Raw genomic sequence first — 130,703 nt, 5'->3', positions numbered from 1 at the left:
GACTCCTTACTGGGCCCATAAAAGAGGTAATGTATGGGCTGATAATGGCATGAGATCCAGAGATCCATATGGATGCGTTTATATAGAGCCAAACCCATAGAAGCTCTCTGAACTGTCACCACTTGACATGCAAAATGATTTAGGGAGGTTTCAGCCACTGTGTTGGGAATATTGGTGTGTGATAGGACTGATATATGGCTACTATACTGTGTGCATCAGTGACATAAAAAAATGGCTGTGGAACACGGCGTCAGTTTTAAGGTATTTTCACACCCTCATGCTGAGCTCTTCGGGTTTATTTAGTTTGATGGATTGCGATGAGTTTTAAGTTTGAACTGACTTTTCTAGAGTTGTGACAACCGTCTTAACCACATAGAGAACTTCTTAGCATCATGGTGGTGAGTTTGCTACACATTTTCTTCAGAAAATGTACAAAAGTTGACTGACATGACTGCGTTAATAGCTATTTTTGATTGGCCATTGGGCTATTTTTTTTTTTTTTTTTTGTGCAGACCTGGCAACCCTGCTTGAGACATCCATCATTTTTAGATTAATAGTGCTGTATTGAGGGCAAATCTCATGAAACCTGTCAACATTAATTGGTCATATAAAAACAAACGAGAAATTAAGCATTACCTTAATTTTAATAATTAAGAATTTTACCTTAATTCTAAATTTACTTATATTTAGATTTTTTATTGTTTTGGATGTATGATTTAAATGTCAAAATGGTAAATTTAAATGTTAAAAATTATTATTTTAAACATATTTATCTAATGAGAATTGAAGAAAGTAAACTGAACTTAGGGATTTAATATGTTAATGTTAGTGTAAATGAAAAATAAATATCTCATTAGCCCTAAAATTCATTTCATTTATTGTATATATATTTGTCACATTTAACCATATATATTTATGTTATACATGTTTTTGTGAGATTCACTTTTGATTTATATTGTTGCTGTTTTTTTTTTTTTTTTGCATAAGTTATTCTCTAAAAAAAGTATGCGTAGGTTAAATAAATATGATTATATATTTTGTAGACTATGTTCTAGGCAGTGGGTCTTTTAGGCTGATGTGTCAGTGATCATATAGTCATGACTGAAAATATGCAACATTTTTCTTTTCAAATATTAAACATGCACACACAACCATACATGTTTACTTGGATATCTAAATGGAGACATTGCATAGACTTATTATTTTACAGCTAGGTATAATTACTGTAATCTAACACTAACTCACACCCTAACCCTGACAGAAATGTTTCTGCATTTTTACAATTTAACTATATTTACCGTATTTTTATACTATTTTTTACAAATGAGGATGTCCCCAAAAGGTGGTTTTGGGGGATTTTGTCAGGTTTAGCTCACTTCTGGGTACAAATTTGTCCCCAAAATATGGTTAGGTAGATACACAGACACACATAAATGCCATGTTTTCATTGTTTTAACTGCATTCCAGTGGTCTTCCATTAGGTTAAATCAGAATCCCAATGCCAATCCTTTCCCTTAACTCCATGAAACAGTGCCAGAGTGTTGTGTCCTCTGCCGGCCTGTGTAAGCCCTCAGATGATCCATTGCTGAAGGGACTAAGTGATACCCTTTCAAGAGAGGCCAGACATGCCTCGACCACACCACACCCTTTGTGTTCTGGACTAATCCAGCATGCACTTCAAGGCTGGGCTGGACTTCAGAGGAATCTGCTATCAATCTAAAGAAGAGAAGAAAGAGCCTTAAATGAGTGAGTGAACTCCTCCCCCCCACCACTATCTCAATGAATTACTGTGATAAGGTGCTCATCCTCATAACAGTCATTATTATATATTGGTGAAGACCCTTCTGTGGTAAGACATCAAAAGGTTCCCTGAATTTGAGGATGAACAAAAACCTGCTGATACTGATTTTGGAACTGAAAATGGACTACAAAGTGAAAAAGAGTGCAGTGCTGTTTGCATTTACAATGTGTTTGGCTGAAAAAGTGACTTCAAAAATATATACTTGAAGTCACACTATACCTTTCAAAAGTTTGGGATGAGTAAGATTTTCAGCATCATTACTCCAGTCTTCAGTGTCACATGATCCTTCAGAAATCATTCTAATATGCTGATTTACTGCTCAAGAATTTTTTTTTATTGAACATTTTTTTTATTGGATTTTATGATGAGAAAGTTCAAAAGAACAGCGTTTATTTGAGATAGAAATCTTTTGTAACATTATAAATGTTTTTACTTTCACTTTTGATCAAATTAATGCATCCTTACTGGATAAAAGTATTAATAAAAAAAAAAAAAAATCTTAATAACCTTGAAATTTATATATATATATATATATATATATATATATATATATATATATATATATTTTTTGTGTGTATAATAATATAATATTACAATATAAATACAAGAATGTTTCTATTATTATTATTACATTATTATTATTATTATTATCATTATATTGAAAATCTTATTATTGCACATTTTTATAAAAAATTTTTTTTTACTTTTTGAAATACTTATGATATATTGTAATTCCCATTAAAAAAGGAATATGCATTTCATCTCTTCTGCATCAATGTGTGTCATGGCAACCCGCAATGGCCAAAAATATGACTTTAAGTACCCTGAGCATCTTACTGTAAAGTGTACGGCATAGTTTTTGGTCCTTGTGAGCAAAAAAAACGTATAAACCATACTAAACAATGTTTTTTGAAAATGTAAAAATGCAGAAAGTTTTATGTGAGGGTTGTGTTTAGGGGTAGGGTTAGGGTTAGGGGACAGAATATACAGTTTGTACAGTATAAAAAAATCATTATGTCTATAGACAGGCCCCATAAAACGTGTGTGTGTGTGTGTGTGTGTAGATTTCTGTGACACTGTTGCGTGTTGTAAAAGTTGTCAGGTACACAAAACAACATCATTTCCTGTCATTCTGGCCAAGATGTTGTCATGTGACCACATTCCATTCCCATGACATCATATGGGCTGAGTGAGTGAGCCATGAGCGAGAGACGGTTGATGTTTCGCATGCCCTCACCTCAAATGAGCCACGGTCAGCTTTGATGAGCCTGTTTTTAGCAGCCCAGAAAGAATCGTTACGCACTGGGTGACACTCAGATCACAGGCTGGAGTAAAAGCAATGTGTGTGGAGGTTTACCGTCCACGAGGAAGAGACAAACATAGAGAGGGACGTATAATGAGCAAGAGAGATAGAGAGCAGCATTCTCAGCTGTCGTCTTAGAAAACTAACTGGTGTTAGATTACCATAATACGACTCCTCATAAACCGTCGTCAGACGTCTCAATCAAAACTAAAGAGACATCTGGATCTGCAGCTACTCATAAATGGACCTATACTCATTTACTGGTGTTTTTCAAAGAAGCACTTGTTTCTAATAAACTAAGATAAGGTTACCCTTTCCTTCCAAGCCTGTGCATCCCTGCTAATAACAGTATGAATATCTAAATAATCATTATTTGCTGTCAGATTGTGTCAGAATGTTCTACGCAGTGTTATTTTAGTATTGTTTATATTATAGTATCATTCATATTTTTCAGTTTTCAAAGTTTTAGTCAATTTGTAATTTGCTTTTGTCATTTTATTACTTTTTATTTCTATTTAGCTTTAATTTCTAATTATTTCAGTAGTGCAGTAATTGTAGTACTTTAGCTTAACATTACTTGAAGTTGCCATTCTTGCCAAGGCAACATTTCTAATTTTGTTTCATGTAATATTATTTTATTTCATTTTATTACTATTATAATAAATAATAGTAATTTCAGCTTTAAATTACTTGAAGTAAATGGCCAACATTTAATATTCTATGTAATATTTTTATTTTATTTTATTACTATTTTATGTTTTATTGTATTTAACGAAAACGATCTATAATAGTTTTAGTTTTAGTTTACAGTAACATCATATTTACTTTGAAAAATATTATTAAATGGAGTACTATCTCTGGTAAAGTAGTATTTTAGGTAATTATTAAAATATCTATAAATATTATCTGCTATTTATCTATAAGAAACATTTATCTTGCGCTGTCCACCATCTTGAATGGATTTTTTCACACCACTCTCTGAAGTGCATTTTAAAATGCTGCAATAGAATTGGGCCAAAACAGGGTCTCTTACAAGGCATCAGAATTATGCAGTTTTTTTGACAGCATGTGCACCTTACATAGACAGCTTCACTGGGTTTTGGAGCAGAACACATCATTAGCAAGTAACATTTCTCTGTACACTAGTGAGTGTGTTTGTGTCATTCAGGCCCCACACTGCTGTCGTCCTCTTTAAGGCTGACATGGGAGAGATCTTTTAAGGCCTTGTAGTTGTTTTAACCCCTGCTGCCTCTCAGCAGGTTAAGCCTACCCAAACATCCATCCTGTGGGTCAGCGACAGCAATGACAACACGCTTTAGCCTTTCACACAGCTCATCCCCACTGTGATACCTGACAGGAACGGCCACCATCAGCCCTGCTGTCAGCTGGAAGCTTTAGGACCAAGCACAGACCAATTAGACAACAGAGCACACATGTATGGATTGACACTGACCAAAATCACAAGTCTACAAAAAAAAAAAAAAAAAATGTATATATATATATATATATATGTGTATATATAATGATTTTATTTTTACTGAAACTTTGTATTGCTGCACTTCTGAATTAACTGTCTCCGATTTTTGAATTGCCTTTGTTATATTTCTCATTCTTTAGTTACTTTGGAAATCTGATGAATAATTGAAATAATTGTAAAATATAAATACAAGTGAAAAATATAAATCAGAATTAATATATTGACTGATTGACAGAATGGTCATTGGATTTGGATAGAAATGAATCTAAAATAATTTTAGTGAATGCATAACTGTAATGTTTGGTGAAACTTATGGGTGCATGTAAATGTAAAATCATAATACAATAAAAAAATCATAAATAAATAAATGCCACCTCAATGGTAATGTTAGTTTAGTATCATTGTCATACTATTGTCATACGTAACTTTTTTTTTAATTTTTGTTACATTTTGTCATATGGTGTGAATAGTTTTTTTTATGTCTATATAATTTAAAATATATATATTTCAGATTTAATTAGAATTATTTTAGAGTTAAACTAAATTAAAATGAGAACTGTTTTAGTGTTCAAAAATATTTTATTTTATTTCAAGTCACAATTTTTAATGGCTTTAGTTTTAGTTAACTATAATATTCCCTGGATGGTAATATGTCTCTGTAATGGTACGGTATGGCGTTAGTAACACTTAGGTCATGGGTTCAATTCCCAGGAAACGTATCTTCGGATAAAACATACATCGAATGCATTTCTGCCATGTAAAATCGACCTAAACAGTGCAATAACCAACATTTAAAACTGTTTTTGTATTTTGCAGCGTATATGGAGCCTGATTTAATGTTGCATGCTGACGGAATCTAACAGCGCTGTATTCTTAAGCGGTGTCTCTGCCCCTCCTTCACTAAATGGAGTAATTATTAGCTGTCATTACCCTGCCCTCTGCCCTGATACAACTCAAAGAGAGGCGTCACTATCTGATCACTATGTAAATGCGGTTAGCTGCCTGCAGTAATGGATCAATGGAGCGCTGTGGGGGAGGACAGAGACTGTCGGCACTGCCTGTCTGTCTGTTCCCAGCAGGTCCACTGTCCCGTGCGTCTCCGAGGGAGGTGGGACAGGGCACGTCTACCAGCCCGGAGACTCGGGAAGAAAAAGCTTGGGGGGTTCAGGCCCGGGCTTGTCTTGGAGGTCTTGGATTGCCGGGGCCTCTAGCCCCAAATTTGAATATAAAATGAATGCAAATACAATGATTCAGGTCGATTCGGTTGAATCCACATACTTTGAAATGAGGGTTTGCAACCCTTATGATTGCATTTCATTTTGTGACATTTATTTCATTATCTCAAAGGCTGCAGTCATTTCACTGAAGCTAAAAAAATAAAAAACAGGCTAACTGCGTTTCAAACAAAGTTAGAGTTCGCCCGGTGTGGAACATTGCACGAATTTGACTCATTTCGGGGCAGACTCGGTGTCTCTGGTGGTTGTTGGACCGCAGAAGGTTGGTTGTGTACATGTCAACAGTAGCAGAAGTGTGTCTGTGATTAACATGCTCTTTCTGGAGTGTGCAATACACAGTTGTTTAGCCACATTAGCTTTATCTAACACCATCAAAAGGCACATTATCTTCATGTTGTCATTGTAGTTGAGTGAAGTACATGTAGATTAGAATGCTTCATTGACTCATTAAAGTGGATCTGCTTCAGTTACTCTAGATGGGAAAGAGAGAACGATGCATCGATGTTGTTCAGTACCGATGAAACATTCGAGCCCCATCTAATACAGTCGTTCAGTCATGACGTCAATTTGTCAGTTAAACTGGTGTGTCAAATTGTGGTCTTTATAACTTGCTATTGAAAAGCACACAATGGTTTCAAAATTCACATTTGAGGCATATGTAATTCATTTTGTAGAATAAAACATATTTTCAAATAATGTTAAGCACAGCAAAATTTCAATAAATAAAAAACTGCATTTTTTTTCTAGGTTCAAAAATGCTTAGCCTTAAGTCTCTTCTAGGTTTTGGACAACAAACTAACTCTATTAAAGTTAAATTAATTTCTTTAATGGTGCATTCACATGTTGAAATCATATATGTAGGCCTATTGTATAAATATTTATATGAAAACTATGTGTGTGTGTACCTTACATTTTTGTTGCCATTGAAATAAATAAATTCTGAGTCTAAGGCTGTATAAATCTCAGAGAAGAACTTCTACTTCACTTCTGACTTTCTGATCTCTTTTCATAGTCAATTGAAATCAAAAATACTTTGCAGTTATTTCAAACTTTGGGACATATTGTTTAGTTTATGTTTATTTGATGCCTGCTATAAAAGAACCAATTAATCTTTGGCATTGGCTAGCTGTGCAGTAACAGATTCACAAAGACTCGCTCAGCGCTGAGTGGGTTTTACACCGGGATGCTTTGCGCTGAAATCGCTGGATGACACAGCTGGGGCAAGTGTGCATGGTATGAGGTGTTTCGGCCAGCGCAACATCAATCAGTTTCTAGATTCAATAAATATAATGGGTCTGAATCAGTGGTTGAGCACTTTTAATGGCTCATAATAGTAGGAGGTCTGACATCGTAATGGCTCAATCTCTTCAGCTCTTTTATTAGGCCAATGCTAGAGGGCTGCATGTTCCCTAACACACACACACACACACACACACAGCAATCATCTACATCACATATTGCTGACCCCAGCAGTGAATGGCAGTCACCTTTAATAAACAGAGCAATCGTTGAGCAATTACACCTAATGAAACGGCAGCCGAGAGGATGGTCTCATGTATAACACTATTATCTTTCATGCTGGTCCAGTTCTGCTCACTTAAAATGGAAAAATTTAAGGGCTGGAAAGGTGAAATGTGTGTCCCTTGGTTCTATCAAATTGTTGAGGTTTTAAAAGAAAATGTGTGTGTGTTGCCTCAGATGTTTCTTAGAAAAATGAGAGCTGTGGCATTTTTTGACATTCAGTATAGGGATATAAAAGGAAGTGGGAGATCGTTACTAAGATCATTTGGAAGAACGTGTCGAGAAATATCTGAGTTCATAGTGAGATCTCTGACTTTTTATTGCAGACTTAGAAAATTTGAGACATTGTTGAGATGTCTTCTGAAACTCGTGAGGAGACGTCTGTGAGATTACTTGGATCTTTTTCTCAAGATGAACATCTGAGAAGTAGGAGACTTCAAGTCTCAATTTGCTCTAAATTTAAAGGGGACCTATTATGCCCCTTTACAAAGTCTTGATGTTGTTTTCGGGCTCTATACTAAAATAGGTTTTCATGCTTGTATGTTCAAAAAACATAATTTTTCCCATATTGTCCATTGTTGCAGCTCCTCTCTTCCCAGTCTGTCAGTAACGCTCTTGTCTCTATGAAGCCCCTCCTTCTGAAAAGCTTAATGGGATCTGATTGGTCAGCTTGATCAGTGTGTTGTGATTGGTCAAGCGCTTTGAGCGTGTTTGGGAAATTTCCCGCCCCTCATCATAACTGCGAGTTTCAACACACTACTAACTAACTCAACCAGTCCTTTCCCCTTTAAATAGGGAATATTATAACGTGTTTTCCCAGAAGAAAACGCAAGACTAAAATGGAGGCGTTTCAGGGAGTTCATTCACTGATATAGAGCATAACTCCTGCTGGAGTGACTTTCTCATGGAGATTTTTCTTATATATTGGAAAATATGTGCATCTTTCTTAAGATATGGAAACAAATCAGAATGTGGGTTTCACTTTTAGCTCAGAAATGATCATCCATGCACACAGACTATGAAAGATGTTTGTTTTTTTCCCCTCAAAAGTAGGAGGAAATCCCTCAAATAAAGCGGTGATTGTGCTAAGGTTACGTCTCTTCTAGCGTGGATCTTCTTTGTTGTTTCTGATGCTATGCCAAGTTTACGCCTGCCCGTGGCACTGAAAGCTTTGTGAGAGGTAAGGTAACCTGCTCGGTAAGACAATACCTCGTTTACCCCGACGCCTTTGCACAGGCCAGATCGAATAACTAGAAATTTGAGGGACAAAGCCATCGATAAGCTGAACCAAAGAGAACGGCCACTTAGCTGCTTGAGCGAGACCAAGAGATGCCAGCGAAATCTGAAGCTGGAGCTGGTGGGACAGGCCTGCAGATCAACAGGGACCCGTGAAGCCTGACTGACAGCACACTGATGTTTCATATGTGAAGAAACGGTCACTGCTAAGACAAAGGCTCTTTATGAACTACTGTACCTCAGACTGAGGGAAAAATGATCAGAGCCGGTTTACAGACGCAGAAGAACAACTCAGAATTAGTATTAATGTCAGTTTATTCCTGGTTTCACTTGTTTACAGTCAGTGGGTCCAAACGTCAAAGTGGAACAATGCAACAGTGGAAATGCCCCTGTTGGTGAACGTTCTGATTATAAATTATAACAATAATAATAATAAAAAGTAAAAATAGTACAAATAATTTTGTCCCCAAATTTCCCTTATATTTGATTATTGACTGTGCAGGATCTTATATAAGCCTGCTATATGCTCATCTTACTATTTTAATAATGCTAAAAATAATATATATTTTTCATTTACATATAAATAAAGTGAACAGATTTTCAAAGTGATTTCACTCTGGATTTTTAAACACTATTGAATATTATATTGCTATGATTTGGCAAGATTTATTACTGTTGTTTTTTTGTTTTTTTTTGTTCATGAAGCTGAGATATGTAAGACATACTGGTATACTTAAAACAGCTCTCTAACAACCTATTTTACTTTCATAATGTGGCATATCTTTCATATTAACCCAATAAATATCAAACCAATTTGACCGTGAAAAGTGTTTATATATCAAATTTTTGCTGTGTACTCTTATATAGAATAACTTACAGTCTAATGTCACATAGACCAGTAAGAGGATTGTTTCTAGAAACGGTGACTCCTGGAGCCGAGGAAAAAGCTTTTAGTTCTTCTGAGTTAGATGTGAATTGACAGCTAGACTGTGTTCCCCGCGGTCGGCCCTCAGCCACGCCGAAGAGCCATTCCAACCTCAAGTGCTCCTGTCAATCTAACAGGATTAACCATTACAAGAAATAATGTTTGGAATCACCCACTGGACTCATTTAATCTCGAGGCTAAGAGGCCCTCTAAGACTCTCGTGAAGCACAACAAATAAACATGCAATACTTTTTTTTTCTTTTTCACATTTCCTGTGCATAGAGAATATTGTTACTATTATTGTTTTTATTGCAGTGCTCTTACCAAAACGTCCCATCCAATGTTTCAGGTGATTCATAACTCATGATATTTGCTCCTCTCATATCCTGAATATGTAGTTATATTGTTATTTGTTTTTAAATAATGTTGTCAGTACTCTTTTCGTCTGTCTGGTTACTTGGTTACATTTTAGATCATGCAGGTACAGGATTAAAATCCAATTTAAACTTTGCAAGAGCGAGGGGAAAAGTCGTGTTTTGGTTAGTTTGACGTCTTGCTGTGTTCGTCTGTTGAGATAAATCACCTTTAGGCCCTGAGAGATGATAGTTCCCATAGCTCTCCAGTTTTATAGTGTTTTGAATTTTGCTGCCCTACTGTTACAGTCATGCTTTATCACACACAGCGACGCGGAGCTCAACAGGGACCTCTGCTGGCATTTTACAGCACTGCTCCGCCTTCATCATAGCATGTTGTTATTGGCGTTTCTTTTTTTTTTTTTCAAAAGTGTCTTATTATAATTTTAGAGCTCTCAAAAGACAGTTTACAAAAAGACAGAATGGTGTTCTTTTGGCGAAATCTCTTTGTAAGTCTGTAAGATGGATAGAAAAGAAGTGCATGTTTTGTTCATCACAAAGAGGTACAGTCAGTGCAAATGCTGAGCAATTAAAATGATGACATAATTCAGAGGCTCATGTACTTCAGACACTGTCCTGTGGCACAGCTGCCCGTCACTCAGGAGAGCATGAATGAACACACCAGGAGGGAATGTTTGCATCCTCAGGCACAACATTCTTTCATGTCTCCTTATTCACTATCTCCTCTTTTTATTCATTAGCATTTATTTATTTAGAAAAAATACAGAGACAAAGCTATGCACTGTAGTATTTGTGGAGTTAGGCAGACTTTAGAATAATAATAATAATAATGATGATGATGATAAAAAAAAAACAAAAAAAACATGCTTTGTCCTATTAAATTAGGACTTTATAGGGTAAAATCTGGCAAATTGGGCAACTTTTTGACAGTCATCAAGTGGCCAATGAGCCTGAATTCGTCCTATTCTGTTGATGGATGCAAATTTTACACAAGAGGGAAGAATTTGCATAACTATTATCTTGAATTACTCAGACAAAAGAGTTGTTATATTTTCAAATATTTGAATAATTTGAATATTTGACATATCTTTTGATTTATTTTCCCCCCCATGGTTCAGGAATAAAATAAAATAAAATAAAATAAAATAAAATGAAAAATAATAATAAATGAAATGAAATGAAATAAAGTGAAATGAAATGAAATAAAAAATTATCAAATAAAATTGTAAAATAAAATAATAAATAAGTGAAATAACATTTTAAAGACATATTACTTTGAAATAATATATATACAATAAAATAATCATTTCATTTGCACAAAGAGATATCACATACAAATTCTCATGTTGTTCAAAATGAAGATTTTTATTTAAAATTCATGGGAAAAAACCCATCTTCATACTAAAAAACCCAAAGCTTTGAAATGCACTTCATGGTCTTTGGTGTGATTAATCTCAGTTGGTGTGATTGGCATGTTTGCAGTGTACGCCAGTGGCCCCTATAGAGCTCTGAGGGCCCGTGAGGAGCAGGAATGTCTCTGTATCTCTCCATCCCTCCTGCAGCTCAGGTTACAGTGTTCATAGATCACGCTGACACTGCAGGATGGCTGTCGTGGCCCAGTCCTGCCCGGAGAGGAGTCCGCGGGGCCTGGCAGGGCTGTCCGCAGTTTACACCCACATCCATGGGACAGACACATGTTAAAGATGCAGCATCTGAGTGCGCAAAACACGCATATTGTTTTGTCTCAGCACCTGCCATTTATTTGATGAGGAGCTTTTTGTGTATTGAATAATAAATGAGGGGGAGTTATGTTTTCTACAATGTTTGCCACATACTTTTGAGAACCTTTTTCTTTAGCACTTTTTAGACAATCGTCTATTTACTTACTGGTGCTTCAAAGAACCCTGAAGTGGTTTAGTTTGATATGAATATGCTAGTACGCATCACTTTTTCAGATCTCGATTATGAGTTTTCTCTATTATTTATAATAATTCTTCAGGTAAGAGAATTAGAATTAGAAAATATGGGCTGTTTTAACCCAATGTTGGGTCAAATATGGACTAACCCAACATTGGGTTAAAAATGCAATTTAAAAATGGGCAAACCCAGCCGTTGGGTTACATTTTTAATGTAACCAATGCAGTTTGTCCATTTTTTTATAGCATTTTTGATTTTGTCCAAAATGCAATTTGTCCATTTTTAAACTGCATTTTTTAACCCAAAATATGGGTTAGTCCATATTTGACCCAACATTGGGTTAAAACAACCCAGCAAAGAAACAAGAAGACTTAAATTCTTTTAAATTCGTGTAAATGAACTGCTCATTTTAAGAAGAATTTAGAATGTTGTACAATACAAATGTAAACTATACATTACGTTACTCATAACTATAAAATACCATATATGGTATTGAAGTCTACTGTAAAATACATGACTATTTTTAATGTTTTTTTGAAAGAAGTGTCTTATATTCATCAAGCCTGCATTTATTTGATACTTATTATTTATTTAAAAAAACAGTAATATAAAAATAATCAGCTTTGCATCACAGAAATAAATTATATTTGAAAGTATATTAAAATAGAAGACCATCATTTTAAATTGTAATTATGTTTCACAATATTATGTTTTTATTTAATAAATAAAAGTATTATTTTTGTATATTCTGTATGTATTATCATTATGTATTATTTACATTGATTATAGTGTACATTACATAGCCTATTTTTTCATTTTTAATGTCGTCTCCCTCAAAAATGGTTCTTGATAAGAAGTTTATTTGCTCTATCTGTACCTTTTTACCCAATTTTTTTTTAAATCAAAATGTTAATGAGGTCAGAAAAATACATTATTAAACATGGCAATTGTTGACAGATTTGTCCGTTTCAGTTTCCTGAAGATGAATTGGAGGCCTTCCAGATGGGAAGACATGGATACTCAGGTGAGCTGTGGGACCGATCTCCTCACCCTGCTCTTACTCATGAGGGTCTTTTACCGGGCGCAGTCAAGCAGAGAGAGGAATGCTGAGGAAGTGACTGCGCTCCAGGCCAATCTCTGAGCGTGGGGCTGAGAGACAGACAGATAGAGGGATAGAGGGATGACAAAAGACGAGAGCTGAGAGTGGCCCCGGGGCCGAGCCGACACGCCCACCTGTTGACTGCAGTCCGGGCGCTAAGTGCACTGTGAATGGACGCTTACAATGGCCGGGGCAAGATGATCCGCTCTGTCTTTCTTTAGCAGCTTCTCTCTGATCGCCTCTTCCTCTCGGTGTTGACACCGATCAGCAGGTGATAGATCGACACAAACCATGAGAAACAGTCTTGGGAGATCTTGTGCTCATTCTTTACCATCTGCCTTAAATTCTTCTTAAAACCTCCAAGCAGTGTTTTAAACTTCAGCGGGTGTGTGTATACACGGGTTTCTGCTCCTGGCATTGTGTGGGTAAAGTCTGGAGGTTAACTGTTTCACACTCAAACAAACTGTTCAATCATCAGTCAGACTTTTGGCAGACGTTATGGTCAATATATGCAAACAATGAGAGATTTGTTCGGGAGACATAATGGAGATCTTAGTTGTTTCAGTGAAATATCAACTTCTCAGATGTTTCGGAAGATGACTGAGAAAATAAGAGACAAATTTAGCAAAATACTAGAATTCGATGAGAATTGCTTCAAATTGACATCTCTGACTTTTGACATTTGTATCTTGGCTAATCTGAGCACATTATTGGTATTCAGTAGTCAACATTTGATCAAAGTTATACATGGATTTTGAACAATACCCGTTCTTGTCTTAGGACAACTTTGATGAACTTTTTTGATCCACTTCAAATTTGGACTATTCTAAATAAATTCAGCAATGGCGCATTCAACTGATCAAAAGTGAAAGCGAAGGCGTTTTATGATTTTTAAAAACAGATTTGTATTTCATATAGATTTTTGAACTTTCTATTCGTCAAAAAAAAAAAAAAAAAAAAATTAACTCGGTTTCCATAAAAATATGAAGCAGCACACCTGTTTTCACACATTGCTAATAATAATAATAAATGTTTCTTGAGCAGCAAATCAACATATTAGAATGATTTCTGAAGGATCATGTGACTCTGAAGACTGGAAATTCAGCTTTGATCACAGGAATAAATTACATTTTAACATCCAAATAGTAGACAGTTGTGTGTGTGTGTGTGTGTGTGTGTGTGTGTGTATGTATATATATTGCAGACTTTTTCTGATGGTCAGAAGTGTCTCATACCGTCATTGTATCACTCATCACATCATCCTTGCATACATGTCGGTGCAATTTAGCCACAAAAGCCACCGGTGTTCAGAGCTTCCTCTGGTGACTTCATCGCACCTTTCTCAGCACGTACATAATACAAACCTGCAATTATCCGCAGACAACACGACAAATTACAGCGCCATCCAAAAACCACCTCACGCTAACCCGGAGGGACACACAAGGAACCCGATACGGCTTTTCCTAAACCTCTCAGCCTATGTGGATCTCAGACGTCAATGCGCGAGGTCAGGGCAGATTTCAGCTCTTTCTTGAGTTGGGACAAACCTCTTTTTACATTTATTAGCAATTGAACTTTTTCATGAACTGTTTTTATTGTAAAAACACCTAGGAAGGAACCACCTTGAAAACATCTAAAAATATCATTATCATCATGAAAGTAAATATTAAATGTAGTGTAATATAAACGTCGTATTTAGCTTGTGCTCACACTGAACAGATCTTTGCACCCAAGCTCCTCCAGGATGAAGAACACATTGTTCTTTTATTCGTCTGCTGTGAGAGAATCCTGAGAGCTGTCACAGTCCATCAAACCCGACACATCACATAGAGACGTCAAACAGTGCTGATGTGTTTTATGGATTTTATAGACCGGAGATGTAGCATGACGAAGCAGAGCGTTCGGTACACCAACAGTATTTCACCGAACTGACACCTGTGCTGAGTGTGAAGAGATGCCTGCTGGTGGAACTGTTGAAATGAATTTGAAATGGACCCCATGATATCGCTGTGAGATGGTGTAATATGTGTGTGGATCGTCTGAGATTTGGGAGAGGGAGATCTTGCGTGTTACGGCCGTGTGGAGGAGAGAACAGCTCGCTCTCAGTTTCACCGTCAGGACTGTGATCTCTGAAAGAGCGTTTCGCTCCACTGACGGCCTCGGCTTTCATCTTAAACGCCAACCCATCACCTACGGCTTCGGTTACCCCTGTAGTGACAGCTTCAGATGAGTCAAGATGTGCTTCTCCACATACAAAGATGGTTTTTGAGTGGGAAATGAGGGCAGTTTTCAGAGTAAGCTGGAGGATCAATGTCAGCTTAAGTGTGAGCATAATGCCTGAAAACCACACCGATTTCACTCAGTCATTACAGCCTGGGAAAATATTACGTTTATTTAGAGCTAATTGGAAATGCACATATATGCCAACAATTAAATATAAGATTATTTCATTGTCTAAAAGTACACTGGGGTTTCGGGTCATACACAATTGAATTTAGTATGCTTTTTAAATGTACATTTTTAAAACAGGACGCTGAATTGCATCCGAAATTTTAATGCAAGGTAGTAGAATTAAAATGAATTGAAATTACTGTAAATTTAAAGAAAATACTGTAATTTATATCTAGCAAAGTAAATCCTTGTTAGAAAGTTTTGAAAAATGTTTAGATAGATAGATAGATAGATAGATAGATAGATAGATAGATAGATAGATAGATAGATAGATAGATAGATAGATAGATAGATGGATGGATGGATGGACGGACGGACGGATGGATGGATGGATGGGCTGATTGACAGATAGACAGACAGACAGACAGACAGATAGATAGATAGATAGATAGATAGATAGATAGATAGATAGATAGATAGATAGATAGATGGATGGATGGATGGATAGATGGATGGATGGATGGATGGATGGATGGATGGATGGATGGATGGATGGATGGGCTGATTGACAGATAGACAGACAGACAGATAGATAGATAGATAGATAGATAGATAGATAGATAGATAGATAGATAGATAGATAGATAGATAGATAGATAGATAGATAGATAGATAGATAGATAGATAGATAGATAGATGGATGGATGGATGGATGGATGGATGGATGGGCTGATGGACAGATAGACAGACAGACAGATAGATAGATAGATAGATAGATAGATAGATAGATAGATAGATAGATAGATAGATAGTGATAGATAGATGGATGGATGGATGGATGGATGGCTGATTGACAGATAGACAGACAGACAGACAGACAGACAGATAGATAGATAGATAGATAGATAGATAGATAGATAGATAGATAGATAGATAGATAGATAGATAGATAGATAGATGGATGGATGGATGGATGGATGGATGGATGGATGGATGGATGGATGGATGGATGGGCTGATGGACAGATAGACAGACAGACAGACAGATAGATAGATAGATAGATAGATAGATAGATAGATAGATAGATAGATAGATAGATAGATAGATAGATAGATAGTGATAGATAGATAGATGGATGGATGGATGGATGGATGGATGGGCTGATTGACAGACAGACAGACAGACAGACAGACAGATAGATAGATAGATAGATAGATAGATAGATAGATAGATAGATAGATAGATAGATAGATAGATAGATAGATGGATGGATGGATGGATGGATGGATGGATGGATGGATGGATGGATGGATGGATGGGCTGATGGACAGATAGACAGACAGACAGATAGATAGATAGATAGATAGATAGATAGATAGATAGATAGATAGATAGATAGATAGATAGATAGATAAATAAATAAATAGATAGATAGATAGATAGATAGATAGATAGATAGATAGATAGATAGATAGATAGATAGATAGATAGATAGATAGATAGATAGATAGATAGATAGATAGATAGATAGATAGATAGATAGATAGATAGATGGATGGATGGATGGATGGCTGATTGACAGATAGACAGACAGACAGACAGACAGATAGATAGATAGATAGATAGATAGATAGATAGATAGATAGATAGATAGATAGATAGATAGATAGATAGATAGATAGATAGATAGATAGATAGATAGATAGATAGATAGATAGATAGATAGATGGATGGATGGATAGATGGATGGATGGATGGATGGATGGATGGATGGATGGATGGATGGATGGGCTGATGGACAGATAGACAGACAGATAGATAGATAGATAGATAGATAGATAGATAGATAGATAGATAGATAGATAGATAGATAGATAGATAGATAGATAGATAGATACTCATGCACGCCAGTCACAATGATTGTTTTGTGGTTGCTAAGGTGTTAGTGTGTTGCTAGGCAGTTGAAGGGTTTGGATGAGAAATATTAAGCTCATGCCTTTTTTACCCAACCAGCAAGTTGAATGGTAAAAGTAAATCAATGTGATTTTACAAAAGTGGGTCTTGTAGCAAGTAAAGTCATCTTACATAATTGCCTGTGTTTATCTTCTTGACAGTTTTATGACTGTCTTGTTAGTGTTCATTTGTAGACCTGCTGGCTCTCATTAGCAGTCCCTCAGGCTGTGTGTAAATGCAATTATAAACGGAACAGCCTCTATGCACCACTGGAGGGCAGTGTAATGTCCTGTTTCTGAGGAACATCCTGTCATGGGACTTTTTTGTCTTGTGCAATAAGAGTCTTATCCATCAAATGGTCAGACAGAGAGCTCAGCTCAGAGAAAGTGTCTCAGACTCACTTAATCAATCACAGAGGCTGTCAATGTGGCGTCCTCTCCACTCGCTGGCCTGCCGAAGGGGACAACAGTGTCTTAACTGCGACAGGTTAACCTGTGGGTCTGACATACCGTGCCTCAAGACGCTGATCTGGGGTCAGATGTGCACTTAATCATACTGAATTGTAAGATAATCACTGGGGAAGATAAGCTCAGATGTGGAGATTGGTGAATAGCTGGAGTCTGACAGGTTAACTTCCAGCTCCTCGAGTCGTGAGCTCTTTTTCAGATTGTCAGTGTGAGAAACGGGCTTTGTTCCAAACCCTAGTGAGCTGCCTATCTAGGCAGCATTTAAAGACATCATAAGTGCGCTCATGTGAATGCCGCATTTTGCTTCGCATCTATTTTTCACTGCAAAGATAATGCTGGTTAGCATATTTCTGCCTTCTATTTCTTTTTAAATAGTCCTGCATTGCCAGACATATGTTTTCATGCAATCTCTCAATTAATAGTTGTCATAAAAATGCAAGCACAGTCATGAAGTAGAAAATCTTTATATAGATACAGTAAGCACATGAAATTCAACGCAAATAATTGAATACAAAAAGGTATCTATTAAAATAGTTCAATCTAATTAAAAATGTATGTACTGTTTATTTTTGTACTCATTCCTATAGCAGTACTGTACTTAAGTTTTTTCATATACTTTTGGCCATTTTTATATATTTGTGTACATGTAAATATTTGTGTCTATAGTATCATTTTTAAATATATATTTTTTAATTTACCCCAAATATATTTAAGATTATAAATGTAATTTCTTTCTCCTTACATACGAAACATATTTTGCCATTTGAAATATATTTCCATAAAAAAAAATCATATTATAATATATATTCCCTCACTGTTTATAACATATTCAAATATTTAGAATATATTTTAAATATAATAAATAAATATAATTTCCCCCCCCCCCATTTTGGTGCAGTTGTTAGCTTAGCAACATGGCAACTCTATTGAAATCAATTGTGATCTAGTCCCTTAAGTTGGGATGCTGCCTTCATAGGCAGCTCACTAGTTTTTGGAACACTTGTCGGCCTGTTTAGATGTGTGTGTGTGAGAGAAAGAGGAGGCTAAAGTGGAGAAATAGCTGGAGGTGTGATCTTATCTGATGTTAACTGAAGAATGACACCATAATGGAACAGCAAGGGTGTAATTATTCTCTTCTCTTCTTCTCTCCTCGCTCCCTCCTTCTCTCCACCCCTTCATGCTCTGCCCTCTCTGACAAATTAAGATTAATGGCCGAGATAAGCGCTGGTTCCTGCCTGTCTCCGCTGCATCCAGTCACAGCTCCAGTGTGTGAATGCTCAGATCAGTTCTCACTCTCATGGTGTAAATCTTGCAAAGTTTAGGATGTTGGATTATGAGTGTGTGTATAGCATTAAAAACACATCAGCATCGGTTCTCGTCACATTTTATGTTCGGAGGTATACAGACTGGTTTGAAATTAAGTCAAGCAACCCTATTGGGGTCTAAAAAGTTCATTAATTGATCATTATTAATTTTTCTTTTAAATGTCTGTATGATGAGGTAACCATAACAGTAGTACATGATGTAGATGATTGATATAATCACCAAGCAAATCATATACACCTTTATTATTTATGACTTATTTGTTTATGACATTATAGATTTACATGTCACATGTATACATATCATATACAACTTAAAAAAAAAAAAAAAGTCTTTAGGATAATTAACATTGGCTAATGGATGGCAGGGATGTCACATGACATCTTAGGCTGCTTAAGCCAAACCTCAACCTTTTTATTTTTATTTAATCTTTTGATTTATAAAACAATAGATCTAGATTAGATATGGAAAAAAATATATATATATAAAAATGATTTTGTGACTGTGTGGTTGTGAAGTGTTAGTGGAAAATATAGGCTAGTTAATGTGATGAACTACACGCGTGTGCTGTGTCAGAAATCACATACTGTATTGTATGTACTATACATTTGGTTTGAAAGTTAATTTTCGACCTTTGAAAAGTATGTTCTATAGTATGAGTAGTATGAATGAAATTCTGAAGCACTACATCTGCCATGTTGTCACTGTCATGTGACCGTCGCTTTACTGCCATTCATAAATTCTCTCTCCGTGGCACTGAGAAAAAATGAAGTTAGTGAAGAGAAAGATTTCTGCAGCATTTGAGTGCAGATTCAGTCAAAATCTTTTTTAATCTAATGCAATAATATTCAAACACCAAATATTTTTTTACTCTAATGAAATACAGTTTTTCTCGAATGTTTACACACATTTTCTGAAAGCATGCCTCATATTCTCAGACCTCTACACACAAATCCCAAAAAACACACATGGGCAAAACCCCTCAATTCTCCTGCAAAATGAAACTTTACATTCAAAACAATGTTATTTCTTCTCAAAATGGTATTTTGTTTTCAAATGACACACACAAACCATCATATGAATAGACATTTATAAGAACCAGTTGAACACTGATGTGCTCGATGTAAAACACTATGATGAATGGAAAACACTTCTTCTCCATTCATCATAATGACTTGGGCCTTTTTTTGTTCAGTGTTACACTTACTACAGACAGTACATACATAAGTGTGTTGTAAAATATTTGAGAATATTGTTTTTATACTCAGAACACACGGTAACATGGTAACAAATATATTTTATTTTTCCCACAAAAACAATGTACAGTGTACATCCCAACCAACACAAAGTTGAACATACAGTGGTCTACATACAAAACAACAGAAGAATTGGCTGTATACAGTTACAGTAAAAATAAAAAATAAAAATCTAATGTTGGCATCCATTGCTCCACTGAAGAGCTCACCTGTTGCCCTTTTATGCTAAAGCTCTGATTGCTAATTGTAAAACTGTGTGACGGGTGTTTGCCCATGTGATGAGTCAGTGTGCATATTTGAATGGCAGTGTGTTCCTTGTGAAAACAAGAGATTTTCTGCATGAAAATTGTGCCAAAAGTAGAGAATTGTGTGTAGTGTTTTGAAAAAAGTGTGTTTTAGAACTGCAATTCGAGTGTAAAGCAGGAATTGTGCTTGTAGTTTAGCAGAATTGGTTCAGGGGGTTGGTGAATGAGTTACATGTTGTGGTCATTGTGTCTCAAGTACCAGTATTTGTGTGTAAACAATTGAGAAAAACTGTAATATTCTAGGCGTTCAATCACTTTATGTGTGAGGTTTAGTTTATATATTTAAAAGCACTGCTTTGTGTGTGTGTGTGTGTGAGTGAGTGAGTGAGTGAGTGAGTGAGTGTGTGTGTGTGTGTGTGTGTGTGTGTGTGTGTGTGTGTGTGTGTGTGTGTGTGTGTGTGTGTGTGTGTGTGTGTGTGTGTGTGTGTGTGTGTGTGTGTGTGTGTGTGTGTGTGTGTGTGAGAGTACATTGTGGGGAGCAGCCAGCGGTCTCCACGAGGGAAACGGGTTAGTAAACATTCTAAATGATGTTTATTTGAAAATGCAAATATGTTTCTGTGATGGGTAGGTTTATGGTTAGGGGATAGAAAATAGATTTTGTACAGTATAAAGATCATTATGGAGAGTCCCCACAAAGATTCTGAAACCTATGTGAATGTGTGTAATTGTGTATGTTTGTATCTCCTAAAGGCACAGGTGTGTGTGTGTGTGTGTGCTGGTTTGTGTGTCTGTGTTTCCCCTGCAGGCACAGGTGTGTGTGTGTGTGTGTGTGTGTGTGTGTGTGTGTGTGTGTGTGTGTGTGTGTGTGTGTGTGTGTGTGTGTGTCACCTCTGTGATACAGGTTTTTGGAGAATTGTGTTTCAGCACAGAGGGTCTTTCCTTAATCCCTTCACACCCTCTGAGTGACCCGGGCTCAGGAGTCTGTCCGCTGACAGAGACACACAACACAGAGAGAGAGAGACAGAGAAAGGTATAGAATAAAGGAGAAGAGATTATCCTCCATTCCTGGTGTAATTCACTGTGTGTTTGCATACCAAACGCCTCTGAGAGATTCCCATTGAAGTCAAGCATTTGAGAAACGTCACGCGTGAACGTCCACATAATCCCCACAAAGAGGGTGAAATGACACCCGGTTTGTGATCAAATCATTTTAATTCTATTTAATTCCATTTACTTTGATATATATCGAAAAGCAGCATTTCAAGACTAAATGCCAGAAACAATAAACAAGAGGACATGTTGAAACGTTACCGAGCTTCTAATTTACTGAGATACAATATCAATACAATAATAATAAGCATAAAATAATAATAGTAATTTTGATAGTTTCGTCATTTTGAAACCTATTATTTTCCCGTCAGTTCTTTAATATGTGCCTCTGACTTAATGAAAACCCTGTAGACAGACATTATTGAAGCTTTAACCTTTTTCTTTTAATACAAAGTAGGCATGGACATATCAGAACTGCGTATATAATATAATAATGCAATATATATAATATAATGTATAGGCACATATAATGTTTCTATTTAAGGTTTGACCACAGGGAAAGCATTTTGTATAAAAATACAATAAAACAAATTGGCAATAAAATATCTCTACAGTCTTTACACCAAGTGGAGAATTTTAGCATATGAATTTATTGCAATCCATCACATTTATATCTAAGCAAGTCCAGTTAGTAAAAATTAGTAAAAATTAGTAAAGTCATTTAGGATAATCTTATAAAAAAAAATGTAAATGAAAAAAATATAAATAGCATTGTTAATGACAGCTGATATCTTCAAGCTTTAGTTCAGAGCGTTTATTCGTGGACCAGTTGAATACGTGTTGAATCAGGTCGAGTTCAGAGCGAGGTTGAGTTTGACTGTCACGTCAGCTCAGATTTCTAATGATTTGGAGGAAGAGATTTAGTCAAAAGTCCCTGAAATGCACTTTACATATCTGACTGTCAATATAGCCGCACATCACATGGAAGAATGATTTTACTGTCTACGCTCATACTGTATTTACATCATTCATTCAGCAGAAGCGATTCATTCACAGGATATAATACAAGTATCATACCAAATTTCAACACTGAAGTGTAAGTGCAGAATATTGGACTCTTTGATGATTTTATTCAAAAATAATAAGTGCAATATGGTTGGCTATATGGTTAAAATCCCCAGAACTGAAGTTTTCAACTGCTCTTTGAAAAGTGCATTGGATTCCCCTGTTGGACGAAAGGCTGGACGTTCATTCTTACACTGAGGAACAGTGAACACTGTACATTTGTAGTATAGCCTTGAATCTCATTGTCCTAACAGTGAATGTTCTCAGAACTTTAGCTATAATGTTCTGGCAAGGTTTTCTCAAAGTTATGAACCAACGTTCTTTCAGTAACATTAATAGAATGTTAGTTTAAAGTTTTTAACAATGTTCTCAAAACTTGAGCACAAAAACATAATTTATAGTGTTTTTTTTCCCCCTGAAATAATTTAGTTGGAACTTCGTCTAACATTTTTTTTTTTTTTTTTTTTTAATGGTACACATGTTTCAGAATGTTCTGAAAACATTAAAAAGTAACATTTCCATAATGTGGGAATCAAATGGGGAATGTTAAATGAACGTCCCATAAACATTTGAACAACTGGACGTTTTTAACATTCAGAGAACATTCAGAAATAAAGTTTTCATAACTTAATGGGAATGTTAGCAGAATATTTGTGTAATATAATAGCCAACCTACTCGAGTACAATACTTGTTTGTCTGAGATCTGGAATCATGAGTTTGCACCTTGCAGGATGGCAGCAGAGAGCAGCAGGATCAACACAGTGAATGTGAAGTACAACATGTTCCTGGATCAACATCTCTGAGGGACAAGTTTACAGTTTATGTCATGTTTAGGCTTACAACAGGGCTTTTACATTAGTGTTATTCACCTGTCATTTCCCTGTGATTTTAGAGATAAGTTATGGGTAGGGTTAGGACTACATTTTCGGACAGGAATGTAGATCCAGGAACATGTCTTTCTTGGTGACCGGATAAACAACACACACTCCTGCTGCCCCCTGCTGGCTGGAACCCAGCTCACACCCCCTGCATCGTATCGCATAAAGCACAGTCCAAGGGCCAAAGGTTCATGCAGTGATTATGGAAAATTACATCATACAGGGACTCACAATGACCTTACATTCCTGTAAATGGATATAATCTCATATCATAATCTAAACCATTAGATTTTATGAGTCCGGTTTTCAATGCTATTGACATAAGACATAATGAATCTGAGTGCAATGATTTTTTTTTTTTTTTTTTTTTGCGTTATTGTGTCTCTGATCAGTAAAGTACACACTATCCCCGGTTTCACAGACAAGCCTTAAGTCAAGTCAAGTCAAGTATATTTGTATAGCACTTTTCACAATACAGATTGTATCAAAGCAGCTTCACAGTATTAAATTAAAATAATACAACAAGGTTTGTTTCTAGTGGAATTTATTGATAAAATCAAATTAGATATCCCCAGAATATCCCCATACTTATACTTAAGCCTAGTCCCAGACTAAAGCGCATGTTTGAGTTGTGTTAACTATAAAGTAACTTGCACTGACACATGTTCAAATATGTCAGTGCCATTGTTTTGTCTCAAGATGCACATCAGTAATGTTTTTCTCTAAGGCATGTTTATAAAAGCTACTTAAATGCCCTTATTGAAAATGTTAATCCTGGCTTAAACTAAGCCCAGTCTGTGGAACCAGGCCTATGTGTTTAAAACTGAACACAATATCCTCATCACTCTAAAAAGATTTATTATTGTAATATGGCATTATTCAAATATGGTAATATTTACAGAATATTTGATGAAAGTATGATACAACAGAATTGTAATATTGGCAGTTTAAAGCCAATAAGTCCAACAGTATATCTGATGCATAAGCAGATAAATAAGCGCTAAATATATTCACATCTATAAAATATGAAAGACAATTTTTTAAATTGCTTAAAGTCTAAAGGAACTGATAGAAGTAAATTTGAACAATTTTCTTAGCCAACATCATGCAAAGTATTTTAGGTTCTTAGTAGAAAAGCTAGACAAGTAAATGACATTTATAAACATTTTTTTATGGTAATGTTCTTACACATAAGTGCAATAAAATATATGCAGTGGCCTATAAAAATATCTGAACACTTAAGTCAAACATGCATCAGATAAAACATGAAATCAAATGTATTAAACACAAAAAGCATATTCCTATGAGATGCTGTTATCTAATGCAATGACATGTTTAGTGTGATTTAAGAGTACAAACACTTTTAGGGCTTACTGTGTATGCATAGCCTATAACTAAAACAGTTTTAGTCATGGCAAACCATATGCTTAAAGATAAGTTCAGTTCTGCAATTCACATCACAGTTAATGTGGCAGTTCCAAAATAATGGGCTCAGTTCAGCTCAGGTCTGAAAATCATCTCCCGTTAAGACCTGTTCACACCAAGAACGATAACTATAACGACAACTATGTTACGGTAACATACTGTTTATTACAGCGGGTTTGTCGTCTGCCGCTTTAAATGCTCAAGCTTGTTTTTATCGAATAAAAATCGTTGCGATTCCACCCAAATTCCGTTATCGTTATAGTAGTGGTGTGGTGGACTCTGCTATTTAGGATGATTTTTAAAACCTCATCTGTATTGTTAACGTCATAGTAAATCGTCTTTGGTGCGAACGGGCCTTTAAACAGATTTTTGCTGTGTTTCGGCTTTAGTACATCATGATCTCTTTGGGCGCATCCTCCGTGGGTTTCTCCTGCTCTTTGCGGCGTGTGTACGCGGTGTGGACGTACAGATACACCACGAGGATGGAGACCATATTGAAGCAGATGTACGGTATCAGAAGGAAAAACCCCACCTTTAGGTTAATTTTTACATCTTTCAACTCCGCAGTGGCCGTGTCGGCTTTCACCAGCGTCTCGAACATCTGGCCAAGGTAGGCGTTCGCCACATACAGAATCAGCGCCAAGCTGGCCACACACACTAGACAAAGAGATAAGACACATAAAGGTCTTGAAACCACTTTTAGTATCGTTTTAGACATCTAAACATTTTAAAAGTGCTGTAACGTCAGTTGAAGAGTTGATTCTGCACTATTTCTGATCAGATGCAAGCACATTTCTTGGTTTGTGACATTGTTTTCTCACCGCTAAGTCCACTGCACGTGTATACCCCTATTGGTCCCATGTAGGTCTGATATGGGTTGCTGAAGCTGTTGTAGAGTGAGACCAGAATACTGCCCGCAGACCCCACAAGAGCCAGAGCCAACAGGATGACAACCAGAGCGTGCAGGATAAGCGGAGCTCCTGCTGATTTCCCCAGACGATTAAACACTAAGAGAAAGACACAAAGACTATTCTATTGGAAAATAAGGCATAAAACATTGATTTTAAATCAAATGACATAACCTTTGGAATTATATGGAATTGCAGTTCTAATTCCTGAAAATTCCAAAGGTCATCTTAGTCCATAATTTTGAATCTGCAAACTTTTTCATTGTATTTATTGGTATCATATACATATATCAATCTATCATAATTTACATGAGCTTAATTTGTCTTTTGCTTTGATCTTATATGATATAAGTTTACACTTGAAAATGTCAAAATAGCATAATCTAGCATGCAGACATTCAACTGAAGCCTTATTTGAAGCTCACCAGGCACTGTTACTCCAAGTTTGGAAATCCTGGGGCAGTTGATTTTGTTTTCTGTGCCGTTGAAAAGGCCGATTATGAGACTGGAGGATCCATTGAAGTCACTCTTGTTCGGTCCGCAGTCCATGTCGGCCGAGGCCCAATCCGCCGACATCCCATAACCCAGTAAACCCACTCCAGCTGCACATATTAAAGAACTTGACAAGAAATGCAGTAGTTTCTCCGTGGACGGCATTGTAACTGTGGTCCTTTTTTTCTAGGTCCTTAGCTGAGAATTTGCTTGTCAAGCAGACCCTTTGATTCCTGACGCTTCCTGACGCTTTGTGGCTGGAAAATGGGAGAACTTGGGATGAGGTGAGGTGTTGGTGGGTAATAAATGGTGCTGTATAGGTTGCACTTTGCTTCACAGATCTGAAACCAGTAGCCAGGTGTTTCCTTGTAATGGGAAAGGTTTGGACTGAGGTGGGGAGAGCTGATCACAGATCAGCTCATAATGAAGCTCATCACATGGAGGGCAATAAAGTCATAAAGTAATCGTCTGTACAGTCACGGACTGCTGCTCGTGTTGTCATGGCATTTATATTGCAGTTCGCAAAATCATAAAGAGAGTGACGTGGGTTTGATCAGAAAGAAACGATCTAGAAATCATTCTCTGACAGTTTACTGCTGTGGTGTAACCGGCATCGTTTAGGACCCTTATAATTGATCACAGGGCACAGGGATGGTCTGGCGTGTAACATTTATGATCCTTACAGTAATAGTAAATATAACAGTAGCAGCGATATTCATACACAGAGAGAACAACATTCTCATTGTTTTTAAATAAATATACCTTTTACATGTTTCATTCTTTATTTAAAGATGATTTTGTTGGCTGTTAGTTCTGTAGTGGTGAAAATAAAAACAGTGAAAGAAAAGGAAGAGATATGATATTAAACGCTACACACCCTCATCAGGTAAGAAAACATGTTTATATTATATAAATGTGTGTATTTCCTGAATTCTATATTTAGATTTACTGTGATGCCTCGTCCAAAGTCCGTTCTCCTGTGATAGCATATCACCATGGGATATTAAAACACACCCACATATAAAACACGCACACACATGCAAGCAGAGATAGTAGGATCAGAAAATGTGTGGAATACAGATATATTATACACCAGAACAAAACACAATCTGTAAAATAAAATAAAAGTATAGAAAATAATGACACTTTTAACCAGCAGATGGCGCATGTTTTTCAGTTAATCTGAGAAAACAGCATTGCTTAAAATCATGCATAATATTAGATTAACCATTAGGCTTATTAATAGTTTTAATAATTTTAATTATTTGTAATTAATTATTCTACTTAATTAACTGCTTTTTTTATTTGTATTTTACTGTCCTTTGTTCAGTTTTTTTTTTTTTTTGTGATAATGATGATTTAATTACGTTTATTGCACTTAAAACATGCTCTTTATAACTGCTTTGCTAAACAGATGCTGTAAAACTAATATAACAAAATAATACTGTAGAATGGTAGGCGGCATGAAATAAAGGGGGGGGGCACACATTGGGCGGGGCTTATCGGACGTAGATAGATTAAAATAATAATTCTACTATTTCTGCTAGTTCTGCTAGTCACTGTGTAGTTTCAGTTAAATAATACTTTAATACTTTATTTCATTTTTTTTTCAGTGTAATAATTAAAGTATAAATTACTGTCCAAACTGCTGAAGGGACGCCTGAACTCTGTTGGTCACGTCACGTGGAACCGGTTCTTTTTCTTTGTGCGGAACAGGATGGACCAATCACAGACGATTTTTGCCATTTGTCTATCATACTCAACACAACGACCGAACAAGAAAACAAACGAGCTCAACTTCACATTAACGCCAGATGTTAGAGATGCTAGAGCTAGATAGCCACAGTATTAGAATCTGAACCAAAGCTAGAGGCTGAAGATCGAATCAAACCTTGATCTTGAACTAGAGACATAACTAAAGAGGAAACAGAGTTAAATGGGGAACTAAAATAAAGAATATATGAATAATAATTAGTTTGCTTGCACATAAAGAGTTTTATTGAACTAGAACCCGAACTAAAGTTAGAGACAGAGTTAGAGACGACCTTATTCACATCAGCGCCATCTTTGATTTTTGGCGGGAATGAAAGCGATGCTGTGATACATCTCTTCAGTGGGTTGCACTGCTATTTAATGTGTTTTTTTTTATTCTAATGACGAAACACAACAAATATCTTCCCAAGAAATTTCAGTAGACAAAAAACCCAGACAGTATGAGCTGTGGAAAATGATAAGTGATCTAGGAGCTTTAGTAAGACTGCATCTGAAATTGTATACTGTCTTGAGTAGGTACTTATTTTAAATAAATATTAGGCTACTTACTAATATTAGGCCTTCTGTTTTCCGCCTACTATATAGTAGGGAAGTATGCGATTTTGGATGCAGCCTAAGTCTATCCTTCACAGCTTCGCTTTCATATCTGTCATGGCGCTGCTCTGAATAAGGTCTATTAGATTCCAGAAGATAGATTACACTTTTTAATGTGTATATATCCCCCCTTAAAAAAAAAACAATCAAACAAACAAAAACAGAACGTTACTGAGTTCAATGGAGGAATTCAGCATTTTGAGCCACTGCGCGCCCCCTAGAGGAAGAACTCATATATGCCATAGGCAACACCAGCATTTGATTGTCAGGCTGAGGCTGTGCTATTTAGACTCACGCATTTCAGAAATGGTCGCTAGGCGGCTCTGAGCACACGGAGAACTCATGAGAAGCGGGTGAACCCCTGACAGAGGAGTAAATCTGCAGATCAACACAAATCCTCCTGTTTCTTTCCTCCAGCAGCAGCGGTCAGCTTTCACCCAGCCGCCCGGCGCGTCCTGCGCTCCCCATTCCCGGATCATAATCATCCGTGCGCTTGAAGAAACTGCCTTCGTGTGTTGGACTTTACGGTAAGAAGCGTATTTAATCTAAATCTAACGGCAGTGTTAAATTTGGTACATGTGTAGGAATGTTGTTTTTCAGTAGGCTACGCTGGAGCGCGTAAAGGAACTGTGCGCTCCGGTGCGCTTGATACACCCATAAATACTCGCATGAAGCCAGCACTTGAGATTGGTTTGTTTTCTCTAACGTGCTTTGCTGTTCATCTTTATTCATGCATGGTCCATGCTGCTCATGATCAACAGAGGATCTCAGGTTATGATGGAGCGCATTGGGAACCCGAGTGATCTGTAGGTTTCTTCATAATGTGGGTTAGTGGAACAAGCTGTAGGCAGGGAATGAGACGGGAGTTTTGGGAAAGGCTCTTTGGGACTCACTATTCACTTCCACCCCTGCAGATCTGCTAAGTGAGCAGCACGCGGAGGAGAGGAATGTCATGCAGGAGCGTAGGTGTCTTTTACAGTAAAGGCACAACCAGAGACAGAAGTAGAACTAGGTTATCATCATCATCAGACTTTATTGCAGAATCAAGGTCCAAATTTAAAAAAGAAACCAAAAAAAATCAATGCGTTGCAAAATATATAATAATAACAGTTTAGTCCACAATAGTCTCCACAATTTAGTACTGACCCTTATATTTCATAAGCCTACAATAATCTAATTTCTGGAAACATTTAGCCAGCAGATACATTTATGTGTAAGATTTCGTAACACAGCTTGAAAAGTGTTAACTCCTGCACTCACAAACATTTAACTTGCACTATGCCAAATAGGTCTCCTTAACAGAATTCTCATTGTATATTTATAAGCTATTTGAAGCCTCTGTAAACTCTCTGTTCTATAATTTGACCACAGATGAGCAGTATAAAGTGGTGTACAATATGCTTTAAACAATGACATCTTCACTTCATCTGAACAAGAACTAAACTTGTGTAAAAGTATGTTAGCCAACGCTGCCTTTGAATATCCTCATCGTCTGTCATGTTCACAGTAATAAAATGTCCAAGATATCATCACACACTCAGTAAGATTCAGAGTTAGATACAGTTAGCACAGATTCTGAAGAAGTGCATCTCAGTCTGTTTTGTGTCACTCTTGTTGTTGTTGAGATGTGCACATAGTTCACAGACATATTGCCTGCTCTTTTAATGAATCACTTAAATGAATAGTCAGTCTGGTAACTGCAACCATGTCAGTCATAAATGAATGCATGCTTTAAATCTGGTTTTAACCAAATTTATATTGTGTTCCTGGCATATTGCGGCGCAAAGTATGGCTAATATAATATAAAACAGAATATCAGATCAGTATAATTTAGTACAAATCAAACCTACTCGCATGCATGAGCAAAATAGCATGTAATGGATGCAGTTTAGAATATTTTTTTTCTCATGGAAGCAACAATCGCTGATGATAAACTCAAATCAAGGGACTTTCTGTCAACATGGGCCATTTTTGTGGATAGATTTATTTCTCAAGTACAAAATAGAAAGTCTTAACAGATGCTTGATTCCTCCTGAAGTAGTTCGGATCTGTTTATGTCTTCCAGTTGTTTAAAGTATTATTCTGGGTTAAGTACAATTCAAACTCTATAGTATCTGGAAGTCACTTACAGGTGAAGTCTAAGGGGCAAAAGTACAATAGATTGAAGGCATTTTTGTTTGCTTTACAAACTGAATCAGAATTATTTTCAATGGTCATCTACTGCATGCTTCAGATGATGTTCGCACACTCTCAGATAAAAAGGTACAAAAGCTGTCACTGTGGCAAAGTGTAGTTCCAAAAGTGTACATATTAGTACCTAAATGGTACATATTAGAACCCTTTTGAAGGGTACTGTCCCAGTGACAGCTTTTGTACCTTTTATTTTTTTTACTTCTTTTTTTAACCTAGAATATAAAAAGATGCACTGTACCAGAAATCAAATTTTTGCTTGCAAGTGTTTCATAGTTTAAAACGTTTCCTCTGTGAATGGGGTTACGGAGCATCCGTGTTTACTAGTGCCCTGCTGTGTTGTGCGTCCTCATTGGTGTTATTGCGTTTAATATTCTCTTTTAAGCAGTTTTTTTTTTTTTTTTTTTGCTTGTGGGTAACAGTGGGAGCTAATTGGTCCAAAGCCGTTGCCTTTTAGTGGGTGAAATGGATTATTTGTTGGGCGCTCATTAGATCTATCAGGGTCAGAAGAAAGGCCTGCTGCTTTGTGTAAAGTGTGCAGAGCAAAACGATAAGGAAGAACAGAAATAAAGGCTCATTAGCAGGATTGAAGTTTGTTTGCTTTTGTAATTGAGAGAATTAAGCTGTCTAAATGAAGTAAATGGGAATCACGTTCTCCAGCAGGATTTATGGCGACGCACTGATCAGCTGTGTCTGTTTTTCTCTTTAAAATCCTAAGTGTACAAAGTATTTAATTACATTAATGAGAGCATCTCCGATATAAAGTGTGTCTTGACTTTGTTGGCCCTGCTTGCTCTGTGTTTGTGTCCTGACGCACAGGACGAGCTGACGGAAGATCCAGCACATTGTTTGGGCATGTATGCATTTACTGGAACGCTTGGCTATTCTCGTATGTTCAAACGCAGGAAAGTGAAGAAAGGCAGACTAGGCAACATCCTGTGGCAAACCCAGAACCTCTTCGTACTCTCTCTTTCTTCCTCGTTCTCTTTCTCTTGTCTGGTCCTGTCATTTGGCTTTATTTCTGTAAAATTATACAAATGTCCATTTTGATCTCTGTGGTTCCTTGAAGCACTGACATGATTTTACAAGCATTTAGTTACTGTAAAACACTGTACTCTTAAGTTTTACTGTTAAGTCCTGAAGACTTATTAAAATACTTTATTTTATATAAGTTTGGAACAAATTACACAGTTGACCAAGATTTTGAATGAGCTTTTATTTGTATATTTTTAGTAGTTAGTAGTGCTGTCAAACTAACACAAAAGTTTGTGTTTATATGTGTGCGCAGCGCATATATATATGTATGTATATGTATATATATATATATGTATATGTATATATATATATGTATATGTATATATATATATACATATTTATATATATACATATATACATGTACATGTACATGTATATGTATATGTACATATACATGTATATGTATATGTATATGTATATGTATATGTATATGTATATGTACGTATACGTATATGTATATGTATATGTATATGTACGTATACGTATATGTACATATACATATACATGTATATGTATATATACATGTATATGTATATGTATATGTATATGTACATATACATGTATATGTATATGTACATATACATGTATATGTGTATGTGTGTATATATATTATATATAATGATAATATATAATTCTATATATTATATATATACGTGCACACATATTATATGAACAGAAACCTTTATGTTAGATGCGATTAATCGATTTGACAGCACTAATGTTAAGTTTTCTTAGTTACTAACGGTGTTCAAGATGGTTTTTAGGTCATTGTTTGGGTACTCTGAGTGGTTGCTAGAGTGTTTGGCTGGTTGCTAAGGCGTTGCTAGGTGGTTACTATTGGGCGTTTTGAGTGTTTAATTAAGTCTATGACATTCTGGTCTCTAGATATAGCCCTCCTTCGATAAGTCTATGTAAAAGTAAATCATTTGAGGTATTATTCATGTCTGAAGCTCAAATGGTGCATGAATCGTGTCAAAGTTTAATCCTTAGCGTCAATGGTTTGTTTAAATCCCTAACTAAGAAAACAATGAACAATAGTGATACGACAGCTAGCTAGTAATATACTGTGAATTCACAGTGAAAGTTGAAGTACGAAGACACTCAATCAACCTCTTCTGATAGACACATGTGGTGCCTATCCACTTCTGCACACTAGAAAGAGCTTCAGGAAGTGGTTGTAATGGGTTTATGGAGGAGTGTGTGTTTGACAGGGTGTGGTAGCATCTGCTGAACGGCCCCTGGGTTGTGTTCAACACGTGCTTGAGTACGAGATTCCTGTTACTCAGCTGTGCAAACACGACCTCACGGGTCTACCTGCTGCTCGCTTGTGTTGCACACGTCCCTCACTCCGAGGCCTGCGCTACGAGCCTGTCCCGACTCGCAAGCGGATAAACGCACGCCTCCTAAGATCCTTGGAATCCAGAATCAAATTCTTGGAATATTTGAGGTGTGGAATCAACAGTGATTTAAGCGGTTAGTGGGTTACTATGTAAATCTATGTGGACTGGTTTGTCTTTGTACTGTTATGATGGGAGGCTGCAACCTGTCTGTCTGAAGTCTTTGAGAACCGGTGTTTGGCTGTGAACGCACGTGGGACGTCCCAGAGGACAAGTTTATTACTCAGAGGTTACTTTTTCATTGCTTTCTCAGCTAACTTAAAGGTTTGTTTATGGTTCATTCGTGGACTTTCAGTTTTGTTACTCAGTTATTCATTCAGGTTTCAGCTTTGTCTTAAATGTTTCTCCTTAAATTACTCTCGAGAAGTTATTTGAATTAAAATCATATGCAAATAAGACAACTGTTGACATCAATTAAGTAGATATAAAGAGATATTGGGTAGCTCAGATCATTTGGTCTTGGAAGAATTTGATGACAAATGTTTGAGTTCATATTGATATCCTGACTTTTGATTGCAGACTGATATTTGGCCAATTGGAGTTCTGATTCTCTGTAGGAAATGGATGTGAATGAGTGCGTTTACATGCACACTCATAATGCAATTATAATGGGATTTTAGCAATTTTGTGATTTAAACTTTACCTCATGTATACACAATACTTCGATCAAACTAATGCGCTTAAGCTCATAATCGTAGTAACCATAATTGCATTAAACTGTGAGATTTACTCGCAATAAACAGGCATGTAAACACCTTAATCGCATCATTACCGCTCTGACCAAAGTGCGCATGTGCTCGGATATACACGCCACGGATGCTGTGAGTTGTTCACACAAATTCATGAGTGAACTCAGTGACATTATTCTGAAGTTTTCCCTCCAGTCCGAATCGCTGAACTCTGTCAACACAACTCACTGCACAGTCTCTGCTCTTTATCTTCATCCAGAGACGGTGCGACGCACACAGTGACATTGCTATGCTCATCATGGCGCAGAGTAACAATATGTCCATAAAAATGTGTTTTGCTTGTAACGGATATGGATTAAAACAGTGGGCAGTAACACCTACTGTGTGTGAGTTCATAATTTGTGCCATGCATTGGGTAAAAATAACCACAATTCTTAGCAAATAATCAGAATAATGAAAATTGCATGTAAACGGAAGTCCTTGTGCCGTAGAAACATCTTATTGCAATTAAGTCCTTACTCTGATTATTGCAAAAAATCATATTATTGGTGCACATGTAAACATAGTCATTTTAGGTGTCTTTTTGTCTCAAGCAGAAGTCTCCACTTACTCTCCATGCACACTCACTGATGTCTAGGAGAAACAAGTGAGATGTTAAAAAGATCTCAGTTCTCTCTTATGGCATTGTTTCGGAGTTGAACAGGAAGAGACGTGTGATTCTCTTGGGTTGTGTCTGGTGGAGAGCTGAATGGACGGGAAGCAGATCTGGATTGAATTTGTGCTGTCAGGGGAAGAGCCAATGATGTCATATCATTACCAGCTGCCCAGAAATATGAGGGGCAATATGCATTTCCCGGCACATATCTTCACTCTTTTACTACTCAATTACTTCGCGCACCCCAACAAAAAGGCTTGAGTTGATTGTAGGGCTTTTAACAGTTAAAGGGACAGTTCACCCAAAAATGACTCGCCCTCATGTCGTTCCAAACCCGTTTATCTTCAGAACAAAAATTAAGATATTTTTAATGAATTCTGAGAGCTTTCTGTCCCTCCATTGACAGTCTACGCAACTACCACTTTGACGCTTCACTAAGTTCATAAAGAGATTGTCAAACAAATTTTGACACGATTGCTTTATATGATGAACAGATTGAATTGAGGTTTTAATTCACATATAAACATTGATCAGCGAACATAAACAGAAGCTCAAGCGTACATGCTTGAAACACGAGAGCAAACCTCATTGGTTCTCGCACATCAAGCGAACATGCTTGACCTTCCCTTTAGCGTAACTGATGTATGCATAGATGCATTATTCTGTATGTGAATAAAAGTCTAAATTCAATCTGTTCATCATATAAAGCGATCGTGTCACTTCATAAAATTTGGACTAAACTGCTCAATTCATAGGGATTAGTTTCTTTATGAACTTTTTTAAACATTAAATTGGTAGTTGCATTGCTGTCAATGGAGGGACATTTTAATTTGTCTTCCGAAGATGAACGAAAGTCTTAAGGTTTTGGAACCACATAAGGGTGGGTAAATGATGACAGAGTTTCCATTTTTGGGTGATCTAACCTATTAAGCACAACCTGAAAATTGACCCAAAGCTCTAATTTTGTTGTAGATCATTAAACCGTTTCACTGCCTCAGAAGTCTGTCTGAAATTAGGGCAGCGAGGCAACAAGTCAGCTGCCTAAGCTTTCAGATAAAGCCAATGTCTCTTGATCAATGCATCCTTGCTGAATAACAGCATAACAAAAATATCTTATCGACCCAAACAAACTTCAGTTTAAATGATATAGCAAAATCTGGCGGACACATCTCTAGCATCACGTGGGGATGTACAGTAGCGTCCCCAGGTTTGATATCTTGATGAATCCCAGCAGGAAACAGTATCTCAGGCCTGAGACATGTAACGTCTGTTTGTGAGGAGACAGAGTCTCGCTGTGAGGATGATGACCTCTCTCTGAAGCCAAAGAGACACAGAGCTGCAGGCTAGTTCACCTTTGAAATGTGATCGCAGGATGATCTCATGGCTTTGAAGAAGTTTCTGCTTCATTTGTGTGTGTGTGTGTGTGTGTGTGTGTGTGTGTGTGTCTGGCTGTACATATTTGCCCCAGTTCCTCTGAGAGTAGTATTTGGATGAGGGACCGTGTGTGTGTTCATGCAGGGTGGAGTGCACTATGACATCTTCTCTCTGGTTATGTTTTTATATCCTGAGAACTGAAAGCAAATGTTACACTCCCCTCCCTGTTGAGAGACTGTTGTTTTGGTGCTCACCCCCACAGTTCACACCAGCCCATATGCTCACACACAGCCCGTCTGTGTTCTAGTGTGTATGAAGATTCATGCATTCCAGAGCAACTCAACACAATCTGGTGACACTGCAATCAAGATGTGTAAACAACATTTTAGAGGAGTAAACCTCATTCAGAGCAGCGCCTCGACAGGTATGAAAGCGAGTCTGTGAGGGATAGACTTGCTGTGTTTTCAATGGCGTCTGCTGTAAAAAGATATAAAAAGCTCCTAATACCTTTATATTTTTCCACAGCTCATGTTGTCTGGAGTTTTTTTGTCTACGGAAATATCTTGGTAAGATTTTTTTGCAGTGTTTCGTCAGCAGAGCAATCCAATACATTAAATAACAGTACAATTTACTGAAGAGATGCGTGTCTGTCCCTCACAGCTTTCATTTCTGTTAAAAGTTAAAGATGGTGCTGTTGTGAATAAGGTCTATAGTTCACCAATGAACTATATGTCGTTCTAAACCTGTATGACTTTGGTACAAAAATAGAGATGTTTTGAAATGCATCCAAATTGCTCTTTTCCCATTCAGCGGACATAAAAAAAAAAGCACCAAAAAAAGAATAAAGGTAGTCTTACACTAGCACTGATCAAAAGTTTGGAATAATTAAGATTTATTACTGTTTTTGAAAGAAGGCTGCATTTATTTGATCAAAAATACAGTAAAAACAATAAAATTGTTTAATATTATTACAATTTTAAAGAACATTTTTCTATTGAAACATATTCTAAAATGTAATTTATTCCTGTGATTTTTTTTTTTCAGGATCATTACTCCAGTCTTCAGTGTCACATGATCCTTCAGAAAATCATTCTAATATGCTCATTTGTTGCTATTTACTGGTATATATATATATGTATATGTATGTATGTATGTATATGTGTGTGTGTGTGTGTGTGTGTGTATATATACCTTTACATCTCTTTTAAATCCACCAGAGCTTCTTTGACTTGCTGCTGTCAGTAAATTCTGGATTAATCCGCTCAGTGGTGCTAAACATAAAGATCTGACGTCTTAATATAAATCATTCACATGTGGAATGTTTCTATGCCATACTTTGATGTGATTTCATTGCACTTTAACATTTAGCCTACACTAATGCATGCTGGATTCTAATGTTAGAGCCGGTCACGGCCCTGCTTTTCACAGCAAGAAAAGCAGCAGCTTAAATTAGAGCATTCTTTGTCTTTTTGTAGATTAGTCATGTACGTCAAGGTAGAGAGTCACAGACAACAAGCTGTTCGGAGTAAAGGCGCCTCTCCTGAACGGTTTAATTCCAGCCTCCTGGGTCTGAAATAATGGAGCAAGTTTTTTTTGGCTCTCGGAGGCAAAAGACTCTCTCAGAGGTTAGACGCGCCAGCGCTGCTTTTAGCGTATTATCACACAAGCACTGAGCTTCTAAAGCGCTGTAGCTTTCAGAGCGATACAAAGAAGTTTTGTTCTAGAGCACTGAGTGATACACTTAACAAGGTCTTCTTGAAGACTTTTGCATCTGACTGCATGTGTGTTCGGTCAGATGTAGAGAGAAGGAGAGAGAGACATGTATCCTTAATACTTGCCCTGAGGGTTTTTTAAATGTGATGTATTACAATGACTGTGTTCATATCTACTCTAATAACTCACAGTTCAAAGGACAACTCTTTCAGTGTTTCGCCCTGTCAAAACCACTGAGAGCCGAAATGCTTCTGCACTGACCTCAGGGCAAGTATACAAGCATCTTACATTTAACTTCTTTTTGAAGTCGACATATATAAAAAATCGCCCCTGTTTGCTTTCTAAATCAGTGTGTCAGGTCTTTGTGTGCGTGGTATGGTCTGTGCATGTTATTCCAAAAGAGCAATGTTTGTCTTGGAAAGCGTTCATCAAACGGTTTACTTGTGCCACTTTTGACAACTTCCCTAGTAGCAGCGTGGCCTTGCTAATTCGGCAGAAAAGGGCCGTTTAATATATATATTAAATTTGGCTAATTTTGATTATGTACTCGTACATTATAATTGATCTTTACTTCAAATATTTGAGTAAGCTAATTCACACATTTAACTTAAAATTACCATGTAATCTCAAATTAAAGGATTAGTTCACTTCAAAATGAATTTTTCTGTCAACATTTTACTCACCCTCAAGTTGTTTCAAACCTGTATGAATTTCTTTCTTCTGCTGAACACAAAAGACGACATTCTGAAGAATGTCGGTAACCAAACAGTTGCTGGTCCCCATTGACTCCCATAGTATTTTTTTCCTACTATTGAAGTCAATGAGGACCAGCAACTGTTTGGTTGCCGACATTCTTCAAAATATTTTCCTTAGAAAATAGAAAAAAGTAAAATGAGTTGTGCATGCAGTTTGATGTTGACTTAATATGCAGCATGTATCATAAATCGTAATATTATCAGCAGATTGTATTGCAATTCATTGTGTTGTTGACTGTTCATGAAAATAGACGAGTAATGCTCTGATTAATAATGGACTGGCATTGATCAGCTTACTTTCTCTGTCTGTCTATGAAGTCAAGCTGTGTGTGTGTTCTGGCTTACTGTTACAGCCTTTAAACACTCAGCCATTTACATAGTTGTCTGATATTAGCAACTCTGTGTCCTCCCTGAAGTGCTCTTTGTCTCCTCTATTATGCTAATCATTATCATAATGGTTTCACTTTCAGAAAAAACAACTCGCCGTTAACTTGTAAAACTGCAGTTTGCTGAATTGTGCCGTTAAATGGTGATCAGACCATTATGTTAATCAGTTTGGGTTCTGCTGAATAGTTAAGCAATTATTTTGGATGTAGTTAATGACTTGTATGTGTCATGAGGCTTGTGATACCTGATTGGTTGCGCAGCTTCTTGAGTGTATTCAGACCGGCGATAAAATGGTCAAAATATTTTTCTAGACATATTGACAGGGGGATCCAGCAATATCTAGTGAGCAAGAACATCCTAGAAATTACCCAGAACTCCTTGGCCATTTCCAAAAGTCGCATCTAGTTAAATGCATACTCGCAGTGGTCTGAGAAGAACCTCAAAATGAGATCAGAAAATGGGTTGGGTATGTGTGAAAAATATAGCATGCTGCTAACCACATGTTGGCTACAAAGACAATGGGCAATGCAGTAAAGCACAAATCCTAAAGGCTTCAGGCTCCGTTCTGCCGTTTCTCTCAGTGATATTCAAACTAAGTGCTAAAACAAGCCAATCCCTCACCGGCCCGTCCTGCAGTGTGTGCCTTGGGGAAAATATAATCATAATAATGATAATGTGTTCAGTCGTCTGTAGACTTGGATGGGTCGTTTGGGGTCTGTAAGATTTTTTTTATGTTTCTTATGCTCACCAAGGCTGCATTTAAAAATAAAATATTGTATAAAGTATTATTATAGTTTGAAAATAACTGTTTTCTATTTTTATTCTGTTTTTAAAAATGTAATTTATTTCTGTGATGCAAAGCTGAATTTTCAGCATCATTACTCCAGTCTTCAGTGTCACATGATCCTTCAGAAATCATTCTAATATGCTAATTTGCTGCTCAAGTAACATTTCTGATTATCATCAATGTTGAAAACAGTTGTGCTGCTTCATATTCTTGTGGAAACCTTGGTACACTTTTTTTTTTTTAGGATTATTCAAAGAATAAACTTTTCAAAAGAACAGCATTTATTTAAAGCAGAAATCCATTGTAACTTTATAAATATCATTACTGTCACTTTCGATCAATTTAATGCATCCTTGCTGGATAAAAGTATTAATTTCTTTTGAAATCTAAACTTTTGAACACTGAAACTGTAGCTAGTCAGATTTCTAAGCGTTCTTCTGTTGCTCAGCCGATATCTCTAAACATCTAAATATAAACATTTGCACAGTAAACATGATCCCTCCCTTGGTATGATAATGACATGTGATTTTTCTGTGGGGATGTTTTTCCTCTTTCGGTTCTGGTTTATCCTGTGAGATTGTGTTTCAAGTTTCTGAACTATGGAAGCTGCGGTCTGCAGCATTTTTTTATAAAAATGTTCATAGCAATGTGACCTTGTTCTGATTAATCTTCTACCGGCAATGGTCTATCAGCAGTGCTGATCTTCACTAGCCAGATTTGCATCCACATATTTTTATTTAATTGCATTAAAATGGATGGAAATGGCAAGATGCGGATGAAAAATGCGGAAACAACTTTAATTTACATAGTAAAAGTTTCCATGGAAGTTGCTATTTTCTTCTCTTGAACACAGGAATTCTATTTTTCGATTTATATTTATTCTTAAATTGTGACTTACATTGCATTCAAGCTTTCTTTTCACGTAATTCCTGGGAATCGAACCCTTGGCGTTTCTAGCAACATTAGCCCTATTCGCACTGGATTAGTATTATCTGGGGACCTCGTGTGATTTAGAAATTACCCACCCATCTGAATTTCGCGTGGCGCATTCGCACGGGATGAGCGAAGCCTGAGATTTTACTCGAATTTACTGTCTTATCTCCCGGATATGACGTCAATAGGCTATTGCTTGGAAATGTCTTGTCGTTATTATAGGTCTAGCTGTATGATATATCATAAATATAAGAATGTTCTTTACCGCATGCTGCTATACATGTCATCCATCTCCATCTAATCATTCTTTTTGTTTTTGCTCTTCTGATGGTTTTCAGCTTTCTCTTTCTGCAAATTGTGTAGTTGTATCGTATGGTGTATGACCCAGCACCCAAAATACTATCAAAACACTCAAACGCAGCCTCCATTCTTCTCGAAAGATGGATAAAAAAGCACACAGGAAACAAAAACCTTAAAAAAAAATGTATAAACGACCCCGCCAAATCACAGAGATGCCGATTCGCTCGGGACTAATATTATCACAGGACCTCGGTGTTCGGCGAAATATGGTAGGTCATTTGCGGGGGAATTTTTACTTTACAAATTACAGACATGGCCGATTCGCACGGGATTAAGATCACAGACAACCTCCGCAATTATTACAAATGACTAGAGGTCACCAGGTAATACTTATCCCGTGCGAATAGGGCTATTGTCTACAGTTTGAGTTGCAGGAATGTTTGCTGGATTTTTCTAAATAAATTACATCTAAATTACGAGTTGACACCTAAAAATCAGCCGTGTTAAAGTGATTCCAGACCATCTGTAAGAGTTGAGTTGTTCCCGGAGAGCATCTGACTCAACCGTGTTACTCATGATCATGTTGAGTTCGAGTCTAGATTTAGTGAGGGTCTAGACACAACAGTGAGCTAGTCAGCAGAATGAAATACCACCGCTGTCTGCCCTGTCCAAGGCTCTCAGGAGGGGGTTACATGCTTTCAGTTGTCACATTTCCTTGAATCCAACTCATTACCGTCACATTTAGCAGGGGATCTGCTTACCATTTAGTCACACAGCCTTATGGAACAGTTCCTGCTGTTTTTCTTGAGTCATTGTGTGGTCATTCGGCTATCAGTACAAGGGCTTTTTTGTTGCTTTTGGCAGGATTTGTTGTTAAACTTGACCCTGTTATGCCCGTCATTTCCTGAAGCAAGACTGGTAGGAAAACCGGAGGGTGTGTCTCCTCGGGACCCCTGAAGAGCCCACTGTTACTTTTAAAAACAGTATGGGGCGTAATTTTCAGCTCGCTATATGAGCCAAACTAAATGAGCCCACACAAGCAGAGCGAGTCTTGCTTATTGTTCCTCGACTCACTTGAACTGATTAAAGTCGTGGCTGCTGTTAATTTCAGCACAATCTCGTTCCCCAGCGGTTCACTGCAAGATGAAACGCGGGGACCCTAGGGGTCTTATTCCCATTGCGATGAAGGGGAATTTTTAGAATGACTTTCATTTGCATGGGCTTGAAACAGCATGATTCTGAAGTCGAGTGTGGAAGACTCAGTAGGGTGGCTTCGGGATTCAAGGTTGAGATGAATGATTTGGAAATACCAAAACACAAGTGTAAACTTATTTCTGTCTTTCTTATTGTTTTGATTGCCATGGAAAAATTCCCAAAGCACTGACACTACGTGTTTTGAATCTCTCCGCAGAGGAATTTAAGCTCGAACTCACCACAGAAGGAATTGAACCGTCCTATCAGACGAAAGTATGATAGATAACATCAGAAAATGTCCAGAAATGTATTAGAGGGATTTGTGAAATCATCAAAGACTCTTATATGGGCAGATTTCTCATTATGTGAGATTATCACTTGTAATGTTTTGCACCTTTTAAAGGCTTTGGGAAAACAAAAGTCAAATAAGTGACCTAACAACTACAAAAGGACTCTTCACGGTCATGCTCTCACTATTAGACTAACTCAAGCGAGTGAAACTTGCTTTTGTTCAAGCTTTAAGTGATCCTGTACCAGAGTTGTTTTATTTGCAGCCGTGCAAACAAGTTTAGTTAAGTTTAGTTACTGATCTGGTCTAAGATACACACTCAGCATCTGAACCGACACGCAAAGTTGGTGCGGAGGGAAAGAATAATATTTTATCTGTGGTTTTAGGAAAACACCTCAGTTGTAGTGATGTTTTAAAGCCTTTCTTTAGTGTGCTCCAGTGAGCCAGACAAGTTCAAGATCAGTGATCCATTTAGCCTGCCTTTGCACACACACCCCAACCTCAAAGCATGGGTAAACATTTTCACAAATGTAGTTTCTTGCAGGAAGTTCAGAAGTGTAATCGCTTCAATAATCGCGACTCCGGCAACAGTCACACATCGTCTTGCATGGAAAGTTGATTTTAAAGTTTTTTTGTAAATAATGGTGGGACTACATGCTTTTTCCCGTCTGTATTATTCCAACGTTTGGGGCAGAATGAACTAGGGATGTGAATTTTTAATTTTTATTTGACATGAGCAGGAGTCTAAAATATATATATTTTTAGCATCAGTGCTATAAAAAAATGATTGACATGGACTATATGTCTGTCCTTCGCAGCCTCATTTTCATTTACTATAAATTAAATATTGCATCCCTAACTGCAGGCCATTTCTGTCACTTTTGAGTGTCCATCCTTATAATAAATTTACATAGAACATGCTGAACGATCAGAGAGTACACCTCTGCAAACGTGACGGTGACCAAATGATGCGTTTCGTCACCTCGTCTTTTGGTTCTAATGGATGTCGAGTTAAATTAGACACGAAATCAAATCAGGTTCACAGGTGACTCTTGACCTTAATTTGCATTAAATTTCATTACATATCCAATATCTCTAATATTGGTTGGGATGGATTCTGCTTTAAAATTGTTATATAGAAGCTACAAAAAGCTTAATAGTATGAAAACTGTCCCTTTTATGTAATGCAAAAAATAATAGTGCAGAAAGTACATGCACTACCTTTTAAAAATGTTAAACTTTCCTTTTAATGTTTAATGATAGTTTTTAATCTATACTCATGAAATCTGAACGTACCATTAACCAATCAATGCTGTATGTGACTGGATGAATATCCACGTTTATTGATCAATACGGACTCAAAAGTGACCCTTCAGCAACAGAACTGGTATAGTATCTGTGTTTTATTCCACTGACCTGGCCTGTAGATCTCAAATTGTGTGTAAATCGTCATGAACTCCTCACAGACTCTGGATAGGGAGAAGTTTTTCCAGTTGGTGCTCTCAGTAGAATTCACTTACAGCAACATTCAACTATTGACCTTTTGAATAGCGATGGTTTTGAAATGATTTTCTGTCATCTCGGCACTGGCCGATAGATCAGTCTGCCCTGGGGAGCGGAAGCGGTGGACATAATTTTGTCCCCATCTTAAACATATACACACACATAATAACAGCTCTGCAGTGTGTGTCACTATTTGTTTACATCCGGAATATGAAGCAGGAAAAGAGTGTGGTCCAGAAAGGGTGGTTCCATGCTCACTATCCCATTACATCAGAGTCTGTTTCTTATAACGAACGACCCAAAGGGCAAGAACTCAGATAAGAGCGCCATCCGCCTGGACCGCCTCCTGCCCGGGTCATCGGAAGATAGCGCTTTTCAAAAGTGATTGAGTGCTTTGTTGTTTTGTGCAATATGATATTGTATGTCTTGTTGTTTTATCCCGTCATGCCCTGCCTTGGTAAATGACTTACAGATATTGCAATTAACCAAAATGACATTTCACTGTTGTGTGCTAAATGGATTTCCTTTAACAGGCCTTGAATTGAATTAAAGACGCTGATGTGAAACCACTTGAACTTCATTTTTAATGAATCATGATATGGCGTTATTTGACTGTGGCACAACAATGAAATGTTTGTAGAGTACTGTGGCATTGATTGCGCAAAGCTTTGGTGGATGACTGTAAAAATATGACACAATTACTCTGTTGCGAAACGAGCTGTCTACTGTCTGCTTATAAGGCACCGTCCGTGACTGATTTGTAATGTAGGAGAATGTATTGTTTAGACCTCAAATATGCGATTTATATAATAAATATAGCGTCTATTTGAAAATTTGTGAGAACAGCTTTATCTCTGCCAGGCCTTTTCCGCTGGCCTTATACATTATAATTTGTTTTGGGTATATCAAACGGGCAATCTTTGGTCTTATTAATCTATTACATGTTCCAGAGGAAATTCATTACTTTATAATTTTATTTTATTTACTTAAATCCTGTACTAACTAGAGTGCTGCTTTTGTACTTCTGACTTAACTGTTTGCTAGTACCTTGGTTTTAAAGTCACAGTTCGGTATGTTTTCGTTACAGCTTTGTTTACTGAACAAACTATGACTCTGTCTTTAAAAAAAAATGCCTGTAAAAAAAATTCTAACCTCCCCAACTCAAATTTTTTTAGTGACCGCCGTCACACCTAAATTTTTCAATTGGCCCAAGTGAAATTCTCTAAATTTAATTTTATCAATTGTTGCAATAGTCTGTTAACATTGGCTCAATGAGAAATAATACGTTGAACCAATCGAAAAATAAAAGTTTACCAAACCATGTTATTGGCCCAATTATATATTTTAAATTGTAGTAGCATTCTTTTTTTTTTTTTTTCTAAAATAAGATTTTTTTTAGAATTTTAAAATTAGTAAAGCAACTTTACTGTATTGTTTATTCCCCGTTGCCCCAAAAGAAAATGAATAATTTTTTTTTAACATCATATATTAAACATACATTTTATTAAATCTACAACAGTATTGTGAAAATACCTTAAAATGGTAAATACATTGAAAGGACATTCTGCACAGTAGACCTAAAAAATCATGCATTTAAATTCAAGATTCTGATACGCAAAGCTGATGAATTGCACATTACATTAACAAAATCACAATTATTTGAAAAAAAAATAATTATCTGTAAAAACATAAAAAAAACCCATAAAATGTAAATAACTGGGGAGTGTACTCACCCAGTGTTTAGAGAAATTTCACTTAAATTTGAGTATTTAGGTACTTTGAGTTCATGAAACTGCAGCTTAACAGTTTAAACATTAAACACCTAAAACATTTACATTTAATCATTTAGCAGACGCTTTTGTCCAAAAGCGGCTTACAATTTAGGACTAAATTAAGCGAGTCATCGTGAAGAGGGAAAAATAACAAGAAGTGCTCAGAATACAAAGTGCAGGCATTGCTCAGAGTAGCATAAGCCAGATAAGGGATGATTAAAGGAAAAGGAAAGAAATGTAAAAAAAAATAAAAAAATGATGAGGATAAGTGCTCATGGAATAGATGAGTTTTCTCAGCTCTCTTTTGAATGTTGTCAGGGATTCTGCAGTCCGGATGAGGGTGGGGGAGATCATTCCACCAGCATGGAACTGTGAATGAGAATGTTCTGGAAAGTGATTTTGTGGCTCTCTGTGATGGAACCACGAGCCGTCGCTCTTTGACCGATCGTAGGCTTCTGGTAGGGATGTAGACTCGTAGGAGCGAGTGAAAGTAGGAGGGAGCTGAGCCTGTGGTAGATCTGTAAGCAAGCATCAGTGCCTTGAACTTGATGCGAGCAGCGAGTGGTAGCCAGTGCAGAGAGATGAACAGAGGAGTGACGTGGGCCCTCTTGGGCTCGTTGAAGACAAGACGAGCTGCAGCATTCTGAATCATTTGTAGAGGTTTAGATGCACATGATGGAAGTCCGGCCAGAAGAGCATTGCAGTAATCAAGCCTAGATAAGACCAGGGTCTGGACGAGAAGTTGTGTTGCATGCTCCGTAAGGCATTTACATTTACAAATATTTGAAAGACTGCAAAAGTCACACACAAAAAAGGAAAACCGGGAAGTACTTCAGGGTTACTTCACTCAGTGTTTAGTGTAATTTCATCTGAATTTTAGTATTCTCAGATTTTTTTTTTGTCATTTGAATGTCCTTTTTGTAATGTATTAGCCTATACTTGTTGGAACTGAGCTATAACGTGGAACTGAAACACCATTATTAAACTCTTTTTGAATGCCCAGGATTTGCAAAAGCCACGGCAAACCCAGAGTTGCTTTTTTTTTCTGATTAACAAATAATGGTGAATTCATGAAATCAGCACCGAGTTAATTGCATCTTGTGTTTCAGGGTGTGAGAACTTAAAGGCTGATGGCTGTAACACTGTGTTCTATATAATGATCTGTTTCCTGCTCTCTGAGATTAATGCTGGGAGGAGAGAATGCAATTAAAATTCCCTACTAATGAAACCTGTTCTTGCTGAATTCAACCGATTTTAATTGGCCTTGCTCATGCAGTGCTGATAAGAAATGTAGATTTTCCTCTCACAAAATAAGCTTGAAATGAAAGCTGCACATTGTCAAGTTGTTAAATGAGTTGATGGATGGATGGATAAGCAGAGAGATAGAACGATAAACTGGAACATAGCAATATATATCCATGTTTATTGAAAAAAGAAGTCCCAGTGCTTACATTAGGTTTGTTTCTGAATGGGAAATGCCATGCACAGCACCGTATGTGTTTACTTTATTCTGTCTCAATGTCTTTATTCATTGCAAAACACTGTAACAATGGTTTAGTCAGCCTTAATTCAAATAAAGGTGAAGTTGTGGTTTGTAATAAAGAGAAATAGCATTAGACTGACTTTACCGGCCCCAGACCAAGGCTGTTTAGTTGGGTTTTATTGCTGTATAATTTCCCTCTTAAACATTGTAGTAATTTTTTTGCTCTGAGCCAGATTTTACATTCTCTTTATTCTAGCCAAGCCATTTACAGAAGAAACCTTTATTTTATTTTACTTTTTCTTGAATACCCCCCTCATATCATGGAGGACCAATTAACTGAATTACATTGTTGTGTGCTTTTTGGATTCCCTTTTACATCCTTAAATTGAATTAAAGAAAAGATGCCATTGTTAAACCACTTATTTAAGTAGTTCATTTTAAATTCATTTCAGCGTGCCTTTATTTGAGTCTCATGCGTGTGTTTTACAGAACATCGGAATAAAAGAGCTCAGTCACTTCACTTCCTTTGTTTACATTTAAACGGAAGACCTCCCGATTGGCTAATTGTCGATTGTGATGTCATATAATCCACAGAATTCCGTGTGATTTGGTAGGATCGGATGCATAAATGACCTCTCTGTGTTCAGCCCGCATCTCCTCTAATCTCTGTTGATTCTGTCGGGAATGAATGAGAGCTCTATTGTTTCTGGCCGCTCCTGTCAGAGCAGTGCAACAGAAATCATCATTGTTTCTGCCACTTTCCTGTAGCTGTCGTCAGAGCTGGCTCTGGATTTCCATAATCCCACTGCTGAATTAATGAACGCCTAATCCATTTCTGCCCCGCACATGAGAGAGAAGGAGACCACTGTGTTTTTTCTTAGCGTTCTTGATGTAGGAGAGCTGACAGTTCCATTGGTAGTCAGTCACTGGGAATATAACGTGGTCTGACCTGACTTATTCCGCTGGGAATCAGCCTTCCAGGCTTTCGTTTAAATTTGTATGATGTTTACATCTGTGAATTCTGCAGGCATCAGAAACATGGATTCCCTGTGTTTAGTGCACATGCAGGGTTTAGGGAATGCCCTGTGGATCCTAGTGAGAGTCTTTCTGCTGCCGGTCTCTGTTTGCAGTGGTTGTTGTGAGACTGAACTTCACGAGACTGAAGTGAAGTAGTGTTGAATGTTTGCACAGCATGATAAACCATGACCTTTCTCTCACACACATACAGATGCACACGGCCATGTTGGCCTGCTTTTATAGCAGCCATAAATGTTTTTGTTGTTGTTGTTGCTGAGCTGTCCGGGCATCTGGTAAGGTGGATTTCTCAAAGCCTGTCAAAAATAATGGATAATTGATAACACATTGATAATAGATCAGCATATTAGAATGATCTCTGAAGGATCATGTGACACTAAAGACTGGAGTAATGGCTGATGAAAATTCAGCTTTGCATCACAGAAATAAATACAAATTTGAAGTACATTAAAATAGAAAACCATTATATTAAATTTTAATAATATTTCGCAAATTTTTTCCGTATTTTTGATCAAATAAATGCAGGCTTGATGAGCATAAGTTACTTCTTTCAAATATTAAAAATAGTAATGTTTCCAAACTTTTGACCAGTACTGCATATCTTGCATAAACTTAGTTATTATTTTTTTTGTTATGCTTATTGTGCACATGCAGTACTAAATCATTATTACATACATTAATAAATAAACAAACAAATATATAAATTACTTATTGTAAAGCTTGTGTTAGGGCTTTCAATCAATTTAAACTTTAAATATATATATAAAGAAAATCATATTTCTACCTTTTGATATTTTGAAAGGCGACCGAAACACGTTTTTGTGAAATTCACACAAATTATATCAGTGTTTTTGCATTAATGTGTGTTTACAGCTTGCTTAAGTAAAGCTAGTTGCATTAGTACTTCGCTATATTCTTATAATCATGAAGTCTAAACCTGTTTAAAAGAGAGAGAATTCTGATCACACATGCAAATTGCTTTCTTAGGATTATCCAGTAAAACTTTCCCTCTCAAGATTTCCCAGTACTTCAGTATGCTTGCAGTAGCTCTCAGGGTTTACTAGAGATGATGCAAATGTGAAATGCAATGAAATCAGCCGAACACCTCGAGCATATAATAAACATGCAGACGAGCTGCTGAAGAATGCTATTACCTCATGTTTCGATTGACTGCGTGCATTAGCATGTGGGGTTGCTTCACTGAACACAGGCTAGATTTCACATCACGCTTTATCAACAAGATCAGATAAAGTTCTGGCAGGATCCGATGGAGGAAGTGTATTTCCAGGATGAAGGAAATATGAACAAAACAAAAACAAACGGCGACTGAAGATAACCCTTTGTCCGCTTTAAGATTCAAAAATCCGGCTGATCGAGGACATAACAACAAATGTTCTGGATTAAATCGTGGCAAAATGATATCCTGATTGCACAAACGGGCCATCAGAAGTTTGTTTTTCTTTGCTTCTCTGTGAAATGCTAAGGGAAAGCATCAATATAATTTTTTTTTTTTTTTTTTTTTTTTTTAAGTGATTGTACTTTCAGCCTGTCAGATTATACAACAGGCAAAAAACCCATTGACTGTATCGAAGGAGTACTGAAGTGGTTAAAAATAAGATATTAGAGGGCAATAATTACGGTCTGACATTTGTGTTGCTATGCTGCGAGCGAATACGTCTGGGTCAGGAGGACCCGTGTAGAGTCGGTTGTACAGGTCTGTTCCCAGGGGAAACAGTCTCCATGCCAACCAGTTGACCACGAGATTACCTCTGAATAATCACAGACCCCAGATCAGATCAGACGAGGCGATGGAGAGGTGTGAGCAAGCAGAGAGAGAGAGAGAGATGATAAAGAGATGCAAAGATGGGGCGTGTTTGTAGAGGCTTGTGTGCACATGCATACGTTGTCCTAGCGTACACCCTTGAGGAACACCTTTTTAAGGACATACGCCAAGGGAAAATGTGAGAACTCCCACACTTAAAGGAACAGCTCGTCTAAAAATGAAAGTTGCCATTATTTATTGATCCTCATGCTTTTCCAAATCATTTTCCTTTCTTTTTCTGTTGTGTTTTTGAAGAAACCAGTGTTACTATTATGTATACACACAAGATCTTGTATTGGCAATGCAAGAGTCCAGCACTCTGTAAAGTCTCCTCCTGCACATCCCAAAGACTTTCAATGAAATTAAGCTCTGGACTCATAAGTGCAAATTCATGTGTGAAAATAATTCTTCAAGCTCCTCCCAACCATTCTTTCACAATTTCAGCCTGACGAATCCTGACTTTGTCATCCTGGAATATGGCCATGATGTGTTTTCCTACATGGTTGTTTAAGAAATGAAAAGCTACACACTCCATCATTTAGGGTTAGAAGAACTGTTGCCAAAAAAATAACATGCTAGAAACATAATAATAATTGCAATAATGATCCAATCATACTTAAATCCAATGTTGTATTTGTTAATATTTGTAATCAGTTTTAATTTTAATTTTAGTTTAAATTGAGTATTTATTTAAAATAAATATTTCTGTATAGCTTTTCAGCAAATAACAAGCAATAATGATGAGACTGAGTAAATTGTTTATTTTTTATTTTAATTTGTCCAGAATATTTTCATTTTTGGTGAACTATTCCTTTAATAGACACTGTTCTCAGTTCTGGTAGTTAATCTTTTTGCTATGGTGAGCTTCAAGGCTGCATTGTCTCGTGTTTTTGGCAGGTTGAATTCACTCCTCTGCTCTCTTCTGGCAGACAACACTTCCAGCTGCACCGGGAAAGACAGCTTTTTTTTTTTATATAAAGAAAAAAAACATTCAAGCAGTTTGTCACAGCACCTTGGTAGTGTTTTTTTTTAAACTGATTTAGACTTGTATAAATGTATATCATTTGCACACAGCTCAAATTTTAATTATTTTAATATGTTCCTTGAGGTTCACTTATAATGTAAAAAAAACAAAAACAAATATATATGCAGTAAAACTATTTTTAACCCTCATTCTGTGGGTTTTTAAGGTGCGGCTCCTTTAAGGCTTGTCAGGGCCACTGTTATGATTGGCTAACGTCATAAACGGTATCAACACCCACTCGCTATTGCACACAATTAAGTGTTTTGAAAACAGTATCCGTCATTTATCATTTATGATCCAATACAGTCGCTGCTTCATCTTTCAACCAAAGATTCTTTGTGAACTCTCCATTACACTGTGCATCCTTTACTAAATAAAAATGCTCCGGACAAACATATAATCCTCCGACGTGATCCGGGACGCCATTATAATAAACCCTCCACTTGTTTCCGACACTGGGATCCTTCTGAAGTCTGCACAGAGACTCAAACTAGCCGTTTAAACTGGATGCGTCAAAACGTCTTTCACTCTTCCATTTGTCCTGTTGTCGACAGACTCAAGTGCGTGGAGTATGTCAGAAACTGAACGCACATCTCTATACTGTATCCGGTGTAGACAGCATCAGTGATTATAATGGTTCTATATTTGCTTTTGACTTAAAGGGATAGTTCACCCAAAAATGAAAATTCTATCATTGTTTACTCACCCTCAAGTTGTTCCAAACCTGTATGAGTTTCTTTGTTCTGCTGAACACAAAGGAAGATATTTGGAAGAATGTTTGTAACCAAACAGATCTCGGTCCCCATTGACTACCATAGTATATTTTTTTCCTACTATGGAAGTCAATGGGGACTGAGATCTGTTGATTACAAACATTCTTCCAAATATCTTCCTTTGTGTTCAGCAGAACAAAGAAACTCATACAGGTTTGGAACAACTTGAGGGTGAGTAAATGATGACAGAATTTTCATTTAAGCGACTTAATGCAAGTGGGCGGGGCCTATGACGCGATGATGAATAACAGTTCATCGATGTCTTGTTCTGGAGGCAGACATATGCAAATGTATTTGGCCGTGTGACGTCACAAATCCAACAATATCAAAACGAGCTGTTTTTGGAGTTTGATTAAATAAATGCTTTTTTTATGACAAGAAAGTTTCTGGATGTTTTAATGGTTCAAAGATCTCTTATATGTCAAAAGATCAAGGCAATTTTGATTTTTATATGTCATGACCCCTTTAAATATTGACATTTTTGGGGGGATGAACTGTTGTTCTAAAACTTTGCATTGTAGCATGTTTTTGTATTTGTGTGTTTCATAAATGCCTTGCAGTAAATCCTCACATGGCCACAATCATAAGGGTCCAGAAATAGCTGCGGCAACCATACAGGTTCCATGTCAAGTCTTTGACATGTGATTATGTGTAAGGCACGGCTAGTATTATCTCTGAGAGCTTTAGATGACTCGCTCTTATTTGAGGGAACCGATATTTGGAGAAGTAAAATGAATTCTAGTCCTTTTTTGTTTTGCATCTTGATTCATTTGTTTTAGCTGCCTGAAAGTTGAATGCATGCGTCTGAGTGTTCAAATTAGACAAGTTTTTTTTTAGTGCAGCTAATTTTATATTATCTTCTATTTGAACACAAATGCTAGCTTGCTCACAGGAAGGGATGTCATAAGTCTCCTTTCCTTCCGTTTTTTGAGCTCGGGGTATTCTGAGTCAGCTTTAAACAATGACTCAGTGTGAAAGATGGTGATCTGAGAAAAGGCTTTCACTCCTCCTGTAAGGGTTGAGAAGGTGTAGGTTGTAGTGTCGAGGACTGTTCTCTAGTTGGCAATTTTAACCCTCACACCTTCTGTTACAAAACCAACTGTAGACAGCCACCTTGTGAATGGTCATAGAACCTCAAGTGACTGATTTGAAACACTCTACTTAAAGTTCACTCACATAAAGCTACAAACACACACATGCTGCGTCCAAAATCAAATACTTCCCTACGGAAAAGTATGCCAAAAGTAAATACAAGTAATCGAAAAACAGTAGGCGAAAAATCCCCAGATGACCTACTGTTTCTGAGATTCTGAAGTGTACATGCAATGCAATACAATACAATGCAACCAAGGTTGTTTTACTTTGCATTGCAAGCGTGCATTTTATGCCATAAATGTGTTTAGGTCGCTCACTAGATTTTGTAAGTTATTATTCTGGGTTTGATTCTTGCAGGCTGCAAATGCTCTACAGGGTTGCACTGTATACAGTTGGTCATTCAGAAATCATGATAAGGAAGTGCACTTAAGAGTGAAATCAGCTTACGGTTTGTGGTTTACAAACAGAAAGTTTTTCTGATGAGGTGTCTGAACAGCAGCTGCGGGTTCCTGCTTTTATCAGGCATCATTTCTTGTTGGTTCCTGTCCCAAAAACAGTTCTTCATTATCTAACGAGGTTCTGCTATTTCTTTTATTTTCCGCACAACTATGCTGGATGTTGTCTGAGAGTCGGCAGCGCGTTGAGAGTCGCAGCGGCTGTTAACGCTCACGTGCTAAATATGTGAAGCTTATTACTAAATGAAGCATACTGCTGAACATTGCTAGTGGCGTGCCGGCTTCACTGTGTGTGTGTGTGTGTGTGTGTGTTTGTAATAACCACAGTCCCCAGGAGATCATGCAGCACTACTCTAAATGCAGCAATTAAAGCATGTGTTTGCTTTTTAAGCATCTTAGTGGCCGTTGGAAGGGGTTTTGAGGTGCCTTTGTGTCTCAGATCTGAGACGGCATCTGAAAATCCACGTGAAAATGTCTCTGCCACCCATTATTCCCTGCTTTCTTTTTAGTCCATCAGTCCTGTTTTTCCTTTTCAAAGACTGACTCAGTTTCCTTTATGCTATTCATTCTATTCATCATTGTTTTCATCGCTGTCAAAACAAGATCAGACTGTGAAGTGGAAGCCTGCAGATCAGGTCTTTCTCTCAAAGAAATGCAATGATGAGAGAAATAAACTGTGTGTGTCCTGCTTATGATGGCGATATGCCAGTAATGGTAAGCATTTTTTTAGTGCTAGTAAAGAAACAGAAAGTGAATTATGGATAGAGAGAGACTGTATGTCACTGAATGCCTCTGTTACGAGTGCTCAGGATTTGCTCTAGTGTCTTAAACTTACTCTCATTATCTTCAACACATCACAATGTTTGATAAATCGACTAGTCGTTCAACAGCCAATTAGTTAATTAGCAGATACTTTATTTACTTTCCTTTACAAATATATATTATGTTTATTATTTACTACATTTACGATAGTTTTGTTCCTTTTATCATGGATAACCTTGAAATATTATTGAGTAAAACAATTTTATTTTACTTCTATTTTGTTTATTTTATTTTATTTTATTTTATTCTATCTATCTATATATATATATATATATATATATATATATAATTTTTTTTTTTTTTATTATATATATATATATATATATATATATATATATATATATGTATATGTGTGTATATATATATATATATATATTTTATTATTCTTTCTTTTTATTTATTTATTTATTTATTTATTTATTTATTTTATTCCGTCCATCCATTAAAAAAAAAAATATATATATATATATATATATATATTTTTTTAAATATATTAGAAAGTATATTATATATTAATAATTATATTATAATATATTTTATATATTTTATATATATTAGAAAGACATTTTTTAATTTTTTTAATTTTTGCATTTGTTTTTGCTCAGCCTGGTTTCCATCGCTGCAATCGTCCTGACAAGTTTTAGTAAATATCATTACTCAAAATAAAAACTGTCACAGTATTATTTTTTTTCTCACATCCACCACCCTCTCTCTATCTTTTTGCAGTGCTATCACGTGTCAAGGTCAAAAGCTTCTGTTTTTAGCTTCTGCTCACCACATCAAAGTTCTGTGTAGTTTGTCAGAATATTAGAAATATTCCTAATACAGTAAACATGTTTCTGAATGAAATCATTGTGTTTTAGTAGCTTAGACAATGAGTTGCAAAGTGCAGTTTGCTACAGCAGTGGTTGGTTACTTACCAGCACGCACATTTCCGTATGCATACTTTCAACAAACGTACTTTTTGCACAGTTGCATATAGTGTATTTCTGGCCAAAGTGTTAAACTTAAGCGTTGCAATTTTGGTACTAGTGACCGCGCAAGCATGCAAAAAACACACAAAAAAACTGTTTAACCACATAACAACACCTTTAACCACATCTAGCATTATGGAAGCAACATTTGCATGGGCAAGAACAATATTTTTTTATTTTGAAACAAAAAATCTCGTTTTTTTTTTTATCATTATTTTGCAACAATATTCATGTGTAGCTTTATCTGGTTGACGGAGCTTTTCATGTCTGCAGAATTCCACGGCATCAGGTTTGTTCTCTAATAACAGCATCTAAATTGTGTTATCCCTCCCCCCTTCCTCACTTGATAACAGTAGATCTTCCACTTAAATTAAGCTCTGAAGAAACCCAGTCAGCAGTAGTGTGTATGTTTTTCGAGTGCAGATAAAACCCTTCAGCTGGAGCGTGTTTGACATGACTGAACACGATTGACTGACAAAGAATCGAGAGTGTTGTGTGGAAGGAAAAGAGAAACCAGAGGTTTGTGTTGGTTTTTTGTGTTTTCCTGTTCTGTGGTTTATGACTAATACAAAAGCATTGTATCACATGCACACGAAAGTAGCATATGTTTATTCTGGTGGCCATATTAACATGTATTCACACTGTCTGTGAGAGTTATAGAAACAGATATGAAGCAATATAAAATAATGGACTGAACTTAAAGTGAATATACTTTAATGAATCCAGATGATTTACGCTTCAGTTTGGGGTTTATATAGCATGTAGATGCAAATGTGGTTTCTATTCTCAAGTAAATTATATTTTGTGACAGTAAAGTTTTTCATAATTCCTTTATGGTCCACTCATGATAGCTATTTTTAATATTTATAGCTGTCATTAGAGGAAATGCTCAGTGTCGTAACCTAGATATTACTTTATTTTGAATATATATATATATATATATATATATATATATATATATATATATATATATATATATATATATATATATATATATAATAACTTTTTTTTTATTATTTATATGCTGTTATTATAATATTTATTAATAACATGAATGAGCTTTTATTTTGTATTTTCAGTTTTAATTTTAGTTTAAGTTTTAGTAATTTTGTTATGTGCTTTTTATGTGATTTAAAAAAAAAAGTTTAATTTACTTTTATTTAAGTTTGTTTTACTTCAGCTTATTTATGTTTTAAATTTAAGTATAATAATATGTTTTTGAAGTTTTTAGTTTTTCATATAAAATTTCATACAAAATTAACAAAAATGATTTTTAGTATTAGTTAATGATAACAACTGCTGTATTTTGTTCAGAAACATATCAGCATTATCCTAATCGGCTGGGAAATTTTATCCCGAGTCATTGAGCTTGTCAGTAATTGATTGTTGTTATCTATTTGATTTTGATTTTACATCTTACATTGCAGTTTAAACCATGCGTTAGTTTAAAAAATCTGACCAGCTGGTTTCAATTACTCACCAAGCCAATGTTATTTACATTTCATTTTGGCCCCTGTATGTTTGTGAAAAGGAGTGTGAGTGCATTTTTGTTTGTGTGCTTCCCTTCGCAAATGAATCACAGGTGACAGGTGTGTGTGTTCTCTCACAATTTGCCAAGGATATCTATTTTTAGCTTCAGCTAAAATACAAGACTGTGCTCGGCAGAAGGCAAGAGGCAGAGCGCAGGTGATTAATGAGACCCTGTGGTTTTACCTCACACACACACACACACACACACACACACACACACACACACACACACACACACACACACACACACACACACACACACACACACACACACACACACACACACACACACTGCAGCAAAGCCTTGGCAAGCGTTCTGTACTATTAAAGGGACAGTTCACTCATAAATGAAAATGATCATCCTTTTACTCACTCTCATGTCATTCCAAACCTGTATGACGATCATTCTGCCTTTCACACAACATTTTTTTTTTTTTTTTTATTATTATTATTTTTATTATTATTTTATCTTATTTATTTATAATTTAATTTAATTTAATTTAATTTAAATTTTTTTTTTTTTTTTTTATTGTATTTATTTATTTATTTATTTATTTATTTATTTTTCTGGAAAGAACTATTTTATTTTATTTATAAAAAGAATTATTTTATTTTATTGTATTTTTTGTCATTTTATTTTATGGAAGGCTGACCAAAAAGATGGTGAGACTAATGTTAAAAATATATTCACTTTGCCTGAGGTTGTTTACTATCTCTCACAGTGTCAGTTTCTTACAGAAAGTAAATAGGAGCAGCTCATTATTACACCTGTGCTCTTCTCCATCAGAAAGACTGTTTTTGCTCAGCCTGGTTTCCATTGCTGGAGTCGTCCTGACGAGTGTTAGGTTCCTAGTAAATATCAATAATCAAAATAAAACCTGTCACAGTATTTCACAGTATTCAACAGAAAAAAAAAAAGAAAGTCATACAGGTTTGGAATGACATGAGGGGTGAGTTAAGGTTGACTGAATTTAACATTTTTGGGTGAACGATTCCTTAAATCAGAAAACACCCTGGCTTCCAGAACAGATGTGGGATGCTCTCTCAGACTCAGAGATTGGGCCGTAACCAGAGTCCAAAACCCCCGCGCGGCCCGGGCTAGCCCAGGTGCAGTGGACACAATGCAGGCCTTTCTTCCACTGGGGCTGTTTATGTGCAGCACGACCAACCAGCGTCTGAGAGGAAGAAAGCAGAGGAAGAGAGCGATGGCTGGTAAACGAGGGACAGGAAGTGAGCTGAAGGAGAAGTGTTCAGGGACTCTTGAGTGGATTGCAGTATTGACCAGCTATAGATGGATGTGTCTGAAGGCTTTTCAAATCAGTGGTCTACTGACACAGAGACTTTTCTTTGATTGCAGCGATGTTGGGCCAAAACTTTTTGCCAGTGCCAGGTCAACTGAGGAAGTTTAACAGATATTGCACTTTGCAGGTTTGGATTATTCACTTTGCAATTAAAATATTAGTAATAAATATATATATATATAGAAAAAAAAAAACACAAAAACACACATATACATATATATATACACATATATATATATGTGTATATATATATGTATATGTGTGTTTTTGTGTTTTTTTTTTTCAGTCTTCCATAATGAAGTTGCAATTGGACTTTGATTTCTTGATTGTTTTGTTTAGTCTTAAAGGCTTTAGATCCGTGTCTCTTTCCCAGCCATCTTCTCTCTCAGAGATTCAGTGTTGCTGAAGATCGTTTCTCCGTCACATAATATTCACTAATACCCTCATCTACCTCCCGATGGCCGGCAGAATCCCGGCTTTGTCCGTCCTGCTGTCTTCCATCTATGATACATGATCAGAGCACAGCCGTATCATCAACACACGCTGCGGCCCAGAGATGTGCTTTTATAACCTGATATTTCACTGACAGGAAACAGATGCCCACTCACGGACACGGACGCAAACACACACCAGGAAAATAAAACACAGTTGAGTGGAAAGAAAACAGTGATTGGTGCTACACAGAGAGAGAGAGAGAGGATTTTCTATTGGACATTAGCTTATCTTGATTTGTGGTTCAGTGCTTGTTTTTTCAGCTTGGTTTGTGGTAATTTGGTAATCAGATATGCATGTTATTCAAAGTGGGAAATCAGGTTATTAATGATTGAAGCTTTGCCCTCATTTATGCCAGTTAAAATCAGGGCGCTGAATCCAGGCCGTCACTCGTTTCTGTGAGCCAGGAAATGACACGCGATTAGAAGCGATATTTCGAGCGCTCCCAGTAGGGAAGTGATAAAGCACGTGTTGGCATCTTCCTGTCTGATGTACTGGTACTGAAGACACTTTCATTCGCCACAGTGCCTCTTAGTGAAGCTGTTATATATACTGTCCACGGACAATCATTTTGACTCGTGGCTCGGTTTCTACAAGCAAATATCTTGTGTACAGTAATGCACAAACTATATTAAAGGGTTAGTTCACCCAAAAATGAAAACTCTGTCAGTAATCACTCTCCCTCATGTTGTTCCAACCCCCGTAAGACTTTCGTTCATCTTCGGAACACAAATTAAGATATTTTTGATGAAATCTGAGAGCTGGATCACTCCTCCATAGGCTTCTAGGTAATTGATATCTGCCATCCCAGAAAAGTTATTAAAGACATTGTTAAAATAGTCCAAGCGACTACAGTGGCTCAACCTTAAGTCTATCAAGCGACGAGAATACTTTTTGTGCGCAAAAATAATGATTTTATTCAACCATCTCTTCTCTTCCATGTCATTCTCCTAAGCTGTTGACATAGTGTAACAGTGCAGTGCTTCTCAGAACGTAGGCTCACTATTGGCCGACGCTGGTCATGTGTGTGATGCTGGCCAATAGTGAGCCTACGTTCTGACTATTGACTATTTCTGACTACGTTGGACTATTTTAACGATGTCTTTACTAACTTTTCTGGGATGGCAGATATCAATTACCTAGCAGTCTATGGAGGAGTGAGCCAGCTCTCAGATTTCATCAAAAATATCTTAATTTGTGTTCCGAAGATGAACGAAAGTCTTACGGGGATGGAACAACATGAGGAAGAGTGATTACTGACAGAATGTTCATTTTTGGGTGAACTAACCCTTTAAATAGGGCAAGTGTTCTGGAGCGGTTAAAAGCAGAAATGCTTTCCAAACCTTTATGACTTTCCTACATCCGTGGAGCACCTTAGGATTTTTTTAAATAGAATATTTACTGCTTTTTATGCATTCTTTTATGACCATTTTTTATTTTGTTAAACGTTTTTTTGCATTTTATTTATTTATTTATTTATTTAATTAATTAAATCTGAGAGCTGGCTCACTCCTTCATAGGCTTCTATGGGATCAAAACTTGCCGGCCCAGAAAAGTTATTAAAGACATCGTTACAATAGTCCCAGCGACTCCAGTGGCTCAACCATAAGTTTATCAAGCGACGAGAATACTTTTTGTGTGCAAAAAACAAACAAAAATAACGACTTTATTCCACTATTCATTTTCCTCTCAGTGAGTTCACGTAGTGTAACAGCGCAGCGCTTCTGGGTTGTACGTCAGAATGTAGGCTCACTATTGGCCAGCATCACACGCATCACACACATGACCAGCATCGGCCAATAGTGAGCCTACGTTCTGACGTACAACCCAGAAACACTGTGCTGTTATACACTACGTCAACAGCTTAGGAGAATGACATGGAAGAGAAGAGATGGTTGAATAAAGTCGTTATATTTATATTAAGGTTGAGCCACTGTAGTCACTTGGACTATTTTAACAATGTCTTTACTAACTTTTCTGGGCCGGCAGATATCAATTACCATAGCAGCCTGAAGGAGTGAGCCAGCTCTCAGATTTCATCAAAAATATCTTAATTTGTGTTCCGAAGATGAACGAAAGTCTTACGGGGTTGGAACAACATGAGGGTGAGTAATTACTGACAGAGTTTACATTTTTGGGTGAACTAACCCTTTAAATAGGGCAAGTGTTCTGGAGCGGAAATGCTTTCCAAACCTTTATGACTTTCCTACATCTGTGGAGCACCTTAGGATTTTTTTTATCGAATATTCACTACTTTTTTTATGCATTATTTTATTTTATTTTATTTAAATTTTTTATTTTGTTAAATTACATTTTTTTACATTTTATTTATTTTAAAGCCATTTTAAAATAGCCACTACTCCCCATCTGCCTTTGTTTCACAGAAAACCATCTCATTTTGGAAAAGAAAATCTCTTGGAAATTAAAAGCAGAAATGCAGCTTCTATTTCTGCTGAATTCCTCTGTACAAAAATGTGCACTTTGAGCTCTAAAGTGCTGATGAGGGACCAATATTCGAGGTCGAGGAACTTTTAGTTATGCTGGAAATGTTTTTTGCTTTTATCTGTAATGCAACATGTAAGTTCAATTAAAATCATCTAAATATGATATTGATAATATAACATATATGTTGTGAAATCCATCTTATCATGAGGAAATTGGCCTTTATTGTTTTTAAGTTTTAGTCAAATTTTCAAGTGAACTTCTTTTCTTTGTTAGTTGATAAAAGGCAAAAGCTAAATTATCTAATAAATAATTAGTGCATTAACCACCCAAATAGTTGATTTAATAGTTCTAGTAATCATTACATTAGTCGATTATTAATAATAGCTAGTTGAGTTCTGCAAGGGTGGATAAGATTGGATATGATTTTGCACAGACAAGGTTAGTAAGTGATTTTATCATACTAGTCTCAGCATGCAGGGCCGTTTTCAGGGAACAACCAGGAATTGTTGAATTAAAAACATTAATAATTGGTCTTCAGCTCTTGTGAATGTGGGTGAGTCACATAAGGAGCGGCTATTGATAAATCCATCCTGAATCACTGTTAAACCCAAATGCGCATGCGGGTCACGCACATGTGCACATTACATGACTAAACTTTCATTCAAAGAGGCTTTGTTGAGTATTTACAGGACCGTTGCTGTAATCCTGGTAAACTGTAGCTGCTCTTTGCTCGGATAGATTGCATGTTAATGGAGGTTTTAAATATAAACCCTGATCTCCAGTGCTAGAAGACTGTCTACTGGCAGAACAAACGCTGCTAATTAGTGTGATTCTTGCCCAGGGACACACACACACACACACACAGCACTTTTAAAGCACACAGATCCAGATATATATATATATAAGTGAAACTGCCTGTATTTTTCAGCTTTTTCTGACAAACAGCGTTCGTTCAGGGATGTTTAGCGTCTCAGGAGACGCTAAAGGTGATTGGATGAGCAGTGTGGGTCTCAGCAGTATTACACATTCATGAAAATGAAGCGCAAATGGCCTTTGCACATTTAATAGCTGTTCAAATCTTTCTTTTCTGACTGTATAATTTATTAGTAGTGCTTGCTAAGGAAGGAATCACTATTATTATTGCTCATACTTTGCTTTGGGGAGTTGAACAAACCCCTGACCCATCACATGTGGTGCATAACTCGTGTGTCAGGTTGAATTGCGGTGTGCTATTGTTGTTCAGAGCTTTCCTATGTTTGTAGGATATTCACACGGCTCTTTTTTTTTTCATGCAATTTAATGCTATTTTTATTTTATTTTATTTATTTATATATTTATTTATTTATATTTATATTTATATTTATATTTATATTTTTATTTTTATTTTTATTTTTATATATATATATATATATATATATATAATTATAATTATTATTATTATTATACTTTTTTTTTTTTTTTTTGCACTAACATTTGTGGTCTTTTTGTCATTTTTAAAGCTTGTCAGACACTATTTTTTTATCCACATCTCATTTTGGAAAAACATCTCTGAAATTAAAAGCAGAAACGCAGCTTCTATTTTTGCCGACGTACTTGCATTTAATTCCACTCTGCAAAAATGTGCAATCTGAGTTTTGAATGAGGGAATATTTTTCTAGGCCGATGAACTTTGAATGCATTTAATGCATTGTTGTGCCGGGTTTATTCTATAAAACAGATGTGAATGAAGCTGGCTACTGACAGACGATCAGCTCTGTTCGTTCAGGATGCTTCTGTGGTGTGTTCAGCGCTCAGGACGTAAGACCTATTTTGCTGTCATATCCAGAGAAGGAAAGCCTGTTATCATGTAACTGAAGCTGAAATCAGTCTCGCAGGACTCTCGCTGTGGAGAGCCTCAGATGTGACCTGCTGGAGGAGAGCAGGTTTTATTCTCTACTCATCAAGCGAGTTCACGTGCAGGCCATCGCCGTCTGAGATCTGCTGCTTTCATCTGCTCTTTAAAGGTTACACAGACATTTTTCTGCTCGCCAGGGACAACAGAAACACACAGAGAGGCACAGAGACGTGTGATTATTGATGTTCCGCCTCCTACATTTCCATGGAGATTTTTTGGAAGCATTATATTAGTATTGCCTTTTTGAGTCATGATATGAAAGGAAAGATGCTAATGCTGATTAATCGGCCAATAACTGCTCCCACTTACCTGGTTAACAAGGTTAATATTTGTTTTATGTGTTTTTTTTTTTTTTTTTTTTTATGTGTGTGAAATTTGAGTATGTATATATATATATATATATATTCAAAAGCCCTAAATTGCACATATTGGTCAGAGAAATCCATATTTTCTCAGGGGAGCATGCCCCCGAACCCCCCTAACTACCGCACATTTCTGTCAGTTTTGGACTTCCCATTTTTATGTTTAAATTTACATTGTGAAAAACAAGGTTGTGTTACATATTGTGGTCTTCAGCAATTTTTACATAGTATCGTCATCATATCAGTGTAGATGTAGATGGACCAAAATAAAAACATTAAAATAAGTATTAAATAAGTATTGTGATACTTGGTGCCACAGTGACAATCTTGTCCCAAAAAGTATTGCTATACCACGATACTCAATATGTTGTCCCATGGCGAGTCATTTTTCCCTATTGCACCAACACAAAATTTGAGGGTTCCCCCACCTGCCAAATCCCACTTTAACCACTGCATATACATATACATATACTTACACATACATACATACATACACACATATATATACATTTACATATACATATACTTATAAATACATATACATATATATGTGTGTGTGTGTATGTATGTATGTATGTATGTATATACACACAAATTATTAATTACTGATTCTTTAAGCATCAATTGTTTCAGATCAAATGTTGATTATAATGATTTTACAGTGGTAACTATTCTAATCTGGTGGAAACCATGGTTATCATGGTCATTTTGGGCAAATTTTGAAATATAAATGCATGATGCATTATCCTATCATGGTAAAGTTTTTATTTATTTATAATAATTTATTTACCATTGTCATGGTAAAGTTGGCATGGAATTGACTATTGTTTTGTGTTACCTACTTTGATGTATATCTGGTCAATTTAAAGGCACTCTTAATAATGAGATGTGGCCACATCACCCACAATTCCATGCGTCTGACAACAAACTTGGTAATATGGTAACCCCACTCATGCCGGATGCGTAGACTAGATGTTCACCAGCTTGGATTGCACAAGCATGAAAGTCCTGTAGGCCTATATGCAGCTTTTCCCAGGTAGATAAATTGTACTTTGTCACGTCTGTCTGTTCCTCCTCCTCCTCCTCCTCCTCCTCATCATCGTGTCTATCAATTGTCTTTCCTTTTTTCACTCTTTATCCAAACCTTCCTCCCACTCCATTCGATCTCTCCGTCTCATTTAAATTCATGTATGGCATCCTCTGGAGGGGCAGCTGGGATTATATGACACACAGAAGCTATCTCTGCGTTCAGGCTCCGATGTGTGGCGATGCCGAGAGCTGTTTCAATTTTAAAAACGCCATCTGAATCTGATGGACTGACGGCTGCTGAATTTGAATCAAGTCCTGGGTGGTGGCTTAAGTTGGTGAAATATCTGGAGCTATTAAATGTATTCACTCCCACTGCAAACAGCAACAGTGAGCTCCATATAAACGAGGCGTGAAGTCGATTTCCTGTGTAACTTGTGTATTTGAAATGGTTGTGTTTAACAGGACTCGTTCATTACGTTAAGAGGGAATGGCATTAGAGGCACTTGGTATTAGTGATGCTATTGCTCAAACTTCAACAAACACGTACTTCAGCGATTAACTCGTCCTGCATTATTTGTGCTACAGACACGAATGATACCTCTAAACCTAAGTATATTTGTTGAGTGTTGGCTTTTTGGACGATATAATGGGTGAAAAGTATAGACTTCTGTTGAGATTTTTGTAGATGAGTTTGATCTTTGTCTGATGTTATTGAGACAAAGTCTGACATATCTTGTCTGAATACAGGGCATGACTTGAATCAGATTAGCAAATGGGTTGAAATTGAAACCGTGACTCACAAAGTAATGACTAAATGTGTGATTTAGTTCACGACTGAACATGGTTTATTACCATCATTCAGTGTGTTTTCCCTGTGTGTCAAGGCCAGGCACATACATGTGGAAAATCCAAACTTAAGACCCTGTGTTCGTTATCCCCATTATTCTCATTGTGTCAAGATTATTATTACTGTGCATGGCTCTCTGGAATACATGATTCTGATTGGTCAGTCGTGCAATTCTGCAGGCGAATATTTGTATATAATATCTCTAAACTATATAATTGGCCGTTGGTTTGTCCCTGGCAACCAATTTCCTATATAGCTTCTCATATCACTTTGTGGTCTCTTTCTTCAAACATAATATAATTATTTAGCCAGTTTACTGTCAGTGTCCTGGTAGCGGGACACTTGGCATGCTTTTTCGTTGCCTTTTCCCCCTATATCACATATCACACACAACTTGGTTAAACACATGGCTTTCATTTTCTTCTTTAGACTCAAATTATTTTGTAAAATATATAATTTGCATAAAATAAAAAAATATGCAGTTCAGTTTGTTTACTTTACAGTAAACAAAAAAAATAATACACTTTAATTTTTTGAAGTTGCTGTCACTTATTTATGCACATTTATTTATTTTAATATGTGGCCATATAATACATTTATTTATTTGAATATTTAGCCATATAAAGTGCATTATTGCCCCCCCCCCCCTTTTTTTTTCAGGAAGTATTTTTTTCATTCGTTTTCCCCATAGGGATTTTAAAATCGTATTTGTTAAAGAGTTATAAGCCATGGAACAAGTCAAGTCAACGAGGTGAATCATAACAGCAGACACTTGGATTTGAAGCAAAAAAAGTTTTTGAAAAGTCAAACAAAAATACAAAGGTACAAAACCGTGTACTTAATGGCTTAAGTGAGGGAAAGAACTACGATCCCATTAAGCACAATTGAATGTGTGTGTGTGAGTGTGTGTGTATATACAGACCCTTTCCAAAAAATTTGAATATCATGGAAAAGTTTATTTATTTCCATAATTCCATTCAAAACGTTAAACTTCCATAGATTATAGATTCAGGGCCCACAACTTAAACGATTTCAAGTATTTAGTTGTTTATTTGTACATAATTTGGGCTTCCAGCTCATAAAACCCACGAAAACAGGATTTCAAAAAATTAGAATATTACATGAAATCACACAGTATTTACACAGTGATACCATGGTCATTGAACCAGGTTTTGGTTCTTTTGGCAGTGTGGGGAGGTGCAAATCCTGCTGGAAAATGAAGTCAGCATCTCCATAAAGCTTGTCTGCTGAAGGAAGCATGAAGTGCTCTGAAAATGTCCTGGTAGACGGCTGCGTTGACTCTGGATTTAATAAAACACAGTGGACCAAAGTCCTCTTTTCTGATGAGAGCACATTTTGCATCTCATTTGGAAACCAAGGTCCCAGAGTCTGGAGGAAGAATGGAGAGGCACACAATCCAAGATGCTTGAAGTCCAGTGTGAAGTTTCCACAGTCTGTGTTGGTCATCGGCTGGTGTTGGTCCACTGTGCTGTCCACTCAACGCAGCCGTCTACCAGGACATGTCCAGAGCACTTCATGCTTCCTTCATTTTCCAGCAGGATTTGCACCTGCCCACACTGCTAAAATAACCAAAACCTGGTTCAATGACCATGGTATCACTGTGTAATTACTGTGTGATTTCATGTAATATTCAAATTTTTTTTAAATCCTGTTTCGTGGGTTTTATGAGCTGGAAGCCCAAATTATGTACAAATAAACAACTAAATACTTGAAATCGTTTAAGTTGTGGGCCCTGAATCTATAATCTATGGAAGTTTGAATGGAATTATGGAAATAAAGAAACTTATCCATGATATTCACATTTTTTGGAAAGGGTCTATATATATATATATATATATATATATATATATATATATATATATATATATATATATATATATATATATATATATATATATATATATATATATACACACATATATATATATATATATATATATATATATATATATATATATATATATATATATATATATATATATATATATATATATATATACACATATATATATATATATATATATAGACCCTTTCCAAAAATTTTATATATATATATATATATAAACAGGTATTTTGAGAGTGAAGGGACATAAACTCGATTACATCATTCGCAGTGCTTCATGGGAGAGGGTGGAGCTAAAAAACTATTTTTGCGTGTTGCTTATTTCGTCTCTCTGATGGCTGTAATTTTCTGTACAACATCACAGGTAATGCAGTATTTCACCAGGAATTCCACTGTTAAACATGATTATTTAAAAAATAAGCTGAAATAATGCGGGCTGACATCTTAAGCAGAAGCAAATACTATGGATTAACAACCGCATATCATAGCTCACAGTTTGTCTGTCTTTAAAGGTTTGTAAGTTATTGTTAAAATCAATTTCCTTATGGAAAGAATTAGAGTTTTTACTTCCGGAACCCGACTGTTGCAGTCTATAACGAGGGCCTGACTCTGTCAGGGTTTATTGTGCGATAATGACTGGCTTACATAATTACCAGAACAAACATCTAACCTGTGTCTCTGTCTCTCTCGTTCTCCCTCCAGGTATCATTGAGCTCCTGGATATCTGCTGCACCTGTTCACTTTGTGGATCTGTGGAATGGATAGATAGATAGATAGATAGATAGATAGATAGATAGATAGATAGATAGATAGATAGATAGATAGATAGATAGATAGATAGATAGATAGATAGATAGATAGATAGATAGATAGATAGATAGATAGATAGATAGATAGATAGATAGATAGATAGATAGATAGATAGATATCTCAGAGAGAGTATGAGGCAAAGTTTTAAGTCTGAAGGAGCGATGTGACGGTTGGATTCCTCCTACAGCTCGCCGGCTACAATGGACCTCCAAATCATACACTGAAACCTCACTGCTCAAGGTAGGGTCAAAACATTTCCTCAGTAAATACGTCTGGAAAAAGTCTGTCAGGTTTTTGCTGTTGCTGTTGCATGTTATTTTTTTCTCTGAAGTCCAAGATTTGTCAAGGTGTCTTGCGCCAGTTTAAATGACACATTTCCAGTCTCTCACTCACATTTAGTATTAAACAGGCAGTTTTTGCTACTGTACCTTTAAGACTCATCTGTAGAGGGCAGTTTTGCTGAATACAGAATAGATTTTGATGTGAATATGGTTGGACATATGTTAATGAGCTCATGGTTGTGATGTCAATATGCAAGGATTTCTGAGAAAGATGTTTTTGCATTTTCTGGATGAACCGAGGAGGGATTTTTGAGTTGTGAATGTTAGAGTATGTTGACATTTCTCTCATAATGGCCACATTAAGGGAATATCCTGCATTTAATTCAGAAGTAAAAAAATGTTTGTTTAATGTTGTTTACCACAAAACACGATGAGCTTAAATATACCCACCTCCATCTTTTTATGTTCACGCAAACACACTAATGTTTTTAAGATCCATTTACATTCAAATAAGTCAAGCGTAGAAAGTCTGGCCTGTCGGGTTCATTTTCATTTCGTCTTTTCACACGTAATGAAAGCTGCGTGTTCAGCACAGTCACACTCTCTGATCCTCTCAGTCTGCAGGAATATTCAAAGGATTTTTTCCTGTTCTTTTTGTTTTCTCATTGTTCCTGTTATTGCTGCTTCACCGGCACAGCGTTTCTCATTATCAGAGCTGTTACCAAACGCTCCACAGAGGCCTGAAAACATGGAGGTATCCCAGCGGGTTGTGTGCAAACGCGTCTGCGGATAGACCGTGCGCGTGTGTGTGTGTTTGTGAGTCTGTGCATGTGTGTACTAGTGTTCAGGACTTGTTTAAGGAATGTGTGGAAGTGTATGTATCTTATCCAAAGGTTAAGAAGTGTTTCAGACTCGAGCAGGAAACCTGGCTGCACAGGAAAGGAAATAACTAATCAGGCGGCAGATGGAGGACAGCATGTGCTACACACACACACGCGCACACACACACACACACACTAGGGATGGATGACATTTTTCAGCTTTTTGACTATATTTTCTATGTTGATGTTCATACATACAGTTCAAAAGTTTGGGGTTGGTAAAATCTTTTTGAAAGAAGTCTCGTATGCTCACCAAGACTGCAATTTTTTATTTTTTATTCATTAAAATCAATAATTTTATTAAATATTATTACAATTTAAAATAAATGCTTTCTATTTGAATATATTTAAAAATGTAATTTATTCCTGTGATCAAAGCTGAATTTTCAGCATCATTACTCCAGTCTTCAGTCACATGATCCTTCAGAAATCATTATAATATGCTGATTTGCTGCTCTAGAAAAAATATATATTATTATTATTATTATCAATGATGTAAGCAGTGCTTCATATTTTTGTAAAAACACTATATATATATATATATTAGTCTGTTTTTACACTACTTTTTTTTTTTTGATTTAATAGAAAGATAAAAAAATCAGAATTTATTTGAAATTTATATTTTTTGTAACATTATAAATGTCTTTGTCACTTGTGGACACTTTAGTTTCTTCAAAAAAAAATCGTACTGTTGTCAAACTTTTTTGTATATTTGTGTATATTTCTTCTGAAATGGTTTAAATAAATGATTGTTCCCAATTAGATTCAGGAAAAAAAGTCCACATAAAATAGTTTTAAATAATTAAAATAATCATGTTTTCTTAGGTTTTTTTTTATCTTTTCATTACAACAAATAGTTTACACTGATTCAGCTGTTCAGTATTTTTGCTGCAGAATAATACAGTTCATTGGCCAAATAAAAGCACATTAAAATCATCGTGATTATTTACAGAGTTGGCTGATTTTATATTGTCAGCAAAATCACTGCGAATCACCCGTACATTCATGAGCTCTGTACTAACACGTCTACACTCACAAATGCTCATCAGAAACCCTGTTTATGTGGCCCGGTCTGTCCGCTCCAAACGACAAGCGGAAGTGTGTGAAGTGCCGTTCATCTATCAGACTGGAGGTTGTCCTCCTGATTGTTATCATTCATCACACTGTGATATTTACAAGAGCTTTGCTGCTCTCTTCTCTCACAGCATTAACAAAAAGAACATTCATGTCGTTCCAAACCTGAATTGATTTCTTTCCTCTGTAGAAAATGAAAGGAGAGTATCCTGGCTGAATGGGGACCAAAAATGACTAAAAAGCACCATTAAAAATAGTCGGTATGACCGGTGTGCTGTCATCCAAGGCTTATGAAGTCATATGAGAGCTTAATGTGAGGAATGAGCACAAATTTCGACCTTTATTCGCTGCTCTGTTCTTTTGAGTCCACGTACACTCGTACATACCGTTCAAAAGTTTGAGGTCTGTGAGGTTTTTAATGCAGAAGTCTCTTCTGCTCACTGCTCATTTGCTTGATCGAAAATACAGTAAATACAGTCATATTGTGAAATATTATTACAATTTGAAATAAATGTTTTCTATTTGAATATATTTTCAAATGTAATTTATCCCTGTGACGGCAAAGCTGAATTTTCAGCATCATGACTCCAGTCTTCAGTGTCACATGATCCTTCAGAAATCATTCGAATATGATGATTTGCTGCTCAAAATCAGCATTATATCATTTTTGGAGCTTCAATGTCTATTCTTATAATTCTAAGAGCAGCGTAAGCATTCTGTGAATAAGAAGGTTTGGAATGTGGATGAAGTGTTCTATTAACCCGATGATTCCATCCAGACGGCGTTTCAGCATCTTTAATGATGGTGAAAACACTAGAGACGTCTCTCCTCCTCCGTCTGCTCAATCTCTCATCTCTCTCTCTCCGATCGTTTGAGTCTTTTCATTTCCTGCGCCGTCTCGGCTCAGGACCAATCAAAGCTTGGATTGCCCTCCCCTGCTTTCCTGCATGGATTTCATGTCTCATTAATAAAATGCCAGCACACACATACACAAACATGTGCACACACTCTTTCCCTCTCACAATGAACCATCCGATTCATCAGAGCGTGTTATAATGTCACGGCTCCCCTTGGTTTACAACTCTGTCCTGTGTAGTGTCCTCAACGGAGACTGACATTCTTCTAATCCAATCAGTCATGGGTGGGTGGGGCTTATGGTGAGAGCTGGACTCTGATTGGCTGTTTATTTCACTGCAATATCTGTCAGTCAAATGTGGCGTTAAAGGTGAAGTGTGCAGTTTTATGTTATAGATTAACATAACCCTGTGGTATTTGGGATCTAGTTATTCAATTCCATTTGGTGATATTAGTGGTGCAGAAATGACACACTTCACCTTTAATAAACCAACGGCATGATAAGAACGTTTATAAATTAAATTATTTTATTGTACAAAATTCATGAAAAAAATACATCAAATTCTAACTTGCTTTGCAGTGTTATTTTAGTATTATTCACAATCTATTCTATTTTATATTAATATTTGGAATTGGCCTTAATTTTAATTTAAGTGTTATGTGCATTTGTCCTTTTATTGGTTTCTTTTGAAATAGTTATATTTAGCTTTAATTTAATTTTCTATTCATTTTAGTTTTAGTCATTTTAGTACTTCAATTTAAACGTTCATTTCAATTAGTAGCCAAGACAAAACTTTTTAATTTTTTTAATTTTTCATCTAGCCTACTGTTTATACTTTATTTCAGCTTGATATCAATAAATGAAAACTATTTTTAATAGTTTTAATTTTAGTTTGGTGTTGTCAAACAGTGTTGCATTACAATCAATTTCAGATTTATACAATCAAATCCCGGCCTACGTTTTTTTTTTATTATTCTTGTTCAATATCCTGTTTCATTCAGAAATGGTTGCAAATGCAGCTTCATGTTGACTTTAAACTCAAAGAATATTGCGATTCAGTCTCAGATTTTGTTGCAAGTTGTTGCAGCTGTGGGTGTTTTGGGAGGTATGAGTATCTTTACCATGTTTACCTCTTTATTTGCTCTGATGTGTCAGACTGGCACTGTGTTGGCAGTGGCCACGCCCCCTCTGTATGATGCCACCCCTCATGTGACCCGGCCTGCAGAGAGAGAGAGAGAGAGAGAGAGAGAGAGACACTCGGCCTGAAGGGGCTCAGATCAGTGGCCTCTTGTTGTGAGTGTGTGTTTGTGCGGGGATTGTTTATGTGTGTGTGTGTGTGATCAGGACAATAGCGCTCAGTGTAAATCCAGTGCGGCCCAGATTTTTATAGTTCTTTCTCACAAGCCAGTCCGAGCGAAAAACATCCTTATGCAACCTTAATCAACAACATGGCACTGGCAGTCTGCTCCCACACAGCACGGCATGCTGTAGTCTGTCAGGTTGAGAGCCGGGCATCTGGAAACAGTCTCTGAGGAATTCTGCAGGGTGAGAATGATCTGACTGAACCTGCTGTGTTACGTCCAAATAAAAGCTTGAGCATGCTCTGAAAAGCTGGTTGTGATGTGACATGGAATAAACTGTTTATTTTAATAATGTAAGGGCATAAATCATCATACAATACAATGAAAGTAGTTCATATGACTTGTGCTCTATGTTCCAAGTCTTCTGATGCAATACGACAGGCTTGTGATATCACTGTACAGAAGCACTGGGCTCATGAATATTAATTAGCTTGCACTGATGCTGTGTTGTATTCTGTGGTCCCGCTAGCTTATTAATATTCATGAGACAAAATTCACTTTAGTAGTATTTACAAATGTATTGTCTGTGTAAATGCGCATTGTTTTGAATGTTTTAAATAGGTTAGACTTTAAGTTTAAGTATCAAGGCCATTTTATGTTTGCTCAAATATTTGTATATTACATTTCATGAAGTATACATCCAGGATGTCAAAACTGAAATTTCAACAAGAGAAGATTAGAAATAAAACTTACAAAATCATGTAAATCAATTCTCAGCATAATGAATTTCCCAGCATAATACATAATTATGTTTTTATATACACTATATATGTATTTATTTATTTATTTATTTACTTACTTACTTACTTACTTACTTACTTACTTTTTTATTTATTTATTTTTATTTACTTTTTTATTTATTTATTTTTATTTACTTTTTTATTTATTTACTTTTTTATTTATTTTTATTTATTTACTTTTTTATTTATTTTAATATTTATTTACTTTTTTATTTATTTTAATATTTATTTATTTTTTAAACATTTTTACAGGACATGTAAAGTTAGTATGGTACATTTTTCTCACTTAGGTTCCTGAGCAATTTTATTCCAGCCAAATATCAATCTCTTAATAACGTCAAGTTCATCAGTGTAGATTTTACACAAAATGTGCATCACTCAACTAAAGTATAAACCCTAGAATTAATCTGCTAATGTTGATCTGTTCAGGATTAATTTGTGTTTGGGGAACTGGGCTTTCGTTTCATGTGAAATCACAGGTTACCTTGGCTGTGAAGATCAGCTGTTGGATTGTAGAATGTAAAAGCTCAGCTGGCACGGCCTGTGACGTACATCTGTCCTCACACACTCATCTTCAAAGAAACGTATGCCAGATGCACATAAAACTGTAGTTGGGTGTTTAACAGCGTGTCTGTTTGAAATTTACTTGTGGTCATGGAACAGTTAGATATTGTTCCATTTTATTGGCCTGACCAGGTGTTTGCCTCTTTCAGTAAACCGTGGGGTGTTTTACTGGAAAATAAAGTGTTCTGGAAAACTTAATAATGGATGACAGAAATATAAATATATATATGTTTACAACAGTGTACTTTTATATTCATTTATTATACACACTGCAATATTCATTAAAAAACAAGAATAGTCCATTTTGATTACATGGTGACTTTAGTATATTTTTATTTCAGTTGTATTTTTTAGAAATGTTAGTGCTTTAGCTTAACTTACTTTATTTGTAATTTTTTTGCAAGTTTTTCTTCTAATATTCATATTTCACATGATTTCAGCTTCATTTCAATTTACAAAAATGCGTTTTAACAGATTGATTTTTAGTTTTTATTAATGATAACACTTTTTCCTATGTTCTAAAATTGCTGAGCTTAAAGGAACAGGTAAATATCGACTAAATAAGTTCTATAAAGTAATAGAAAAACAATATCTTTGTTGAGTTGTTCATGCCTGAAGCACCATTAGCTCTGGCACAAGATGACTCTTTCGCTCGACCCTTCGGCTTCAGCAGGCTGATTTATTTAGTCAAGATTTGGCAACAAGGTGTAGTTGTATGAGACGGGTCTTTGACAAATGCAATATACTTGTTTAAATCCGCATTACTGCATAACCAGCATTAGCTTCTCGTTCAATCTGCGGATGGCTAGCAGAATTGATTTGCGTGTCAGATTGTGTTTCTCCAGGGAATATTTCAGCAAACACCAGAGTGAAATGAGCCACGAGGAACGTTTCTGGACTAAAAATGCACGTTTTAAACCAGCAGAAATGAAGTTTGTGGTCAATATGTTCGACGTAGAGTCACATTATGATCAAATATACCTGTCCTAAAAATACGAGTTTGGACGTTGGATCCAAGAGTGCATCTCTATATTGATGCATTTTTTCGTGATCATATATGTGTGTGTGTTTCTCACGCAGAGCCCAAGGTCGCAATCTTCGTTTCTCAAACCACATCGGTTGTCACGTTTCCATGGCAACCCTCAGGAATATGATGCGACTGCTGTCTGGCATCATTCGGGTCTCTGTATATCTGATGTGACCTCTCTGTGCAGGCCTGCATTAATGCGCCGAAGGCTATTGGAAGTTGGGTGGAGGGTTAACTTGACGGTCGAGACTCGCTTTGAACGTTTAATGCGGTGCTGTTGTTGTTTGGTGGTCGTTGTGGGTTTGTGTGTTGGGTGAGTCTCTTTCTCTTAAATGGGTCAGTGTGTAAAAACCCACATGGCAGATGGACCATCTCGAGAAAAGATAGAATGAGAAAATGAAAAGGCCTTTGCTCTCTGTTGGTTGAACTCGTTTTAATGGCGTCTCCCAGGGTTGACTTTGCTTTGAGGTTTCTCTGAATTAGACCAAATGTGCCTGGCTTAGTTTCCTACAGATCCGTCCGTCTGATTCACAGAGACAGTATTGTAGCAGGCAGGAGAACAACGCTCAGTAGGTCCAGCAAAGATCAAAATCAATTTAGTAGGTTATTTGGCTGGAAACCTGTCTAGAGTCACATTTCATACAGAAAACAAAAGAAATGAGCAACAAATTATATTTTGCCTAAAGAAAATGAAGCCTGCCATGTGGGTTATATATATAACTACACAAAAAAAAATGTGACTTGTGTCTATGTTCTGTCTTACAGTATGCTGCTTTTTTAAAGTGATATGTTCTTTAACACTTTAACACATATCTTAATGCAAACGAGCTCTTCACGTGTCAGAATTGCTAAGTGAGATGAAATGAGAACGACAGAGTGTAAAAGTCACACTGTCATTCTGTGAAAATCTTGGTCAAATTACATTTACAGATAGAACAGAACGATATGAGGGGAGAAACGTGCCAACATCATCTTTAACAGCAGCGAGCAGCGTTCAGAAGAGACTTTCTGTCAGACCTGCCAGGAATTCGGAAAATGAAAAAACTGTAACGGGGGTTTACGAACGTTGCAATTATTTTCAGGGAAGCGCACGGCTAAAGTAGATCCAGCCAGACTCAGGTAATTCACACACTCTAAATATCTCTGATCTGAATATCTACATCATTTTGGGGTGTGGTAACCGCAGAATAAGTGGAATAATTGACTGTGGGCCGTTGAATTAATGCACACTCGAGGTGCTAATAATTCAACGGGCCGTTGCCAATTGTTCCTGACACATGCTGTTTTTAGAGGAGTTTTTGGTGTTTTTCAGGCTGGGTGAACTGCTTGATGCCTAGATAAACCACCCAAAAACTGATTACTTTTACTGACACTTGCGGTGCAGAAAGTGTTTTTCTGTCGTGGCTGTCGCACGTGTGCTGGCATGTTGTGCATGGCATCGAGTGTTTGAGACGTTTTGTTGTCTTTCCCTCTGCACTTATTTTCGGTGGTATCTCTACTATAAGACAGACACGCGTCACCTGATTATAAGCTGATGTTGACAGTCGAGTGATGTCGTGGGTTGGTAATGCTGTGTTTTGTGTAAGTAGCTCCTGCAATCTGTAAAATTACTGTTTAGTCAACAGTCTACATGGAGAAGGAAGGAGTTTACTATGTTTTACTTCATAAATACTAATAAGCTATGAATCTCACCCCTTTTTTAAATTATTATATATTTAAAGGGGTGGTTGAATATGATTTCACTTTTCTAACTTTAGTTAGTGTGTAATGTTGCTGTTTGAGCATAAACAACATCTGCAAAGTTTACAATTCTCAAAGTTCAAAGCAAAGGGAGATATTTGCTTTTTAAAGAAATTGCTTTTTAAGGACTACAACAAACGGCTGGTAGAGACTACACGACATTCCTCCCGGGTTAGTGACATCACCAACCCTAAAATTTACATAAACTCCGCCCCCGGGAGCGAGATTTATAGATTATCATGACCGAATATTAGGGGTCTAACGATTCATCAACTACATCGATGGATCGATTTATATTCTTAATGATCCAACTACATCGATCTGTGCTCGGCAAGTTATATCGATCTAGACATATATCGATCTAACATCGTTTTAAAAGGTAATGAATCGATTGTATCGATACTATGAAATAACGCATTGGATTTAAGCACGTCAGACTTTATAAGGATGTTTTTTTCTTAGCACTTATAGGCCCGGTTTCACAGACAGGGCTTAGACTAAGCCAGGATTAGACCATAGATCAATTAGGACATTTAAGTCATTTTTATAAACATGCTTAGAAAAAAACATTACCGATGTGCATCTTAAAACTAAAAAGGCACTGATATATTTTTAAGATCAGTCAGTGCAAGTTTATTTCAGTGGAAACAGCTCAGACTTACATTTTAGTCTAGGACTAGTCTTAAGCCCTGTCTGTGAAACCAGGGGTTAATGATAAAGGCATTAAACATTACTCGATTCAGTCTGCCTATCTGTGACGTGATCGCCATGCGTGACGCGCCAGCAGCAGCGCGAAGACAAGCAGCGTAAAGTCTCTCACCTCAGAAAAACGGACTTCCCTGTCCTCTCAGCCGCTATACTGCAGTAGCGCGCACTCTTCAATTGCACGCGCAAATGCAGCGGTGCGCGCTGCAGGCTTATATCGTTTCACTAGCCTATATATATAAAGCACAACATAAACTACAAGCATGCAACGTCGTTACGTTTTAAATTAGAAAAAAACGTGTTGTCCAGATTCAGTATCTGCAGTCAGATGATGTTGTCAGGCTATATGTCCGTGTCATTATTCTATCATTATTTTCATAACTTGTTACGAAATAAAGTCTCTCACCTCAGAAAAATGAAATCTCATGTCCTGTCATCGTTATACTGTGCTCGTAGCGTGCACTTTTTAATTGCACGCGCATAATTAATTGATACCTGATTCCCTTTCAAGAATTTTTGGCTAAAAAGTCACTGAATCGATTTCAAGTCACTGAATCGTATCGAATCGTATCGTTCTAAATGAACCAATATCGTCCTTGAATCGTATCGACAACCACGAATCGCGATACGAATCGAATCGTTGTTAAAACGAATCATTACACCCCTACCGAATATGATAATCAATGACTACTAGAAGATAACTACACATAAGCTACATAAATTCATCAACTAACCATTCAGAAATGTCCTGTTGCATTCTACATGTTGTCACTTCTTCTTGAGTCTCTCCATCTTTGTCTGAATCCGGTTTGAACATAAAAGGCTAAAAGTGTTTGAAATTTTCAGTGCAAGTCTGTGTGAGGTAAAAGGACACAAGCTGTTGAAGCTCCGCCCCCTGTGCCAGTAGCAGCAGCTCATTTGCATTTAAAGGAACAGACACACAAAACGGTGCGTTTTTGCTCACCCTCAAAAAGTGACAATTTTAACATGCTATATAAAAATATCTGTGTGGTATTTTGAGCTAAAACTTCACATACACACTCTGGGGACATCAGAGACTTATTTTACATCTTGTGAAAAGGGTATTATACCATTTACTGTGTGATGTAAATTTTTTATGCTTATTACATTATTGAAATATTATTATTGGCAAATTCTGTTGGAAGCAAGTTTCTCCCTACATTTTCCGTTATGAGGGCTTAATTATTTCCTAGTAGAAATCAAGTCCAGATCAGATTCAGTTTAGATGCAAGACGGCTCAGTAGGTTTTGAAGCATATCTATACTCTACATATATACATTAGTTTCAGATGCATTGATAATTTGGTCAGACACATTCAACCCAAGTACGTTTACACTTCATACACAAGCATACACACATACTTTCGTTCTTCTTGCTTTTGCTGATTGCATAAGGAAATGACACGTCTGTGCGAACACAGGAGCGTTCCTCATTTATAGACCGAGTGGTCGCTTGGAGTTTACGTGTGGGCTGAAAACCCCCGCGACAGAGCGTCATTAATTCATGGTTAGCAGCTTAGAGACAAACACACAAACAGAGATGGTCTCACTTACCATTTAAATCAGCGAGTGCATCCAGGGACGTTTCCGGCACATGTTGGGGACGGGTTAAGGCCTCACCCAAGGCTATCTGCAAATGTCTTTCGTATAAAAGGAGCCTGTCTGCTAGCTTTACCCCATGACCTATTTACAGTAATGACTCTAAGAAGTGCCCTATATGCTGAGGGCATAGACAGCAGAACGCTCCTGACCATAGCAAACTCGTCACATGTTCTCTGAAGGAGGTAAGTGTGGGACGCAGGGATGGAGGAAGGAGACAGGCGAGGCGAGGCGAGGCGGGAGAAGAGGTTTCAATGTAATTATGTAAAGGTAAAAATTAGCATTAGTGTTGAGTTTGTTTAAACACTCGGAATAAAATTAAAATTCTGTCATCGTTTACTTTATGCACAATATATTGGCATCATATAGGTTATTAGGTGACATAAGTTTTTATTTTAATTCATCAAAACTAAATATTTAATTGTGCATGCTTATTTTCTCTATTTTTAGGGGATTTAGATTACCTTTACCATTATCTGTGTTGTGTATAATCTAAATGTAATCTTCATAAAAAATGTTTTTAAAAAATGTGTATTCAATACACTACCGGGTTTTAATTTTTTTTAAACCCGTAAAAAAAAAAAAAAAAAAAGGCTTTGTTTTTAAAAGAAGAACATACATTTTCTTTTTCAATTTTAATATATTTTAAAATGTAATTTATTCTTATGATCAAAGCTGAATTTTCAGCATCATTACTCCAGTCTTCAGTGTCACATGATCCTTCAGAAATCACTCTAATATTCTGATTTGCTGCTTAAGACACATTTCTGATTATTAACAAAATTTGAAAATAGTTGTGCAGCTTAATATTTTTGTGGAACCTGTGATACTTTTTTTTTTCAGGACTCTTTGATGAATATAAAGTAATTTTTTGTAACAATAAAAAAAATATATACTGTCACTTTTGATTTATTAATGCATCTTTGCTGAATAAAAATGCTAGTTTCTTTCTATTTCTAAAAATAGAGTAATGACTTACATTTCATTATATTTCTGACACAAAATTATGACTTAAGAAGCCTTAGACTATGGCACACACATCATATGGATTAATTTTATGATATATTTATGTTGTTTTTGTGTTAGTTTGTCTCCATTCACTGTCATTGTGAAAAAGAGACAATCATACAATTCCTGGTTTGGAACATCATGTGGGTGAGTAAACGATTTTTGAAACGGGACTTTGGAGAAGCTCCACACAGTCTATTAACACTCTGGAGTCTGAGAGACACAGATTTGTCAGACCCATTTGCCTGCAGTAAAGTGTGGCTACACAAGATTTATGTGTGTCACTGATTTGCCCCACTTACTTTAACAGTTTCCCACTGTGTCCTAGCAAAAACACAGCAGTGTGTGTGTGTGTGTGTGTGTTTGTGTGTGTGTGTGCACTGAACAGGAAACCTTGTCCCCACTGTGCCCTTGAACAATACCTCTTACCCCATGCATCTCCACAGAGACGTACTGAAGTCCCTCTGGATAAAAAGCATATGCAATTGCAAGATTCTGTGCATTTGCATGCATTCACTCGGATGCAGTCTAAATGTATGCAATGGAATATAAATATATTCATGCTTACCTGTGCAGTTGTTTGCCTGGGCTTGGCTATCAGCCCTATATACCGCATGAAACGGGGAGGGTCATTTCTTCTCATTATAATTCTGCCATCAGTCTTTGTGCCACTGCAGGCAGCTCTCAGCTCTTTATTAAGTGCTGTGGGACAGTGTATCGACTCAAACGCTCCGGACTCCGGTGTGCTCCGGGATACTGTCGAAAAATGCAGCATTTGATCACGGTTTATCACAGCGGCTAATGCAGAAAGCACTTTATTTCACTCCCGGCTGATGAATGATGCAGTCTGTGAGGTTACCAGGGAGAAAGTCTGGTGTACGCTGATAATGCAACAAGAAGTAGTTGAGAAAAAATGTCCATGAACTTTTTCATTATCAGGATTTTCGATAAAGTATGTGTATGCATAACGGAAAGTGTATATTTTGGGTGATGTAACGCTCCAATATTTATTTATTTTACTTAAAAAAGTTTTCTTAAATTTATAATAACCTTTATAAGCTGCTTTTTTTTGCAGTTCACAGTTCTGTGGTGTGACAGACAGTTTGTTATGGTGTTTTGTGTCTGGTTTTAGAGGGAACTTTTCAGGTAGTCAGACTGGGAGACTACATCTGGTTTATCTTTTATCATCTGGATTTAATATATTATACACTGCTGTTTAAAAGTTTGGACTAGAAATGAAATATACAGAAATTAATAATAAAAAATAATAAATAAAATATTATAAATAATGAATACATTAATTTATTAATTTTATAATAATTATTAATGCATAATAATCAATAGTAATCAATAATTAATTAAGTAATAAAACATATATATAGAGAAATTGATCACTTTTACAGAAAGAATGGCTTAAATAGATCAAAAGTGACTATAAAAACATATAATGTTACAAAAGATTTGCTGTTCTTTTGAACTTTCTATTCATCAAAGAATCCTGAAAAGAAATACATCATGGTTTCCACAAAATTATTAACCAGTACAGCTATTTTCAATTCATTGATAGTAATCAGAAATGTTTCTTGAGCAGCCAATCATCAGAAGGATCATGTGACACTGACGACTGGGGTAATGATGCTGAAAAGGAATAAATTACATTTTAAAGTATACTCAAATAGAAAACAGTTCTTTTAAATTATAATAATATTACACAATATTACTGTTTTACTGTATATTTGATCAAATAAATGCAACCATGGTGAGCATAAGAGACTTCTTTTAAAAACATTTAAAACAGTGTATCTTTGGCATAACCTGCACTAGTGAATAATGCACGATAAGACCAGGAATGAGTGTTGAAGTCAATGTAAAATCAGCATGTTAATTTTTTTTTTTAAGTACAGATACAGTACTCCTTGTACTTTGTATTCAAATGTATAATCATGGAATGCAATAATTGTCTGAAATAGTTGTAGATTGATTCGGCTTGAACTTCACATGAACTACCCTACTTTTTGCTGATAGTTTGGCAGTCTTGGAGTTTGAACACCTCCAGGATTCTCTCTAATGTTGAGTGGTTTGCGTTGCAGGGCCGCAGGGATTCGTCTGTAACCGGTGTCTGTTATATATGCATTGTGCTGGTTTAGTGAATTAGCAGCAGCACCCACTTCATTTTCTCAATGAGGAGCATCAGCGTCTGTGCGTGGGTGTTTTGTGGAGTATCTTATCTCTCTCGAGCAGCGCTGATAGCAGAACTGAGACTGAATCAATTCTTGTGGCTTTGCCCAGAAGTAGCCCACGACATCTGGCCTCCAGATAGAGAAGATAGAGGCCGGCCTACATCCACAAGCACACACTAACACTCTCTCTCTCTCTCTGGCTTACTCTGCTCATCTGTGCATTTACTAGTCTTTCAAGCTTTTGGGTTAGGGATTTAAAATATACCCCTAACCAAAAGTATGATGCATATTTGATCATGTACTGTTTGAGTAATGAGTGAGAGCAAATTATGAGGAGAGACTCAGTCTTGTCCTCTTCTGCCACTGCTAAATGTGTCAATCGTGTGATATGCAGATTAAGGGAAACGGCAGACACCACTGATGGGGAACAGGAGATAATCTGCTTCCCCCCAAAAAAATACCCTTTCAGATTTAATAATGAACAGATTATGAGCCCTTTAACACCTCTAAATTCAGATTCTAGAATTGTAAATTCTAGATTAATTCAGATAAGGATCTTATTTTTAACCCGCTTGATAGCACATTTTGTATGGCACATGTGCACCTAAAATCCCCCCAAAACTAAATAATGATGTGTAATCTACGAGAAAGTGAAGTTTAAGAGTTTAAATGTCAGATGCTCTCAGATTTAAAGTGTTCGTACTGGAACTGTATTTAAATGACTCTGGTGACATCTAGTGGAAAAGTAGGGAAACATTTTTGTCTGTGTCCGGTAACACAGTGCTGGATGTCTCTCTGCTCTGTTGTTTTTGAATAGAGTCTCATATAAATCAGGAAATTATCGGAATATTTCTAAATAATTTACTGATATGCTCTCTTCTTCTCTTGCAGACACAATGGTCCTTGTTTTTTTCGTAACAGAAGCGCCACAAGACACATCCAATTCAACAGAGACCAATGGCTTTGGTAAGTGCTCATCATTCATAGTTGATAATAATAATAATAATAATAATAATAATAATAAAATGAGATACTGTTTTTTTTCTCTCCAAATTCTTCCAATTCTGAATGCAGAGTATCACATTTATCATACGCACAAAATACTTTATTTAGCAATTTAGTGAAGATAAATTCCTAAATAAAGAAATAATACCTTTAGAATGTCTTATATAGGCTGTATCTTGTATTATTTTGAAATCAGATGATCCATCCATCCATCATTGTTTTATTGTCTGTCGTACTTTTGTCACTGGCTTGATGTGTGAAAACAGGATCCTGTGATACAGCTGTTTCACTCAAGGTGGCGCTAGATGATGTCACCTTATTCACACACACTGGAAAAAAAGTTGCTGTCTTAAATTCGGTACAATCAACTTAGATGTTTAAGTCATTTCAACTTGAATTATATTTACTGACTTAAAAAATGGGTTGAAACTTGCACTGTAATTTTTTTTTGCTGCAATCAACTTGGATGTTTAAGTCACTTCAACTTAAATTACATTAAACTGACTTAAAAAATGAGTTGAATCTTGTATTACTAGTAAAAAAAAAGTTAAAGCAATGTAAAAACATATGTTTTCATAACTTATTGATCATATCATTTTTTAAAGTGTGTATAACTTAAAAAAAGTTGAAAATTGCTTAACTTATTTTGATGAGTTAAAGCAATGTAAGAACATATTGTCATAACTTATTGATCATATGTTTTTTACAGTGCATAAAAACATTTAACAAATTTGAAAGGCGGCTCTTGCAAATTAAAAGTTTCTTTTTTTTCTGCAAATTCATGTCAAATTTGTTCTTGCAGCTCAAAAAAAGGTTCCATATCGAACCTTTTTTTAATATAATAATGCCCAGAATGCATTGTTTTCTACAGTACATTACAGTTTTAATAAAAAAACACAATGTAACTGTCAGAATTATTATTATTACTATTATTTACTGCATATCTAATTTTATTTATTGAAGCCATTTTAAATTTGAGACATTTTCAGACCTTTTTTTTATTTATTTTTATTGAAACCTCTATAAAATGATGACAAAATGTAGACATTTCTCACAAATACCTGAACAACTGTTGTAAACTCACCGATACCGATTGAATCAATACTGTAACAAATGTTGTTGTTGTATAACATTTTAGCAGCGAGATGAAATTTGAATCCTCCCTGGTCGCTGTCAGTGTTTAAGCATTACGTAAGCATCAGTGTGTATTAGTGTTAAATCTGCGGTGGATCACGCAGACTGCTGCAGTAAAGTGCTGATCGCAGGATTTAGCGGGTGATTCTTGTCAAACCTGCTGTTAAATGAATGAGCGATGCTTATCCCCGCAGTCAAAACAGCTCCAGCCTCTCTATTAAATCACTAATAATGCCTTAGCTTGACTGGCTGCCATACCTCACTTAAACACTAAGTGTGTCTGTTCCGGCTCCAGCGGCTCTGTTCGCGGGCCAGTTTCCTGTTCTTTTGTTCACTGTGGGTTTGACTGCCTCTCCTTCTTCCTTTAGAGGACTCGTTCAGCACACACATCCTGCCCATACTGCTGGGGCTGTCCGTCTTGCTGCTTTTTCTAGGGTTGCTGACCTGGTTTTGCCACAGGTATGGCACACAACACAACCGCCGTGAGTTAAAAACTGTGAGTCTGTCATGCTCACAAGCTCCGCCCCTTTCTGATAAAGGGCAGGGACAGGAACTGAGGCATGCTGTCACACACACACACACACACACACACACACACACACATTTATTCATACATTGAAGTAAAGCCACAGATTTTCACATGGTTCTAGCAGTAAGAGAGTGTGTTGTGTAGCGTGTTGTCCGTGGAGAAACAGCACCTCTGATGAAAAAGAGCTCGAGTTTTCGTTGGTGAGACAAACTTGAAGACTTAGGATTGTGATGTGTATCGTCTTCACCTGATATGTTTAACCCTCCTTTTCTTTTCTTTTTTGTCTTTCAGGTTGAAAAACCAGAGGAAAGCTGTCATCACAGCCGTCGACAAGAAAGTACCGAATGGCATCCTGGAAGAGCAAGGTACACGGTTTCTTTATCTCTGAGTCTATCGGTCAGCTGTTAAAGATTGGCTAAAAGTAACCGGTTGGTTTTGAACGTCCTGTTGTAAAGTGAGACGTCTTGGCGAGTTTCACTTTATCAAATGTGCTGTATACGGCTTCCTGTTGCCTCAAGATGTAATGTGCCTCTTGAAGAGAGCAGGACGTGAGCGTGTTCGTGTGCTAAACGTGTTATTCTATCCAGAACGACTAAAAAGTTCACTTTGGCTGTGGATTATAGATCATATTATGCTGATTTTTGAGGAATGTTGTCATCTGCATCCACAATGATTACAATGAAACACCAAACCATTGATATAATTTTTTTTTTTTTTTAAGATGACATTATTTCACAATTTTTTTTACTAAATCGGAACTATTTTAATAACGGATTTAAAAGTTTTAATAAAAATTTGACTTTTTAAACTCAACTTTCAGGCATGACTTTGTCAGCCAACAGTACTACTTTTTCTTTTGTAGTTTAATATTAGTGATCAAATACGTACACTATGAATCTTTAAACGTTGTTAGCTTTGGCTAAACTCTGTGTATTGAATTATTGGTTATACTTTATCTCACAGTGGCGTTGTTACATGTAGTTACTAAGTAATAACTATAAATTACACGCAACTAACCCTTAACCGAACCCTAATCCTAACCCAATAGTGAGTACATGTAGGTAATTAATATTACTCAGTATAATTACTCTGTAACAGAGACACCTTAAAATAATGTGTAACCAAATGATGTATCGTTTTGTGTCATGGTTACAGCGATGTACGTGGAAACATGATGCTGTTTGTGGTTCCATTATCAATATTTCCTCAAAAATATTCAAACATGACTAAAACTATGTGAAAGAGGAAGAAGGTTCTTTTTTAAACATATGTTCCTGTTTGCTTTTATTAGAGTTTGCATGTTTGACACAAAAGCTGTGGCTCATGGTTAGCCGTAGGAAAGTTAAATCACAAAAGCGGTCTCTACAAGACTAGACTGTGTTTCTTAGACAGCAATCAATGAGATTAGCCTTGGATTTAGTCTCCAGAATCTCAGATTGTTCTCTCCTCACAGTCTCCTCTAGATGTTCAGAAGGGACTCAGGTTTGCTCTTACAGGGTCAGATTGTCGCCACAGATTGTGTGTCTTGTCGGAGGTCTCGCAGATTTATGTGATAGGCTTCCTCTGCACTCTTTCTCAGATTATCCTGACGGAAATCTCTCTCAAGGAATACTCCGTAAACCAAGGTGCAGGAAAAGTTGACTGTGTTCAATCCAGTTGGCATATTAAAGGGATAGTTCACTTTGAAATTAAATTTTGGTATGTTTTAGCTTACCTCAAGGGCATCCAAGATGTAGGTGTCTTTTTTTCCCGCAGTAGTTTCAATTGTGATATTTTTAGGTCAAACCGTTCTTGTCTGTCAGTCATTTAATGCAGGTCTATGGTCACTGTCTCAAAGAGCATGCACAGAGTCCAAATTAAAACAATTCCCCGTCATCCAAATTAAACAATTCCCCATTGTAAGTACACATTGATGGCAAGACACGAAAACGAACAGTATTTATATCGTTTTTACCTCTTATACACAGCCACGTCCAAGTGATCTGATCTGACGTGTATGCAGACTGGTGCATAGATACACTAGATGTCACCTTAAAGACATTCGTTCCAATGAACTGCTGTAGACAAGGCGACATCTAGTGTATATATCTATGCACCAGTCTGCGTACACGTCAGACAATTGTTTAATTTGGACGACGGGGAATTGTTTTAATTTGGACTCTGTGCATGCTCTTTGAGACAGTGACCATAGACCTGCATTATATGACTGACAGACAAGAACGGTTTGACCTAAAAATATCACAATTGAAACTACTGCGGAAACAAAGACACCTACATCTTGGATGCCCTTGAGGTAAGCTAAAACATATCAAAAATTAATTTCAAAGTGAACTATCCCTTTAACATTTCAATCTGAGAGATTGTTTCAGTGTTCAGGGGTGAACGTCACACCTGTGTAAAGGAAGCGGTTTACCAACTTTCTCCAGCTCTCTGCGCCACACACACTCTGTGTGTTTGTCTCTTTGATGTACACTACCGTTCAACGGTTGGAAATAAAAAAATGCAGTAAAAACGGAAATAATGTGAAATATTTTCACAATTGAAAATAACGGTTTACTTTTTGAATATGTGTTCAAATTTCATTTATTTATGTGATCAAAGCTGAATTTTCAGCATTCTTCAGTGTCACATGATCCTTCAGAAATCATTCTAATATGCTGATTTGCTGCTCGAGAAATATTTTTGATTATTATCAGTGTCGCTTATATTTTTGTGGAAATCGTGATACTTTCTTTAGGGTTCTTTGATAAATATAAGAAAGTACTTATTTGAAATAGAAATCTTTTGTGACATTATACATTTCATCACTGTCACTTTTGATAGATTTAATGCATCTTTACTGAATAAAAGTATTAATACCTATAAAAATAAAATAAAAAAAAATTCTGACCCAAAACATTTAAACGGTAGTGTTTAAGTCTGCAAACATGCTCTTTTTTTATGCAGAAAAACACTTACTATTGCTCGCACTTACAATTATGTTACTTGAAACCCGAACCAGAGACCAGAAAATAATAGAGTCCGGTGAACTCTTTTGATTTTGAGTCAGTTGAAAACCACCAAGAGCTCCATTGCAACACCTTAGATGGTTTCACCATTATTTATTTATTTATTAATAAAAGTCTAAACGCTAATGTACACCTGAGTAACACCAGTCATTGTGTGTGTTTGTATGTGTGTTGTATAGAGGAATATATAGATATGGATGATGATGATGATGATGATGATGATGAGGATAAGGATGATGATGATGATGAGGATCATCTTGGCTGGCCGTCAGAAGGTCAGGTATATGTTGTGTCTCATGAACAGGCATGGACGTCTAAACTAATATCTCACCCTCTCTAACCTCTAAACCAATGGTTGTGGGTTTCTTTTGGTGCTACAAGGGTCACTTGCATTTATGGAGCATATGTGCATAATATGCTGCTTTAAATATGCCTGTTTCTTTTACAAAGGCATGCTGATAGCTTTCCTGAAAAATAGAATTATGGTGTTAAGGCCGGTTCACAGAACGTGTTTTTCCTGTTAAAAATGGTCATTGGAGCAAAAAAAAAAAAGAAAGAAAAAAGAGAAGTGGTGTGGTTTTTAATAGTTTAATTTCTTGTAACTTGAGCGCCGAGTTTTTAGAATGACGTGTCCTGTGCAAGATGCTGCAGAAAACGTGAGACGCGTGCACATCGGCTAAAGACGTCCGTCTAGCGTGTGTTTGCTTTGAAAAACAATGGAAAAGTAGTGCAGTGGAATGGAAAACGCGTTCTGTGTGAACGGCCCCTTAGCATGTTTTCCTGGGTGACAAAACTGTTTGACATGATATTCTTTAAATAAAAAAGTATTTTAACCATGTCCTGTTATATGTTTAGGTGGGACAATTTTGTGGAGTCTAAATTATAGAATTTAAAAATAGAGATCTAAACGTAGAGAATTTTTACTGGCAGTCTACCCTAACATCAAACCCAATCACGATTGATGATACACACACACACACACACACACACACACACACACACACACACACACACACACACACACACACACCAATGATGAAAGACAGCATAAAAAAAGGTCAGGAAATGTGCTGTCCTGAAATAGCAATCAAAGAGTCACTTTCAGATACAATAAAGCAAGATATTTATTTTTGCACTAATAGGTATACAAACAGTGGACCGCCACCTGTCAATCAACTTGCATGTGTGTGTGTCAGTTGGTGAGGTGATTGTATTTTTTGCACATATCGTTTAAACCGTGAATTAAATGTCTATTGAATTCACATCAAATGTTGCATCTCCTAAAGATTGATTACTTTTCAAGTGATTGTCTTTAACACTCATTTACCGTGTTCCTCCACAGAGCAACAGACGGTGGTCTTACTTCCAAGATCCCCTTCCACATCCAAAACTTATTTCCCCATCCCAGTAGACAACTTGGAAGAAGAGTATCGGATACGCTCGGCCGATGATGGGAAGCTCTTCCGGGAAGAGTATAATGTGAGTTTTTTCTGTATGCATGCAAAGATTGTATTTTAAAAGAATATTGAACATGGTGGTTAGAGATAAAAAATACAATAATATTGACAAGAAAAACACTCATGACTTTAGTAGCTTTAATAAGCCCTTCAAAATCAAATATGAACACATTTATGCCTAATATATATATATATATATTCAATGCAGTGAAGACAATCCTAGTTATTCATTTGAGAAAACATTGAAGCAAAGTGCCTTTTAATTATATGTAATATTTGATTTAATATTTATTCATTTTTGTCTATTAGTACGTTTTGCAGCATATTAATTTAGCAGTGGTATCGAAATTGTACACACATTTAGTCAGAAAACAGCCTATAAAGGCCTGAATCTCAACAGCATCAATCAGTTTTAATATATTATTTAATAATGATGCAGTGAAGACAATGCTAGTTATTTAATTGAGAAATCATTGAAAACTGAATGTCATTTAATATTTCATTTAATATTTATTCTTTTATTATAATAGTATGTTTCTGAGCATTTTAGTTTTTTAGATTTGTGAAATTTTATTTTATTGATAATTCAGTATCAATTATTTCAACACCAATCGTGGCGATCTGAAAATTGCAAAAATAAATACAAAACTAGACCCCGTCTGCAAGTGCTGCAGCTCATTATTGTTGTTTACACTGATTACATCACTCATGTTGCTGCAAGTTCAGCATTGGTGTTTGTGTGTGTTTAGTGGCAGCACTCGGTGGAGAGATTGTTATTTCGCTTGTGGCTCGTAAAGAAGCTGATGGTGCATTATGGTGCTGTTATTAACAGAAACACTCCAGTGCATTCATGTGGATCAGCAAATATCCTTCCACATTTGCTGATGGCTCAACTGCTCTCATTTCCCACTGAGAATTACTGGAATTAAGACGTTCAGGAGTCACCAGGCATTGACTCATTCGAGAATGTCCCTCACTCCTGCTTTTAGACGCATGATTCAAGATTCACTCCTCTCACAGGCCCATGATTCAGCAACGCACTGAATGAACCATGTGAATTTTCTGTCCCATGGAAACGATGTTTATGCTCAACAATCTTAATGGCCACTTAAACCATTTAAGTCGGAATGGAAGTGGCTCTGCTGGCCGAACAATGGCGTATACATACAGGAACAAAGCGTCAGTAATATCATTCATTTTCAGCAATAACAAAATGACAAGTTTGGTGGGAATTTGAACAGCGTGATCAGGTTAACTCAAATGCACAATTCTGTAAGAATGAATGTGTTAGGTAACAATTCAAGTGCAATTTAGTTAAATGAAATCAAGTAATTTTTTTTTTTTTTTAAGTTTAATGATGGGTGAATATCTCAGGTGCGTGATCCACAACAATGCATTTGTGTAGAGACGAGAGAGTGCAATATACACCTTTGCATGTGCAAAGTACTTGGAGTGTCAGAATTCTTTTAATTATAAGTCCTAAAAAAGCTTTGTTTAACACCGCATCCAAGATCAGATGCTCTTAGGGTGGTATGGACATTGGTTTAGTGTTGTGAACATGTTATTTTGTATTGTTGACAGTCAATACCAGGGGGTTCGAAGCAAGGAACGTGTGATGAGGCCAATAAAGAAGAAAACAAGGAGAAGAACCGATATCCAAACATCTTACCATGTAAGAATTCTCTCTTTTTCTCTTTGTCTTTTCATCTGTTTAAGTCACATTTATTAATATAGCGCTTTACACAACACAGATTGTTTCAAATCAGCTTTACAGTGATAACAGGATGATTTAATGATGCAAACAGAGATAATCTCGGCTGTAAAAAGCAGCTCTAAAAAGAAAATAGTGTCATTGTTCAGTTTTGATTCATTTCCGTTGTAAAGATCATCAGTTATTAAATTTAATCCATAAAGCAGTTCTGCAGAAAACACTGATGTCATCCTCCAGCTCAGTTCAGTTATTATCCAGTAGAGTCAGTGCAGTCAGATCATTAAATTGTTGAATATTGGGAAGAAACCCAAACTCCATCAGTGACAGAATGGTGATAAAACCTTGGGAGAACGTTCAGTCTCTCTCTCTCTGCCTGATGAGCCAAAACATTATGACCAGTCACATCGTTGATCATCTCATAACATGGCCACGCGTTACGGTCTTGGTAGATTAGATGGCAAGCAAACAATCAGTTCTCAAAATCAACATGTTGGAGGCAGGAGAAATGGACAGGAATTGAAGATCTGAGCGAATATCACCCCCGTAGATTTCAATAGTAATGATTCATACGAGGCGTGTTTGGACATCAGCTCATCTCATTTCTTGTGATATTCACACTGAGGTTTTGCCACCCTCGCACGTCAAATATAACTTCCCTTTCATTTCCTTATGCTCGCATCCATGTCATTCACACTTCACTATTTTTAAAATCTTTCGTCTTGTAAATTTGCCGTTTAGAAGTTAAATCACAAACTCACGGAGGGCCTGAGAAGGAGCAATCAAATGTGTGTCTATGTTTAGAAATAAACCAAACATTTCTGTCTTTCCTGTTATCCAGATGATCATTCCAGAGTGATTTTAACACCGATCGACGGGGTCCCGTGTTCAGATTATGTCAATGCATCATATATTGACGTAAGTGATTTGCCACGCCGTAAAATGCATCAGTGCACTGCGATTGAGTCGACAAAGAAATAGAGAGCTGCAGTCGCGACGTCAAAACCAGAAGACATATTTCCTATGGGTTTTTATAAGGGGGGTTTTCAGTTTATAAGTAAAATAATGACTGTGGTAAACATAAGTTGAAACATATACTGCACACACTCACACCCCAAGTGTTAGCCACCTGTAGAACAAAACATCCAAAAAAAAAGTATCGTCAAGTTATGTTTACTACCACAGACCTTATTTTACTTTTAAAATGAAAAACGCCATTATAAAACACGATCATGCCTGCAGAACTCTATTGTCAGAAGTGTTTCATTGAATTGAATTGTTTAAACATGCATTTCTTGTTCAAAATACAATAATTGAGCATGAGAAACAACAATAAACATTTTTGAAAATATATTTTTTTTAATAAAATTGAATTATGTTGCAAATGATGATGCATTGCATCGTTTAGTAAAGAACCACTATCAAATTGTTATCATTTCGGTAACACTTTACTTAAAGCCTTTATATATAGTGCATTATAAAAGTTTTTTTTAATGCATTAATAATGCCTTGTAATGCACATTATAATGCATTGTATGATCTTATGAATAATTATAACCCCAGTTATAATACATCATAATACTTATATATTCATTGTTACGCCTTTAGAAAGTATAATGCATTAAACACATGTCAAACAACTGATGCATTTTAGCTTTAGTTACAATTATTTATGACAAACATTATGAATTTAATGCATTGCACATAAAGGCTTCAAGTAAAGTTGTTCACCCTGATTTGCCATAAAACAGCATGATTTCATCAGTCAAAAAAGTTTAATGTTATTTTTTAAATCTTGGTTTCATATCCCGCTTCCCCAGGGCTATAAAGAGAAGAATAAGTTTATTGCAGCACAAGGTGAGTGCATGTGAATCTAAAAATAAGGTGTGGTGAGCAGTCGCACACTCTGTTTGTGCGGTTTCATAGTTACAGTCAGACATAATTAAACTCCATAAGATGACCTCTGTGTTTCAGGTCCGAAACAAGACACAGTTGCAGATTTCTGGAGAATGATATGGGAACAGAAATCATCCACTATAGTGATGCTAACGAATCTGAAAGAGAGAAAAGAGGTGTGTATCCTTTTTTGGGGGATTTCCTCGTTGGGCATCAGACCTGTTAAATATGATGATCTGATGTCAGAAATCCGCATAGCATTACATTTGCTGAATCGCAAGGCAATATAGCAATATATATTAGCATTATATTACATATATGTCCATTTGGTTGATGCTTTTAGTCAAAGTTTTTTCCCTTCGATGTGTACAACATTGCACAGCCTCTAATACTTGTGCCAAATTACATAAAACAAAAAAAGGCATATAGTCACGTTTTGAATTTGATTTCAAATCAGTTCCTTTCTATAAACCTAATTTGCTGATCATCACTGAGTGTCTTCATTTCGATGGCCTCTGATGTCCAGGTGTCACAAGCCTCCTCTCCATCAGGGCCGTGAGCGTCTCTAGAAAGACGAATCAATGAGACGCAGGACGGAGAGGAGATTCAAATCAGCTTTGAGTAGGGCTTGGAATCGATGATTTTAATAATGGCTGATAAAGCTCTCTCTGGCTTTAACCTAATTAGTCTGCAAACTCTCATTAAGAGAGATTTATCCTCCGCTCTCGGGCTGGATAATGCTGATTGACAGACGGGCTGCTTTAAGAGCTCAGATTTGCATCAGGGTGTCTTAAAAGTCACCTTTACTACTCTAATGCACTTACAGCTGCTCTGTGGCAGTGTTAGACAGATTTACTCTACAGGATTGGCGTGTAATGCGTTTATGTTTATCTACAGAACTACATGTTTTGACCTTGTGACGTGCTCTCGCTTTTATATCGATTAGAGGAAAACTTTTATGGCACTGTTTTCTTGCCTTTTGTTTGTATTTTGAGTGACTTTTATTAATAGTATTAATAGACTATGTCACATTACTATATTAGTTCATGTACATTCAAATAGTATGAATAGAAGAAATAAAGTAACCTAAGCTGTGTTAGCAGCTATATTTGTACAGGTTGTTATTTTACAAAAAAAAAAAAATTATTTTATTTTATTTTAAAAGTTTATTTTAATAATACTAAGCAGCTTTATTTTGTATTAAGATAATGCAGTTGAGCAGCATTTTGATTAACTTTGTTTTTATTTATTATTTATATACTTATTTAGTAAAAGGAAGAAGAAGATTAAATAAAAAGAAATAAAGTAATAAACTAAAGTAATGGTAACTATATTAGCAGCTATATTTGTACAGGTTAAGCAGCATTTTTGTTAACTTATTTTTGATTTGTAAATTAATTCATTTATTAAATGAATTTATTTATAATTTATTTAATACAAGTAAGACACATTTATTTTAATTGTATTTTTTTGTTACTATGAAAGCAATGGCGGTTAGCAGCATTTGAATGAATTCAGTTTTTATTTATTTATTATTTATTAGTACATAAAATATTGAATAAAAGGAAATTAAGAAATAATATAAAATAATGGTAACTATATTAGCAGCTATATATTGTTTTTCTACAAAAACAATTTTTTTTATTTATTTATTTATAATTTATTTATAACTTTTAGTTTGCATTTCATCAGTTTCTGCTTTCCTTTGTTGTTTCACACTCCTCCTTTGTTACCATGGTCACCGTTATTATGACTTTGTTGGGTTAAATAAATAATCTAAAAATAATGGTAACTATGATTATCTCATTGTGAATACACTGTGTTTTTCTCTGTAGGATAAGTGTTATCAGTATTGGCCCGATCAGGGATGCTGGACGTACGGTAACGTGCGTGTCGCTGTGGAAGACTTTACCGTACTGGTGGACTACACGATACGCAAATTCTGTGTGCAATATGTAAGTCTGAATACACTGAAGTCGTCGTCATGCAAGCTGTAGATGAAATATCTCTTGCTATTACGGATAAATATTTCTGAAAGTATTATTCTGTGAGCATGTAGAGCTTCTCACTCCGTTTATTCTTAAACTGAATGATGTGTCTGTGACTTATGAACATTTTGGTTTGTTGAAGTGCATGTATATATGTGTCTTTCCTGTGTGTGTGTGTGACCACAGCAGGCCAGCGACGGCACCAAAACTCCCCGTCTGGTCACGCAGCTTCACTTCACCAGCTGGCCTGACTTCGGCGTTCCCTTCTCGCCCATCGGCATGCTCAAGTTCCTGAAGAAGGTGAAGCAGGTTAACCCCTCGTACGCCGGGCCCATCGTGGTGCACTGCAGGTGGGTTGTCTTTCAGCGTGACTCTTGTGCTCTTAACTTCATATCAGGCGAGATCTAAAGCTGTCGACAGTACTTCTTGTGCGAAGAATGATCATGTAGGTGTGAAGTGTGGCCAGTTTTGCTCTGCAATCTCATAATGCAAAGATGCACACGTTTTTTTTTTTACCTTGTGTCGTATTCTCTGTTTTATAATGATCAGCTCAAAACTTTCATGTCGCTATTTTTTTTGCCTTTACTTTGTATTTCAAACTTTTGAGCGATACGCAATACATTACTATTCAAGTTAATGCACATACAAAATAGCTTATTTTCAGAAATGTTCATTTAAATGTACAATACAAATATGTTAAATAATATTTAATGTTGTATTACTTGTTAATAAATCAATATTAGTCATTAATCTTATGAAAAAGCGATATTATAATACTACATTTGTATTCAAAGCAATGGCATGTTAGCTTCAGACAATGATTATAGAAAATAAAATGAGAAATTATATAATGATTTATAACATAAATTGAATTAATTGTTTTTAAAAAATATTATGAAAACTATTGAAACCATTACAATAAGTAGCAACATTTGCACAAGCAAAAACACCTCAGAACATGTTATAATATAGCTAATATTTTATATTTCAAATGCCATAAAGGTAAAAAAAATTCAATCTGATCAAAAAGCTTTATTTTCAAGATTTGACATTTAAGTTTTATCAAGAGCCCAATCTTCCTGATCTACATTGCCAAACTTCTTACTTTTACACGGTAACAATAACTTGCGGAATGAAAGTGCTCATTTGAATTTCAGCTTTCGGAAAAAGGACAAATTTTACATAACTTCCATCCATAGTGATAATTTTTGAGAACTTGCAGACCCTTTTGCGTCAGTCGTGCATGCATAATTAATTGGATCAGACAATGATAGACATTATTCAGAACAATTAGCATGTGATTTGAATTAGGTGAAGGAAGGTCCTTTCTCACTGCTGATTGGTCATATTCATAAAGTGAATTCATGGAGGTCAATGCCTGGGTTTCATGACACAATGTCCCGTCTGTCCACTCATCATCAGGGTGTGTGTGTCATAGTCTTGACCCTCTGTCCTCATCCTGTGTCCTGAACAAGCAAACGCAGCTTCAGCAATAATACAGAGTGCTTCAGTTTGGAGGGTTTGTGCATTAGCTCGGTTGATCACTCATGCCCTCTAGTGTTCAGATTAGAATGAGGCGAGGGGAAATATGTGTGTTTTTCGTTGTGTTTGCAGATATTTTATTATTGTGAATTTATTTGAAGAGAAGACTTTATGAAAGCTGTTTCATGGTGTCACACACACACAAAAAAAAAATAATTATACAAAAAAAATTGTCATGCAAGGGTTAGTGTTTAATATGTTTTATATGTCTTAATATATGCAATATATAAACATATTCTAATAGAAATGTTTATTTTTATCCCTCAAGATCATTGATATTTTGATTATTATTTATATTATGTGATATTATTGTATTATGTATTATGTAATACAATTATTATACACAGTATTATGTGATATTATGTAAATTTATAATTTATATGATAGGTGTTTGGAAGAGTTGAAAAAATATTACATTTTGATAAAATATTTTAGTAGCACTTTACTTGTTGCGTTTATGTATATTGCATTATAAATGTATTTGCATTATATTATATAATATATAATGCATTATATCCTTTAATAAATAATTGTATCCAAAGGTGAATGGCAAATTTGGTAAATTTGCAGATTTCTTGTCACATCTGGTTGTTTGTCATGTGTTTTAATGCATTATACGTTTTAAAGGCGTAACATAAGTAACTGTGGTTACAATTATTCATGAGATCATACAATGCGTTATAAGGTGCAATATAAGGCGTAATTATTGCATTAAAAATACTTTTATAATGCATCATACATAAAGGCTTTACGTAAAGTGTTTTGGGGAATATTGTGCACTAATGAATCACTCACAGCAAAGTGAATGTATTCTCGTTGGTTTTGCGAATAATGGCGTCTGTGCTGTGTGTCGGTGTCAGTGCTGGCGTGGGCAGGACAGGAACGTTCATCGTCATTGATGCCATGATTGACATGATGTACACAGAACAGAAGGTGGACGTCTCCGGTTTCGTGTCGCGGATACGTGAGCAGAGATCACAGCTCATTCAGACAGATGTGAGTAGCGCATGCCGTTGGTTTTTCATCTACCTACTTCATTTTTTTATTGTCATTATAGAAAAAACAGGTGACTGAAGCAGTTACCTAGAAGTCATGCATGTTTAAAGGTGTACTGAGGTGTGTGTGTGTGTGTGTTGTAGTTGCAGTACGCATTCATCTATCAGGCTCTGCTGGAGTACTTCCTGTACGGGGACACAGAGCTGGACGTGTCTTCTCTGGAGGGACACCTGCAGAAACTCCACAACACCAATGCTCCGCTTGACCGCGTGGGCCTGGAGGAGGAGTTTAGGGTGAGGATATTTACTGACACTACTGGTGTGTAGACATGTGTGATGTAAACAACCCCAACATGGATGAGAAGCCTGGCGGAAGACGCTGAATGAAAGTGCACTTCCGCTCTCTGACAGTAGATGGCGCTTACGAACAGCAGAAATGCACCCAGTAATCAAAACAGCTGCGCTACTTTCTGGCCACAAACACACCGTATAGTTTCAGGAGTGTCAACCACACATAACACAAGTTCTGGTGTCTCGCGTGTTTGGTATCCGCTGATATTGACAAAAGTAATATTACAGCGATCAAAAGACTTGTTATGTTCTGCATGGTTTTCTTCACACATACAGTGTTTAAATTCGTCATTAACAACTAGTTGTTCAGTTCGTTCAGAAAACACTGCATAGAACTGCATTAAAAAAGCGGTTGTCACTCCTGTAATTTACTGAAGTGTGTGTGTACAGAACCGGATTAAGCGCTAAAAGGTGAACTGACAACTGCAGTGTGTACGTGACTTACAGTACAGTAAATGTTTTCAAACACCCATTCATTTTGCATTTGCTGTGGTGTTTATCACAGCACCCAATACATAAATGCTTAATACTTTAAGACCTAATAGGATATTTTCAAACATCTGTTTACATTTTTTACGTCAATGTGGACTAAAACATTGATTGGTCTTTTATTGATGGGAATGTTCTGATCCTTTATAGTTCTTTTGCACTTTAATCAGTTTGAAACGTGTTTGAAATGTATATATCTGAAAATATATAAACTAGAGATATTTTTCATATAAGAACAAAAAGGAGGACAACACTTCAATTCAGTATCCTGATGATGCAATACAACTGTAATAAAAGCTTCATAAATTATCGTGATATGAAAATTTGTTACCGTCGCATGCCTAGTTGTTTAGTTGTTGACTGATTTTTTTTTTTTCCTGTTTTTTTCAGAAACTGACAAACATGCGTATTATGAAGGAGAACATGAGGACGGGCAACCTGCCCGCCAACATGAAGAAAAACAGGGTCCTTCAGATCATTCCATGTGAGTTTATGATCTTCTCCACACGTGAAGATCGAAAACCCTGAATGAATTACGCCAGCTAATCTAAAAGACAATGTTAAATAATAGTTTGAGGAACATGTTTAATGTCTCTTTCCATCTGCCAAATGCATGTTGTTGTGCTGCTCAGCTTTGTTTATGAGGAAGTTAATCAGAAATCTCTCTTCCTTTTCCTGTTCTGCTTGTGCCTGTAGTTGTAATCGTGAGTCATGCAGTTCAAAACACAGCCTTTATGCTAGAGGTCATTCGGGCCATTTATGTTTCATTTGATGTGTTTTCTCATTCATTGTTTTCAGATGATTTTAACCGAGTCATCCTATCGATGAAAAGAGGTCAGGAGTTCACCGATTATGTCAACGCATCTTTCATTGATGTAAGTGTTTAATGACTCTTTTCAAGTTTCAGAGGCGCCTCATGATGAAATGAACATTATTATCTTTCAACACAAGGGATACTTGTTAAGAAAGTAAACGGGGACAATTTTTATGTTTTCATTTTAAAAAATTCAGAAAGTTGTCTTAGTGGGGTTGAGTTGGCAATTTTTTTCCAATTTACCATCCACAAACATTTCTTACCAGCCATGAACCTGTATTTTACATTATTATATTTTTGTTCAGTAGCATTATTTAGCTATTTTCCCATTGGAAAAAAGTCAAATGGTAAATTAAAAAACTACGCATCCTAGATAAACTTGTAATGGAAAAACTTTCACTGAGATGAAAGCTGTTGGAAAAGAGTCATGGGATGTTTTTTAAGTAGACATTTGAATTGAATGATTAACATTGCTGTAAGTAAAGTTGTGAAATATTATTACGAATTAAAATAACTTTTCTATTTGAATATATTGATCAAAGCTGAATTTTCAGCATCTTTACTCCAGTCTCAGTGTCACATGATCCTTCAAAAATCATTGTAATATGCTGATATGCTGCTCAAGAAACATTTCTGATTATCATCAATGTTGAAAACAGTTCTGTTGTAACATTATAAATGTCTTACTGTCACTTTTAATCAAACGAATGCACCCTTTCTGAATAAAAGTATTATTTTCTTTTGTCTCTTACATTAGTGAGGCTCAGACTGTTATTCTTATAATTCGATTCAAATCATGCATTATGTTGCATTTCCCAATAAACTGGCAAGTTACTGTTTTATTCACACTCCAAGGCCAGTTTATATTTGTTATTTTTGATCCTGGTCTGTAGTATTCACATATATATATCTCGTGTGTTTATGTTTTCCAGGGGTACCGGCAGAAGGACTATTACATCGCCACACAGGGTCCTCTGTCACACACGGTGGATGATTTCTGGAGGATGGTTTGGGAATGGAAGTGTCACTCAATCGTGATGCTGACAGAACTGCAGGAGAGAGATCAGGTACAAACACACACGTTACAAATCCAGTTGTGCAGACACTCTCGCACAACTTCCTAGAATAAATCCTGTCAGCTTTGTCATTTGGAGTGTGTGTGTGTGTGTGTTGCAGGACAAGTGTTTTCAGTACTGGCCTACTGAGGATTCAGTGACTTACGGGGACTTCACAGTGGAGATTAAAGGAGACACGCTGTGTGAGACGTTCAGTCTCAGAGATCTGGTGCTCACATACGGCCCGGTGAGCGCGCATTATGATCTGATTTGCATTGTAAATGCTAATATTGCATGTATTGCCATTTGCATTTTTTTGTAAGTTGCTGTGGTGTACCTTTGGAGTTAATATGTGGTGGCCACTTTGATGAATTGTAATGCATGTTGGTTCCTAACAGGAGAAACAGACACGTTTGGTTCGGCACTTTCATTTCCACGGCTGGCCTGAGATCGGAATCCCAGCCGACGGTAAAGGGATGATCGACATCATCGCATCGGTGCAGAAACAACAGCAGCAGTCGGGCAACCACCCCATCGCCGTGCACTGCAGGTAAAACACACCTTTAACTACATTTTGCGACAGAACTTACCGGACATCGTAAACAATGCTGAGTTCTGGGCTAAACGCGTTGTTGTATGTTCATAGCCTAGATATGATGGTATTTTGACCAGCTGAGAACTTGTGAAGAACTTATAAAGTGTGTAAAGGAGTCAAAACAGCGGCAGGAATCCCTCCGTCACACACACAAACACAGATCTGCAGCGACGAGACGCGGTTCTGATGCCTGTACTGAACTGTAATGGGCAACATCACGACTGGTGACAGAATGTCCTGTTTTTGGTTCGTTTACATGTCTTTGGTCCGGGTTGTGTTCTAATTTCAGTCGAACCGCACCAGAGTTCGTTTGGAAGTGTATTGAGACTCATCTTTTCAGACTCTCGGTCCGCTTGTTTGGTGTCATCAGGGTTCAGTTGGCAGCGTTCACACTTATTCATATGAACTGCACTAACAGAGCAATCGCACCAGAGTTCCCTTTAATCCAACCAAACATGCCAAGTGTGAACACATCCTAAAATAAGTCATACCATAGACCAGGGTTTCCCAAACTGTTTTGTCATCCGAACCCTTTTGACGTCAAATATTTTCTTGAAATACCCCCTGAGATTATTTAGCAACATGTTCTCATGTTTACAGTTCACTAATGTCGGGTTATGTCACAGAGAGGCGATTTCTGTGTTGTCCGACCATAGAAGTATGAACTGAGAAAAGTTGCCAGTTGGCCGGTAACTTTATTTATGAACTTTGACAAGGCATGTGACTCGTGACATTAGTGCGTTGTGAAGTTCGTGTGAGAAGTACTGCGTAACCAATCCTGCTTCTCCCTTGAGGAAAGGCATGTGGTCCACCATGCTTCTATGTTACGCTACTACTCGCGCGAACATCACAGTGCACTTACATCACAACGTCCCTCCTGTGAACGCTCGTATGACATGAGACCTATATTACAGTGCATGTACTCGCATGTTCTTACAGTGTACTTAAGAAAATACTGGGTAATATAAGATATATCTTTCCTAACTTGACTATGTCATGTCTTTTTGTTTTTGTGTGTGTGTGTTCTGCAGTGCCGGAGCGGGTCGGACCGGTACGTTTATCGCTCTCAGTAATATTCTGGAGCGAGTGAAAGCCGAGGGTTTGCTGGATGTGTTTCAGACTGTGAAAAGTTTACGAATGCAGCGGCCACACATGGTGCAGACAGTGGTCAGTTCAAACCTTCACACACTTCATATCCACTACCCGTTTACATGCACAACATAACAAACACGTTAATAATCATTATTTCTGCTAGAATACTACAATAAAAGTGTGGTAACTTGCTATTGCACTAGTTATCCCAAGGAAAAAGTGACAAAATGACAGAAGGATTCTGAAAGTGTCTGAATTTTAATTCATTAATTTTATTATGTTTAAATCAAGAAATATATACTAATGAAATAATAATAATAATAATAATAATATAATTAGTGATATTGAAAATATATTTTAATGTCAATCTTATATGAATTTAATAAAAAATAAAAAATAATTATGATTTAATACAAGTAATATAAATCAGTTAAATAAATATAAATATAAATATATAAAATATTGGTATAAATGAAATGGTAATTTTGATTAAAATAATAATCGTTTTAATGTCAATTCCAAATTAATTTCTGACTTAATTTAAGTAATATAAATTAAATTCAATAATAATAAATCAATTAGTAATATTGAAAATATATTTTAATGTCAATCTTATATAAATTTAATATATATACATATATTTATGATTTAATACAAGTAATATAAATCAGTTAAATAATATATAAAATATTGGTATAAATTAAATGGTAATATTGATTAAAATAATCGTTTTAATGTCAATTCCAAATTAATTTATGACTAAGTAATATAAATTAATTCAATAATAATAATAATATAAATCAATTAGTAATATTGAAAAAAAAAATTTGTAATGTCAATTTTATATTATTTGAATAATGAATACAATTTTATTTTTATTTAATACAAGTAAAATAAATCAGATAAATAATACACATTATTAGTATAAATGAATTGGTAATATTGATAAAATTATCGTTATTAATTAAAATAATCGTTTTAATGTCAATTCCAAATGAATTTAACATTTAATTCAAGTAATATAAATGAATGAAAAAATAATATAAATGATTAATTAATTAGTAATCGATTAAATTATGATTCATATTGCTGAAAAAAATGACAAACACAACATATTTGATAGCTATCATAGTTAAATATCTGTATGGGGTAATAACATTTAGTCAATATAACCTGCTTGACCTGTGAGTAAGGAATGATTTGCTCATTGTTCCTTCTTTTCTGCCCGCAGGAACAGTATGACTTCTGCTACAGAGTGGTACAGGACTTTGTCGACATTTTCTCAGACTATGCCAATTTCAAATGATCTGATCTGCCTTAAATGTTTGAGTTTGATGCTTTTTTTACACGTCAGTCGATCAGGATTTTACACCGCGACTGGAAGATAATTGCGCTCTATTTTGCTATGCACTTCTCCTCGATGTTACTAAATGACCATATCTATCTGTAATATACTAAGGCTACTAAAGTTTTAAAAACTGTACATTGTTTTGTCTCCTTTATAATATATTTAAATGGGTTCTTTTATTTTGGTCTTAAATCATCTCTCTTTGATGATGAATCCATTCCAGTTGGGCTTCTGTTGTTATTGTAAAATAGTGTTTTGTCTGTCTGTTTGTTTGTTCGACTAATTAATTTTATTTTTTATTAAGCGATTCGTGTAGAATTTGTAAAGCTGTAGGTGGTATGTATTTATGCACTGTTGCAGACAGGACATCCTGCGGGATCGAGCATGTATGTGAATGTTCCATGCCATTTTATTTATTAGATGCAGAGTTGTTGTCTTACATTTTATGAAAGATATCATTGTCAAAAAGTTGTTTTATTCCTGTCTTTAACATTGTGCTCATCAGCCATTGCAAATGTGAACCTTTTTTTAAATTTTAGTTTCGAAGCAGCAAATATACCCATCACACAAAGAGAGCGAGTTTTATAGGATACGGCTAAAGTATTATTGGTGAGAAAGGCACAAACACATTTTCATGGTTTAACATCAGCGAGAATTTATATTAGATATGATCTTGCACAGAAACAACAACTGTATGAGACTCATGACCTCTGACCTTAAACGTCCTGCCTCTGTTTCCCTGAGAATGATGCTGAGAAAAACTGCACAGGTTTTTAAAGCACACACATCACCGATTGTTTGCCTTGCGGAAGGCCAAGGATTTACAAATACATGAACAAATGCATTATGAAATCACATCGTTGTCCTGTGTCTTATTTCTGTCGGGTTTATCTGCTAAATTGAGGTTTAATCAGCTTTACAAATGCCTAATCATAAGATGCATATACAATAATATAAATGGCTCAATAAAGGTTAACTTTTTTTTTTTTTAATAATAAATATATAAATAAAATGGCAAAATTTAGTATTTGCTTATAATTGTTTAAAAATATATATAATAAAATAATTATTTGAAAAATTAAACATGGCTAAAGGTTTAACCATTTTAAAAATTTGTAATAAAATATTACAATAAATTAATAATAATGTAATAATTAAAATCATTTAAAAATCAATTATAATGTTTTTAATAAAGTAATATAGTTTTAAATGTCTAAATATTAAGTTTAGACTAAGTTTAGTCAGCTTCAAAATGTTTAATATATATTAAAATAAATAAACCAATAAAAAAATGCTAAGAAGGTTTGGTCAACTTTAAAATGGTTAACAAATTAAATGATTAAAAAACAAATATATACAGGTTTAATCAGCACCGATAAATTGAAGGAATTTCTCAAATTTCAATTTCACAGCAAAGAAACAGAACTATTTAAGACTGAAACCCTTGAAATACAACAGCGGTTTACCGCAAGAAATGATGCAACGATGCAAGTAAGTTCCAGAGAAATTACAGAGAAAATATCTAATGACCGCAATGCTTATTTCTGGGTAAGAATGGGGTGGTAAGTTAAATCATTTAACTGATTCACTCAATTCATTCAATCACTTTTTATTCTTTCAATTAACTTAATACAGGATTGTGGGCTATCTAAGGCAGTAATGTTTTAATGAAAGACCCTCAGTAGGCAGGATGGTGTCATGCAGAACACTGAGTTTGCATGCCTTCCTCCTTCTAAATGACTAATATAAGACCATCTCTGGCTGAATGTTCAGGTTTTAGTCCATCAAACAGCCAGAGCAAACTTCCCATCAACAAACCACAGCTACTGCCATCTAGTGGAGATGTTTAGTTTGTTTTATTGCCATGAACACAGGACCTGTACTGTACATGAGCACATAAAACACATCCAGTGCTACTCCAGTTTCACTTTAATATATATTTGTATTATTATTCATATATATTTTTAATATCATTAAATATTATATTTGTATGGGTCCAAACAGTAGGGACATTTAACAATGTTACAATGTTCATTTAAAATTATTTTATATTTATTATTATTATTATTACTACTACTAAAATTATTATATCATGTTTTTTTATTATTTATCTTTAATTATTTTTTTTATTTTTCTATTAATTTTAAATATAAATAAATTATAAATAAAGTAGATCCCTTTGGCCCAATTTTTTTTTAAATGTGTTTATAAATATCCAATATTTTATAGAGATATAGAATGAAAGAAGATGTGAATATAGCTATGCCAAATATCTTTGACAGAACTTGTGAAACATTGATCCCTCATGAAGCCTTTCTGTCGTTCAGTCGGTAGGTGTCGCTGTTGTGTTTGTCAATCAGCGCGCGGTTGAGGCCTAATGACACTTCCTTGAAGAAATGGCTCCTCTCTGGTAAATAATGTTACACTCGATTCGTTTTATTTTACTCAAACGTGCAGATGCAACACAGTGACATGACATTGGATGTATGTTTTGACATCCTGAAACATTTCTGGTAAGTTATGATTCCTGTTTGTTTTGTTCAGGTTGTTGGGTAAAAGTGTACGGAAGAGCGTAACTTTGACTTTCTTATTTAATGTAATGAGTATAGGCCTACTAATGAAATTAGTACTTTTTTTCTTTATTTACCGCGAAAGAATGACGAAATGTGACAACATGCACCCTAATATGACTGCTTAAAATGTTATCTGATCTAATCCAAACAATATTCAAGCCAAACTAAAATATTTTGTCAATAAAATACAGTAACTTTTTCATATAAAATAAAGTCAATTATTTTAATAATTAAAAATAAAAGATTTTTTGACAACGCAAAACACATAATAACCATAAGAATTGCTTAATATTTACTCTGAATCTATATTAACCTGTTTCTCGTGGTTTCTCAATACAATACAATAAAAAGTCATCACTAACGTGCACTAAGGCGGTGCACATTGTAAGATTGGTGATTATAATAGAAAAGAAGCAGATTTCTATCATTTTAGATAAACACTAAAACAGAACTTAAATTTACTTTTGCTATGGTTAAATAAATGTTCAGCGAACAAAGATTTTTTGAATTTTGGCACAATGTTTTCTTTATATAGTGTCATGCTAGCATGTATGGAAACTATTAAACCATGATGCGTTACAATTAGCCCCGTTCACCCTTACATGTCAATTGTGTTTATTCATCTGCTCATTTCTGTCTCGCTGTCCACTCCCTGTGCAAGCTAACATCATAAGTGTGGAGTTTAGAGATTGTTATGCAGTGAAAACCTCAGACCGACTGAAGAACTAAGACCTTCCCAATGAGATACTGAGCACTTCAGTCCCTCCAGAGGCGTGGGCTCTTCACTTCCAATCCGGCTAAAGATACCAACTTTGGCTCTTACTTTTCTCAGCATGCCTTTGTCCAAAGTGCTTTAATAAATTCTAATTTCATACAAAAGAATAAGAAACTACAGGAGGTTAGAAAGAAAATGTGGAATGGTTTCTGGCAAAGCCCAGTAGAGAGACTGTGCCCTAATAGAGCTGGGCATTAGGGGCCGAGCTCTGCCAACACGACTGGCGGATGGGGCCGCGTGTTTAAACGCAGTTCAAAACAAATGAAGCCGTCTCTTAAGATGAGAGCGGATTTAATTTGCTAACAGAGCCAGGTAGTCGCCTGGAATGAATTATAAGGAAGGATTTATTGTTCATGTGTGTGTGATTATGCATATATATTGTGTCTAAATACATGCAGTGTTGTTTCATGACAAGCTCTCAAAAATGTTAAGATATTGAACTAGCTGGCTCGTGCAAAAACCTTTATTCCCGTTTGAGACCAAACAACCAACAAACTAATTTAAATCAATATGATGAATAGCAAGCTAAAATAGAAATTGCATGTACAATTTTATTGTAAGAAAGGAAATCATTCTGTTTTATTTATGCAACACAAACACATATCAGATGTACAGTATGTTATTAACCTGTATAGTTCCTGCTTATCATGCATGCTGCCGTTACTCTCCTTTTATCATATCATAATTAAGTTGCAAATGGTGGTACTTTGCTGTTATTTTCCCAAATGTGAACGGGGCTGTTGAACTCGGAAAAGTAGTTAATATGATTTTTGCAATATATTCTACAGTATACAGTACATCCTGTACAGTACAAGCCTGTGCTTTGGCCTCTGAAAAGTTGGAAATATAATGCATGAATCAAAGTTTTATGGTAATTTCTGTCCTTTTTAGAGCATGACAGTATGGAAAAAAGCTAAATATGCCATGTTCACTTCTTTTAAGATCCAATGGGAGTTATGCGCAAAAAACTCTCTGTATTCTGTAAAATAGGTCGCATCGCTTCCGGTTCAGGTCTTTTTTATGTGAGTCGTTTTACTCAAGATATCTTCAAAGGTGCGAGCAAAGATGGGCATAACCGATGTCCATCGCATATGCAGATTGATATGTTTTTTTTTCTTCTTCTCACTAACATTTAGATATTTAAATAGAGTAAGATGCCAACAATAAAAATAAACTAGCTAGGTTAGCGGATTACCTTAAAAGTCCAAAGATATCGTTGTCCGTTTGTTCTGCCGTTATTACTTTCACTGACAAGAGGATGCGATGCAATGAGACAATGTTCTCCTGTTTGTTCATGTGATTCGGCATAAAGCCTATTGTGTGTTTATTATAAGATACAACCAAGTATCTTATGATTTTAGAATCTGGTTAACCTGTGTGGATTGCACACAATGCATGCTTTAGTTCTTGGTCTTCTGGACTAGTGAGTTTCTAGGTTTTCTTGTTGTCCCAACTTCTTGTAGAGGTGTGGAATCGCATTGTGATTCAGCATGTTTTTTATTGTTAGGTGTTTTTACATCGATGGTGTAAAAACAACACGCTTTATGGCTGCATAATTCCACTTTTAAACACGCTCGCAAACTTCCCTAAGCACTTCCCCGCTGCCAAGTGGACGAAGGCAGCAGACCCTCAACCCCTTGACCCTTTTGACCGAGGGAGTGAATCTACTCACTTTAGGCAGATCCATAGACCACAATGCAACACGATTGTGAATTGCACTTAATTTAGTGATCCAGGGCTTAGGTCGTTCCGTTTAAAGTCATTGCAAGGGTTCCGCCAGTAATGGACACTCGTGCAACTTGAACAAGACGGGGGGAAGTTAGCAAGGGTAGGGCATATTAAACGCAGCCTATGTTTACGCACTCGATATGTGTCAGGTGGACAGTGACCGTAAACATGCATGCATAGTTGTACAGAGATAAGTAGTCGTTCAGACGACACGCGACTCCTCGGCTTTAAACGTTTTGCACATCACTAGCATTCATGCATGCGTGTCTTTTCTTCCTCTCTCTGTGAAGTTCTTGCTCTAAAGCGCTCCTCAGAAGTGTGACTGGTTGTAGGTCGTCTGAAGTCGGAACGGCTCCCCTGATGCCAGACCTTGCTTCATTAAACCGCTTCTATAATTGCTCGACTCCAACACAAAACGCCTTGTATCTGTACATTTGCAAATTTCATTTAACCTTAGCCTCTCCTTCCGTACCCCCGGTGGATAATCACTTTGTTTACCACAAATTAAACTCGGCCTGATTGTTTACCAGCCGCAGAGTCCCACCACATTTCTAGAAGCCTCGTTTATTTATTTCAATAATCGCAGAGCAGGGAGTCATGTATATGCCGTGCTCATCTACATGAAAATTGTACAATTAACTTTTGATTAACCAGCTTGTTCGTTTTTTTCGCGCAGTTTCTCCCTGCGCTCTGCCGTGTAATGGCTAGTCTGAATTTTAATAAACGCCTTTAAATTGGGAGCGGCCCTTCCTTTGAGTCGCATGAATGCGAGCGAGCCGCTGCAGCGTTGAATAAACGCTCGCTAGAACAATAGCGCAGGCTGCCAGTTTGTGGTGTCATCTTTAAGTATGCAAGGATGAAAGCCTTGCGATTTGTCCATCAAAACAAATAAGAAAGGAAGCCGCTAATTCAGATGGCAGGAAGTCAAGTGCTTTTGAGTGCCCGCACCACGCGCTCCCCCCGCGCACATTGCTAATGACTGTGTGCGTGTGTGTGCGCTACTGAGGGGAGGTGGGGGTCCTCTCTGAAATTCTCTGTCACGTAGTGTACTTATCTCAAGTCTTGAGAACAATTAGGGCGGACAATAACTATAGAATGAGTTTTTGTTGTGCGCCGGCTGGCTGTAGCAGCAGCGGAGTGTGATAACGCTGTCGAGAGACCGCTGGAAACTCTCTCCAGACTCCGGCCGAGGCTGCAGACCCTCGATTTCTCTCTCCTCGGCCTCCGGTGCAACGAGCTCCGAAAGGTTGCACTTTTATCCTGCTGAATGAACGGCATCTTGACACTTTCTTCTGGGAAACCATCAATCCCTTTGAGGGGATTGAACAATAGGAGTTGATTTGGAATACTTTTGTAAACAGGGTGGTAAACAACTGATGCAAAATCTTTTTTTTTTATTTATTTTTTTATCAGGCTCTTAAAGAAAATCTAAAGGTCACAATTACAAATGCTACAGTTGACAATTGCGCTAATGTCATTCAGCTATGAAAGGGATAGTTCACCCAAAAATGAAAATTCTGTCTCAAGTTGATCCAAACCTGTATGAGGTTTTTTTCTTCTGCTGAACACAAAAGAAGATATTTTGAAGAATGTCGGTAACCAAACGGTTGATGGTCCCCATTGACTTCCATAGTAGGAAAAATGTATGGAACTGTTTGGTTACCAACATTCATTAAAACATCTTCTTTTGTGTTCAGCAGAAGAAAGGAAATCATACAGGTTTGGAACAAATTGAGGGTGAGTAAATGATGACAGAATATTCTTTTTTTTGTAGTGAACTATCCCTTTAATGAACAGATTTCAATCAGAATGACTGTTCTTTGATCTAAAGTCTTGTTGCAAATGTCAACAATAATTTTAATGAATGGCTGTACGTTTTTTATTTTATTTACTTTTTTTGTTCCATTATTTTGCACTTTTAATCATATAAAATGTCTTAACTTGGCATTTTTTTCGGTTTATCTCGCATCCAGCACATTGCATTGTAGGATCACACAGTACTACTCCATTTAGTGTGCTCCCTAGTATACTGATCATTTTTAGCACATCTAGTGCATCATCAGGGTATTATATGCTGAAAATCTGCATACTGCGCACAGTATCGTTATTATATATTGCACGACTGTAATAGTATTACGGTAGTATGCTTTTCCTGATATATCAAAAAAAAATGTATGCAATACCAGCAAATTGTTTACTATGCAGTATTCACTGATAGCCACTACTTTATTAAGTATTTTTAATAGTTAATAATGATGATGAAGTGGAACAGTTTGCACAATCTTAACATTTCAATCGGTAGTAATGCTACGCGATATGACATGTATGTGTATAGGCTAAATAAAAATGGTTATTTGACAATTTTATGTAAAACATCCTACTGCACATTGGTCAAGTTGACTGCATTGCATTATGGGATGCATTATTCTCTGCAGAATGTGCTGTTGGAATTTTTTTTTTTTTTTTTTAATTTACTAAGTTGTCTGGGTATTCAATTGTATGCAGACAGAAAATCTGCATACGTGCTGTACACAGTAAATAGTATGCATAGTATGGTCTGTTATGTGTGAGAGAGTTTTGGACCAGTTGCTGTGTTGATGTGATGACATTCAGTGATCATGTGAATGTGCTTTAATATCTTCCCAGCTGGATTTTTGTTACATATTAAACATGTTGTGAATTCTGCTGATTTAAATATGTCACCAAGACATATTTGAGAGTGACGTTTGATTGTATAATTTGCATCAGATCAACAAATCAGTACATGCTATCAGTTTTTAGTGAAATTGTGTTTCTGAACGTTTAACGGACAATGCAAATTAATGTTTTTCTGACACAAAATATGTTGCTAAAAACAATTGTGACTTTAGTGGCAGGACACATGAAAATGTTCCAAACTGGCCCAATCCAGTTTATTTTTTTATATTTCCTTCGAGACTTCCGATTCAAAGCCCTGATGGTAGTATATACTTTACTAAATGTAGCATAGTAAATCTTTTTTTTTTCTTGTGAAAGTCATGTCACATTGTCCACAAGTAGTGTATATTAAATACAGTCTTGAACATATTAAATAGAGTCTTAATATAATAATTTAAACATTCATCATATTCTCACTATTTATTTTACATGCACCACAAGCGAGTGATGTGACACAATGCGACAAATCTAGTATGTGTAGACAGCTTGGTTGAGTATAATGGGAGCGATGTGGTTCTGTCGTGTCGTCTTTGTGTGTCTCCGACACAGCTGCTTTTGTACTGCTTCATGCAGTGTTTTCATTCGAGAGGAAAAGAAGGCAAAAAACCTCAATAAAAACGAGAAGAATTGTGAGTTCTTAAGACATCGGCCCCGCTCCGTAGGGGAAAAGCACAGAAAGAGAGCAAGTGGCGTAGAGAGCATGAGAGAGGAAAACTGAGCAGTGAACGGCAGCTGAGGCGAGATAAAACGAGCTTTGTGCCTTTTTTTCCCACTTACTGATGGCTGGCAACAAGGCCAGAGTGCCAGCAGAAGCAGGAATATCTGATAGGTTATGTGTTGTATAATGAAAGAAGCAGAGACAGGGGACATGTTAGAAAGCAAGGTGATTCGCGTCCTCCCGGGACGATATTTCAGGATCCAGGCAGAACCTATAGAAGGAGCCACTGGGACGTTGGGGTTGATCTATAGTTTATAACTGACCAAAATAATTAGCATTCAAATGAGATTTGAGTTGAGCTTTTGACAGAGGAGGTGACGGCGCCGAATTCCCTCGACTGTCCCACCGCATCACAGACACGCCACTCTGATGCCCCGTTTGTCTTCTCGTACCTCTCTTTTAGTCCTCCGAAAGAGAAAAAAAGCACTCGGTTGACAACAGAGTCGGGCGCAGCGGAGTTGAAGAGGTGCTTTGCAAGTTTTCAGTCGCATGAATAATTCCATATCTGAGCTTGTTGTCCCGCTATTGGATGTATTTTTCAGAAATCTTAACAGCGCGTCGGCTCTCTGTGTTTTAGGCTCTCTCTGCTGCAGCTCTGTTCTCGGTCCACTTTGTTCCACCAAAATACACATTCATAGACGCAAATTAGGGGCCCACCAAGTCTGCGCTTCTCTAAGCGAACGCGCCGCCGCCGTGGAACCAAAAGGCCCGCGCACACACACTGTCACAAAGGGAAAAAGAGTCCGGGTGAGAGAGAGACAGTTGCAGAGTCGGGCGTCAGTCCAAGGCCTGCTAAGAGGCCATTGTTCGAACACAAGAGCCGCGGGCCTGGGAGGGAGATATGGGGGATTTAGCGACATGACTTGAAGCGGGGCTGCGGGAACGAGAGGATTGGGGGATGACCAGATTAACGTGTCGGCCTGGAAGCTTCGCGTCAACTTTATCTCCTTGCGCATGGCAGTCGCAACAAAGAGAACAACCTCAGTGCTTAAGGCCATGATGCAAAACCTGTAGAGTCCTCAGCCTGAAGCACCCACTTCTCGCTCTTTAACGCACACACACACACACACACACACACACGCGCACGCGGTGTCGCATGTAAGGCGTAGCGGCTGTCAGCGCAGACAGCTCCGCTGGGATCCGGCAGGGCAGGGATGCCGGGGAAGAGAGGAACTTTGATGTAAGCTTGTAATCGTGGCGCTACAGCCTCAAATGCAGAGTCGACGAACAGCAAACAAAGCTTGTCAGTCAGAGCGAGAAACAAACAAAATAAAAACATCTGCGGGGCGACTTCAAAAAGAATGCTGTAAAAGTTGAGGCCGGCAAAACAAGAACAAAATAATTGTTTCTTTGTTCCGCGGATTTGGAGGAGAATTCAAACAAAGGGAAATTTAGTCGCTGGGACGCATTTGAATAAGTAGAACATGAGAGCGCAGAGACGCCACTCTGGTTATATAAGCGCTTGCAGGCTTTTAGAAATGGATGAAGGAATGAATGTGAAGGTTCTTGATGGTTTCCAAAAAGTATTTGGACATTTAACGTCTAAATGTCATTGTATTAAATATTGATCCAGGTGTGGATCAACTCTTTTTTTTTTTTTTTTTTTTTGTAAGAAATGAATAGCTTATTCAGCAAGGATGCATTCAATTCATCAAACGTGACAGTGAAGACTTTTACATCATTCATTGCAAAATAATCCTGTTTCAAATCAGTGCTGTTCTTTTGAACTTTCTATTCATCAAAGAATCCTGAAAAAAAATGCATTACGATTTCCTCAAAAAAAGTTTTCAATTTTGATAATAATAAGAAATGTTTCTTGAGCAGCAAATCAGCATATTTCTGAAGGATCATGTGACACTGAAGACTGGAGTAATGATGCTGAAAATTCAGCTTTGATCACAGGAATAAGTTAAATATTCAAATATTTTTATTGTAATACTATATATATATATACACACACACACATTAGTTTATCACTTCCTAGCAACTTTTTTTTTTTTCAAAAAAAGGTGTTTGATCTTAATTTTATCATATGCAATTGATTGGATTGTTAAATATGTCTCTACAAGCTGAAAATGAAGAAGAGGTAAGTCACCTGTAAGTAAATTTGCTTAAGAGACAAAGCAAGTTACTGCATTTTGTTGAAAAATCTCAAAAACTCTTTTATTTTTTGATGCTGTGAACTGAATTGACCTTGAAGATAAGTCAATTTTGAGTTCACGTTGACTTAAAAGTGTCCGATTTCTATGCTAATTGTTTAATATCCCAGATATTTTAAATGGCATTGAAACATAACACTTTATGTCCTCTGTGCATCTCAATTCATCACATTTCCAATACTGAAATGGTGCCACAGATAGTAGACAAATAAATCTCAATCTGGAACGTTCTGTCTGAATGTTTGCAAAGGGAGGTGAGATAAACCGTTCCAATAAAAGAGTCAAGATCTTATCTCAACTCTAGAAATCAGAAGTTCTAATAAACTGACCGGTGAATCGGAACCATTATCAAAATTCCGAGATGCTTGCTTTGTCTCGTAAATGGGTTTGTCAGAAAATGTATTTCAGGTGGCGGTCCGACAAAGTTTTTCTTCCTCTCTTCGGTCGCGAGGCCAGAGTGAGTTTGACTGAAGTCCTCCTGCTTCGGTCTCTGAATCACTTCCACTCAGGTGAGCTTCGGGAATGCCAGGTGAGGTCTGCGTCTGTCAGATGTTGATTGAGGAGCGAGTTGAACATTTCTGCTCCTCGTTTCATCTTTAATTAGAGTCAGAATGTGAAATGGCCCCGTCGCTCTGAACTCCACACTGATATGTGATTATTCTCAGAGCTGACAGTCATCGGGTCCCAGACAGTGTTTCCTTTTTTACCCCCTCAGCCCTATGAATTAAAAATGAATCTGTGTAATGATTTATAACTGGCATGAAATAACTTTTAATTAACTAATAGTCCAATAAAGTATGAAAGTGTGGTATGGAAAAGACTGATGGAATAATAACTCAACATGAAACTCAAATGCGGCATATTTCAGAGTAAAAATAGATTTTATTGTGAAAAATTTAGATTTGCAGCATCGTCCAAAAGGGAAATTTGCTTCAAAGATGTAATGTAGTGATGAATCATTAACAATTAGACCTTGAATGTGTATTTAGAAAGAAAATTAGGTACATTTTCACAATTTCATGTCAATTTAAAAGTGTCTGATTCTGCTACAAGTTGTAAAACAAAGAGATTACTTGAGTTCGTTTTACAAGAAAATACCATTTTAGCCATTCAACTTAATCATTTCATGTTAAATTCAATGTTACTTGCCATATTTTTCTAACTATTTGTGAAATTTACTAGCAATTCCTGAGTGAAAGTTGTAGTAAATCCTACATCATGTGTTTTCAGTGTAGTGTGTCCAGACAGAATTGAAAAAAATAGTGACTGAAAATATCATAAGTAGGAAAGCAGTAAGAGGTCAGAGCTCGTGTCCGTCCAAGTCTTCACTCTCTTCTCAACCTTTTGTTGAACAATCAATAAGCTTTCACTCCCCTGACGTCAACGAAGACTCTGCTATAGTGAATGTATGGAGAGACAGCAGTGCGTGTGTGTGTGTGTGTTAAAGTGAATAAACGGCATCTAGGGATGGAGGACTCTCAGAGCGAGAGAACGCAGGTGATGAAGATATATTTATATTTATATCTGTCCCCGTGTCATTTGCATCAAGCATTAGCCTAAATGTATCAGAGGCGCAGAACATTGGCGAGGAATTGCATTACCTCGGTATGAGTGATGGTAAAAGCAGCATGCTAGCTGGGTCCGTGTCAAGCCCTTAAATGGCTTGCTGTTTCGACCTTCTTAAGTAGCCAAATCTTTGAGTGTTGGGCCGCTGGGACATTTTAGCCTTTGAGAAGGTTGTTCTTGTTACTATTGCTTTAGTGGATAAAACCCACAAGGACGTTCTTTTAACTTGTTTGGACTCCAACTGTTGTGTTTTATTTGATTTGAGGCCACGAGGGGGAAAGGCTAATTTAAACAGGTCTGCTGTTGCTTTCATTTTGGACTTTTTAACTTGAGAAAGGCGGGCAGGTGATCTTTAGGTGCAGCGTGTTTCGCTCAGACACTTTAGATTTGACCCAAACAAGCGTTTGCTCAAGCCAACGTGCGACTTCAGACGCTGGTCTTCCCAAACGGGTCCTCCTGAGAGCCGCGCGGAGGAGAAAAACACTAAACGAATCTGGAGAGAAAACAATTGAAAGTGAGAATCGGAAAAAGGGCGGTGCTTGAACATTAGCTACCAAAGCACATGGAAACAAAATCTGATTGAAAATGCGTTGAAATATTTGTTGAAACTCAGATATGTTTCAGAAAATCACACATTTTATACAGCAATTGAGAGGAGCAATAATTAAATGATTTATCCAAAAGAAAATTTATGCAATACATAGGGCCTACAACAATATCATCTTGCCTTTTTCTATATTAGCTATTGTTTCAATCATCATGCACAGGTTATTGTGTTTTGATATTCATATAATCAATTTATGTTATTTTATTTGAATTTGATGGTTGTATTTTGCACAGACTCTACAAACTCTCATCTATCTATCTATCTATCTATCTATCTATCTATCTATCTATCTATCTATCTATCTATCTATCTATCTATCTATCTATCATTTGAAGGAGACAATCTGTTTAGAAGGTTGTGGAAATGTATAATTTCAAGTTTTATTATAAATAAATACAATAATTTACTTGACATACCATTATTATTATTATTATTATTATTATTAATAATAATTTTACAGTGCATATTAATAATAACAATATTAATAATCCTCATCATCCTCATAATTATACGAATAGAATGTTTTTCATAAAAAATCTATTAAAATAATATAATTCTAATAATAAATATATTTAACAACAATAAAAACACCATTGTTAAACTTCTTTTTTTGGTCTCATTGAGACATTCTCGCGTCTCAAGATTATTTTGCATTCAGGCTATTGGTTGATGGAACTCTGATAACACTCAATCCATCTGGTAGTCTTTTATCATTTTAAGTGTTCATTAACGGCTGAACATTAAGCAAAAACAAACAAACAAAGAAAAGAACAAACATATCATCTGATTTATTTAAAGCGGACCACAGAGCGGCTCCGTCCACAGGGTGGCACTCTTAAGCTGTGAATTAAAAGGAAGTTTCTCTCTCTCTCTCTCTCTCTCTCTCTCTCTCTCTCTCTCTCTCTCTCTCTCTCTCTCTCTCTTTTTCAGTCTCTCTCTCTCATTTCAGAAAGCCAACACACAGGATTTGTTGAACAGCTTCACAATGATTATTGCCCTGGAAGTGGCCAAGAATAAATCTGGCACGTGTTAATACATAAATGCCATATGTTTGTATGAATTCCTGATAATGCTTTGACACTGTCACAGAGTGGCAGGACGGGTAGCAGGGCAAGCTCTTTCTGGTCTCATTAAGATCTGAAGCTCAGAAAAACCAACTTTGAAACTTGCGCGTGTTTCTCCCGCTGAAATGCGAGAAAGCGGCTTGATTTGCCCTGGGAGGAGCAGCGAAAGATGTCGACCTTAAACTAAACCTGATCTAAAGTATTTGAAGAGGCACTAACAGGGTTTCGAGTGCTGTTAGACGGGGAAAATGGGAGTCGATAACATGTACCAGATCTTCCAAACAGACTTAAGGTCAAGTACACTCACTTAAACACTGACAAAAACCATAAACTTCTCTCTTTCTCGTTATTTTGCTCTCTTCTCTATTTGGTTTTGTCACATGTGTTTTATCAGTATGATAGAGTCTTTAAATACGTCATGATAGCATCCTGTCACTTCTGTGTTTTTAGATATATAGCAGCTTCTGGGACTAATAATAAGCCAATTCAGTATCTTGGCATGTTTGAATTTGAAGTTTGCTTTCAGGAGGGTTGGTTTAGGAGATTTCTGCATGATAATGCTATATATTTTGTAACAGTTTATTTTAAGGTGTCATTGTTACAGTGTATTTATATATTTAAGTGCTGAGTAATACATAATTAACTACATGTACTTACTATAGGGTTATGATTTGGTTGAGGGTTAGTTGCATGCAATTATGCATAATTTACTGTTATTACTACAGTAACTGCATGTTTTCTGTACTCTGAGTAGTTCTACATATTAATTTAATACACAGCTTACAAACAACTACCACAATTAATTTTACAGTATGACAAGTCATTATATGGTATGATGTACAATACTACGTAGTGTTGCTGTGGTATGAAAAAAGCATGTCTTTTTCAAATCAAATTCTGTATTTAGTTACTATTTGTAGTAGGATTGTTGTGTCTTTATGATTTTTCAGTATCTGGCCCCCAAAAAGTATATCTGAATGTCAACAAATGATCAAACCAAGTGGAATTAATTTAGTAAGATTTTTTTTTTTTTGAAAGAAATGAATACTTTTCATTCAGCAAGAAATAAAGGATGCATTAAATTGATCAAAAGTGACAGTAAAGATTATTTGAAATAAATGTTGTTATATTGAACTGCATGAATGATTTCTGAAAAAAAATGTATGACAGTTTCCACAAAAATATGATGCAGCATATTGAATTATAATTCAACATCGATAATAATCAGAAATGTTTCTTGAGCAGCAAATCAGGATATTAGAATGATTTCTGAAGGATCACTGAAGACTAGAGTAATGAATTTTGAATTGTAATAATATTTCACAATTTTACTGTTTTTACTGTATTTTTGATCATGTAAATTGAGTTTTGTAGAGCATAAGAGACTTCTTTCAAAAACCCTTACAAACTCCAAACATTTGAACAGTATATGAAGTCAGTTCCCTTAAAGTAAAGTTAGCTCCAGCATCATTTGTTTGCAGATGCCAGTTGGATGATATTTTGTTATCTAACATACTGACATTAAGATCGTTTTAAGTGTATTCAAATACCATTTTGGCTGCTATATGTAACCGTACAAAAAGCATTACAAGTTTTTTTTCAAGCTCCCATGGTGTTCCAGTCCTACATAACTTGGGCATGTTATAAAACGAGGTTGCGTGAGATGGACGGGGTGTTTAACCGAGACAAGACTTTAAATTTGGTTCAAATCTTTCCTCTGAGGGTTTGAAGCCCCTCACGGTGAGCGCACCTTAACTTGTCTTGCACGGATATGATGACTTTTGTCTTTAGTGATCAAAGCTTTGCGCAAAAGTACTTGAAAGTGCAAGTTAACGTGAAATATAGATGAAGCTGGCCGGTTTGATGATGACTGTGCTAAGTGTGTGAGTCAGAGGCGTTTTAGCAGAAAAGAAATGTGATTTGTTGAGGCTCTCTTTCGTCTTGTCTCTCTGGGAGTTTTTGTGCAAATCTACATTGTTGTATGTTATATAACCATGTTTTAGGAGCAATTATATAAGCTCATATTCAGAAATGGGTCTTACTGAGGGTGTAAAGTAGCGCAGAGGTCTCGGACAAATTTGTTCATTGTCGTCACTCGGAAAAGGAAAACCAGTGCAGCGATCAGAGACACAACAATGGAAAGATGAAGAAAGATGGACAGAGAAGTGTGAGAGATGAGGCCTGTAAACCGGCTGATATGCTAAAAGAGCCCAAATTGTGCGTCTCTCATGTGGTGGGCCGCTGGGCTCTGGGGGGTCGGGCTGGATCGGGCGGCTTAAGAACCCGATTAAACTCATTAAAGCTGCTGAGGGGAACGCAAAGGCCGTGTACCTGGAGCTCGAGCGGCGTCTCGGTGGAGTCGTCACCCTGGATCATCCTCTTCATCCTCCCACTGTGGCCTCACCTACAGGAGACGTCTCGTCTCACACGCAAACTGACACATACTGTACACACTCAGTCAGTTGAACTTTGTGCATTTGCATTATTTTGTTTTAGTACAAAAATAGTTCTCACTCTCTGCTTCTTGAAGAGCTTTTATTAAATACTTAGGGCCAGATTTACTAAACGGGGCAAATTAGCGTGAGAGCGCAATTCCAAAACAGCGCAGATGGGAGTGGGAAATTCTGCCCGTGATCTACTGACGACATGTAGATTAAAGAATACAGACGCGGCCGGATCATTTCCATAATGACTCACGCAGTCTAAGAGCAGAGCAAATTAGCGTCTGGTTTAAGAAGTGCTTTTTTTTGGGGGTGGTAAATAATGATGCAAATACTAGAAAACTGACAATCCTTAGTAAATCACCTTGCATAATACTCTTTGTGTCTGCAAGGGAAACTCCTATAAATGCATATGTAATAAGGTCAGCCACAAAAATAACCCTGTTAACATTTTCAATGCATGTCTTTAGTTTAGTAAATCCTGACAGTTGTTTTTTAATGCCAAAAGGGTTTGCGCTGGGACAAGCTGGCCTTGTCCCAAATGGCACACTTCAGTCTTGTGGACTTACAGTGCCCTACGTGTCCGTTAAGTCCACAAGACTGTAGGGTGTCCCATTCGTCATTTTAGGTTTCAGAAGGGCCCCTTTGAGGCCGATATGTGCCCTCGATGCAGACTTCTACCCGACAGTCAAAGTGGCATTACGTCACGAAAGTGTGGACCATTTACTCACTTACATCAGGGTGAGTAAATGACGCGATCATTCACTCCTGCGTGAACTGTTCAGCATGATGCTGTAATCTAAACATATTCCACTCACTCATGACCTCACTTCCTGTCACATGTCAGGTACAACCCCAGCTCACTGTCCTTTGTAAGTCCCTCCTATCTCATCAGTGTAATCACATTGATGCTTGTTATTCCGGCCTCTCTCAGCAGGGCCGTCTCGTTCTTTGATGGAGGCCTCGGATATAGAGCTTGCACCTGCGGTTACGATCACCCCTACCGACAGCCCTGGCTGTGACCATCAGAGACCGACCGCGGTCAGGAACCGTGGGGCGTCAGCGCTCTCCCGCCCGGCCTGTTATCCCCCTCCTGCCCGTCGCGAACACCCTCTCGCCCGCTTTTGATCAGCCTCGCCTCGGACTGCTCCCGCCAAGCAGCAGGCTTGAGGCTGGGTAACAGCGCAGGCCGTTTGCCGGGACGTGTTGCAATGGAGGGGGGTGGGATGGTCTACATTTGGTCATTTGGACTTCAAGGCTGGACGTACCACTGACTGTAAGCTTTAATTAGAGGCTGGCATAATAATTGTTTGCACAAGACTGTAAAAGAGCCCGTTGAGAGGTGGGCCAATGTTGCCTGTGTGTATCCTGTTTTAAAATGCCCCGCATATAGTCTGGGAGGTCTCTAACTGCTTTATATTTATTAAAATTCGGAATAATCTAAGCAATAAGGCATAACGTACAGTCAGACGTTCATTATCTTGAAATGAACCCCGCGTGGAGCAACCTGAAGGAGATTTTGCAATAATGACCGACCGGTTGACTGTACATTACCTGGCTTATTACACTGCTGCTTAGCAAAAAGAAATAAATAAATGGACATGAAATATTGATTTCGGTTGAAATTATTTTATTATGCGAGAGACATTATGAGAAATATGAAACTAGCACAGCTATTTAGCCTTTCAGTTTTTACAAATTCTGACTGGTTTTAGGTGTTGAAAGTGGCAGTGATAGTTGCCTGATGGATTAATGGATGGAGACATAACAGGAAGTGGTTGTATACTTAAGGAGTTGCTTGTGCTTATGGTTTTAAAGGAATAAACCAGGCACAAGAAAACACTATATGAAATCAAATAATTTGGACTGACCCCTTCAAAATGAAACAAAAAATACAGTGAATCAGTGAATCATTTATATTGGAAGTTTATGGGGCAAACTAGTTCAGTAGGATAAATGTTGAAATGCACACTTTTCGGCATTAAGTCAACATTCTGAACCATATGGATTTTGAATGCAACATTAATTTTATGTATGCATAAAATTCAAGTTGCATAATTTTTTTTTTCTTTTTTCTAATGCAACTTGAATGGATATAGATGCACACATAAAAGTTGCAAAACATATACATAAATCAGAATATTCCTTTTAAATGGCATTTCACTTAAGTTTTGTGTTCATGCGATTTTCATTTTTTTTTTTTTTTTTTTTTTTTCTTGTTGTTGTTTTTTTCATTCAGTAAGAATTTTTATTTGCTTCATCACAACCAAAAGAGCATAATAGGAAATCAATCGTAGTTTTGTCTCTCTCTCTCTCTCTCTCTCTCTCTTGACCCTGGAGAAAGTGTTGGATGGTTCAGAAGAGGTCAGGCTAATATCTGTGTGTTGTAATGAAATATTGATAATCAATGATGTGGCTGACAAATGGAGGGTTACCGGGACGACCACGCGATGACACCAGCCCCGTGGCCTAGACGATCAACCCAGCTCAGTTTAACCTGGATACAGCCAATGAAAATGGTGTGAAATGCTCTTAAAGGTGGCCTCCTAATGTGGGATTATCCCATCACAGGAGTGACAGAGATTAGAAATAATTACAGACATAATCCTAGCAGCTCTGCTTTCCGAGAGAGAGAGGGAATCGGATAGGCGTGTGTGTGCGTGTGCGTGTGTAGATCTTGAATAGGTCAAGGATGGTAACTCGCCAGAAGCCCAAACACGGGCCGTTTGACCCTGGACAGAAAGCGGAGAGATGACCCCGAGCCTCATGAAAGGCTGAAGAGGAGCACACATGCTCCTTGAGCCGCTGAAGGTGATTGAAGATGAGTGTGACACAGATAAGGAGTTAAACGCTCGGTGTGTGCGAGTGTGTCCTCAGTAATAGTCCTGATAAGTGGATGTGTACTGTGTCGGCTCTCTAGGGAGTAAACTCACTCAGATATACATCCATTAAAGACACACAACAGTGAGAGGCGGTCGAGACTATTGCTTCAAACTGGATTTCCATAAACAACCTCATGCGATTTTAGTTAATGGGATTTACAGCTCTCTACCTATCTATCTATCATGTAATTAATCGATTCATATTATAGTCACACTGTCTGTTGATTTTAACAATCTTTGGATGGTATTCAAATTCAACAAATTAAAAATGTAAAAGAAATGTATTTAATGTATGGTTTTAGGGACCAAGCACTGAAGATATCTAGCTTATTGGCTGCGTCTGAAATTGCATACTTCTACTATATAGAAGTATGGCTGAATTCACAGTACTCATAAAAGAGTAGGCAAAAAGTACCCGGATGACTTACTGCTTCCAGTGAGATTCTGAAGTGTGCATATGATGCACACTTTACTATCCCATGAGGCCACAGGAGAGGATTTATGAATGGCAGTGAAGCGACGTAACTGATGCTGGTAGGTCACATGATAATGACAACATTCATACTACACACATTCATACTATATAGAATGTCTTTTTTTTTTAGTGGCCGTGAAGTAATTACTTATTCAAAATACACCTACTCAAGAGATTATGCGATTTCAGATACGGCCATTGGTTTTGTTCTTACAAATTTTTCTATTTCTTCTTAGCCTTGAGACACAAATTTGGGATTCTCCTACTTAAACCCTCTGGCGCTGAACAAACTGTTCAAATTTAACCTTATATTCAGTATATACATATATATATATTATTTTACAGAAACTAGGAGTAGCAATAAATTTAAATAATTAACTAAAACTATTATTAATTATCCATAATTCCAGTCATTTTAAGGGAATTTCAGGGTTCACAGATTTTATGACCAGTGAATTTACATGTTTCCATTCATTTGTGATGATAGGATAAGGTTATATAAGGTGATTATTTTGTTTTATTCTAATTCAGCAATTTCTGCCCAATAAAATATTTTAGAGCATTATAGAAAAATGCTCTAATGAATTTGAATTTTCCATTATTTTTCTATTTCTCGAAATCACACTTTTAATATTCCCTCATATACAATGTATCCAGAATTTCCAAGACCGGAGGAACCCTGGCTCTTTAATAAAAATTACAATTGTTGAGGGATTGAATTAAAATAATATATATCATGATTCAATATCTGGTTTAGCTCATTTTAAAGCTTGTTTTGTCTTATTTGATCATTTTAGGCCATTTTGAGGCCCCCTAGTGGGTCCCGGTCCCCTGGTTGAAAGCAATTTATGTGATGGTAATTAATGAACTGCATAAAAGTTATCCATTGGATGTTTAAGTTTTGTTGGCATTTTTTAAAAGAAAGACAGCAACAGCAAAGCCACCTATTTGATCCCCATCTGCAAAGTCAATTGGCCACCACGACTGAAGATCAGTGATTCTATATAGGTTGAGCTTATGATCTTTTTTTGTTTTTTTTATGTCTTTAATACTTTTCTGAGATTAAGGAGGCTTCTGTTAAAACTTTGGAACACTGGGATATTTGTGTTCAATATTGTTAAAAGTTCTCCTTTACCAAACGGTCCCTGCAGTTGTGATGAAACTTTTTATTTATTTATTTTTGTCCTTTGTAGAGGCGTCTTCTGCATGCAGGATCTGACTGATAAAGCTCTGTGGCGTTTATTTCTAATGGAGACCAATTCCCCAAAGTCAGCTGTCAGATCCACACTTCTAATCTGCTAGTCTCATAAACCTGCGTTTATCCAAAATAAACGTTTTGCTTTCCTCAAATTCGACTCCTCTCCAAACAAACTCGTAAAATAGATTCATTCCACACATTTATAAAAGTATTTCCTCAGTGCTGCTATACTTCAAGATTGCACTTAAAATCGGGATTTATGGGTCATTTTGATGTTCCTCTTAACAAGTTTCACGCTCTGTTCTTCTCTCCTGAGGACCATCTTCAATGTCTGTAACCCTGCAAAATACCCCAATTTGATTCTGTTGAGTACAATGTCCTCCATGTATCAGAACTTTTAAATACCATATGTCCGCCTTTTTTGCCCTGAGATGTGAATGTGGTCTGGTCAGATCTGGTCAGATCTGGTCAATCAGTTGCGCTCCTCTCAGGAGAGCCGGAAAATGACTAGGAAAAAAATCTTAGCTCAGCCAAGACATTGGGCGAAAAAAGATGGACCGAGGGTCAGTAAAGTGCTAAACGCTGTTTCCGAGTCTCCTGACGTTCCCAGGGCACCTGTGCCGAGGATTTCCCCCACCTCTTTCCCGTCTTTCGGCCCCCTCCTGTTCTGAAGCAACGAGGCGAACTTGAATACTTTTAAGAGTAGTTTCAGAGGGGCTCCAGCGAGCCTGTTAACCTTCGAAAAATATACACGTCTGGCAAAGTGAGAGCAAATTTCTCTGCTCTTTCTCCTGGAGAACAGAAATGTCCGATATTTGATCAAGAGGCCGTCCCACTCAAACGCTAAACGTTGTCAAATGAGACTGAGCGGAAAATCTGCATCCCAGAGGTCCTCTCTGCTCGCTGTTACATCTCAGAGCAAACCAAATCAGAGTCCAGTAAATGCTGAACATACCTACATTTAAGTGATGTATTGCAGCGTTTTGCCATTTTGAGGGTTTTACCGGAAATCACCAGGAGAATACTCACTTTTCTTTTCTCCTGACTGCTCTTTTCCCCTCGTCACCTCTTATCTTTTTTCTTCACATCTTTTGTTTGCACAAATGCAAGAGTTTAGAAGCCAGTTAAAAATTAGGGAATGGAAACTTGCCTCAGTTAGAATCATATTTTTAGTTAAAATTAACAGCGGGTTTCTCATAAAGTGTATAAACAGGATATTTCAGACCAAAGTCTGATTTGATGAGCTGCATATACACACCTGATAAACATGCTAACGTTTTGCTAACGTTCCCATTAAGTTATGAAAACGTTATTTCTGAATATTTTCTGAATATTTTAAACTTTCCAGTTTGTTGGCTAAGAAAACATTCATTTTATCAATCTTCAAACATTAAGGATGCCACTTTTCAATGTCCACTGAACGTTCTGAAACAAGTTACATTTTAACAAAACAAGTAATAAAAACTCAGTGAGTGTTTTAGCGCAATTTTCTCACGTCATGGGATCACAACACTCAAAATTAAATTTTTGAAGCATAAAGGAAAGTTTTTTGATCAAATCTTTTTTTCTAATATTATTGTAAATTTTAGAAGCTATCGATTGCAATTTGTTTCAACTCGATAGCTATTATGGTTGCCGAGAAATTTGCAAAAAACTGAATTTTTTCTGGAATTTCCAGGAAATCCAAAATCTTTTCCTGGATTTTTTTTGTGCGTTCCCGAGATTAGACCTTCCTTAACATAATGCCGAAAACCCGAAGTCTCTAGGTGGTCTGGTTGAGGAGTAGATAGAAGTGCAAGATTGGTGCGCACAGACAGAACGAACAGAAATCATGAGTTAACAATCGCAATTTTGTCCGGTGGAAAATTGCGCTAAAAAAGAAGAAAAAGTTAGACACGTCCAACTAAAACATGTCAGAAAAAAACGCAACATTACCATGAGTGATGTATAATGTTTTTGTGCCAAAGTTTTGAGAACATTAAACACCAGATAACTTTGAACTAATGTTCTATAAACGTTACTAGAAGAACTCTGAGAGAACGTTACCAGAACGCTAGCTAAAGTTCTGAAAACGTTCTCTGTTAGCTGGGTTTGCACATCAGTTGAATTCTATTAATGTGGCAGGTTTCTACAACGTAGACATTTTAGTAATGGATCATGTACAATCATCAACAATAAATTCTTTTAATACAGTAGCTATTTGTTAAATATTGTGTGGTTGTGGTCAGTTTAGCCACCTTATTTTTAACATAAGAGTGCGCTAGGCTTCCAGTGTCATTCGCTTCCAGTTATTTTAGCTGTACAAAAACAGCTTGTTATGCTGCTTAAAGGGATACTCCACTTTTTTTGGAAATAGGCTCATTTTACAACTCCCCCAGAGTTAAACAGTTGAGTTTTATCATTTTGGAATCCATTCAGCCGATCTCCGGGTCTGGGGGTCCCACTTTTAGCATAGCTTAGCATAATGAATTGAACCGGACAAGACCATTAGCATCTCTCTCAAAAAAATGAACAAAGAGTTTCGATATTTTTCCTATTTAAAACTTGACTCTTCTGTAGTTACAGTACATCGTGTACTAAGCGGACGGAAAATGTAAAGTTGCGATTTTCTAGGCTGATATGGCTAGGAACTATACTCTCATTCCTGCGTAATAATCAAGAAACTTTGCTGCCGTACCATGAATGCAGCAGGCGTAATGATATGACGCAGCGCATGCCGCCTGATAATAGGCTACCGAGCTGGGGACTATTATCAGGCGCTGCGTCATATCATTACGCCTGCTGCATTCATGGTACGAATCGCAACTTTACATTTTACGTCGGTCTTAGTACAAGATGTAACTACAGAAGAGTCAAGTTTTAAATAGGAAAAATATCGAAACTCTTTGTTCATTTTTTTGAGAGAGATGCTAATGGTCTTGTCCGGTTCAATTCATTATGCTAAGCTATGCTAAAAGTGGTACTGCCAGACCCGGAGATCGGCTGAATGGATTCGAAAACGGTAAAACTCAACTGTTTAACTCTGGGGGAGTTGTAAAATGAGCCTATTTCCCAAAAAAGTGGAGTATCCCTTTAATAAATAGTTTTATGGTGTACTGCACTTTGTTATTCTTCTAGTTATTTACCACAGTATAACCAGGGCTTGACATTAAAACCCGCCAAATGCGTGTGGATTTCAGCAGTTGCGTGTAACGCAGTTTGGCTGGTTAAATGTTATTTATAATACATACATTTTTCAATTGTAGTCTTTTAAAAAGGTATCTGAAATAAAACACTAAGTGCAATGTAGTTTTGTCAAAAACATAGATTTTTCTGAAATGCTTCCAATACAAATTTTCTGCAGAATAGATACATGATACCAGCTTCGCTTTCTCATAAACACAGTTAGTTATGTTTTAAGTGAACGTAAACAGTTGAGAAAGAAAACGCATGTGTAACAGTATAATGGATCTGTTTGTCAGGTCTTAAAGTGACAGCAGCCTAATATAGGGACGAATTCTGGTTTATTGGGATACTTTTTCCAAGTCATCTCAATGGCAAAAAGTGTCCCACTCACCTTAAATTCAACTTACCTGCTGCCAAATTATTGATATGGCAGTTTTCCCCCATGGTATGGATGCCAATACTGTGGCCAGTGAAAATGCTGAGTGGCTAGTAACTTTGGAAAACCACTAGCCACTGTCGCTGGTGAGTAAAAAAAAGTTAATGTCAAGCCCTGCACACAGCGGCTAATAAATCAGAAGTCTTGCACATTCAAAGTAAATAGCTTAGTTCTGTCTTGCAAAATAAGGTGGATAAAAGCTATACTGGTAAATGTTGAGTTTGCAACAACACCAGTAAATTGATATGCTACATCAGCATTGCTCCACGCTTCATTGCAGTTCTGTGTTATTGGCCGCACCGAAAATAGAATTGTCTTCAAGCACACGCTTTTGCCACGTTGATTGATTTGATTTGGAAAATGAAGTTCTCCTGATGCTAAATTGTCTCCGTGTCTGTGAGTGACAGCATACCTTGTTTCTAGCGCTGCGCTAATCTTACCAGCTGTAATCTGGTTTCCGATGTGAAGATTTGTGCTCACTTTGATGTGCTCAATCCTCTTTGCTATTGCCTTCAGCATTCACACACACTTCTCTGTGTGGTCTATGTGTCTTTGAACTCAATATTTCATTAAAAAAAGATCTCTTGAGACCGGAAACCACCGCGCTTAGAAATCTATAGATCTAAATAAAACAATTAAAGTCTGAATGAGGCCCACGTGGCTTGTGTTTGATTTCTGTAAATTTCACTGAGTCTTTCATCAAGTGCCAGTCAACTAGCAGGGATATGATTCTTAAGTGGATTTAATTTAAGATCTTAAGTGGATTTCATCTATATAGTCATGACCTCGTCAACCTTCACAAGTTTACGAGTCTATTTTGGCTTTATTAAATGCTAATCGTTTATTTTACTAAACGTTATGTGCCACTCTTCAGGAATAGGGACAAAATAGCCAGAAATCAGATTTTTTAGCGAATAGTCGGTTAAAGGATGTGCTTAACCTTTAGAAAAAGTTAATCATCAACTCTTTGAGTTCATTTAAATATTAAACACTGTTAAAAAACACTGTTACCAGACCATGGGACATGTCTAATTTCCTAGTAGAAAGACTGAAACACTATTTTCTTGCAAAACAATTTAGGCTGATTTGTATGATTTTGCCATTTCCTAGAAAATATATGTATAATTTCTTCTTTTTTATGATTTTTACTTAAATTTTTACATTGGAGCTGCTTCAATGTTTTAATGCGATTTACTTGAATGATGTTTTAATGTCGGCATAAATGTATCATATTGGTTTGATGTAGATTATTGTTTTTTGCATGCAATAGCTCAAATCCATTGCACATGCTGAATGATATCTTATAATCTTTCAGATTGATATCTTAGAATCACTTTCCTCTCAATTTTGTTAAAGTAAAGTTTTACCGTATGTGTTTACGCTAGCTATTTTTTGAGGGTATGTTCATTGCAATATTATTTGTGCAAAAAAAAAAGAAAAAGCAAAAAAGCAATGGGACACCAAACTGTGCTATTTGTGGACAATTCTTTGTCCAGTTACCTCTTGACCCCTAAGAGAACAAAAGCAATGAGACACAGAAACTTTTTTGAGTTATAGCTATCCGTGCACTGCCAAGCGGAAGTTTTCACCCCAGTAATTCCCGAATGGAGAGAAAAAAGTGTAAGTGTAATTTTTCTTCTTTATGAGTTACAAAGTCATACTCACATGCATCAAATGAAATAGCTTTTCACTGGCACTCAATAATGGACACAAAATCCTTCTTGCGGCTGCTGTGGGATTGATGTTGAACTCACACTGGGACAGATGTCTTTGTCTGGCTTTGGGTGTATATATCTATTGTTTGCCATGCTGTCACATTTCTTCTTTTTCCTCTTTCAATTCTCTTTTTTTCTCTTTCTTTTCAGTAAGTGTTTACTTATGTTTTGTAGCTGTTTTGATTTCATTTTTTTTCCAGTGTCTGGGTGCTTTCTGATTGGTTTGGGACTTTGAGTCAGTTCCACCTAATCTGTGTATTTGCTCGAACCCCAAACGCTTGATTAGTGCCGTTCAGCTCTGCGCCGGCCCTGTGGTGTTTGCGTAATTTATGGAAAGTGAAATCCTGCCCTGAAATCCACCATTTAAAACGTTGTATTCAGAAGCCTCAATGCTGATACCACGGTTTTAGCTGGCCGTGGGATGAGTGTTTGATTTAATACGGTAACTCGGGAAGGTCGCTTATGGAAGCGTGGCTTTTATGTGCGTTTGTGGACGGGGAAAGTGATTGTGTTGTGACTGCTGTGTACCTGACATTAATTATCACTTTAGAGCAGGTGTTTGACTGTTATTGAAATATTTAAAGGGACAGTAAGTCTTGTAAATTGGGTGTGACTGTATAACACAAAGAATGTTTTAATGGCATCTTGAGACATACACTTTAAAGAATAAATTAAGGATGTATGATTGAACATTTTATTCAATATACTGGGCTTTTTGAGTCTAAGATTGTGAATGGAGGAATATTCTTGGTCTAGCCTTACAGATTATACTGAACATCATTGCTAACTTACTAAGGATTCCCATCATGCATTGCAACAACTTAAATAATTATTGTTTATTTTTAATGCTATTCTTTCACTTTTTGTTACTTCTCATATTCATTCACATTTTTTTACTTAATGTTCGTCACTTATTCAGGTTTCTTTGAAATGTTGAGGTCCTATTTGACCTTTTTTTTTCTTCTATTTAAATATCTGTGATCAAAAGCTGAATGTTCAGCATCATTACTCCAGTCTTCAGTGTTACATGATCCTTCAGAAATCATTCTAACATGCTATTTTGTGCTTAAGAAACTTTAATTATTATTATGAATGTTGAAAACTAAGATATTTTTATCTTTATATTTTTCAGGATTTTTTAAATTAAAGTTCAATTGAGTTCAATCCAAAAGTTTGGATCAATTCAATGCATCATTGCTGAACAAAAGTATTAATTTTCTATTAAAAAAAAAATCTTACTGGCTCATAACCTCTGAACTAAAGTATAAGTTACCTAAATAAAGTTAAATAAAAAAATGTACAAGATGTATTGCCGTCTTTTTTTTTTAAGCATTTAGTGTGTGAATGAAGACAATTATTGAGAAATTTGTTGTGAGAACTTAAAAATTCTCATTACATCTAATTTTTCTTATCTACACTTCATTACAGTGGAGACATTCTGATGACGACATATAACAGCACAATGCCATATTAATCATACATCATTTCATTGTACATTTACCAGCTATACGTCTTAAATGCCAAACCTTATTTTAGATAGCAAAGCGTGTTTAGTATGTATGAGCATTGTTCAGCCATGTTTAAGAGAGGACAAATCCAGCCCATATTAAGATGTGAAACATGGAAATCCCCCCTTCCTCTCACATGATAATGTTCCCTCTTTCTCGAAACTAAAAAGCCAGACATTTGACAAAAAGAGGGCAGCAGGAAAAAGCAAGGTTGT

At 36.5% G+C, this 130,703-nt stretch overlaps 2 protein-coding genes across 5 annotated transcripts; one reads left to right on the top strand and one right to left on the bottom strand.

Moving 5' to 3' along the window:
* Positions 1-23,349: 23,349 nt before the first annotated feature.
* On the bottom strand, positions 23,350-26,595 carry clrn3 (clarin 3). Its single transcript, XM_084435138.1, has 3 exons — positions 26,276-26,595; positions 25,764-25,949; positions 23,350-25,599 (listed from the first exon to the last, which is right to left on the bottom strand). The coding sequence occupies exons 1-3, from the start codon at positions 26,505-26,507 to the stop codon at positions 25,328-25,330; spliced, it is 690 nt and encodes a 229-aa protein (XP_084291264.1). The 5' UTR covers positions 26,508-26,595; the 3' UTR covers positions 23,350-25,327.
* Positions 26,596-29,072: 2,477 nt separating this feature from the next.
* Positions 29,073-102,916, top strand: ptprea (protein tyrosine phosphatase receptor type Ea). 4 transcript variants are annotated; one of them, XM_084433619.1, is made up of 21 exons: positions 29,073-29,236; positions 67,632-67,979; positions 82,667-82,741; positions 84,283-84,373; positions 84,735-84,808; positions 88,794-88,930; positions 90,490-90,580; positions 91,458-91,534; positions 92,437-92,473; positions 92,591-92,688; positions 94,348-94,467; positions 94,687-94,850; positions 96,903-97,038; positions 97,182-97,331; positions 98,268-98,361; positions 98,676-98,752; positions 99,624-99,758; positions 99,868-99,993; positions 100,145-100,296; positions 101,373-101,508; positions 102,665-102,916. In XM_084433619.1, exons 3-21 carry the CDS (start codon positions 82,672-82,674, stop codon positions 102,737-102,739), a joined length of 2,040 nt encoding a protein of 679 aa, XP_084289745.1. In that variant the 5' UTR covers positions 29,073-29,236; positions 67,632-67,979; positions 82,667-82,671; the 3' UTR covers positions 102,740-102,916. The 4 variants fall into 4 exon arrangements, with proteins under 4 accessions (XP_084289745.1, XP_084289748.1, XP_084289746.1 ...); XM_084433622.1 differs by lacking the exon at positions 29,073-29,236 and adding an exon at positions 87,631-87,726 and having other exon boundaries at positions 67,844-67,979; XM_084433620.1 differs by lacking the exons at positions 29,073-29,236; positions 67,632-67,979 and adding an exon at positions 75,526-75,642.
* The last annotated feature ends 27,787 nt before the right edge of the window (positions 102,917-130,703 follow it).

Source organism: Rutilus rutilus (genome assembly GCF_951802725.1).
Source record: "Rutilus rutilus genome assembly, chromosome: 16".
Lineage (NCBI taxonomy): Eukaryota > Metazoa > Chordata > Actinopteri > Cypriniformes > Leuciscidae > Rutilus > Rutilus rutilus.
The sequence above is the reverse complement of the archived record's forward strand: the minus strand, read 5'-3'. Positions and strand labels throughout refer to the sequence as shown.

Bases quoted from the DNA above. Each gene is read 5' to 3' on its own strand.
- clrn3 (XM_084435138.1), bottom strand. From the start codon at position 26,507: ATGCCGTCCACGGAGAAACTACTGCATTTCTTGTCAAGTTCTTTAATA. The intron at 25,950-26,275 runs GTGAGCTTCAAA...TCTTTCTCTTAG, and splicing joins ACTTGGAGTAACAGTGCCTG to TGTTTAATCGTCTGGGGAAA. The intron at 25,600-25,763 runs GTGAGAAAACAA...CTCTTTGTCTAG, and splicing joins CACGTGCAGTGGACTTAGCG to TGTGTGTGGCCAGCTTGGCG.
- ptprea (XM_084433622.1), top strand. From the start codon at position 82,672: ATGGTCCTTGTTTTTTTCGTAACAGAAGCGCCACAAGACACATCCAAT. The intron at 94,851-96,902 runs GTGGGTTGTCTT...TGTCGGTGTCAG, and splicing joins CCCATCGTGGTGCACTGCAG to TGCTGGCGTGGGCAGGACAG. The intron at 97,332-98,267 runs GTGAGGATATTT...TGTTTTTTTCAG, and splicing joins GCCTGGAGGAGGAGTTTAGG to AAACTGACAAACATGCGTAT.